The 122,416-nt window shown below is 36.5% G+C and overlaps 4 protein-coding genes and 1 pseudogene across 4 annotated transcripts; 2 read left to right on the forward strand and 3 right to left on the reverse strand.

Moving 5' to 3' along the window:
* Window positions 1–2,119: 2,119 nt before the first annotated feature.
* On the reverse strand, window positions 2,120–3,323 carry LOC106830508 (olfactory receptor 13D1). Its single transcript, XM_070519103.1, has one exon. It carries the CDS (start codon window positions 3,189–3,191, stop codon window positions 2,262–2,264), a length of 930 nt encoding a protein of 309 aa, XP_070375204.1. The 5' UTR covers window positions 3,192–3,323; the 3' UTR covers window positions 2,120–2,261.
* Window positions 3,324–24,553: 21,230 nt separating this feature from the next.
* Window positions 24,554–29,448, reverse strand: LOC139046467 (olfactory receptor 13D1-like; annotated as a pseudogene).
* A 6,765-nt stretch (window positions 29,449–36,213) lies between these two features.
* Window positions 36,214–40,449, forward strand: LOC106830506 (olfactory receptor 13C7-like). Its single transcript, XM_014840075.3, has one exon. The coding sequence runs from the start codon at window positions 39,254–39,256 to the stop codon at window positions 40,262–40,264; it is 1,011 nt and encodes a 336-aa protein (XP_014695561.2). The 5' UTR covers window positions 36,214–39,253; the 3' UTR covers window positions 40,265–40,449.
* Window positions 40,450–55,699: 15,250 nt separating this feature from the next.
* On the forward strand, window positions 55,700–66,133 carry LOC139039668 (olfactory receptor 13C9). Its single transcript, XM_070519102.1, has 2 exons — window positions 55,700–55,834; window positions 65,045–66,133. Exon 2 carries the CDS (start codon window positions 65,064–65,066, stop codon window positions 66,018–66,020), a length of 957 nt encoding a protein of 318 aa, XP_070375203.1. The 5' UTR covers window positions 55,700–55,834; window positions 65,045–65,063; the 3' UTR covers window positions 66,021–66,133.
* Window positions 66,134–97,730: 31,597 nt separating this feature from the next.
* LOC106830504 (olfactory receptor 13C8-like) lies at window positions 97,731–98,690 on the reverse strand. The gene has a single exon (XM_014840072.1). The coding sequence runs from the start codon at window positions 98,688–98,690 to the stop codon at window positions 97,731–97,733; it is 960 nt and encodes a 319-aa protein (XP_014695558.1).
* Window positions 98,691–122,416: the final 23,726 nt, after the last annotated feature.

The raw sequence follows: 122,416 nt of genomic DNA on the forward strand, positions 1-122,416 counted from the left end.
CTTATAATCCAAGTAAATTGGAGAATTAGAATTTGCAAAAGTTCTTTTTGTTTATTTTTGAATTACGCCACATTGAATAAGTAAAATAGAATATAACAAAAAGTTTAATAGAGGCACATTTAAAAAATCAATGGAAGAATGGAAGATGAAGAAATAATTTCTTCCTAGAGGAGCTAATAAGGTGGTGAAAAGGTGACATTTGTGAAATGTGAAGAAAAGAAGAGGTGACATTTGCATTGACAAATAATGTAGTAGGACAAAAATTCTTAACTTGGGAATTTTAACAGCTCTTTTCCCATAATTTAGACCCCAATTTCTCACTTCTTTCAAAACCCATCTTTCTCCACTCCCCTTGCCCTAGGCGGACAGACTCTATTTTATTTGAAGGAGGCTATTGTGATCAAGGAAGGATGAGATGGGGAAAGAGGGTGAAAACTGTAGGAACACTGAGTACTGGGAAATGGTGGAAAGAAGTGCTCCAGAGCAGTGTGGCCTGTAATGCAAATGGAAGTTTTACAAGTATTGCTGTGGTATTGGAGTTTTTAAGAAATTCAAATAGAAGACATTAGAAACAATTTTGATTGCTGGACTCTCTTTCCTTGTTAAGAATGAACCTTATGGACCCCAGTTTTATAAGGGTTGTAATAATACTTCAATACTCATAATGGAAAGCAGATAATGGGTTGGGTTCTTTCTTTCTTCTTTGGCTTTTTATTGAAAGTGCACAGATCCTAAGTGTACAGCTTGATATATTTTCACAAACAGAACACATTTCTCAAGGTGCTTGTAGATTGGACTTCAGTATTTCTAAATCATTCCTGGTGAGGAAGCACGGTTCTTTTAAAACATCCTGAATTTCTTTCCTGTAGCCCTAAGAGTAGAAGCTGTGATCTGTTTTGGGGGTAAACTTGCTCTCCATTTTGAGAAGGACCATGTTGAGGGGTGCTTTGAGTTGGGTATCCACTCCTTTTTATTGGGAGAAATGCTGATTCTCATGGAAGAAGGAAATGAATAGACACTATCAATCTGATAGCAGGACAGGAGCTAAAGAGGAAAATGGACTAAAGAGGGCCCGTGTGAAGGGGGATGACTAATAGATAGCAAAAGCAGTGATATTTTATAATGATTTCTTTTTCTTACTGATCACAGTCCCTTTATTTTTCTTTCAAGCCTAAGTAAAGATGTTAAGCATAGTGGCCTTTTGATATGGATATTTAAGAGACTTATGTCTATTCTTTGTGGGCAAAATGTCCTGTTGAGAGCTTGAACAACATGGAAGCATACAAGATTACCAGAGAGGAATGATGGAAAACTTTAGAACAATAGTGTGGAGAAAAAGTGAAAACCAGAAACTAGGAAAATGTAAATGCTCCTTGGAAATTATTGGGGAGGTAACTGGAGTGCCTGCAGGTAGGCAGAATAGAAATTAGATTATTAGTTACTAAAGGAAAGGAGAGCCCCTGAAGGCTGGAGAACTTGGGGTCACTTAGGTAATATATCCTCTTCTTTTCTTTTTTTTGCCTTAAAAATATGAGAGGAGAGAGGGGGCACAAAGGAATACTTTAGTTAGGACTATATGATTATGTGATAAAAATCTAACTCAAAATTAGTTTTTTATACAAAGGTAATTTATTGACTCATAAAACTAGAAAGAAGAATTGTGAATCTGACTTTAGACACAGCTGGATAAAGGGGTTAAAATAACAGGATCAGATACACTCTCCCTCCTTCTCTCGACACCCCTTTGCCTCTCAGTTAGGCTCTCTCCAATGTGTTGGCAAAGATTAGCTCCAGGCTCACCTTTTACTAGTTTAGCAACCCTATATCAGAAAGAATGCCTCTTTTCTCATACTGAGACAACATTCTTGGATTGAGTTTGGTTAGCCTGGCAGGACTCACTTGCTATGCTGAATGAATCACTGTGACTAGAGGGATTTGCTTCTTTTATTGCCTAAGCATTTGTTCTGTGCATGCCACTATTTCTAGAGGGTAGAAACAACCCTGTACAGCACCACATGGACTCAGAGGGAGGGACTGTTTATTGTCAAAAGAAAAAATGCTTTCTTTTATCAGAGGCAGGGATGCTGGACGACAAAACAGTAGATGTCCAATTCAAAGTGACTGAGAAAGGAGACCAGGAAGAGAAAAGGAAGGGAGAAACTCCCCTTGACTCTTGGCTTCCATGACTTCATCTGTGAATACAAAAGATCTGATCTGGTCTCACATTGAGGATATCACACACCTCAAGTCCTTTCATATTTTCATAGATGCAAGTGTCTACTCATGACTTTCTTCACAGCTTCTTTCACCTCTTTATTCCTCAGGCTATAGATGATGGGGTTCAACATCGGGGTTACCACTCCATAAGACAGCCCAGTGATTTCGTCAGATGCTTTTGTGTCCTTTGAGTTGGGCTTCATGTACATAAAAAGGGCTGAACCATAGAATAAGATGACCACAGTCAGGTGGGCTGAACAGGTAGAAAAGGCTTTTTTTCTCCCTTCAACAGAATTAATTCTCACGATGGAAGAGAGAATGAAAACATATGAGATGAAAATTAACAACAGAGGAATCACCAATAAAACAATACTTGCCACTGTCATGATAAGCACATTCATGGAGATATCTGAACATATGAGTTTAAGAAGAGCCAAGATCTCACAGGTAAGATGGTCTATGACATTATTCCCACAGAAAGGCAACACCATTGTCAGAACTGTTTGCACTAAGGAGTTCAGACAGCCTATGATCCAAGACCATGTAGCCATGTGCACATATAGCACCCTGTTCATGATGATGGGGTATCTCAGTGGGTTGCAGATGGCCACGTACCGATCATAGGCCATCACAGCCAGGAGGACACACTCAGTGGAGCCCAACCCAAGGGAGACAACCATCTGCAGGGCACAGCCCATGAAGGAGATGGATTTTCTCCCAGATTGAAATATGATGAGCATTGGAGGAATGGACGATGATGTATAACAGATGTCCAAGAGTGAGAGATTCCCAAGAAAGAAGTACATAGGGGTGTGGAGGCGAGAATCTAGGATGCTGATGATGAGGAGGAGGCTATTTCCCAGGAGGATTATCACGTACATAATGAGGCAGAGCGCAAACAGAAAAAACTGGACCTCTGGGTACTGGGAAAGTCCCACCAGAAAGAATTCGGTCACAGCTGAATAATTCCCCATCTCTATGTATCCGTGTCACCTGCAGGTTTTAGAAAAGGACATGACTCAGGGAGATTTGAATTTTGGTATATATTTATCAAGTCATTTTCACTTCCCCTATTTTGTTTTATTCTTAGAACAGCCCCTAGAATCAGCAAGCACAGGGATATTCTATTTTATTAATGATGAAACAGCACTGAGAGGTCAATACTGCTGAGGCTCACACAGCAACAGAGGCTAGGAATTGTGCTGGAGAATTCCAAGCTTCTAATTAAATAAAATCTAGGGACAAACTATATTCAAATGTGCATACATAAGAATCACTTTATTGATGAATATTTTGAAATGACTGCATTCTAATAAAGCTAGATCTAAATTAAAATACATAGATTCTGCACTATGCTGCTTATCCTCAGTAAGACTATTTTAAGTTTCTTAAGTTTTTTGAGTCTCAGCTACCTCAGCTACTAGTCTCAGCTAGTAAAATGGGGGGAAAACTATAATTCTTTATCAGTTTGTTGTGAGAATTAAATTAGATAACATCTATATAGTGACAGGCATAGTAGGTGGTTCCAACATATCATCTAACATACATAATATAGTGCAATACAATAAAATAAAATATATAATTCAACATGACAATATTAAGTATATATTCATAAATATTATAAATTATAACTTTTAAGTCTGCTTGACAAACTTATAGGGAAAAAATTGCTTTGTTTTTTTTAATTTTAGGGCAAGAGGATTGAAGTTTGGGACTGTAACTGATAGAAAATGAACATTTTCTGATCCAAGAAATAATCTGATCGCTACTTTTAAGTGGATAGATGAGGGACATCTGTCCAGTTAAGAGTCTGGGAGTCAGGATCTGGAATCTGCCCTCCTTTGATATGTCATTTAGTACCACCTTTCTTCCTAACTTTTGTAATTTTCCAATGCTTTATTTTCTCTGTTATTCTGAAGCCACTACTGATAACCTCAATGCTCTGAAATGGCCATGCTGAATTTCTCTTAGTATCCTCCAAATAATACACTCTTTAATCTTTATGCCTTTGTACCTGTTGTTTTCTTAAGCTGGAAGGACTTCTTCTAACTTAGATATTATCTTTTCTAGGAAAGCTTTCTTACCTCTTGGTCCAAGTAGGATGCCCCTGCTGTGTGCTGTCACAGAACCCTATGCTTTCTGCTCTCCTAGCATCCTTCATTTACTCATTTATTCAACATATACTATGCCTTATGTACTGCGATATGTATGTGAATACTAGACTTTCAAAATGGACACTGGATGCAGAATGCTTATGATAGTTATTTTATACTAATAAGAAACAGTTTATGTACTATACAACATGTTCCAATGTGAAAAAGTTATGGAACACTGCAAATTATTTTATCAAACTAAAATTGCCTTTTTACCCAAAACTGCTAAAGAGAGAATAAAACTATGATCAATCCCATTTATGAACACATATGTAAAGAACAGAAAGTCCATCCAAACTGCATACTAAAATTATGTTATTTATTTTTATTAATCATGGAATTCCAAATTAATGCTTCAAAATCTATAAATATAATATATGAAACAAACAGGTAACAAAAATAAAATAAATATCATCTACCTAGATGCCCAAAAGCAATGATAGAACACAACATTCATCCTTGATAAAACCTCTTAGTGATCTAGACCTATGAGGATAAATCATTAAGATGATAAAGATTCTCTCTCTCTAGCTATTGGTCTACATACTTCCAAATGGTGAGACGGTGTAGATATTTTCTTAAAAGTCATTCAAATGTGCATTCTTATTTAGTGTCTTTTCCTTGAAAGCTGCAGTGATGGGATACAAAAGCAAAAATAAATGACTCTACATGTAATATCACATTTCAAGTTCAATCATGTTTTAACATGCTTAAGTTTTTCCTCTAGGATGCTGACATTCTGGCATCTAATGGTTATGGTATACACATGTGAGGGCATAATGTCACATGTAATATCACCAATGCAAATTGTAGTCTTGGAGAAGAGTTAATGACAAGAGACAATACTCATGATATAATATTACATGAAAAAAGGAAGTTTCCTAATAATATAAATGATTGCAGTTTTGTATATGTATCCATGCCTGAAGAAACTACTCCAAAATGTTAACTATGTCTTTCTTTGGAATATGGGATTTGGGGCATTAATAATTTTCTTTATAATCTTGGTATTTTTCCAAGTAATTCTTAATTAATCTATATTTTATGATTATAAATATCAGAAATAATATTTTCAAACTTTCCTTGGAAGGGAATGGTGGCAAGGATGTCCAGAACTTTGGCTTCAATTTTCTCTAAAACTCAAGTAGGAAGAAAAACAGTGAATGGACAGTAAATTGGAGAGGGGCTTTACATTGCTTTATATTACATAGACTGATTTAATGCCATTTAGTGTTCTGAGTTCAGACAATCAATTTCACATATATATTCACCATCAGCAGACATACTGACACAGCATCAGTTATTGCAAAAGGATTCTAGAACCGACCGTTTTTTTTTTGTTTTTTTTTTTTAAAGATTTTATTTTTTTCCTTTTTCTCCCCAAAGCTCCCCGGTACATAGTTGTGTATTCTTCGTTGTGGGTTCTTCTAGTTGTGGCATGTGGGACACTGCCTCAGCGTGGTCTGATGAGCAATGCCATGTCCGTGCCCAGGATTTGAACTAACGAAACACTGGGCCGCCTGCAGCGGAGCGCGCGAACTTAACCACTCGGCCACGGGGCCAGCCCCTAGAACTGACCGTTTTTAATATGATCAAGCTTAGTGCAGATAGGATGCACTATAAAGTATCCAACGGTATCACACAAGAAAACGAGAAGAGATACTTGGTGGGCAGGAGGGAGCATGGGCAAACATCAGGAGCTTCTGTTACCTATGCTTTGTGCTTTCTGCCATGAAGAGTCAAATTTCAGTTTCCTGGTTCTCCAGGTTTTGTTCGTGTCTCTCCAAAGGCTCGATCCTTAGACTAATCCTCACCATTGGGCATCATCTGTGGGAGGAAAGCAAACTCTGCTTGAGAACTATGGATTGTGAAGCCTTCACCCTTCTCCTCATGTTTACCAACAGGAGTAGTTTATAAAGCGTATGTACTCACCCAGACTCCCTGATTTTAACCCAACGAACTTTTTTAAGCAGGGAATGGCACACTCACCATGGAAGATTTCCTCAAGAGGAAACTTTCAGCACTAAGTACTGCATCCTATATCCTGTTTCATTCAGTTTTTCCTACTGTTTATAAAGCACCTTTGTTCTTCACAATATGACAGATCTCTGGCAGGAGCTCCTGAATGCTTGTCCAAGTAAGTGACCCTCTAGAAGCCCTAAAAGGAATTGATAATAAGCAATGCTGAGTGAGTTAGAATTACATCCTCTTCTCCTTTTTCCACATGGTCTTGAGAATTATTCTGAGTTTTTTCACTAACATTGCTGTGTAGGTACCACGTGCAGTTCTTTGTTGCTGGGAACACACCCGAGCTTTAAGCTCTTATCTTGTAGGAGCCTCTATCTGAGCAAAAGGCTCACTTCTGGGATTGATGAGAACATGCTATCTTGCATATTCTAATTTCTAGGGCTGTACCATGGAAGCCTACCATGCTCCAGTCCTCTTACTCCTTTGTTCTTTTTGCTAGTAAGGTACTTTTATGGACAAGTACTGTTTTTTAATTGAAAGAACAGTTGTCTTGGAGTCAGAGGACCTAGAGTTCAGCCTTGCCTCTGTGGCTTTTAGCTGTACAAACCTTGGGCAAGACACTTAACATGAGCATGATGTAAAATGAAGTAACAGTACTTACTTTGTAGGATTGTTGTGAGGATTGACATAACAATACCTGAAAGATCTTGGTATAGAGGGAGAGCACAATAGATGTTAGCTTAGTCTGAACTCCTGGGCTGCCATTTCTCCATTTTCCATGGTAAAGAGAAACAACTAATGTAAAGTGATGTTCATCAATATTCAAGGTATTTACTCCACCCAACAATTCCTTATTTCTCATGATTTTTTCAGTTTTATTCAAATTTTTTCAAATACAATAAATTATTCAGAACTCCTAGTTCCCATTATCTTCCCTCCTTTCTGAAAATAACTCTTCCCAACTCTGCTCTTGTCTACCTGATTTAAGCATCAGTGTAGGATCCTCAAATTCTCCACTTACAATAGATCATGGTTTATTGGGACTGCAGTCTTCAAAACAAGAAGCCATTTTACACAGAAGCATGGATGTCTCTATTCAGCATTCCTTTTCTCCCATGTTTCACTAACTTGTTCTGTCTACATATGTAAGTTGCTGCAGCTCTTCCTCCTTTGATTAGTTTGAATCTTAACTGTCTTCTCTTTGAGTTATAGTCATGCTGTTAGAACCTGCAGGCAAGTATCCCCCAGTTCCAGAGGACTGCTGGTATTGGTGATGGGAGCAGACAAAAATGAAGCTTTCATCCCCGATGGAAATTCATGCTTGAATCTGTCCATAGTAAGTCAATCTGCCACGTAAGTACTCTCTAACCTCTGAGCCCTGAATGTTTCCAGAGGGCACGCCAGTGGCTCTGGTAGCCAATTTAAATATTCCCTTATTTTCCTCTAAGAGACTCTGTAATCCCATAAGTGATTTAAAGTTGAATCTTTAAATCTTGCTGAAGATGGCGACTAAGATGCATTAGAGGTAACGTCTCAAACACCTAAACTGTACCTTACTTATTAAACAGCAATTTTTCTCTCTTCTTTGAATTAATTTTTACCCTGACTATAGAAATAATATGTATTCATTGTAGAAAATTTGGGAAATTCAGAAAACCCCAATGGAGAAAATGAAAGTCACCCACCATTTCAGATATAGATATGAGTGGAGTCATACAGAGATTGTCCTTCTCTATCTGGCTTATTTCACTTAACATAATTCCCTCAAGGTTCATCCATGTCGTTGTGAATGGGATGATTTTATTCTTTTTTATGTCTGAGTAGTATTCCATTGTGTATATACCATGGTATGGCTTTTTTTTTTACCCCATTGCTTTCGACCTCCTTTTGTCAAGTTTTAGATTTTTTTAAATAAATAAAATACACCTGAATTAAAGAGAATCCAATCTGAGAATTTTTGTCTTCTAACTGGTATGTTTGATATAATTACATCTATTATGATGGATATTAATGTATTTGAATATATTTCTTTAATGTTATTTTTCTTAGTCTTTTCTATCTACTGTGCTCTTTTTTTTTTTTTTCAAGATTTTTTTTTTTTCTCCCCAATGCCCCCTGGTACATAGTTGTATATTCTTTGTTGTGGGTCCTTCTAGTTGTGGCATGTGGGACGCCGCCTCAGTGTGGCCTGACGAGCAGTGCCATGTCCGTGCCCAGCATCCGAACCAACGAAACACTGAGCCGCCTGCAGTGGAGTGTGCGAACTTAACCACTTGACCAGGGGGTCAGCCCTTCTACTGTGCTCTTTTATTTGCTGCCTTTTTTCTACCTTTCCTGACTTACATTGATGAAGTTTTCTTTATTTCCTTGAATGTTTTGAAAATTTTATTTCTATTTCTGTTGTTTCCGTATTAACCCTTATTTTTAAAAGATGCTTTCTTAACATAGCAAAATCTGAACCTAGCCAAGATATTGTAGTTTTCCTGAACAATGCAAGGATCTTAGAACAGTTACCTGTGATTGCCAACCTCTCTTATCGTCTTCTAGATTTTTGGTTCTAGAATTTTATTTCCACCACCATGTTTTTGAATTACCAAATTTATTGCCTTATTTTTTAAATAAAGGCAATAGTTTTATAAATTTATTCATGTTTATTCTTTGTTAACTATTACTTTTCTTTTTCATTACACTCTTTCCATTTATGTTGACTTTTCTTCTTCCTTATGTACATTCTTTAATAGTTCATTGAATAGGTTCTGTGAATGATAAAAAATCTTTTAGTCTCTGTATGAAAAGTTATTTATCTTCAGTCTTGAAAGATAATTTAGCTGGTTTACAGTTTATAGTTATTTTGCTTCAGTAATTTGAAGATATGATTCCATTATTATCTGAATTTCTATTTTCTTGATGCCATTTCTATTTTATTCTTTGATGCATGTAACAAAACTAAATACTCTTAAAATATAATAAGATTGTTTATTATTAAAAGCAGACTATGCATCCTTTTTTAAAAACTATATTAAATGCTCTTTGTATAAAATGTATGACTTCTTTTTAGACCAACTTCCATGTTTCGTTATTGGCACTAGGTTTGCTAACATATTTTGCATTATTATAAATATTACTGCTCATTTATTTAATATTGATTAAAAATTCTTTATGTTTTAAAGTGTGAAATGTAAGTGTTACTGCCAAATCATAAAATAAAGTGTAGACTGTATGACACACAAAAGAAAAAGCAAGAAGAGGTCTTCTGTATCAGCTATACATAGAACCATAGTCTAGGGTTTGTCATTATGCTCTTTATCTTATAAAAGGAAAATCAAAGAAAACTCTATTTTTTTTTTAATAAAGATTGGCACCTAAGCTAACATCTATTGCCAATCTTCTTTTTTCTTCTTCTTCTTCTCCCCAAAGCCCCCCAGTACATAGTTGTATATTCTAGTTGTAGGTCTTTCTGGCTCTGCTATCTGGGATGCCACTTCAGCATGGCTTGATGAGTGGTGCTAGGTCTGCACCCAGGATGCAAACCAGTGAAACCCTGCACTGCCAAAGCGGAACACGTGGACTTAAACACTTGGTCACAGGGCTGGCCCCAAAAGTTCTGTATTTTATATTTTGAGAGCAGAGAGTGGATATTAATGAAAAATACTAACAATTTACAATATATTTATTGAAAGGTAATGTAATTCTGCACACAGTATCCCCTTGCATCATTATACTTAGAATTTATTATGATTTCATCATCATGCTTAATATAGCTGGTTAGACAAACCAATCAAATTCCCTCCTTAAGCTGACCCTGGAAAACACATAGAATAAGAACTTTCTTAAAATTTTGTGTACTGTCTTTAGATGATTATTTTGTTGTTTGTCTCCATTCTTTTCTACAATTTGCTTTTGCCTTATGTTCCTGAGTTTTAATCTCATCTAATACAGTGGACTTTGTTTTGATTGATGACTATTTGCCATGAAGACAGAATTTCATTTTTAACAATTATTAATATGATGAATGTTTATCATTTAAATATAGTCTTGATAGTTTACTTCAATAATTTTTTGTCATCCCCCCTCCCTAACACTGAGCCATCAATTTATTGTATCATTCAAAATCTTTTGAATATTAAACCTTTTAGACTTGATGCATGAAATTTATATTCAATAGCCCTAATCATCCAAAGTCTTAATTTATTCTTTAAAAACCAATACTATACATTGCACATACATATTAATGCATATCCTATTATCAACTCAACCATTATTACAATGTAACTACTATTAATTTAGATAGTCTCTAATCAATAATGTCTCATAATTTAGTCATTTTTTTATTCCACATCTGTGTAAGAATATGAGTAAAATAGAAGAAAGAGTTCCTTCTTTTGTCTAGGTTATAGTTTAATTTCTTTGGGTTGAACTTCAATCTCTTGGTTCTCATTAAAGTTCCATATCAGAATAGGTCCTGAGAAATGTTAATAATTAAGTAACTTAGTTGTTATGGACAGCAATGTTACTAGATATATAGGTGATTATCATGTGAATCAAAAGTTTCTTATCAAAAGTTTCTTCATGGCCTTATGGATATTGAATGTGAAATTGCAGAAAAGTGCTGTAGGAATAACTATGGTCCTTTTGCTAAGGTATATACAATGTGACATGCTGTAGAGAGTGAGTAGTTTCTGCAGAAATAGCTAAAAACAAGTGGAAGACTTTAGCAGAAAACATGTCATGTGAAAGAAGTTCATTGATGACTTTCTCCTCATTACTTTGAGTTTAAATGTGGTAAATCTTCTGATACTTTTCCTTTCTTCTCTCCCCCTTTCTTCCCATCCCTCAGGAATAATAATGAAATACTGATAACTATTCAGTATAGGCAATTAAGTTTCAAAGGGACCATTAAAATTTATTTTTCATTACTACCTTGTTGAAGTTGTAAACAATCTATTAAAAAGTTTTTCTTTTTAAATAGGATAACGTTTTTTTCTAAAAGAAGTTTAAGGAAATTTATAATGACACTTTAAAAAATTCATTTGCTACTTCTTCCCTCAATTAGAGTCCATCTTTCATTGCACATTTAACTTTATGAATTTTTTTAATATTTGAAAAAAGTCTTTCAGGGAATCTTGTGAAGACTGCTTTAATAAAGAATAATCTCTTGGTAACATGAAAAAAACTCCTCCTCTCTTTGTCATTTTGTTTATTTTATAAATTTAGATATTTGTATCTTCTAATTAGTAAGTCACACAAATTGCGGTCTTGTTTCCTCAAAAGAAGGAAACAAACTAGCTGTTTCTTCAATGACACACTTATCTATGTTCATTTAAATGTCTTGAAGAGTTACCCAATTATCTAACCATCCTGGTATTCCAACTATCTAATCATACTGGTATTTCAAAGCCTGAGTATTTATCACCACTTATTTATTTTTATATTCATAAGACATTTAGATTGTTTCCTATGTAGAGTATAACCTTTATAACATTTTTGTCAGAAATATTTGTAATCAGAAGTCAAGAATTCTTACTAGTATATTACAATTTAAGTTTCTTGAATCCTCTGGGATTATCTTGCCACTGAACAGCGTGATAAAATCATTTTAGCTTCTAGTTTTGCAAGCGTAGTGTATCCTATATTTCCTCATTTATACATTAGTAAATATTTATGATCTGAATTTTTTCTATCCATGAGAGTGTCAAATGGTGTAACACAGAATTGGTATGTCAGTGTGAAATTGGAAACAGATTTTCAGCTTTGACTCCAATCAAGATGTGACTCTTTTCAGCAATAGAATTATAATAATTATTACTTGGTCTATCACCAAAAGCAAAAAAAAAAGAATCCCCCAAAACCCCCAACAAACATGAATTATGATAGAGTACACCGACAGGAGTCCAAGCACTTCGATTTGGGGATGAAAAGAGCTTCATCACAAGAGAGAGATAGAGAAATGAGAATGTTCTAAGAATTAAAGGAAGTTCAGTTTTGCTGGAACACAGGATGCAGAGCAGTGGGGAGGGGTAAAAGTTAGTGAAAGATGAGTCTGAAGAGTTATATAGGATCTAGGTCTTGGGCAACTTTGCAGATCATTTTAAGAATTTTTTTACTGCTTTATTGAAGTATGATTGACATACAAAACGCTGTAGATATTTAATTTTTACAACTTGATGTGTTTTGAGATAAGTATATACCCATAAAACAGTCATCATCAATACCATAAATTTATCTGTAACCTCCAAAAGTTCCTCCTGTCCCCTTTGGTTTTTCTTTTTTATCCTTTTGTGGTAAAAAGCACTTAACATAAGATCTAATCCACTCAGCAAAACTTTAAGTATATAATATTGTTAATCATAGGCCCTATGTCGTACAGTAGATATCCATAACTTGCTAATTTTGTATAACTGAAACTTTGTACTCTTTGACTGACACTTCCCTATTTCCTTCTCCCCCGAGTCCCTGGAAACCACCATTTTAGTCTCTAGTTCTAGGTGTTTGACTACTTTAGAGTCCACATATAAGGGAGCTCATACAGTATTTGTCTTTCTGTGTCCCGCTTATTTCACTTAGCATAATGCCCTCCAAGTCCCATCCATGTTTTCACAAATGGCAGGATTTTCTTCTTTTTAAAAGCTGAATAATACTCCATTGTCTGTATATATCAGATTCTGTGTATTCCTTCATCTGTCGATAGATATTTAGGTTGTTTCCATTTGTTGGCTGTTGTAAATAATGCTGTAATGAACATGGGAATGCAGAAATCTCTTCAAGATCCAGGTTTCAATTCCTTTGGGTATATACTCAGAAGTAGGATTGCTGGATGAAATGGTAATTCCATTTTTTATTCTTTGAGGAACCTCTATATTGTTTTCCATAGTGGCTACACCAATTTACATTCCCACCCATAGTGTATAAGGGTTCCCTTTTCTCCACAACCTTGCCAAAACTTATCCTTTGTTTATTTGATGATAGCTATCCTAATAAGTGTGTGGTGATATCTCATTGTTGCTTTGATTTGCAATTCCCTGATGGTTAATGATGTTGAGCACTTTTTCATATACCTGTTGGCCATTTGTATGTCTTCTCTGGAGAAATGTTTCTTTGGTTTCTTTGCTCATTTTTAAATTGGATTATTTGTTTTTTTGCTATTGAGTTGTAGGAGTTCCTTATATATTTTGGATATTAACCCATTATTATATATATATAGTCTGCATGTATTTTCTCCCATTCTTTAGGTTGCCATTTCACTTTGTTAATTGTTTCCTTTGCTGCTCAGAAGCTTTTTAGTTTAATGCAATCCCATATGTCTATTTTTGCTTTTGTTTCCTGTGCTTTTGGTGTTATATCCAAAAATTCATTGCCCAGCAGAATGCTAGAAGCTTTTTCCCTGTTTTCACCTGAGAGTTTTATTGTCTCAGGTTTTATATTTAAGTCTTTTAATCCATTTTGAATTGATGTTTGTGTGTAGTGTAAGATAAGTGTCCAATTTAATTCTTTTGCATGTGGATATCCAATTTCACCAACACCATTTACTTAAGAGACTATTTTTTCCCCACTGTGTATTCTTGGAATCCTCATTGAAGATTATTTGAAATTTATATATGTGGCTTTATGTCTGGTTCTCTATTTTGTTTCATTGATCTATGTCTGTTTTTATGCCAACACTATACTGTTTTGATTCCTGTAGATTTGTTATGTAATTTGAAATCAGGAAATGTGATGTCTCCAGCTTTGTTCTTTTTGCTCAAAATTACTTTGACTATTCAGGTTGTCTTTGGTTCCAAATGAATTTTAGGATCGTTTTTTCTATTTTTATAAAAAATACCATTGGGATTTTGGTAGAGTTGTATTGAATCTGTAGATCACTTTGGAAAGTATGGACATTTTAACAATATTAATTCTTCTAACTGTGAACACAGGATCGACTTCTATTTATTTGTGCCTTTAAAAATTTTGTTCATCAATGTTTTACAGTTTTCAGTTTACAAGTCTTTCACCTCCTTGGTTAAGTTTATTCCTAAGTACTTTATTCTTTTTGATGCTATTGTAAATGGAATTGTTTTTTTAATTTCTTTTTTGGATAGGTTGTTTTTAATGTGTAGAAATACAACTGATTTTTGTATGTTGATTTTGTATCCTGAGACTTTGCTGAATTTGCTTATTAGTTCTAACAGTTTTTTTGGTGGAGTCTTTAGGGTTTTCTACATAGGAGATCATGTCATCTGCAAACAGTGATAGTTTTACTTCTTCCCTTCTGATTTGGATACATTTTTTTCTTTTTCTTGCTTAATTGCTCTAGCTAAGACTTCTAGTACTATGTTGAATAGGAGAGGCAAGAATGGGCATCTTTGCCTTGTTTAGGATCTTAGAGGGAAATCTTTCAGCTTTTCACCATTGAATATAATGTTAGCTGTGGGCTTTTCAGTAATGGTCTTTATTGTATCAAGGAGAGTTTTTATTGTGAAACAATGTTGAATTCTATTAAATGCTTTTTCTGCATCTATTGAGATAATCATGTGATTTTTATACTTAATTCTGTTAAAGTGATATATTACCTTGGTTGATTTGTGTATGTTGAACCACCCTTGCCTCCCAGGGCTAAATCCCACTTGGTCATGGGGAATTTATCTTTTAATGTGCTGTTGTACTCAGTTTGACCATATTTTGTTGAGTATTTTTGCATGCATGTTTATTAAGGATATTGGCCTGTAGTCTTGTTTTCTTGTGCTGTTTTTTTCTGGCTTTGGTATCAGAGCAATGCTGACATCATAGAATGAGTTGGGAAGTGTTCTGCATCTATTGTTTGGAAGAGTTTAAGACAAATTTGATATTAATTCTTCTTCAGATATTTGGTGGAATTTGCCCATGAGGTCATCTGGCTTTTGTTGGTCTTTTTTTTTTCATTCCTTCAGCCTCCTTCTTTGTTATTGGTCTGTTCAGGCTTTCTATTTCTTATCGATTCAGTCTTGATAGGATGTATCTTTCTAGGAATTTCTCCATTTCTTGAAGGTCATCCAATTTGTTGGTGTATAATCCTTCATAATAGTCCTTTATGATCTTTTTTATTTCTGTGGCATCAGTTGCATTGTCTCCTCTTTCATTTTTTATTTTATTTATTTGAATCTTCTCTCTTTTTTTCTTAGTTTAGCTAAGTTTTTTTAAATTTATTTACCTTTTCAAAAAACCAATTCTTAGTTTCATCAATTTTTAAAATTGTTTTTCTGCTCTCTGTTTGATGTATTTCTGCTCTGTCTTTACTTTTTCCTTCCTTCTGCTAAGTTTGTGTCTAGTTTATTCTTTTTCTAGTTATTTGTGGTGTAAATTTAGGTTATTTGAGAACTTTTTCTTTTTCAGGGCTGGTGTTGATCACTATAAACATCCCTTGTAGCAGTGCTTTTGTTGCGCCCCATAAGTTTTGATATGCTGTGTTTTTGCTTTTGCTTGTCTTAGATATTTTCTAATTTTCTTTTTGATTTCTTCTTTGATTCAATAGTTGTTTAAGAAGGTGTTGTTTCCCTATATTTTTGAGTTTTCCCATTTTCTTTCTTTATTTCTAGTTTCATTCCTTTATGATCAGAAAAGATACTTAGAATGATTTCAGTTTTCTTAGGTTTTTTAAGACTTGTTTTGTGACCTAGCATGTGATCCATCCTGGAGAATGTTTCATGTGCACATGAGAAGAATGAATATTCTGCTGCTGTTGAATGGAATGTTCTGCATGTTTGTTGGGTTCATTTGGTGTGTAGATTTTTCAAGTCTGTTTCCTTTTTGATTTTGAGTCTGGATTATCTATCCATTATAGAGAGTGGGGTATGGAGGTCTCCTACTATTATTGTATTGCTGTTTATTTCTCCCTTTAGATTTGCCAATGTTTGCTTTATATGTTTAGATGTTTTGATGTAGGGTGCATATATATTTATAATTGTTATATCTTCCTGATGAATTGATGCTTTTATCATTATATAATGATTTTCTTTGTCTTGTGATAGTTTTTGACTTAAAGTCTATTTTGTCTGATATAAATATAGCTACAGTGATGCATTGCTTAATGACAGGGATAAATTCTGAGAAATTCATTGTTAGGTAGTTTTGTTGCTGTGCAAACATCATGGAGTATACTTACACAAACCTAGATGATACAGGCTACTACACACCTAGGCTATCTTATATAGATAGCCTATTGCTCCTAGGCTACAAACCTATACAGCATGTTACTATGTCAAATACTGTAGGCATTGTAACACAATGGTAAATATTTGTGTATCTAAACATAGAAAAGGTACAGTAAAAATATGGAATAAAAGATAAAAAATGATACACCTATATAGGGCACTTACTATGAATTGAGCTTGTAGGACTGGGGGTTGCTCTGGGTAAGTCAGTGAGTGAGTGGTGAATGAATATGAAGGCCGAGGACATCACTGTACACTACTGTAGACTTTATAAACACTATAATTAGGCTACACTAAATTTATGAAAAATATGTTTATTTCTTCAATGGTAAATTAACCTTAGCTTACTGTAACTTTTTTACTTTATAAACTTTTAATTTTTTTCTTTTTGACTCTTTAGTAATAACATTTAGCTTGACATACACATACGTTGCACAGCTGTATAAAAATATTTTTTCTTTATATCCTTATTCTGTAAGTCTTTTACTATTTTAAAACTTTAAAATTTTTATTTTACTTTTTAAACGTTTTCGTTAAAAGCTAAGACAGAAGCATACATATTAGCTTAGGCCAACACAGGATCAGGATCATTAATATCACTGTCTTCCACCTCAACATCTTGTCCCACCTAAGATTTTCAGGAGCAAAAACATGCATGGAGCTGTCATCTCCTATGATAACAATGCCTTCTTTGGGAATACCTCTTAAAGAACTTGCCTGAGGTTCTTCTGGAGGAGGTGTCACTCTTCAGAAATATATCTATGATGGTTTGCTTACTTTGTTTTACAGCGCAGATTTGTAAGCAGATAATGCATCATGACAATTCTTCCCTGCTATTAATGAAAACCTTTCAGTCTTGGGATCCATGTTTTCAACTCTTTAAGGGGCTTTTTGAGGTCTGAAAAAGCTTCAGTTAAACCCTTCACTGTGAATTTTCTTGGGAGGGTCTTCTTCGTTTTCTTCTCCTGCAATTTCCTTTTCTCTTGCCTCTTCTTCCACTATGTGATGTTACAATGGCTACAACATCAGTAGATGATAGGAATTTTTCAGCTCTATTATGATCTTATGGAACCATCATCACATATGCAGCCCATCACTGACTGAAATGTCATTATGTGGCTCTCTCTGTTGGTTACCATTTGCATGGAATGTCTTTCTTCACACCTTCATTTTCAGCCTTTGTGTGTCCTTAAATCTAAAATGAATCTCTTGGTTGTGTGGGAAGATGGCAGTGTAGGAGGACTCTGAACTCACCTCCTCGCATGGACACAACAAATTTACAACTACCCTTGGAACAATTATCCTGCCCAGAGAGAGAACTGAAAACTGGATAAAAAGGACCCCCACAGCAAGGGACAGTTCTGACTGAGGTTGAAGAGGCATAAATTCCTTTCTGGAGGGGAAAAAGCCACATTCTAGCTGTGGTGCTTCATGGCCGGGAGTAGTATTAAGGTATGAAGCTTTCCCAGGAGGAGTAGGAGTTCTGAGTGGGAGAGCTTTGCCATAATTAGCAGCTTGTGAACTCAATGCAACTGAGATGAGTGTCATAATATCTGGCTTTTCTGGCTGTTAACAATGGGAGATACTCACAGAAAAGCTATTGAACATAAGGGAAAGAAAAGCCTGCTCTTAAAGGGCTCATGCACAAATTCACCTGTTTTGTAAAGCAACTGAGAATCACCAGAAAGAAAGGTGCACAGTCCTTTGGTGAAAAGAGACTCATTTGATAGCTCTGGGCACATCTCAGCAAGAGGTGAGGCCTCCCCAGGCTGGGACCACCTCCCCAGGCACTGAGACATTGGTGGCAGCAAATATTGTGACCTAGTACAGGCGGGCTGACACAGATGCTGGCAGATGCCATTGGAGTACTTCCCCTGGCCTGTTAGTGCAGGGGTCTGCTGCACCCACTAGAGCACCAATTTAACCCAGCTTTGCCCGGCCAGGCAGCCCACCCAGGGACTGGTCCCCTCCCAACAGCAACCCAAGGGTTACCTCTGGGCCTGCATAGGTGGGGTGGGTGGGACCTCTGCAGAATGACACATCCTAACTCATTTTATGAGGCCAACATTACTCTGATACCAAAACCTGACAAGGACAACACAAAAAAGGAAAATTACAGACCAATATCACTGATGAATATCAGTGCAAACATCTCCGACAAAATACTAGCAAATCAAATACAACAATACATTAAAAAATCATACACCATGGTCAAGAAGGATTTATTCCAGGGATGCAGGGATGGTTCAAAGTCTGCAAATCAATCAGTGTGATACACCAAATTATTAAAACGAAGAATAAAAATTACATGATCCTCTCAATAGATGCAGAGAAAGCATTTGGCAAGATACACCATCCATTTATGATAATGATTCTGAATAAAATGAGTATAGAAGGAAAGTACTTCAACATAATAAAGACCATATATAAAATACCTGTAGCTAACATCAATCTCTGGAGAAAAACTGAAAGCTATCCCTCTAAGAACAGGAACCAGACAAAGATTCCCACCTTTACTACTCTTATTTAACATAGTATTGGAAGTCCTAGCCAGAGCAATCAGGCAAGAAAAAGAAAAGAAAGGGATCCAAATTGGGAAAGAAGATGTGAAACTGTCACTATTTGCAGATGATGTGATTTGATATATAGAAGACCCTAAAGAATTCATGAGAAGACTTTTAGAAATAATAAATAAATATGGTAAAGTTGTAGGATACAAAATCAACATACAACAATAAGTTGCATTTCTATACACTAACAATGAAGCAGCAGAAAGATAAATTAAGAATATAATCCCATTTACAAGTGCAACAAAAAGAATAAAATACCTAGGAATAAATTTAACCAAAGAGATGAAAGACCTGTACACTGAAAACTATAAAACGTTGTTGAAAGAAATTGAAGAAGACACAAAGAAATGGAAAGATATTCCTTGCTCTTGGATCAGAAGAATTAACAGGTAAAATGTCCATACTTCCTAAAGCAATCTACAGGTTCACTGTAATGCCTATCAAAGTTTCAATGACATTTTTCACAGAAAGAGGACAAAGAATCCTAAAGTCTATATGGAACAACAAAAGACCCCAAATAGCTAAAGCAGTTCTGAGAAAAAAGAACAAAGCTAGAGGTATCACGTTCTCTGATTTCAAAATACACTACAAAGCTATAGTAATCAAAACAGCATAATACTGACACAAAAACAGACACACAGATCAATGGAGCCCAGAAAAAAACCCACACATCTATGGACAGCTAATTTTCAACGAGTGAGCCAAGAATGTACAATGGATAAATGAAGGTCTTTTCAATAAATGGTGTTGGGAAAAATGGACAGCTATAAGCAAGGGAATTAAAGTAGACCATTAGATTACACCATACACAAAAATTAACTAAAAGTGGATTAAAGACTTGAATATAAGACCTAAAACCATAAAACTTCTAGAAGAAAACATAGGCAGTATACTCTTCAACATCTGTCTTAGCAGCATACTTTCAAGTACCATGTCTGACCAGGCAAGGGAAAGAATTAAAAAATAAACAAGTGAGGCTACATCAAACTAAAAATCTTCTGCACAGCAAAGGAAACCATCAACAAAATGAAAAGACAACCTAACAATTGGGAGAAGATATTTGGAAACCATGTATCTGATAAGGCGTTAATATCCAAAATATATAAAGAACTCATACATCTCAACAACAAAGAAACTAACAACCCAATTAAAAAATAGGGAAAAAATCTGAACAGACATTTCTCCAAAGAAGTTATACAGCTGGCCAACAGGCACATGAAAAGATGTTCAACATCACTAATTATCAGGGAAATGCAAATCAAAACAACAGTGAGATATATTACCTCATGCCTGTCAGAATGGCAGTAATTAACAAGACAAGAAATTACAGGTGTTGGAGAGGATGTGGAGAAAAGGCAACTCTCATATAGTGCTGGTGAGAATGCAAACTGGTGCAGCCACTGTGGAAAACAGTATGGAGATTCCTCAAAAAATTAAGAATAAAACTACCATATAATCCAGCTATTCCACTGCTGGGTATTTGTCCAAAGCACATGAAAACACGAATGCATAAAGATACATACACCCCTATCTTCATTGAGGTGTTATTCACAATAGCCAAGACTGGTAAACAACAGAAGTGTCCATCAAGGGATGAATGGATAAAGAAGATGTGGTATATATTCACAATGGAATACTGCCAAGCCATAAAAATGATGAAATCTTGCCATTTGTGACAACATGGATGGACTTTGAGGGTATTATGCTAAGTAACATTTCAGAAGGAGAAAGTCAGATACCATATGATCTCACTCATAAATGGAAGATGAAAACAACAACAAACAAACACATAGATACAGAGATTAGATTGGTGGTTACCAGAGGGGAAGGAGGGAGAGAGGTGGGCAAAAGTGGTGACTAGGAACATGTGTATGGTGATGGACGGTAGTCTTTGGGTGGTGAACATGATGTAATCTACACAGAAACCAAAATATAATGATGTACACCTAAAATTTATGTAATATTAGAAACCAATGTTACCTCAATAAAAAAAATTAAGGACAAAAGAAAAATGTATCTCTTGTAGATGGCCTATAGTTGGATCTTGTCTTTTACTCCATTCAGCCACTATACGTCTTATGATTGGAAAGTTTAGTCCACTTACATTTAAGTAATTATTGATAGATAAGCAGTTACTATTGTCAATTTGTTCCGTGTTTCTGTCTGTTTGTATCTCTCCTGTTTCTCTCTTCTCTTTTCTTTGTGGTTTGATGATTTTTTTGCAGTGGTATTCTTTGGTTCTTTTCTCTTTATCTTTTCTGTATCTATTGTACTTTTTTTGTGGTTATCATAGGATTTGTTTCAACTTTTTTTAGTTATAGTGGTGCGTTGTAATCTGATAAAAACAACACAATTTCCCATGCAAAAATTTTACACTTTACCCCTCCTCCCTTTATGTAATTATTGTTATATTTTACTTCTTTTTATATAGGCATACCTCAGAGATATTGCTGGTTTGGTTTCAGACCACTGAAATAAAGCAAATATTGCAATAAAGCAAGTCACATGATTTTTTTTTGTTTCCCAGTGCATATAAAAGTTATATTTACACTATACTATAGTCTATTAAGTGTGCCATAGCATTATGTCTAAAAAATGTAAATACCTTAATTAAGTTATTGCTAAAAAATGCTAGCCATCATCTGAGCCATTAGCAAGTCATATTCTTTTTACTGGTATAAGGTCTTGTAAAAAATGCAGTATCCATGAAGCACAATAAAGTGAAGTGCAATGAAATTAGGTATGCCTGTATTGTATTTCTATTAACAAATTTCTGTGGTTATAGTTATTCTTAGTACTTTGTCTTTTAATTTATATGCTAGTATTAAAAGTGATATACATGCCATCATTACAGTATACAGTATTCTGTGTTTGTATTTATATTTATCTTTAACAGTGAGATTTATATTTCATATTCTTTCATGTTGTTGTTTAGGATCTTGTAGTTTCAACTTGAAAAACTCCTTTAGTACTTCTTGCAAAGCAGGTCAAGTGGTGATGAACTCAAGTTTTTATTTGTCTGGGAAAGTCTTTATCTTTTCTTTATTCTTAAAGGATATTGGCTGGGGAAGGCACATTTGGTTGGCAGTTTTCTTCTTTTAGTAGTTTTAATATATCATCCTACTCTCCTGGCCTGCAAGACTTCTGCTGAAAAATCTGATGCTGTTCTTATGGGGAATCACTTGTATGTGACAAGTTGCTTTTCTCTTGCTGCTTTCAGAGTACTCCCTTTGTCTTAGACTTTTGACATTTAACAATAATATGTCTTGGTTTAGACCTCTTTGGGAACAAGCTATTTGGAGATTTTTGAGTTCCATAAATGTGGATGTTCATTTTCCTTCCTGATTTGGGATGTTTTCAGCCATTATTTCTATGAAAAGTTTTCTGTTCCTTTCTCTTTCTCTTCTCTTTTTGGGACTCCAATACTGCATATATTCATTCTTTGGATGATGTCCCGTAAGTCCCATAGGATTTCTTTACCCTTTTTCCATTATTTTTTACTTTTTGTTTCTTTAACTGGATAATTTCACATAACTTTTCTTTGAGTTTGCTGATGTTTTTCTTCTACTTGATTGAATCTGCCATAGAAGTTCTCTATTGAATTCTTCATTTCAGTCATTGTATTCTTCAGCTCTGGGACTTTTGTTTGGTTCTTTTTTTTGTGGTTTCTATTTCTTTATTGAATTTCTCATTTTGTTCATGTATTTTTTCCCCTGATTTCACTTTGTTGTGTATCTGTGTTCTCTTGTAGCTCATTGAGCACCTTTAAGTTTCTTTAAAAATTCTTTGTCAAAGAATTCATGGATCTCCGTTTGTTTAGGGTTGGTTACTGAAGCTTTATTACTTTCTTTGGATGTGTCATTTTTGCCTGATTCTTCATTATCCTTGTGGCCTTGTGTTGGTGTCTGTGCATTTGAAGGAGCAGTCACCTCTTCCAGGCTTTACAGACTGGTTTTAGTAGGTATTGACCTTCCACTGCTGGATTCCCAGACAGACAGGACTGCCTACATGATTGTGGTCAAGAAGGGTTGGAGTTGGGTCACAGGGCTGCTTCTGTGTCTGCAGATGGGTCCGTGGTTGACGGGCCTGTTACTGGGGGTATGGGCGGGTGTGACTCATGGTGGGTCTCTGGTCAGATGAGACTGCTTCTGCGACCATGGTCAAGTGGGGCTGGCGCTTAATCATGGGGCTGCTTCGAGGTCTGCAGTCAGAACCGTGATTTGTGCAGCCTATTACTGGGGGTGATTCAGGTGTGGTTCCTGCCAGGTTGGCATAAGGGCAGGACTAGTGGCAGGACCAAGTACAGTCAGGGCTGGAGCCAAGTCCACAGTGGGACAGGGCTGCTCCGGTGTCTGCAGCCAGGTACACAGTCAGTGGGCCTTCTACTGGAGTGTTAACCTGCTTTCTCAAACAACTTTCCTCAGTCTTAGGCTCCACTTGTGTGTCTCAGCCTCCTAACTGGATCCTGAAGCTCCCACAAAGACACTTTTGTCTGTGGTTGATTGCCAAGTCCATGTTTCTTTGGGATAACTAGGGATGGAGACCTCCTATTCTGCCACCTTGCTGATGTCACTTTTTCATTTTAAGAATTTTGAAAATCATCACAAGAGCAGGGAAAACTCTTGAAGAAGAAACATTTTATAATGGGAAAATAGCAGGAAGACGATATGATATAAGTTAACATGATGAGTGAAAGAAATGTGTTTTACCTGTTATATTTAGATGAGATAACACTGTAAAACACCCAGTAGAGAAAATTTGGATCTGGCTATAGATTTGGATTTATCAGTTTATTGTTGATTCATTGAAACAATGAGAATGGATGAGGTTGCCATAGGAGATAATACCAGAATTTTAGGTAGTAACCATTTTGTTGAGGAACATTAATATCAGGTCAATGTGTTTGAATTTTAGTTGGAAAAGCAAAGTAAGGTTTTGAGTAGTCAGTGATGAGGAAGACCATGAATTAGGAAAATTAATCTGGAAGGTAAACAGACTGTAAAGAATTAGGAAAAATTCAGAAACTGTGAAAATTCTTCAAGCATTATTATAATATCCAACTGAAAGATTGTAACATCTACAATCAGGATAGTAGCAGAGAACAAAAGGAATGAGATGGCCTTTAGAATAAAACAGATCTGTATTCAAATCCCATCTCAGACACTAATGTTCAATTATTTACCATTATCTAGAAAAGTGTAGGCATTCATATATTTGTTGAGTGAATAAATAAATTGAACTATCTCTGTTAATTCTAAGAACTAATAGCCTATTCTAAAGTGTAAACTCTAATTCTAATTCTAGTTCTAAAAATAAACTCAAGTGATATTGTCCCAAAGAATACAACTAAGAATAAAAAATAGAAAATATAGAAGAAAGAACAGATATTAGCTTCATATAAGATGATGTTTCTAACAGTTACATCAGGATTCCCTTAGGAGATGGTGAGCTCCCTATTACTAGAGTTGTGCAAGAAAGGATGGATAACAGCCCATCATTGATGTTTTAGAGGATATTCAAGCATCAAGTGTTGAATTAGATGCTTTTCATTCTGTGAGATTTGATTGCTGTAGTAACTGATCTTGAACATTACTTAGTGGGTTAGAAACTTCTTTCCCTTGGAGGAGGATAGGAACATGATATCTGATGTTGGTATCCAGTAACTAGTGATACCCTATGAATAATTGGAGTCAAGGTCATTTTTGATGACAATGAGGAGACAGCAAGCTTTGGTTGATAATATGTCTTGGATGTTTTCCTGAAGAGATTTTCTTTCACCATGAAATCCTTCATTTCATGCAAGTATCTTTTTATTACTACGTGATTGTTATTGTTCAAGTGAATCACATATATGTGTGACAAGGTGCTGGACTCCAATATTTCTAGTCACTGGTTTGATAATGAGGGCACTTAGTTTTTAGAAACTGCCTGAACTTCTTTTCTGTAGTTATAAAAGTAGAAACTGCCGTCTGTTTTTGGCATAGACTCACTCTTTCTTTTCAGAAGGACCACAATGAGAAGTGCTTTTAGTTATGTATCCACATGTTTTTATTGGGTTAAGCCTAATGCTTGTAGAAGAAGGAAATGAATAGGCCTCAGTACAAGGTGGCTGGCCTAAGAGCTAAAGAGGGAAATGGCTTTAAGAGGTTCCTGTGAGGAAGCATTGCTAGTGGATACTAGGAACAGTGATATTCAGTATTAAAGTCTTTTTTTAACTGCATCACTTAATTTTATTCTCAAGCTAAGTAGTCTGTTCAACATGACAGCCTCTTGAATGTGTATGTGTTCATAAGGGTACTTGCATATACTCTTTGGGGGGCAAAATGGACTGTAGAGAGTTTAAATACAGTGGAGAATAGATGTAAGATTATCAGAGAAAAATGATGGAGGAGCACAATAGAGCACTCTGGAGAAAAAATGACCAAGAACTAGGAAAATATACTCAGCAACATTTGCAAGGGGTATAAAGTGTGCATTCATGCAAGATAAAGATTATATTATCGTACTTTGGCTACTAAAAGAAGAGGTGATTCCTGAATGCTGGAGAATTTGGAGCTACTGGGTATTCTTAAAAATGACAAGTTTCTGAGACAGAGAGAACGAGAGAGCAAGAGTGAGAAAGAGACAGAAACAGAGAATTACAAAGTGACAGAGGGAGGGGAAGACACATCCAGATAGTATTAGGAAGAATTAGGAAAAAGGAATATACAGAGGAAAACTTAGAGCTGGGAGCTAGTGAAGAAGAGGTACAGGGTGAGATAAGGTAAAAGAATGCATTAATTGGGATTTATATGGTTGTAAGCAATGGAAATCAACTCAGATTATTTTTAAAGGAGCTTTATTGGCTCAAATAATTTAAAAGTCCAAGCATGAATATTTTTAGACCCAGCTTTGTCTAGGAGTTGACATCAAGCACATTCTAATTCCTTCCCTCAACTCTACTTTCCTCTTTGGTGATTTTTTGTTCAGTCTGTCTCTACCCACTTATTGATAAAGGTAGACAGGAGAATATCCAAGAATATGTCCCACCAGTCTAGAAACTTGAAAAAAGAGTGACTCTTCTGATATTAGAACAACATTTTGACAATTAAGTCTGACTAACATGGCTTAGGGCACATGTTACCCTGAATGAATCACCGTGGCCTAGTGGGATGTTCATTTTTCATTGACCTAATCTGTGTTTCATGCTTATCATTCCATCCAGAGAGTGTGGTCAGTCCTATCGAGGAAAATATCGACTGAGACCAGGAGACAATTGGTGCCTTAAAATGAAAAGATTTATTCTTTTACCAGATGAGGGGATGCTGGACAGCCAAAATCAATATATATACATACACCTCAAGGAGGCTGAGAAAGAAGATAAGAGAGAGAGAGAAGAAAGAGAAAGGTAGAAGAAGAGAAGAGTGAAGGAGAGAGAGAGAGACAGAGATACAGAGAGACAGAGACAAAGAGAGAGAGGTAATCATCATGAGCAGCATCCATCATGCCGTGGGACCAAGAGGCATAGCTGCATATAACTAGAGAGACTGCTGAAAAGATATTATGTGAAAAGGTTTACACGTACATTCTCGGTTGTAAAAATGAGAATTCTGCATTTGGCTTTACCAAAACAATGCTCTCACTGTACTGAGTTCTGCAACTTCATCTGTGAATACCAAAAATATATTTTTCCCCAATTTTAGTTATCACATGTCTTAAGCACTTTTATATTTTCCATGAGTGTAAGGGTCTACTCAAGTTCTTATTCATAGCCTCTTTCACTTCCTTATTCCTCAGGCTATAGATGATAGTGTTCAACATCGGGGTTATCACTCCATAAAACAGCCCAATGATCTCATCAGATGTCTTTGTGTCCTTTGACTTGGACTTCATGTACATAAAAAAAGCTGAACTATAGAATAAAATTACTACAGCATGGTGGGCTGAACAAGTTTAAATGGCTTTCTTTCTCCCTTCAGTGGAGTTATGTCTCAAGATGGTAGAGAGAATGAAAATATAGGAAATAAAAATTAACAGTAGGGGAATCACTAAGAAAACAATACTTGCCACAGTTATGATAAGCACAATGATGGTGATATCTGAACAGATGAGTTTCATAAGAGCCAGTAACTCACAGGTAAGATGGTCTATGGCATTATTCCCACAGAAAGGTAACACTATTGTCAGGATTGTTTACACTAAGGAGTTCAGACAGCTTATGATCCAGGACTATGTAGCCATGTGCACATATAGCACCCTGATCATCATGATGGGGTACCTCCCTGGGTTGCAGATGGCCACGTGCTGATCATAGGCCATCACAGCCAGGAGGACACACTCATTGGGAGCCCAACCCGAGGGAGATAACTATCTGCAGAGCACAGCCAATGAAGGAGATGGATTCTCTTCTTGACCTAAATATGATGAGCACTGGGGGAATGAACAATGGTGTGTAACAGATGTCCAAGAATGAGAGATTCCCAAGAAAGAAGTACATGGGTGTGTGGAGGCAAGAATTGAGGATGCTGATAATAATGAGGAGACTGTTTCCCAGGAGGATTATCAGGTACATGATGAGGCAGAGCATGAACAAAGGACGCTGGAGCTCTGGGTATTGGGAAAGGCCCACCAAAAGGAATTCGGTCACAGCAGAGTAATTCTGCATCTCCATGTGTCCAAGTCACCCGCAGAGTTCAGATAATGACGCGCATCAGGGAAATTTATAATTTAGTTTAAAAAATAACTGTAACTTGCACTATTTTGTTTGATATTTAGAACATCTCTGGGAATCAGGAAAGGCATGGATATAATTTTAATTTTATTGATGATGAACTGAAGCACTGAGAGATTTAGTGCTTTATGGGGTCATGCAGCAGCAGAGGCAAAGCTACCAATAACCCCAAGAATTGTGCTGTGAGGTGTCAGGCCTCTGGTAAAATAATAGGGACAACATAATTCTAAATGGAGATATAGAGCAATCTAATTATTCATGGATATTCTGAAGTAAAAGTTTTTTTTAAATGAAGTGGATTCTATTTGAAAATAATACAATATGCAATCAGTATCATACCATTTAGCTTGTGTGTAACTTTGGATAAGATACTTCACTTTCTCAGCCTCAGTTGGTTCACGGTAAAATGTGGGAAAGAAATAACTCTGGCAATTTGTTTTATTAAGTTACATAAAATATGTGAGGTGCCTGTTATAACACGATTAACATTGTATTTATAATTCTAATGGTTTTATAATTATACTTTTGATTTTAATTATTAGGTTTCGTGACTGGCTCGGAAAGAATAATTTATGTAGGGTGTTTATGGTGATGGCATTAACTTTTGAGGTCATAGTGGACCGACTTTGAATATTTTTTCTTCTCAGATGGGCATTTATCTGTTCTTCTTTCAAGGACCAGTTGGGAGTTAATCTGAAAATATTTGAGATTGGTCCCAAGGAGCTTCCAGGGGCTTAAGCAGCCTGGATCTAGGTTAAGTACAATATTTTTTAGAACCTGGAATTTCCCCTTTCTTAGTATAGGTCACCTTTGTAACACTAAATTCTGTAATTCTTCTTTTTCTGTCGCCAAAATCCTAGGTGCATATTTTATATTTTTTCAGGCAAGTTAATGTCGTTTTACTCAATACTTAATTATTTTTTCTCAATATTTATATATAATACCTTGGAATGCATCTCTGGGTCTTCTAAATTTTTTGGCAAGGAAGCTTCTGATAACTAATATATAAAATGTGCTTATAGTAGTGGCTGGCAGAAGGATTTTATGAATGTTGGTAAGTATTAGTATGGCTGCACCAGTGATAGCTAATATTTATTGAGAACTAACTCTGCGCTAGGCACTCTTATAAACACTTTTCTGTATTAACTCATTTAATATTCACTGCAATCCTATGAGATAAGTATTATGTATAATAATAGTATTAGATACTATTATTATCCCCACTTTACAGTGGAGCAAAAAGAAAAAGAGAAGTTAAAGTAGCTTGCCCAAGGTCATACAGCTAGAACTAGGATTTAATAACTGGCAGTCTAGATCCAGAGTCAGATGTCATAACAACACCATGGTACCTATCACAGATCCTCCTCTTTACGTCTGAAAATACTACATGGCTTTTAGCTGTGTTGGAATTAACATCCCTGCCTTACTTGCTTTTTCCAGCCTACACTGATCTTTCCATAGGTTCTTATGAAACTTATGCAGTGTTAGTACCATATGAAAACTCAGCTTGTGCCCCAATTGTTTAATATTTCTCTGATATAATGTCCAAGTAAGATTAGATTTTTGATGCAGGCACTGTGCCTTATGCTTTGTTGCATTCCTGTGATAGATGAGTCCATTGGACTAGGGCTGAAGGGTAGAAAATTTCTCCCTTTTCCTGTCCTCAGCCCTAACCAACCATTTGCCCTGCCTTCCTGTTTCTGGAGATCAGAGGGCATGATTCCTTGGCTGGTCACATAGGGCAGCCCTCCTGGCTTCTCCATTACCTTTATATATTTTTTCTGTTGTTCTTAGTGAGTTATCACCTAGACAATTGTTTGGGAGAGATTAACAAGGATGATGGTGCAATATCTTAGTAATTTAGAAAAAATTTCATTCTCCCTACACTTCCCTGCCTATGTCTATTCACATAGGCACATGGCCTTATTTCCTCAAGCGTACTTTGAGGCAGTTCTGATTTATTTGAGCACAGCTGTTCTAAGTAGAAGGAGCAGGAGGAGGAGAAGAAGAGGTCAGAGAAGGACAAAAGGAGCCTATTTTTACAGTTACTAATGAGCACTAAACTTAGCACTTATATCTTGGGAGTGGGTGTTGAGAAGAAACAGAGAGTAGCTCTCTCGTTTTTGTTTTTTTTTTTTCCCTAAAGATTGGCACCTGGGCTAACAACTGTGGCCAATCTTTTTTTTTTTTTTTTTCTGCTTTATCTCCCCAACCCCCACCTGTACACAGTTGTATATCTTAGTTGCATGTCCTTCTAGTTGCGGGATGTGGGACGCCGCCTCAACGTGGTCTGACGAACAGTGCCATGTCCGCGCCCAGGATCCGAACCCTGGGCCACCGCAGTGAAGCGCGCGAACTTAACCACTCGGCCACGGAGCTGGCCCCTCTCTTTTTCTCTGCTCAAAAAACACCTCAGATGATAGAGGCCATTTTTTCCAATATCTGGAACAAATACGAGAAAGTGGAGACACCCTATTAACATTGAATTAACGCATCATAAAAGGCCCCAGTTTAACCTTCCCATCTTCTTCCCTGTCTTTTCCATATTTCCCCACCCCACGACCATGTCAAGGGAGACGTTATTGGGAAAGGTTTTGCTTCCCCATAATCTTCATTAGTCTTTCCTCAAAAGCCAGTCTAAAATAACAATACAATCTGTGATAAAACAGAGTAGTTGCTATGTAATATGCCTTCAAGAAAAGTCCCCTGCAACCAGATTGTCTCCCCTAAATGCTGCTAATATAGAAGTTATGCAGCCACCCCTTACTCTTCTTCATGCTCTGTAATAGCCAGGCTGAACTCCTCACAGTGTACCCCAAACACTGTACTATTTCTTCTTTCTGTTTTTGTACAAGCTCTTATCTTAAACTGGAAAGGCCCCTCCCAGTTAGTTATTACCTTTTTCTAGGAAACCTTCCTGAACTTTCTGTTTGAGGCCAATGCCTATTTTAAGTGCTTCCACAGAACTGTACTTCTCTCTTTTATGGCATCTTTCATTTATTCATTTATTTAACACTTAGCACAGTAGATACTGTAGTATTACCAGAGATCTAATTGGGAGAAAGATAGAGACTGATCCTCTAAATGGACACTGGACATAGATTACTTAGGAAAGAGTTAGTTTATACTTTCAAGAGACAAATAATTCTTGTGCTACATAGAGAGTTTAATGTCCAAAAAATTATGGAACACTTTGCAAATTGTTTTATCAAAATAAAATAACTTTCATACTCTAAATCGTCAAAGATAGAATAAAACTATGGTTCAATCTCACTTGAATATATATGTAAAAATCATAAATATATTTAAACTAAATCCAACTCTATATTAATTTCATGAATGCAAGGCATTCCAAATTAATACTTAGAGATCCATCAATATAATGTACAAACAGGTAAATAGAAAAAAACCTTGTATGATCATGCAGATAGATATTAAAATTTCAACATTCTTGATAAGAACTCTTAGTAATTTAGACATGGGCCAACTTGATTTTAAATGATGAAACTCTGGAGCTATTTCCCTAAAAGTCAAAGATTACTGTTGTTATCATCGTCATCGTTATCATATAATATTATTTTCTGAAATCTCCAACCAATAGACAATTGTAATTTTTTTTTCTTTAGGATGTTGAAAATCTGGTTTGTGGTTGTGAAACATGTTATAATATGTGAGAAAACATACCTTTATTTGTTATACCACTGAAAATTGTAATCTTGGAGAAGAGTTAAGGACAAGGAAAAATGCTCAGATATAATATTATGTGATAAAAGCAAATTTCATGGAAATATAAATCATCACAATTTTGTATATATGTATCTGGAAGAAACCACACCAAAGTATTTTGTGGTTTTCTTAGATCGGGTCTTCAGGCATTTAAAATTTTCTTAGTCTTTTTTATATTTTCCAAATTTTCTTTAATAAACATGTTTTTATTGTAAAAATAAGAAATAAATTTAAATTTTCTTTAATAGGGTACTGCCCTGGGGCAAATGTTGACATCTTCATGTTGTTTCTAATGGTTAGAAGATCACCAAAGAGGCCCAAAGGCCCAGGTGTTTCTTGGTCCCAGCTGTCTCTAAAATCCAAGAAGGAAAAAGAACAGCCAATGGATTGGAAATTGACTTGAGATTTTCTGTTGCTTTATTACATAGACTAATTTATGCCATTTAATGTTCTGATTTCAACCAATCAATCTCACAGATATATCCACTCTGAGAAGACATGCTGACACAGCCCAATTCTTGCAAAAGGATTCTAGAACCCACCGTTTAGAATGTGAACAAGGTTAGCAGTGCAGATAGGATGCACTGAAAAAGCAGCAACAGTATCACATAGTAAAAAGAAAAACAGAGGGTATACCTGGTAGAAAGACAAGACCATGGGGAAACAGCAGGGGCTTCCGTTACCTTTGTTTCTTTCTCTTTGTCTGAAAGTAAAGTTTCAACTTCTTGTCTCCCTGAGATTTGTCCATCTCCCCACAGGCCCTGTCCTTGGATTATTTTTCACCATTGGGCAGCACCGATGCAAGGAAAGAAAACTCTGAGACTCATAGATCATGTGCATCTCAGGAGAAAATTCCCAGTGCTAAGTATGGAATTCTAATTCCAGAGTCACCTAGTTTCCCCTATTGTTTATAAAGCAACTTTGTTCTTCACAATATGAAACATCCCTCTCAAGAGATCCCCAGTGCTTGTCTGAATAAATAAGCCCCTACAAGCCCTAAAAGGAAATGATAATGGATAAAATGGAATGAGCAAAGCCTCAGGCAAAAACCAAAGACCTTTTCTCCTTTTTCTACATGGTATTGAGAATTATCCTGGTTTTTTTTTTTTACCAACGTTTCTGTGTGGAAACCAAGTGTAATTTTTTTGTTGCTGGATACACAGCAAGAGTGTTTAGCTCTTATCTAGTGGGAACTTCTACCTGAGCAAAAGGTTCACTCCTTGGATTGATTCAGCTCATCCTGCATGCTCTGACCATCTCTAAGACTGAACCATGGAAGCCCACTGTGCCCTAATCCTTTTGTCTCTTTGTCTGGATTGCCGATAAGATTTATTTGTGAAAAGTACCATGTCTTAATGGAAAGAGCAATTGGCTTGAAGTCAGAGGACTTAGAGTTCAGTCTCGGCTCTGTGGCTTATTAATTGTACAAACCTTGGGCAAGAAACTTAGTCTGTCAAAGCATGATGTGTCATCTGTAATATTAGCATAGTAGCACCCATTTTATAGAATTGTTGTAAAGATGGTATGTGATATGTGATAGTCTTTGGCACAGAATGAATGCATAACAGGTTAATTTAATCTGGACTCTCAGGCTGACATTTTCTTCTCTTTTTCATTGTAAATGAATAATTTAAAATGATGTTCATAGATACTCAACATTTTTCCTTGATGTAATATTTCTTTTTTCATTGTTTTATTTAGAACTTTTCAAATTAATAAAGGGAAAAAGACTGAGGAACTGTTATAAACTGGAAGAGATAAAGGAGAAAGAACAATTATATACAGTGTTGGATCCTAAAGAGGCTCCTAGAATAGAAACAGACATTAGTGTAAAATTGGTGAGGTTTGAATAAAATCTACAGTTGATATAATGTACTAATGTTAACTTCTTATTCTTGATAATTGTACTATGGTTGTGTAAGATGTTAACGTTAGAAGTTAGATGAGAGATGTAAGGGAACTCTTCGAACTAATTTTGTAACTTTTCTGAAAGTTTAAAATAGTTCAAAGTAAAAAGTTTTAAAAAATAAAAAAAAATATTTAGAATTTATCATTCCCATTTCTCCTTATCTTTTTGAAACAAATCTTTACAACTCTTCCCCAATGCTTCCCATTCAATTTTTGGTGTAGGATTCTTACCTTCTCCACACACAATAGTTAGCATGTCCTGTTGGGACTTCAGTTTCTAACATACATATTCATTACTATATATCATTCCTTTTTCCAGTATTTTGCCAACGTCTTTGTTTCTAGGTAAATTTATTGTGGTTGCACTTACTCAAGCTAGTTGACATCTTAGCTCTCTTCTTTTTGAGTTGTTGCTAAGCTGTGGGGCCCACCGTTAAGAAACCCACCATTCCAGATTACTGTGAGTAGTGTCAAGGGGAACAGACCAAAGGCAAGGCTATCATGCCTGCCCAATTGTCCTGTCTTGAATTTGTATCAATAGTAAAGAATATAAATGTTCTTCAATCTCTGGGCCCTAAAGATTTCTAGGGGATCCGTCAGTGGCTCTGGTAGCCAATTTAAATCATTCTTTGTCTTCTTCTAAGGAACTCTGTAATCCCAGAAGTGATTTAAATAATATCTTTAAACTGTATGGAAGGTAGTAGTAGCTCTTAAAACTTCAGGGATATTGTCTCAAAGATCAACTATATTTAATTTATTAAACAATAATTGCTTACTAAAGTATTTTATAATGGCTGCTTTAAATTCCTTGTCAAATAATTCCAACATCTGTTCGTCTTGTTGCGTCTAGAGAATGTCTTTTATCATTCAAATTGAGATACCTGATTCTCTGTATGAGGAGTGATATTCATTTGTATCCTGGATATTTTGGGTACTATGAGCATCTGGATCTTATTCAAATCTTCTGTTTTAGCAGCCCTCCTCTAAAACCACGTCTTTTAGGGAAGAGAGTCACTGCCTCATTCATGCCAGATGGGGTGGAAGTCTAGGCTCCTCAAATGGCATTCGTTACACAGCTCAGATGGAAGGATTCATTACCACTAGGCGGTGGTGAAAACCCTGACTTCCTACTAATCCTCCTCTGAAAACCTGTCTAGAGGGAAAGGGCACCTGTTACAGTCGGAAGAGGGTATGTTACCAAACCAAGTGGGTTTTCCTCCAGGTGAGTTAAATCAGACTCTCCACCGGAAGTAGTTGTCTCGCAAAGTAAGATATATTTGTGGCAAATAGGAGACCATGGAATCATTTCCAAAGTCATGGCCTCCCCCAAATAAAGGGAAGCAGGGACCTTTTATTTCAGATGGGAAATGAATATTCAAAAGGGAGAGGCAGGTATTCTCTTGCTCAGGCTCAGTTGGAAAATATGGTTCTACACACTGTGCAGGTTCCGGTAATAAGAGATCTGAGCATTAAAAATAAGGCAAAGGTCATAGGAGTAACTCCTGTGGTGAGACATGGTCTGGTTCAGGGAGGTTGGTGACTGCATCTCCCTAACATAACAAAAGGAAAAAGAACAATTTGGAGAAACAGTTGAAATATCCAAACCCACCCTTGAGTTCCTTGGGGTAACTAGTGGTGACGGGTAGAAGTCTAGCTTCTCCATCTGATAGTTGCTGAAGAGTTGGGGGGGGGGGGGTTGCAGTATTTTTCTCTGGTGTTTTGCTGTAATAGGGCAATTATTGCCAAAACGTTTTCTGTCTTGCTAAGCAACTGCTTTCCTGATTCTGTGGCTAGAGAGAATACACCTTTCTTGGTGCTTTTTTGTAGTTGTTCCCATTGGTGTTTCCAAGTTGTAGGCTTATCTAGCACTCAGTCTGGGATATACAGAAGGCAAAAAGAAAACCTCGGAAATCCACTGCCTGTGGTTCCTTGGGTCCCAAAGTCCCTAGCTGGTTTTTTTCTCTCCACCATCCAGAATCTTCTTATGCCTTTTAAAAAAAAATACATATATGTATATATATATATATATATATATATGTCTGGTACTTAATTATATTGTTCTTTTGTCTTTAGACAGACTGAAATGGACAGGTATACCAGCTTCCTAGTAAAGGGACAAGAAGATGGCATTTAAATGCCATGTAACTATGACATACAGAGGGACCTGGGAGTTAGGAGACTTGAGTAGTATGTGCCAGCCCCTCAAGGGAAAAGCATGGATTGATGTGTGGCCCAGCATGAAGGAGAGCAACATGAATGGAGAATTCAGTGCAAGCTCTGTTTGGAGTATAGACAGGCAGTTGGCATTAAGGAGGTTGACCCAAGATATTAAGAGCCTAGGCATTGGCTTGCAATTCTTTTTATTTTTTATTTTTTATTTTCTTACTGAGAAAGATTCACCCTGAGCTAACATCTGTTGCCAATATTCCTTTTTTTGCCTGAAGAATATTCATCCTGAGCTAACATCTGTGACAATCTTCCTTTTTCCCCTGAGGAATATTCACCCTGAGCTAACATCTGTGACAAGCTTCCTCTATTTTTGTTGTGGGTTGCTGCCACAGAATGGCTGCCAACGAGTGGTGTAGGTCCACGCTTGGGAACCAAACCCAGGCCACTGAAGCAAGATGTGCCAACCTTAACCACTAGGCCACAGGGCCGGCCCTCTGGCTTGCCATTCTTGCAATGGGCTGTAGTACCTGGCAGGGGGACTAAAGTAATTTATGGGATCTAGGGAAGAAGCAGATATAATTCCTGGAAAAAGGAGCCCTCAATTAGTAACACTGAATTGAATGAAATCAGATTGGAAGAAGATGAGAATGGTAGACTAGGGCTTGGAAATGTTGACGAGCAGTACTTGATCATGAACCCTATAAGTTCATCTTAATTGTTTCTTATTACCACATTTGGCCTGGAAAGGGATGGAGTTTTGTAGCTGTAAGTGATATTTATGTGGTGGCTGAGTACATTTGAGACAACAGATATATAATCCTGTATCCACTGGAGTAGTTTAGGGAATTACACTAAATATTCTCTTTCTGTTCCTCATTGAAAGTTCTGAAAATAGTACTGTCTCACAGAATTATTCTGAGTATTGCTCAGACACCTGAGTCCTGTACTCCCTCCAATGCCTGGGAATGGCCAGACCAGCAGTGATGCTGAGTGGAACAGTGCAGACTTGGACTGGATTCCATGTGAGTTCTGGTCACAGGAAGTTAAGGTTGCCAGGTTAGCGAAGAAAAATAGATGCCCAGTTAAATTTGAATTATTTCTAATTGCTTTTGCATCTGTATACTAGGATAAAAGAAAAATATTGCATAGGAAATACTTATACAAATATTTGTAAAAATTACTTGTTTATCTGAAATAAATTGTAGGTATCTATATGACATACTTCTTTAATTATATTTCTATAATTATTTGGCTCTACTTAACATTCCTTTGTTTCGCATAATTCGCTTACAAAACTCCTTGCAGTTACAGTCTGTCTTCCATTTGCATTGTAATATAGCTTTTACCCTGATCACATCAAAACTACTTAATTCCTTTTTCCACTGAACATTCGCTAGTGAGAAAAAATGCTCAAAATTTGCATTATGAGCCAGTATACTGAAAAAGTACTTGCATAAAGTTAACAACTCTGAGAACTGCTCTTCAAATTTGATTTGTCAAAGCAGGAAATACCACCTTTCGTGGCATAAGTTGCTTTCCCATTGTTCAAGATTATGTTGCATCTTTTGCTCAATGACTTTTAAAAAATGTTGTCCACTGACAATAAAGAGTACTGTTAAGTTTTATCCCCTTATTTTTAACACTACGCATGATGAGTTCACTTGTTTCCATGCTGGAAGAGTATTTCATAACATTCATGTAAAATGACTGAATTCTTCAAGGGTTGATATTGATTTCAAAAGATAGTCATGGCAAATGTCATAATAATTATCCACTTCAAGTTGGAACTTTTTTCCTCTTCATAAGTAAAGAGTGGTTTCCTGACATCATGGAAATTGTTGATGTGGTCTGCTTCGTGTTATGTCATGCCAATGTGGGCATGACTGAAGGACAGGTTGGATAAGTTTGTGATATTATGCATGTGTTTGAACAGAGGGCATGAGTGAAAAAAATTAAAATGACTGTGCATATGATTCTGGCTGTTTAGAGAGGGCAGTGAAACCAGAACGAAGCTTATGGGCTCAGAGACTCTAGGCTTTAGAGGTCAAAATAAAGATGATTAGCAGATAATTTATTAAGAACGAAGTATCCTTTTTACCTCTGTCACAGATTACTGCTACATCTTTCCACCAGATATAGTCAATCCTAATTTTTACGTCTTGACCATTTTACCTGAGTAGCAGTTCTAAATTTGCTCTTCCCAGAGGGTGTAAAGTCAAAAGAATTATTTCTGTTTGGGGTAACACTTTAATTAAATTGTATTAGCAACTTTGTTTTAATTGCTTCTAAGGGACTTCATCCCAAAAGTACTAGAAAGTTTCTAAATTCTATCCAATCCACATGGTGAATTTTAAATTGCTTTTGGGATTAGACATGTCCTCAAAGCAGCAAAGACTAAGTTGCTTTGGTGCTCCACTGGCTGGTCCTTTAAAGGATCCTGTGTTAGTGAAATGACTATAAAGAGCCCCAACTTTCATCTTTACTGGAAGTCAGTTCTATTTTGCCACTAGTTAATTAATTCATTTTTTTCCAATAGCAATGGCAGCCACTTAGCTACTTGATATTAATGAAAACTGAGAAGCAGTTCTTTTAGTTATCTTACTGAACTTATTGAGATGGAATTTATGAGACTAGAAATCTCATTTAAAAAGTAGGACTTCTGTTTCTGGCATTTTAATATAGAAGTACTCTATATTCTAGTGAAGTGGGGATACAAATAATTATAACATATTGCTACTGCTTGAGAACATTTTGAATGGTCTGTTCCTCTTTATTATGGCTATTCTGAATATGCAGTGAGAGGAAAACCTGCAGAGCTGCTGTTAGAGCAGAAGAAGCTGATTTCTGTGCAGGGAGAAGATAATATGTATTTTCTCATACCTGTAAGTAAAAGAGAAAATCCCCTGTCACTAAAATTTCTTAGTTTGTAAATTTATTTATGGTTTGACTGTAGATTGAGACATGTACACCAGAGTTTTTCTGAGGTCAACTTGTCGTTCATTATGTGTATCAGGCAGGACAACAGAGTTACCTAGATATCTCAATTTGTACTGAAAAAGATAAAGAAGAAAACTTTTCTCTAAAAATGCTTTCTTTTTTCTTTTGCAAACATTATTAACGTGTGTAATTGATATTCTTAGGATATTGTAGGTATATATTTCCTCCCAAATTAGAAATAACCAAAAGTCCTTTTTCTAAAGGTGTATCTTTTCAGTCTAGCCACAAAACTCTATTGAAACTGAGGTTAAATAGAAATTCTATTGAAACTGAGGTTATCATAGAAGCAGGACTTACATGTAGCATTTTGTTTTAGTAACTGAAGAATAGTGATTTTTGTTAAGGTTAACATTTTAGTCATGTTCTTGATTGTTTGGCCAAAATGTTATGATGACATTTCATTCAAAATAATTTCAAATTCATAATGTAAGTGAGATACATAATTCTAAACCAGTTGTATGTGTTCTGGATCCCTTTTCTAACAAGGCCATATTTTTTCTGGAGCTAAAGCCTCCTTCATGAAATCTAAAAGTCTAACTGGCCTTAGCTTACAGGATTGTAACATATTCTTATGCTGTCTGTGTATCCAACTATAGGTCCATATTAGCCATAAGGGAAGCCACTTAAGGATGCAAACAACTCTTACAAACACTGCTGTAACAGATTCACATGCATTTCGGCGGCTGCAGAATTCTTTTGGTGAAAGAAAATATTAACATGGGAAAGTCCAATCAGTCTTCTGTGACAGAATTTGTCCTACTGGGGCTTTCAGGCTACCCAGAGCTTGAGGCCATTTACTTTGTACTGGTCCTATATATGTACCTGGTGATCCTACTGGGAAATGGAGTCATCATCATTGTAAGTATCTATGACTCCCACCTGCATACCCCCATGTACTTTTTCCTCAGTAACTTATCATTCTTGGACATTTGCTACACCAGTTCTTCTATCCCCTTATTTCTCAGCAGCTTCTTAACTTCAAAGAAAACTATTTCCTTCTCTGGGTGTGGAGTGCAAATGTTTTTCTCCTTTGGTATGGGAGCCACAGAGTGTGTCCTTCTAAGCATGATGGCGTTTGACCGCTATGTGGCCATCTGTAATCCTCTGAGATACCCCATCATTATGAGCAAGGCTTCATATGTGCCCATGGTCTCTGGGTCCTGGATTGCAGGGGGTGTCAATTCTGTGTTGCAAACCTCTCTTGCAATGCGACTTCCTTTCTGTGGAGATAATGTCATTAATCATTTTACTTGTGAAATCTTGGCTGTCTTGAAATTGGCCTGTGCTGATGTCTCCATAAATGTTCTTAGCATGGTTGTTGCTAATATGATTTTTCTTGTGGTCCCAGTACTTTTCATTGTTGTTTCCTATGTTTTCATTCTCTTCACCATCCTGAGGATTCCTTCTGCAGAGGGAAGGCGCAAAGCCTTCTCCACCTGCTCCGCCCACCTAACAGTGGTGGTTATATTCTATGGAACCATCCTCTTCATGTATGCAAAACCCAAGGCTAAAGACTCTTCTGGTGTGGACAAAGTACAAGTCACAGACAAAATCATCTCTCTCTTCTACGGAGTTGTGACACCTATGCTCAATCCCCTCATCTATAGTTTGAGGAACAAAGACGTGAAGGCAGCTGTGAAGAATATACTGTGTCGGAAATGCTCCTCAGAGGGAAGGTGAATGCTACTTTTTAAAAAAATTCCTTTACTCTGATGGCAGGACTAGTTCTCACCTGGAAATTCCAAAATAAATATAAGAGTTGGTGGTACCATTAATTCCTGAAATCTTCATTTTTCCGTTCTTGGTATTTAAATGTGAGAGAAATCTAAGGTGCACATTTTCCTTTCATGACTGGATTTAGGAGAAAAGGGATGGAAATTTAGGGGTAAAATGTTTCTCTTGCAAACCACCAAGTTCTCACAGATAACAGAATTTAGTTTAACTCTGGAATGATGAGTTCTGTAATGTCTGTAACTGGCTTAACCTCTTATTCTCTATGTGATCAGTTTTCTAGTCTCATATCCTTCTTAGGAAGATAAAGTAGAAAGTGCCTTGTTAGGGGCAGAGTGCTATACAAACTCAACGTTAAATAATTCATAATGGGGTAGTCTTTGCTTATATAGAGGGCAAGGGTGAGCACTTTAGGGCGTTAGGTCCCTGGCCTGTGTCTGTGTCATAGACAGACAAGAGCAGAAAAAGGAAACTATTTTTCCTGAGGCTGATTTTCTTTGGGCTGCAGACTGGCAAGCACACTTCTCTGCAGAGGTGTCTGAAGCAATGTGAGGCTTTGTGCAGATACCCCACTGATGGGGGAATTTGGTCTCTCTTGGGCTTCAATAGATGAGCAGTGGCGTCTTTTAGTGAAAACCATTGTTACTGTTAAATGAGAAAAAAAATTACTTAAGTTTCTAAAGAAGTTGATTGCACAGTTCTCTGAGAACATGGTGATAATGGGTTTAGATCGTCACAAATTAGGTATTTTTGCAGTTACATAAATTTCCTGTAGCATATGAGTTTTCCATTCATTCATTTGGTCATTTATGCCTTCACTCAATTATTCAATCAACTGGTATTTACTGAACACCTATTTTGTCTCAGGCATTATGCTGACTATTGGCGATATCAAAAAACTAAGCAACATGGAAATGAAAACCAAAACATGATCTAGGAACATACAGTCTTATGGAATACAGACTGACACATAACTTGGGGGTCAAAATATTAAAGAATATTCACAGCTTTTCCGTCTCCCCTTCATTCTAACCTGAACCCTTTGTTTACATTGATAGTATGTTGGGTCCTTTTTTTTTTTTTTGAGGAAGATTAGCCCTGAGCTAACTGCTGCCAATCCTCCACTTTTTGCTGAGGAAGACTGGCCCTGAGCTAACATCCATGCCCATCTTCCTCTACTTTAGACATCTACCATAGCATGACGTGCCAAGCAGTGCCATGTCCTCACACGGGATCCAAACCGGTGAACCCTGGGCCGCCAAAGCAGAACGTGCGTACTTAACTGCTGCACCATCGGCCGGCCCTGTATGTTGGGTCTTTATTGGACTGTACAGAGTAATGAGTGGATATGAATTAATTTAAATGGAATAAACTGATCAAAAAAGGGCTTGGACTGTCTCTAAGAAAGAAATAAAAAAGGACAGTTTTAGAGAGAGGAGATAAGGCAATGAAAAAGAAAGCAGTGCGTACTAGAGATTTTGGAGATAGATATGGGAGATATTTAAATAGATAACACAAAAGTAGATTAGAGAAAAGGGAACAAATAAGTAAATGGCCAGCTTTGATGCTGGTGTTCTGTGACTTTTCCTCGGTCACTCTTGAAAATCTCCATAAAGATATGTAGTATACTTTAAGACATTTGGTGATGGATTCCATTTCTTTTGCAGTCTCACCATGCTGAGATTGGCCATAAGATTGGTTAACTTAAGTGGGTCACAGACTTAAGTGGATCACAATTACAATGCAGTGCGTTAAGTGCTGTTATGGAGGAATATGTGAAATTTCCCAGGAAAGGAAAGGGCTATTTCTACTTGGCTGAGCTGGGAAAAACAGTTCTCCTAGTGGTCTCGTGTGGAAGAATTTTTCAGACAGAGAATGCGGCATGTGGCAAGATATGAACAACCACTAAGAGTTAAAATTTGTTGGAACTTGGATGTGTCGTTGGGGGTAATGGCAGGGGAGAAGATTGGAAAGGCAGCTTGGAGCCAAATTGTGAGGGCTTCAGATGCTAGGATAAGAAGTCAGTACGTCTATAGGTTTGAGATGATCAGCTTCTGTTCTCTGGAGCCCAGGAGGGTGCAAAAGGGCTACCACACAGAGAAACACATTCCAAGAAGTCAGATCTCTGAGACCAGGGTTCCATATAATACTTTATTTGGAAAAAAGTTTCCTGTTAGGAAAAGTTTTAAAACCACTGAGGTGGGCAATAGAATCCAGTAAGAGTTATAAGAAAGAGATTGATGCTTCTGGGTTGGTGTTTTATTTATTTTTTAAAGATTGGCACCTGAGCTAACAACTGTTGCCAGTCTTTTTAGTTTTTTTAATTCTTCTCCCCAAAGTCCCCCAATACATAGTTGTATATTCCAGTTGTGATGTGCCTCTGGTTGTGCTATGGGGGACGCTGTCTCAGCATGGCCTGATGAGTGGTGCTATGTCTGCGCCCAGGATTCGAACCGGCGAAACCCAGGGCCACCGAAGTGGAGCATGCAGACTTAACCACTCAGTCACAGGGCCAGCCCCATGGGTTGGTGTTTTAGAAAGATCAGTTTGGCAGTGGGGAAGATAAAGTGGTATATCTCTTGCTGATACACTCCCAGGACTGTGTCACGTTCCTTGGGCCGCCACTAGCCCCTACCTCGTCCTTTTTCCTGTAGGCTTCAGAGTATCGGGAGCTACCCAGTTCCTTGGAATTTCTATTCCCTTCCTGATTGGTTGTAGAATAAAGTTTCTCAAATAAATTTCATGATCCTTTGGCTTAAAGTTTTATTTTAATTAATAAAGGCAACAGAGAAGAAAAAGAAAGTAACATGAATGGGAACATCTCACAGGTTTAGGAAATCTTTCAGGCTTTACCAGAATTGGCTCTGATATACAGTACTGACTATATGTATTCAATTCTGCATCTTTCCTAGGGCTTGCGGTCCTTTTTCCTTAGTGGAAGATCTTCTAAGCTCCTAAGTCTGAGGGAAAAATGCCTCTAATCATGCACTGATGTCTGTTTTGCTCCATGTTGTTTGAGGATAGTATTCTTTAAATTCTTCAGTGGTGTAGAGAGCCATTGTGACTCCTGAATACAAACTTCCTCCTTCATTCTTTCCTTATGTTTCTGTTCCTTCCTTTTAAACTTGGGGTTAAGCTTTACCAGGTGCTTAAAGTATGTTTTTTAAAAAATTATTTTTTATTTTATTATTTTTTTGGGGGGGGAAGATTAGCCCTGAGCTAACATCTGCTGCCAATCCTCTTCTTCTTCTTTTTTTTCTTTTTGCTGAGTAAGACTGGCCCTGAGCTAACAGCTAACATTCATGCCCCGCTTCCTCTACTTTATGTGTGAGATGCCTGCCACAGCATGGCTTGACAAGTGGTGCTTAGGTCCGCACCTGGGATCTGAACCAGCCAACCCTGGGCTGCCGAAGCGGAATACGCAAACCGAACTGCTGCGCCACCAGGCTGGCCCCCATAAAGTATGTTTTTATGTCACTGACTAATCCCTACACTCTATAGTATTTTCCCCTCAACTGTTCAGTATTCACATTGCTCTGCATATATTAATTTATGCTCACAAATATATTCACATATGACAATGTAAAGAACATTGCAAAGAGACCTGGAATCAAATCGTATGGACTTGGACAATCTCTGAATTCACTCATTTTCTGAATCTCAGTTTCATAATTGTTGAAATCCAACTTGGGTGGATCACTTGGTCAATGTGAGGTGACTATCCAATGAAGTTCTTTATGTGAAAATGTTTGAAAGCTTAAAAGTACTAGAAAAATGGGAAATATCATTAAATTATGATTTTATTTATTAGTTTCTCAAAAGCAGGGATGAGATCCTTTATTTCTTCTGTGTCCCACTATACTCTGATAATGCACCATATTTTCTATAAGTGCATTTAAGTTTATTATAAGAGCTCAATAAATATAATCCTTATTGCTTAGTTGATTGATTTATTGAAAATTGGCTGATTAAACTGAATATGGAATATAACAGTGAAGAGATGCATTTATCATGCTAGGGTGAATGAAAAGATAACACAATTGAAAATAAAGTTACAGACAAAAATGCTTCTGTTGAGAAAGTGAAAGCTTTGCTCCTACTAAATAGAAGAAATGAATTTGTGCATGTACCAGACATAATTTGATTTTATGTGCTACTTGGAAGAGTTTATGATACTTTTTAGAGGAAGAAAAACATTCAGAAGTGGTGCTTAAGACATAGTTTTTCACTCAAAGACCCAAAGCCCGGGGTGTGGAAAATCAATGCGTTTTACTAAGGAATGGAAAAGTAAAGACAAATAGGCTTTGCATCTTGCTCTTGAGTACTGTTCCATCCAATGGCAGAAATGGGGTAAACTGAAATAAAACAATTATACGTTGTGATAAAACCTATTATAAAACTAAAAGCAGTCCTGGTCTGGATGATGAGTATTATTGTGGCCTTTGTCACAGCATAGAGTTGCTTAGTAATAGTGTTGCTCAATTTCTACCAGGCTGGAAAATTGGTGGAGTCTAAGGGTTTCTTTCCTGGTGAGGCGCTAATGAAATGTTTATACATTCTTAGAGATGCATTGCTGTGTCTAGACTTTTTCCTTCCATGCTCCATCCTCCAAAAGATTCTTTTGGTCAAAACAAATAGAACAGAACATAAATATAATCTCATGAAGATGTTTCTTGGGGGCTGGCCCACTGGCATAGTGGTTAAGTTTGTGCACTCTGCTTCAGTGGCTTGGCGTTCACTGGTTCACATCCTGGGCGCACACCTAACACCTCTCATCAAGCCATGCTGAGGTGGCATCCCACAGAGAAGAACTAGAAGGACTTAAAATTATGACATACAACTATGTACTGGGGCTTTGGGGAGAAAAGAAAATAGGAAGATTGGCAACAGATGTTAGCTCAGGGCCAATCTTCCTCAAAAAAAAAAAAGGGGGGGGAAGCTATTAAAAAAAAAGAGGGGCTGGCTTGGTGATGCAGTGGTTAAGTTTGGATGGTCAGCTTTGGTGTCCTGGGGTTCACCAGTTCAGATCCTGGTTGCGGACATATGCACCACTTGTCAAGCCATGCTGTGGCAGGCATCCCATGTATAAAGTAGAGGAAGATGGACACAGATGTTAGCTCAGGGCCAATCTCCCTCAGAAAAAAGAGGAGGATTGGTGGCAGATATTTGCTCAGGGCTAATCTTCCTCAAAAAAAAGTAAATAAATAAAAGATGTTTGTGGGAAAGTCAAGTTCTTTCAGTAAAAAATTTAGGATCAGCTTATCAATTTCTACAGAAAAAGGTGCTGGGGATTATGTTGATTCTGAAGTTAAATTTGGGGAGCATTAATTTAACAATGCTAAGTAAGTTCATCAATATAGTATAGCTATCCATTTATTTTGGTCTTTAATTTCTCCCAGAAAGTTTTGTAGTTTTTGTGTAGAGGTCTTATTCCCAAGTAAATTATTTATTCTTTAATATTTTTGATGCTATTTTAAATGGACTTAAAAAAAACCTTCTTTCTCAGGATTGCTCTAACTATTTGGGTTCTTTTGTGGTTTCATACAAATTTTAGGATTTTTTTTCTATTTCAGTGAAAACTACCATTGAAATTTTGATAAGGATTGCATTGAATCTGTAGATTGCTTGGGGTAGTATGGACATTTCAACAATATTAATTCTTTCAATCCATGAACACAGAATATCTTTACATTTATTTGTGTCTTCAATTTCTTCTTTTTCTTTTCTTTTTTTTTTTGAGGAAGATTAACCCTGAGCTAACATACATGCCTATCTTCCTCTACTTTATATGTGGGACAGCTGCCACAGCATGGCTTCACAAGCGGTACCTAGGTCCACACTCAGGATCTGAACTGGTGAACCCTGGGCCGCCAAAGCAGAACATGTGAACTTAACCGCTGTGCCACGGGGCCAGGCCCTGTGTCTTCAATTTCCTTCATCTGTGTCTTATAGTTTTTAGTGTACCAGTCTTTCACCATCTTGGTTAAATTTATTCCTGGGTATTTTATTCTTTTTGATGCAATTGTAAATGGGATTGTTTACTTAATTTCTCTTTGTAGTCATAATTCATTGTTAGTGTATAGAAATGTGACTGATTTTGTAGCTTGCAACTTTACTAAATTCATTTATTAGTTCTAACAGGTTTTTTTTGTAGAGTCTTTAGGGTTTTCTATATGTACTATCATGTTATCTGCAAATAGAGACAGTAGTACTTCTCCTTTCTAATTTGAATGATTTTTATTTATTTATTTGTATTTTTGTGAGAAAGATAGGCCCTGAGCTAACATCCATTGCCAATCTTCTTGTTTTATGCTTGAGGAATATTAGCCTTGAGCTAACATCTGTGCCAATCTTCCTCTATTTTGTATGTGGGATGCTGCCACAGCATGGCTTGATGAGCGACATATAGGTCCGCATCCAGGATCTGAAACTGTGAACCCCAAGCTGCGAAATGGAGCATGAGAACTTAACCACTATGCCACTGGACTGGCTCACCTTTTGTTTCTTTTTCTTGCCTAATTGCTCTAAGACTTTCAGTACTATGTTGAATAAAAGTGGTGAGAATGAACATCCTTGTCTTCTTCCTGATCTTGGAGGAAAAGCTCAATTTTTCACCATTGATTATGATGTTAGCTGCGGGCTTGTCATATATGGCTTTTCTTATGTTGAAGTAAGTTCTCTCTATACTCAGTTTGTTGAAAGTTTTTATCAGGAATGCATGTTGAATTTTGTCAAATGCTTTTTCTGTATCTATTGCGATGATCATATGAGTTTGTCCTTCATTTTGTTAATTTGGTATATCATGTTGATTGATTTGCACATATTGAACCATCCTTGCAACCCTGGAATAAATCCCACTTGATCATAATGTATCATTTTTTTAATGTATTGTTAAATTTGCTTTGCTAATATTTTGTTGAGGATTTTGCCTGTTTTATATTTCATTGATTTCTGCTGTTATCTTTATTATTTCCTTCCTTTCTTTCTGGTACACCAATGAAATGTGTTTTAGATGTTCTGATTTTGTCTCGAGGTGCTTGATTCTTTATCATCTTCCTTCTGTTGCTGAACTCATTCAGTGAATTTTTAAATTTCTGATATTTTACTTTTCAGTTTTAGAATTTCCATTTTTTTGTAGTTTTTATTTCTTCATTGAGATTTGGTATCTTTTCTTTCCCTGTGAGCATATTCTCTTTCACTTAATTTAAGTAGTTATAATAGTTGCTTTATCATATCTTCTGCTGATTCTAACATTTGCGCTATCTCAGGGTTGTTTTCCATTGATTGCCTTTTTATCTTGAAAGTGGGTCACATATTCATGATTCCTTATATTTTAGTAATTTTGATTGTATCCTAGACATTGTGAATGTGATATTGTGGAGACTCTGAATTCCATTAAATTCCTCTGAATAGTTTTGATCTTTTGGTTTTAAGATGGACTTGATTTGACTCAAACTGCAAACTTGATCTTTTTGTTAATAGTTCATTTCCTACTTCAAGATTTTTTTTTATCTTTAGCTGGGCTGTGTATACATGGCACAGGGATCAATCAAGAATTGGGCCAAGATTTTTACATAGAATTTGATGTTCCTCTTCTGTATCTCCCCTTTCTGGAGTTCCCTCCTTACTTTACAGTGGCTATTTTTTCCCAAAACTCTGCTGGTTTGTCCAGAAAGACTGCCAGTCTGCTATCCACTTTTTGCTACTCCATGCAGTGCCTAGTTCAGCCTATAGCTATAAAAATGTGAAACTCACATCAAAATATCACTCCTTCCAAGTGTGTTTTTTTTTTTTTGTATGTTGTACAATGTTTGTAGTATCTCTGTAGGCATCTCTGAGATGCCTGAGTCTGGTAGGGAGCGTATTCAGCAGCAGAAATTAGAAGTCTCCCCTTCATATTTTATGATTAGAATGTTTGTACCTCTTCCTTTCTTTGTCATAGCCTCCTTCCTGATTCATTAACTGATCATATGTATGTTGTTTCCTAATATACCTCAAAAACAAAGTAAAGGTGATATTTGGGATGGAAAATATGCCACAAGGAACAAGGAATTTGAAATCTTCCTGAGGCCAGATTTCAGCATAACAAAGAGTTAAATAATATGGAATAACTCAATAGTCAGACTTTAATATATTATTATCCTATTAAGGGTTAAATGTGGCATTATGTGAAAGCAGCTGGCTCATAGGAGGGGCTCATTACATTTTATTATCTTCCTTTTTTCCATCTGGCTTTTTAGTCTCTTTTCACCCCTAGTCTACTTCTCGTCTGTTCCTTCCTTCACCAGTTAAAATGAAGGCTGACCTCCAGAGTTCACATCCTTTAGCCACATCATCCTCTTTGATCACTTCCTTCTAACTCTCCCTCCTTGTTGTGCTTTATTCAAATATAACCATTTAGGAATCCATGATTAACTACCTTATTTTACAGAACTCAGCAAACAAATGAGGAAGATAAGTGATGGGATGAGAAATAATATTTAAGTCATGCATAATATCTACATAAAATGTGCTAGGTAACTTTGTCACGTGTATATGCTACTTTTAAGTTCCTTTTCATTAATTAATGCTGTTGGAAAGTACAACATATGATTGTCCCTCATAGTCTCATTCAGATGTAGACACTCAGGAATTCTTTTTTTTTTTTGCTGAGGAAGATTAGCCCTGAGCTGACATCTGTGCCAGTCTTCCTCCACTTTTTATATGTAGGTTGCCACCACAGTGTGGCTGATGAGTGGTGTAGGTCCACACCTGGGATCCAAACCTGTGAACCTAGGCCACTGAAGCAGAGTGCACTGAACTCAACGACTATGCCACAGGTCTGGCCCCCAGGAATTCTTGCTTAATGTCCTTGTTTTCAAGAACCAGAGAGCAAATGAGGAAGGCAGTGGGTGGATAAGGCAGTGTTATTTAATTAATGCATAATATACACTATGTATTGTGCTAGGTGTCATATATACATTATCTTTTAAAATTATTTTCATTAATTAATGATGATCGATAGTGTTAGTGTAAGTGTTGCCTTCATTTTTGTGTTAATTACTTCTCTCATTTATTTAAGACTATTAGGGTCTGTGCCTGTTAGGGGCGGGGATTCAATGCTGGAAATAGCATTTTCCCTGTTCTCAAGGGTTAGTTCTAGATGGCTTTGTAAGGTCAGTGAGAACATTTAGGCTCGTATAAAGGTTACACAGGTCATAAATGGCAGCCAAGACTTAAATCCATTGTCTGTCTATATTTCCTATACATATTAATTTTAGACTATGTTTGAGGAATAAGTTCAATATCAAGAGGTATTTCAGGAGGACAAGAAGAACTGTGAGAAATTCTTAAAAAGTGAAAGAAAGGTTATCTATTAATGATGTTGCCATTTATCTGAAGGAGAAGTAAAATTTTGATTCTGAATTTTGATTTTGAATCAGGGTCTTTTCATTTGTGCTGCAAACTGAATTTCCTTTGTGGCAAAAACAAAACAAAACAACAACAAAAATATTTCTCTTCCAAGGTATTTTGACAACATTCTTCAGAAATCACCACCATATATGTGGAGGTAATTTAAAAAACATTCTTAAAAATAAAATATGAGTTTATTGTGCAGAATTGGGGCAGAAATATAAAATCAGAGGGGCGATGATATCTTCAGAAGCACCACTATGTATTACAACTCAATAGATACTCAAAGGGGAAATTTTTCTGACCTCTTCAGTATATTTTATTCAGTCATTTATCCTCCCCTATTTTCCCCTACATTTAAAGATTAGTTGCTGTTTTACAGAAGTATTTGGAATTGTAGTTTGGGGGATAAAATAATATATGAAGTCCATTTTTCTTATTTCCCTGTGTGGTGTTTCAGATACTCGGACTTGTGTTTTTACTATTGTTATTCCATTTCAATTAATTAATTCAACAGTTAATGATTGCCACTATTTTTAGTTAACTTGGTATTGGACTTCATACAGAGAACAGTGAGCCATAGTTCTGCCATTGGGGAGATTTTGCAAGCCTACAAATGGTTATAGCATAAAAGAAAAATTGCTGTGGTAGGTAAGGGTCAGGGAAGCATAGAGGAGAGGGTAACTAACTCAAAGGGGCATTGGAAGGCTTTACAGAGGATTTAGCACTTGACCTATTTCTTCTGTTATTGCTAAGATCTCACTAGAGCGGAAGGAGAAATGTGACAATGCAGAGGAAATAGCATGTGCTGTTGTCCTTAGGTGAGAAAGAACATGAAATAATTGGGTAACTAAGTAATGAGTGGAGCACGGTATGTGCAAAGAGAATGGGAGCAACATGGGCAGGAATCAAAAAGGTATAATATGTAGCTGGAAATGTAGGTTGAGGCCAGATAAAGTCTCTGGGTAAAATTTAAAAAAACGAAGCATAAATAAATATTTCAAAACTATTTCGAATAAAGGGTACTAAAAAATATATGTTTTATTTGTTAAGTACCTGTATGTGTTGGCTTTCCTTGGAAAGGCTTAATTTCAAATATTTTTTGTCTTGCTCCTATAAGTTTACTTGCATTTCTTAGACTACTTAGTCCTAATTTTTGTGAAATCACAGTCATTTTCAGAAAGTGATACTATTAGACAATTGATCTTGAAATCTCTTTCTAACTCTGAAATTCGGTGGTTCTGCATGTGACTTTCTTTTGTACTGTCTATATTTAAAACTCTTATCTCAAAATATGTGAGCTTCTTTTGTAAATTCAAAGGATGAACTCAAAGATGTCAGTTTCTTATCATTTCCTACAGAACCAATCTACTTGTTAATTTTCTCCTAGCCTCAAACACCTCCTTGTTCCTCAGCCTATAGATGATAGGATTGAGCATGGGGGCGATGACCCCAAAGAACAGGATAATCAGTTTCTCTGAAGCCCTGTCTTTGGACTTTAGCTTCATGTATGTAAAGAGGATTGTCACATAAGACACAATCACCACTGTTCTGTGGGCCAAGCAGATGCAAAAGGCCTTTTTTCTTCCTTCCACTGAATTGATTCTCAGTACAGAATAGATGAGGAAAATATAGGAAACAGGAATTAGCATAATGGAGCAAATGAAATTATTAGATTACCCAACATTATTATACTCTTGTTCAAGAAAATATCTGTGCAGGCCAGCTTCATTAAAGTCAACATTTCATAAAATATGATTAATAATATTTCTCCCATAAAAGAACACTCATAATGTGAGTAAATTTTGTGCCAGCCCATTGAGAAAGCCTAATCCCAGTGAGATAGTTACCATATACACACAAACATACACACAAAGTACTTTGTTTATAATGATGGGCTATCTCAGAGATTTGCTGATGGCCATGTAGAAGCCATATGCCGTCACTCTCAGGAACACACACTCTATGGACCCCATTACATAAAGAGATAGACATTTATATAATGCAACCTGTGAATGAGCTAGTTTTTTTTTCTTTCTTTTTTTTTTTTTTTTTAGGAAGATTAGCCCAGAGCTAACATTCACTTCCATCTTCCTCTCCTTTATATGTGGGATGCCTGCCACAGCATGGCTTAATAAGCAGTGCATAGGTCCACATCCAGGATCCGAGCTGATGAATCCCAGGCCTCAGAAGCAGAGCATGCGAACTTAACTGCTGCACCACCAGACCGGCCCTGATCAAGTTTTTTTATGATAGGAAGTTTGTCAGCATAGAGGGAACAAAAGAGGATGTGTACCAGGTGTCCAGGAAGGAGAGGCTATCAAAAAAGAAGTACACAGGCATGTGGAGGCGGGATTCCAGAAGGGTTAAGATGACCAAGGTGCTGATCCCCAGGAGGATGACCATCACTAAGCACATGACAAAAAGGACTTTTGTCAGTTCCTTGGTACTCAGAAAGATCTCTCAGAACGAACTCAATTTTGGTTGTCCAATTGGTCCTTTCCGTTTTCCTTTTTCATACTTGGAATAAGCCTCAAAAAAGAAACAGCATATGAGTTAAATGAGGGGTCTCAAATTATATAAAATAAGCGGTAGCTGGGGTAGGATGTCCAACAACTCTGCGAGCACTAGCTGGAGAAGTGGGAACGGCAGCGAGATTAGCTCACGGGATTCCCCTCCTAGCCCATAAAGCAGCTGAGCCGCACTGGTAACTTAAAAATGCAGGCTTCTGTATTCCACTTTCTGAGGCTGTAATGTGAAAGATCTGGGGCAGGAAAGGATGATTTGCATTTTTAACAAACATCTGTTATTTCTAATGCAGTTGCTACCCAAACTCTACTTTAAAAAATATTTTGGAGAGAACATGCTTTATTGTTTTCAGCAAAGATTTATTTGATGTTACACTATGATATTCACTAACAATATCATTTGCAGGATTTTACAGTTTAAAAATGTGTTCATGAAAATTACTTATTTTACTATCATTATAATTCTGTGAAGAAAATGAAATCTAGAGAGAAGAAATTTATATAAAATCATAGCAAGTGAACAAGCTTCCATTCTAATCTGATTCTTATGACTTTAAATCCCATGTATTTTCTACTACACTTTATTATTACCCAAAACCTGTATAAGTCGGCAAAAGGGTGGGAATCAGGCAACCTTTTTTTTTTTTTCATAATGCTCTCCAGATGATTTTAATGTGCAACCAAGGATGAAAGCCACTGATCTAGTGGAGTGTCTCTCAAACTTTAGTATGTATATGAACCCTGGGGGAATCTTGAAAAATACAGATTCTGATTGAGTGCAGCTGAAGTGGGTCCTGAGATCTGCATTTATTAACATGTTACTGGATGATGCTGGTTTTCTACAGAACACACATGAGTAGCAAGTCCTCTCAGATCATCTCTCTCCAATATCTTGGAGAGCATCATTGGTACTTCAATTGTGTGTAGAATAGTAAGTGGATAGTAGACAATGTGAAACAATATTCTGGTGAAACCTGGAAGTGAGACTTCTGTGTAGTTTATTGCAAACAGTTTCATGTTCTTTAGATTTTAGATATACAAGCAACCAAATTGCACATAGGCTGTCCATATGAAAGTCCTTCCTCCTCCACTTGTTGAATTTGCAGTTAGGGCCAATGTTTTTTTAAAGAAGGAATTTGGGGTCAGTTAAAGTACCTGGTTTGTGCACCAAAGAGCATGGAGTAAATGTCTTCAATTTTAAAGAGTAAATTAAGTATTAAATATTAAAATTAAAGAGTAAATATTAGCAAATAACCTTCCTGTTTAAGCAAATAAATCACAGAATGTCCTTTTAAAAACAGCTCTGCATTCTCATGATATTCTACCCCAGCTGCAAAATATATCCTTAGTATTTTCAAAGAATGGCTGTGGAGATGGTATAGGACTTGCTTGTGATAGTCATTTGCCCACATGTTATGCTGCCCCCTTGAGGAAACAATGGTCAGGCCGTTTAGTCAGCATAGAAGGAAGTTTAGAATCCTGCTGGCTCTGGAAAGGAGGACTCTTATCCAATCCAAGCTGTGCCAAACTGTACAGGCTTACAAAGAAAGCAGGAAGAGATGGATAGGCCAAGATCCACTCCTATTCAGCACTGCTCAAGGCTGGAATTGGATTTACTACAGAACCATAATCAACCTGTTCTTAGTCTGCCAGTCAAACTCTGATAGAGGCTTTGAGCAAGCATCAATAATCTGGAGTCTATACTGAAGATTTTTTAGGGAAGGTATGAATCAGGTAAAATGCCATTTCTCACAGTAGAAAAAATATGTAAAATCTCAATGTAAATAGTTTAGCAATTTTTTCAGTCTAGAGATTACATTGAGGCTGAGTTGCACCACATACCAATTTGGATGTTTTCCATATCCTAGGTGATGACAGAAGAGATAACTATAGTTTTTAAAGAATTTTTTCATTTGGGGCACTTTAATGAGCCTTTGGTTTTATAAAATTATGACCCATGTCCCAGCTTTAGTGCGATAGGTTAAAAAAATAGTAACAAACTTCTCTGCCAAAAAAATTGTAAAAGAATAATTTCGTTTGGTTGAAACATTGTTCTCATGTGACTTATTTGGGTGCTTCATGTAGGTAATGTTGGATATAGGACTTTTGAGGACCCCTAGTGACTTGGGGAGAAGAAAGTCAGAAATGGGTTAAAGAGCTCTGTTCTTGAGAAGGAAGCTTAGCCACATGGTGGCAGAGCAGGACCTAAGAAGATGTTCAGGAAGCAATTCTTTGTGATCAGGTCAATGAACTTCAGAAACAATGATGTTGGACACCCGGTTTTAACTTGCTTCTTCTTCTGTGTTGTGATTTTTCCCCATTATCTTCAGACCTTTAATCAAAGTTTGTTTTACCTAGGTCAGAGGTTTTGTGATGAACAAATTGTGTTCACTACGTGGGTGTAGCACATCAAGGAAAGGAGAGCTTTGCCTGCAGAAGAAGGTGCCTCAGAGTACCTGAAGTATATATATTCACTATTACCTCCCAATTGCTTAAATTAGATGGTTGGTGATTTTTATGCCAATTAATCTGAGAAATGGGAATATCTATTTAGGTGAATTCTTTTGAGATGCCTACAGTATAGAGTGAGACTGGATTACAAATTAGGTTTTAGAGTTACAATAAGAAAACTGAATAGCTTGATGTCTTCTTGGTTTTCATTGTACAGTTTCAAAATTTCTGAATTTGTTGTGAATTTCAAAATGCCACTCCTATTCACATAAGCTCATGTAAATTCTGAGTTTAGAACCAAATGTGATAATTTTTAGGTTAAATAAAATTCTTTTTTCTTCACTCACTAATTTAAGAAAAATGAATTAAATAACTGATATATATATACAGTTCTTATAACAATGCTTAAAACTTTATAAGTTTTTATTCTTATTTTTATTATTAATAACCAAGAGTTAATGTGGCTAAATGAGGTCTTTCTACTGCATTATCAATAAGACATGGTAGGATTAACAAAGGTCTGGACAAAGCCATTAGAATATGTTTGGATTAAGGATTCTAGCAGTGTGTGATAATAGATTGAGAATGGGATGAGACACATCCTCCAGACTTTTGATTGGTTATTTGAAATACAGTAATAGATCTAATATAATTAAGTCTTTAGGGTATTTTTCTTGAAGTTTTCAAAAGTTCTGAAATTCTGAAAGCAATTTAAAGTTATGGCTTAGAAAACTGCATAAGTCCCTGAGAGCAAGAAATATTTAAATTGCCTTCTTTAGCCTGGAGAAGATTCTTTAGAGAATTTCCTGAGTCTTCACATGGGGCAAACTTTCCACGTGGGTTTGAAGGGCAAATGAAACCTTCCATATTCTCAAATATTCATTTTCCTCTTACTTTTGAACTAGCAGAACCAAAATACACTCTCTTTGTAATCAATCATATTTGGCTGTAATGCATAGAAGGTTTCAAGACAATTTTGAAATAGTACTTTTGTCATCAATGTTTTTCAGACAATAAGTCCTGTGACATTATGGCTCTTCAGTGGTAATGCCTTCAGAGATTCATCATCCTCATGGAAAATTTTGTACAATAGTCTACAAATAGAAGATCAAGGCAAAACAATCTGCTGTGTGTTGCACCCTAGGAGGTGAGTCCACCTTCCATTTACAGGTAATTGTTGAAAACATACTAGTGACGCAAATCCAACGAGATGTCAGTCCATGAACTGAGTTGAAATAAGCCATATGTTTTGAGGATAGAATATTTCTTACTGTAGACAGTCTATAGAGAATGGGAATTAAAAAATTCTAAGGGAATTTTCTTGAATATAGTAAGAAAATGGAGAAAAATGAAAAAATATGACAAAAAGAGTAATTTGAATATTCCAAAAAGATGGATATTTAGGTCTAGAATTTATCTTACTGGGAATAAAGATTCATTTAGTCAGAATATAGTTTCCTGGTCCTTGGTTCAGCATAAGTGCTTGCATGGTGTCGTTTCTCACTGGTCAACTGAGGTTGCTGTATAATAGGCAGCAGGTTTGCACTCTTGATCCAGAATGTAAAGTAGGTTGGTGTCACCAAAGTTCTGATTCTGTGGCAGTTTACCTCACCCACAAATTCAATTTTCTTTGGTTCAGTTTAGAAAATTCTTGTCTAGTGCTAGTTTATGAGCAGAAAGACAGTCCCTGTCCTGGAGCCTCTCACTGGGGTGCTATTTGGAAAACTTTATTGCTTGTTCTTGAATTATGTCAAAAGGAAAAGAAAAGCAGTGAGTCCTTAGCTAATGGGAAATAATTTTGACTTTCACAGTTATGTTTGCATGCATATTTTGGAAATTGTTTTAAGCACTTAATTTTTGTTGTTGGTAATGCAGTTTTATGGTAATTTTAGACATAATATTTGTGAGACACATATACACACACACTCATTTAACTTTTAGAAAATGAATTTAAATAGTCTTTCTTTAAAAATGTCAATCTGTTAAAAAAAAAAAAAAAGAAAAAGAAAGAAAGAAGAGGGGGCCTCCCCATGGCTGAATGGTTAAGTTCATGCTCTCTGCTTTGGCGGCCTGGGGTTTTGTCAGTTCGGATCCTGGGCGCAGACCTGGCACTGCTCATCAGGCCAAGCTGAGGTGGCGTCCCACATGCCACAACTATAAGGACCTGCAACCAGAATATACAACTATGTACTGGGGAGCTTTGGGGAGAAAAAAAGAAAGAAAGAAAGAAGATTGGCAACAGGTGCCAATCTAAATAAAATAAAATAAAAATGTCATTCTGTGAGTTCCTTGTTTTCAATGGCATTGGCCTTTGCTATAGTGGTATAACACTTCATTACAAAGTGAGTAGAGTTTGGTAAAACATGCATACATGTCATATCATGGATATGATGGAAATTAGTACGTTAGTTGGGTTTGAAGAGACCAGATACCTAAACAGGTCTGATGGATATAAATTTAAAGGTACTCTTGTAGGAGTGTGAAACTGGGGATAGAAACATAAATGAACTTGAAAACACACATGCCAGTGGAAAATGAAGGAAGCCAAAATAGTGCTTATCATATGCTAAGTGCTTTACTTGCATTTACATGCATTATTCTCCCAATAGCACTGCAATCATGCTGTTAAAATCCCCATGTTATAGGTGAGGATAATGAAACACAAAAGTTAAGTAAATTTCCCAAGGTCACATAGCTAGTAACTGGTCTTGTTAACAGAGGGGACATGGATGCGGGACCCTAGCCCTCTTCCTGGGTGGTGTTTTGAGTTTCCCTGTTGATTATGAAGGCCATCTCAAAGCATGTTGCCCTCCAAACTTGATAGATGCCTGCTCCTCTCTGTGGTTAGGTCTTGGGAGGTTGTAGTTGTATTTATTGTGTTGTAATATTTTTAAGATCCTGTGACTTCATGCTAGAAGTTTTCTTTTGTTTATAGAAACTTTTTATAGAAACATTAACTCTAAAACATATCTACCTGTCAGTAAAAATCTCGATTTCATACAAAAAATTGCATGTTCTTTCCAAAAGACAAAGTGAGCTTGCAGAGTGAAATTTGTTCTCAGTCATCATTTACCAGGCAATTGGAATTTGGGTGCCTTTATTTATCACCTAGCATTATGAAGGTGCATCTAGGACTCACAGTAAAAGAAGCCTGCATCTTTAGTGTATAAAACAATCCCAAAGTATAAAAGGTGGAATTGATTGAAATAAGGGCAAAATAGGATGAAAGATGAAGTACCCTGATAGTGGCCAAAAGCAGATATAATTAGAAACTGGTTGAAACAGGTCCAATTCAGACCTAAAATTTGCACCAAGTTTCCTCAGTAAGGAGAACTGGTCTACATGTTAAGTGCCTGTTTGTTTTGTGAATGAATTAGAGCACTTTCAATGGATTCTGTGTCTAGGAACAAGGGTATCACTAGAAATTTGTGTGTGTGTTCTTGTATGTGTGTGTTGGAGGAGGTGCTATTTCTGAGGAAAAATGAAAAGGAATGGTCTGAGACTTTATGAGGCAAGGTCTTTGGATGCAAAACCTACTGTTTCTGCTCCCTGTGTGATGGTAGTGGCTATTTCCCTGAGGAATAGAGTGAAGTGAGGAAAATGATACTCCAAGTTAATGGCAAACCAAAGAAAGCAGGTGTTGCAATACTTATGTCAGACAAAGTAGACTTCAAGATAAGAAAGGCAAAGAGAGACAAAGAGGGGCAGTATATAATGATTAAAGGGACACTCCATCAAGAAGATATAACACTTATAAATATCTGTGCACCCAACACAGGAGCACCAAAGTACGTGAAGCAACTATTAACAAACCTAAAAGAAGATATTAACGATAACACAATAATAGTAGGAGATGTCAACACTCCACTCAAATCAATGTATAGATCATCCAGACAGAAAATCAACAAGGAAACAGTGGAATTAAATGAAAATCTAGACCAATTGGACTTAATAGACGTATATAGAACACTCCATCCCAAAACAGCAGAATGCACATTCTTCTCAAGTGTGCATGGAACATTCTCAAGGATAGATCATATGGTGGGAAACAAGACAAGCCTCAATAAATTTAAGAAGATTGAAATAATAACAAGGATCTTTTCCAATTACAATACCATGAAGCTAGAAATTAATTACAAGAAAAAAACTGAGAAAGGGACAAAGATGTGGAGACTAAACAACATGCTATTGAACAACAAATGGAGCATTGAAGAAATTAAAGGAGAATCAAAAAATATCTGGAGACAAATGAAAATGAAAACACACACCATACTAACTCATATGGGATGCAGCAAAAGTGGTACTGAGAGGGAAATTCATCAAAATACAGGCTCACCTTAACAAACAAGAAAAATACCGAATAAGCAATCTCAAACTACACGTAACTGAATTAGAAAAAGAAGAACAAACAGAGCCCAAAGTCAGCAGAAGGAGAAAAATACTAAAACTCAGAGCATAAATAAGTGCAATTGAAACAAAAAAAGGCAGTAGAAATGATCAGTGAAACAAACAGCTGGTTCTTTGAGAAGATAAACAAAACTGAGAAACCCCTAGCCAGACTAACAAAGGAAAAAAGAGAGAAAGCTCAGATGAATAACATTAGAAATGAAAGAGGAGAAATAACAACGATACCACAGAAATACAAAGGATTATAAGAGAATTCTACAAAAAGCTGTATGCCAACAAAATGGAACTGCCCTATTGGAAGATGTCTTTTTGGTTATAGTCTTTCTGTGTGTGCCCTTCAATTGGACTTAAGCAACAACCAATTAAAATGGCAATTAAATGTGTTTGAATTAGAAGAATGAGAAGACAAGTCATAGATTTGTAGACAATATGTACAAACCATATATGTAATAAATGATTCATAGCCAGAATAAAGAACTATCAAAACTCAACAAGATAGAAAACAACAAAATTAAAAATGAACGAAAGACATGAATGACACTTTACAAAAGAGAATGGAAGGATGGCAAAAAAACCAAAACCAAAACAAGCCCAACATTAGTCATTAGAGAAATGCAAATTAAAATCATAATGAAATATCACTACATACCTATTAGAATGGGTAAAATATATATATACTGACAATAACAAGTGTTGATCAAAATAGGAAGCAACTAGAACTCTCATATAATTCTGGTTAGAATGTAAAAATGATACAGCCACTCTGGATAACTGGCAGTTTCTTTTTTTTTTTTTTTATTGAGTTCATAATAGTTTACATCATTGTGAAATTTCAGATGTACATTATTTCTTGTCCAGCACCACACAAGTGCTCCCCTTCAACCCCTTGTGTCCATCCCCCAGCCCCCTTCCCTTGGTAACCACTGAACTGTTTTCTTAGTCCGTGTGTTTGTTCATATTCCACATATGAGTGAAATCATATGGTGTTTGTCTTTCTCAGTCTGGCTTATTTCGCTTAGCATAATTCCCTCCAGGTCCATCCATGTTCTTGCAAATGGGATGATTTTGTCATTTTTATGGCTGGGTAGTATTCCATTGTATGTATATACCACATCTTCTTTATCCAATCATCAGTCGATGGGCACTTGAATTGTTTCCATGTCTTGGCTATTGTGAATAGTGCTACAATGAACATAAGGGGACATATGTTACTTTGGATAGTTGATTTCAAGTTGTTTGGGTAGATACCCGGTAGTGGGATAGCTGGGTCGTATGGTAGTTCTATTTTTAGTTTTTTGAGGACTCTCCATACTGTTTTCCATAGTGGCTGCACCAATTGGCATTCCCACCAGCAGTGTGAGGGTTCCCTTTTCTCCACACCCTCTCCAACATTTTTCATTTTTAGTCTTAGTCATTATAGCCATTTTAAAAGGTGTAAGGTAGTATCTTAGTGTAGTTTTGATTTGCGTTTGCCTGATGATTAGGGATGTTGAACATCTTTTCATGTGTTTATTAGCCATCTGTATATCTTATTTGGAAAAACATCTGTTCATATCCTCTGCCCATTTTTTGATCAGGCTGTTTTTTTTTTTTTGTTGTGTTCACTTGTGTGAGTTCCTTGTATATTCTGGAGATTAACCCCTTGTCAGATATATGATTTACAAATATTTTCTCCCAGTTGATGGGTTGTCTTTTTGGTTTGATCCTAGTTTCTTTTGCCTTGCAGAAGCTCTTTAGTCTGATGAAGTCCCACTTGTTTATTTTTATTATTTCCCTTGTCTGAGAAGACGCAGTATTCGAAAAGGTCTTTTTAAGTTCAACGTCAAAGAGTGTACCACCTCTATTATCATCCAGGACTTTTACGGTTTCAGGACTTATCTTCAAGTCTAATATATTTTGAGTTTATTTTTGTGTATGGCATGAGATAATGATTTACTTTCATTCTTTTGCAAGTGGTTGTCCACATTTCCCAACACCATTTATTGAAGAGACTATCTTTTCTCCATTGTACGTTCTTGGCACCTTTGTCAAAGATTAGCTGTCCATAGATGTAGGGTTTTATTTCTGGGCTTTCAATTCTGTTCCATTGATCTATGTGCCTGTTTTTGTACCAGTACCATGCTGTTTTGATTACTATGGCTTTGTAGTACATTTTGAAGTCAGGGATTGTGATGCCTCCAGCTTTGTTCTTTTTTCTCAGGATTGCTTTAGCAATTTGGGGTCTTTGTTGCCCTATATGAATTTTAGGATTCTTTGTTCTATTTCTGTGAAGAATTCATTGGGATTCTGATTGGGATTGCATTGAATCTATAGATTGCTTTGGGTAGTATGGACATTTTAACTATGTTTATTCTTCCAATCCATGTGCATGGAATCTATTTTCATATCTTTATGTCATCATCTATCTCTTTCAATAATGCCTTTTAGTTTTCATTGTATAAGTCCTTCACCTCCTTGGTCAAATTTATTCTTAGATATTTTATTCTTTTTGTTGAGACTGTAAATGGAATTGTATTCTTGAGTTCTCTTTGTCATTGGAGTTGAGATGTGTTTTCTGGAGGCAGCATATTGTTGGGTCTTGTTCTTTAATTCATCTCGCTACTCTGTGTCTTTTTATTGGAGAATTCAATCCATTTATGTTTAGGGTGATTATTGATATATGAGGCCTTAATGCTGCCATTTTATCACTCATTTTCAGGTTCTCCTGCATTTCCTTTTTTCTTGTCCTATGTATTTTGGCCTACCAATTGAGTTATTTAGTTTTTTATGTTGTGTTTCTTTGTTTTCTCCTTATTTATTATTTGTGTCTCTGTTCTGCTTTTTTGTTTAGTGGTTACCATGAGATTTGTATTCAAAATCTTGTAGATAGTCCATTTTCTGATGGCCTCTTATTTCCTTAGACTAAACCGATTCAGTCCCTTTCCTTTTTCCCTTCTAAGTTGTTTTTCTCACATCTTATTCCATCTTGTGTTGTGAGTTTGTGGTTAAAATGACAAGATTATCTTTGTTTTTGGTGTTTTCCTTCCCTTTATCCTTAATGCTATACTTGAGTATTTGCTAACCTGTTCTGAAGTGTAGCTACAATTTTCTGGTTTTTTTCTACCTATTTATCTCCTTACTCTATGCTTTGTAACCCCTTTCTCCCTTTTTTGTTCAGGTATTAGGGCCTTCTTGAGGATTTCTTGTAGGGCTGTCTCATGGCTACGAACTCCCTTAGCTTTTATTTATCTGGGAAAGTTTTTATTCATCATATCTGAAGGATATTTTCACTGGATAGGGTATTCTTGGCTGAAAGCTTTTATCCTTCAAAGCTTTGAATATGTCATTCTAGTATTTCCTAGCCTCTAAGGTTTCTGCAGAGAAATTCACTGAAATCCTGATAGAGATTCCTTTGTGAGTTATTTTCTTCTGGCTTGCTGCCCTTAGTGTTTTTTTTTTTTTCGTCATTCACTTTTGCCGGTTTCACTACTATATGCCTTGCAGTCGGTCTTTCTACATTGACATGTGTAGGAGATCTGATAGCCTCTTCCACATGGATTTCCATCTTCTTCACCAGGTTTGGGAAGTTCTCTGCCGTTATTTCTTTGAACAAGTTTTCTGTTCCATTCTCCTCTTCTCCCTCTTGAATACCCATAATTCTAATGTTGCATTTCCTAATTGAGTTGGATATTTCTCAGAGACTTTTGTTATTTCTTTTTCATCTTAGTTCTCTCTCCTCCTCTACCTGGAGCATTTCAACATGTCTATCCTCAATTATGCTGATTCACTCCCCTGTGATGTCTGCTCAAGCATTCAGGGAATCCATATTTTGTTTTATCTCATCCATTGTGTCTTTCATCTGCAATTTTTCTGATTGATTCTTCTTTATAGTTTCAATCTCTTTTGTGAAGTATCTCCTCAACTCATTGAATTGTTTCTCTACATTCTCTTTTAACTTGTTGAGTTTTTTGATGATAGCTATTCTGAATTCTCTGTCATTTAGATTACATATTCCTGTTTCCTCAGGACTGATTTCTGGGTACTTTTCATTTTTTCTCTGGTCTGGAGATTGAATATAATTTTTGATACTGCTATAGGGCATGGCTCTGTTTTTGTGTATTGTGATATTATTTGGTCACAGTTACCGCCGATCACCACTGGCTGGGGATCAAGAGCTGCATATTCTGAGCCCTCTTTGTTCTGCCAAGATCCCAGGCACTGGAGCTGGCACTGGGCCAGTAGGGGGTAGGGGTACTTTCTTCTGCGTGGTCTCAGAGTTTTCGCACCCTGCTGTTAATATCTGCTCTCTTGGGGTGTTGACTTGATGAGGTCACCTCCTGCGATAGCTTTCACTCCAGTAGAGAGCTTCCCTCTAGTTTGCAAGGCTCTTGGGGATATTTGATGTTCCTGCCATTGAACATCCCTCCTTCTTCCTTCCCTCTTGGAGGCCGTGTGCAGACCTGAAGCGCAGTCTTTTGGGGAGGGAGCAAAGTTTTATTTTACCCCATTCCACCTCCTCTGAGGGGTGCTCCAGCCTCTCCACCCTCTGTCGTATGGCTGCATGGGTCTCTCAGATGTCTTTTGTGTTGTGCTTGGATGTCCTCTGTTGGAGTATTAATATCTTTTTTGTTGTATGGTGGAGAGGAAAGATTACCAGGAGAATTCACTCTCCCATGATGCTGACATCACTCCTGGCAGTTTCTTATAAACTTAAATATTCATGTTTGATATCATCCAGTATGGCACGCCTGAATATTTACCCTAGAAAAATGAAACCTTATGTTCACACAAAAATTTGGGCGTATTTATAACAGCTCTATTCATAATTGCCAAAAACTTCAAAGAACCCAAATGTCTCTCAACAGGTGATTAGATAAGCAAACTATAGTGCATTCATACAATGGAATAGTACTCAGCAGTAACAACTTAGATGAATCTCAGAGACTTTATGCTAAACCAAAGAAGCCAGACACCAATGGTTCATGTGATTCCGTTTATATAACATTCTGGAAAAGGTAAAACTATAGGGATAAAAATCATGTTATTCTTTGCCAGGATTTATGAGTGGGTGAAAGGGGTGGCTATAAAGGGATAGCATAAGGGAGTTTTTAGAGTGATAGAAGAGTTCTGTGTCCTGATTATGGTGATAGTTGCATGAATCTATACATGTTTTAAAATTCATAGAACTATGCACTAAAAGAGACAAAATCAATTTTACTGTATGTTTTACTGTATGATAACTTTTAAAATAACATTAAAATATTACTCTTATCTCCAACCAAAAAAAAATTTGCATTGTAACAAGAAGAGTTCAGATTATTGGGCTTTACATGAATTGCACCCAGTTTTGGGGCAATCAGGCATTCAATAAACACTTGTTGGGTTTATTGCTGACCATTTTCCCATCAGATTGACACACTTCTTTAAGATGTTTTGATATGCAATGGGTTACTGCTGAGTCTTCCTGACCTGCGAGCTAGGCTGTCTTTATAATTTAACCAAATCTCTGATATAATGCATTCACTGTTGCTTTTATAGTTCATAAAAACATCTCAGATCATTATGGACCACAAGCAGGCTTGAGTTGGAACGTAGGCTTTGCTACATATTAATTGTATGACTTTAGGCTTGAACCCTCTTAGTTTAACTTAGATAAGTTTGCTATCTTTAAAATGATAATAATTGTGGGATTTAATTGAAGTAATATATGAAAAAACCTCACAAAGTTGCTGGCCCAAAAAGAGTGATCAATGCAAATCTTCTCCCTCATTCTTCTCTTCCTGTATTGTTTCCTTCTTCACTCCTTTACCTTTTCTTTTCTTCCCCTCCCCTATTTTCTTTTTCATTCTTCTTACTGGGTTCATGGCAAATTTTTATATGTGTGCATTCGTGAACTCAGACTTACCATGGTAAAGAAATTATTATTATTATTATTATTATTATTATTATTTAATTCTTTGAATTCTTACAGGTAGAAGACAGCAAGTAAAATGGAATGGGAAAACCAAACGATTCTGGTAGAATTCTTTTTAAAGGGGCTTGCTGATTACCCAAGGCTTGAGCTACTCTTTTTTGTGCTCCTCTTAATAATGTATGTGGTCATCCTTCTGGGCAATGGCACCCTTATTTTAATCAGCATCCTGGACCCCCACCTTCACACCCCCATGTACTTCTTCCTGGGGAACCTCTCGTTCTTGGACATCTGCTACACCACCACCTCCATTCCCTCCACACTGATGAGGTTCCTCTCCGAAAGAAAGACCATCTCATTCTCTGGCTGTGCAGTGCAGATGTTCTTCGGCTTGGCCATGGGGACAACAGAGTGTGTGCTCCTGAGCATGATGGCCTTTGACCGGTATGTGGCTATCTGCAAACCTCTGAGATATTCTGTCATCATGAGTAAGAATTCCTATGTGCCCATGGCAGCTGGCTCCTGGTTTGCAGGAGTTGTCAACTCTGCAGTACAAACTGCATTTGTGGTACAATTGACCTTCTGCAGGAATAATGTCATCAATAATTTTGCCTGTGAAATTCTGGCTGTCATGAAGATGGCCTGTGCTGACATCTCAGGCAATGAGTTCATCATGCTTGTGGCCACGACATTGTTCACATTGATGCCCCTGCTCTTGATTGTCATCTCTTACTCATTAATCATTTCCAGCATCCTCAAGATCCGTACTTCTGAGGGGAGAAGCAAAGCCTTCTCCACCTGCTCAGCCCACCTGACTGTGGTGATAATATTCTATGGAACCATTCTCTTCATGTACATGAAGCCCAAGTCTAAACAGACTCTTAATTCAGATGACATGGATGCCACTGACAAACTTATATCCATGTTCTATGGAGTGATGACTCCCATGATGAATCCTTTAATCTACAGTCTCAGAAACAAGGATGTGAAGGAGGCAGTAAAACATCTATTTAACAGAAGGTTCTTTACCAAGTGAATGGAAAAGGTATTGGATTGTGAACACATTACTGAAACTTGAGGATTACGCTGGAATCTTGATTATTTTTACCTTTTTACTTTCATATATTATTTAAAAATTTTTATAATGACATATAGCATTTCAAAATTATTGTATGTTCATTACGGAAAATTTACAAGATCTAGGAGAGTAGTATGAGGAAAAGAAAGAGATCACCTATTACTCTCATCCTAGGAGACTGTCACTTTGAACATTTTGAACAATATCTTTCATATTTTGTATTTATTGCAGTATTGGAATTGGGTGTTATATGTCTTTTTATGTTCACGTTTTTTACATAAAATTATTTCATGGGAAACCCTTCATTAAATCTTTCAAAATTAATAAATCTGTCTGTTGTGAAAAAAGAAAAACAGAAAAACCCAAAAACACTGCACCCACATTTTCCAGTGGAAAACCTTGTGAGATAGTTTCACATTAATCTCTAAATCCTCCTAAGCCATTAAATACTGTTTTCTTGTTCAATATTTAGAATATTTTTCCTGTGGAACCCTAAGAATACTAGGCATTTGGGACTGCTGAGAGAAAGTGTAAGTGAGGCTTAAGGGCAGGGCCTATGCAATCAATCAGGATATCTTTATTTTATCTCCCCTTTGTTTCAGCTTACTTGTTATCTGTAGCACAAAAAATTTTTTGCAAAATTAAAATTGAGTTCGAAAACCAGTCTACTGGTCTGAATAATAATGTGGACAAGTTTTGGGTTGGATGGGGGTCATATCATTGCTCATTTAGAAGCAGCCAGATTTCTTTGATATCCTGAGGCAATGCCAATACTTTTCCAAATCTCAGAAGAAGAATATCCAAGCTCTTGATCTGTAGTGAGTAGACTTGCATTCATGTTCTGTTTCTGTTACTATATTCCTTTGTGACCTTAGTGATCTGAGGAGCAGAGGATTGGGGGATGTTGGGCAGGCAGTGACATTATTTTGATTTTCCTTGGCTTTCTTTTCAAATTTTTACTCTATCTGAAGAACATTTATAGTTTACAGCCCAAGATGAATGAGGAAGTGTGTTCAGGAATGAGCCATATTGTAGGAAATCCATTTTGGTGGAGGAATTTTATACTGAGAGATCAGTGCATTCAGAGGATGTTGGGCATAAACATATTTTACATAGACAAATAAGAATTAAGTGTGGAATTTTGGGTACATTAATTTCATTTTCCAAGTTCACTTTTTGACCTATATTTAATTACCTCTAGCTTCCATCATAGTTATTCACGGATTAAATCCAACGCAAAGACTGAGACCATTGCTATAGCAGATTCACACCCTGACAAAACTGGCTGTAAGAACCTATGAGTTCCCATACACCAGCTCATAGGACTTTTCCTCCCTAAGAATTCCAGGTGGGTAGAACACCTCTGGAGTCAGGCTTAGTATGTTTGACCCACAGGCCATCTTGGATACTCAGACTCAAATTTTATATTTTTTTCACAGCTTAAGTCCAACTGTTTCCACAAACTCTCTGGGATGACTGATCTAGGTCCTAATCTTATATCAGATTTATAACATTTGAAAGAAAACTAATTAAAGCAAGTAGAAATTTTAATGTGCACATTTCTCACAGGAGAAGACCAGGAAGAGTTTTCCCCCTCGCAGGGCTGAAGAAAAGAATAACAAGTCACCTGGCTTGATGTCCCTGTGTGCTCAGAATTGCTGGGCAAATATGCTATTGTTATGATACTGATATGCTTTATTTAATACTTGAGCCTCTACAAGTCTTTGCATTCAGAAAATATATTTTGAAGACTTTTTATGTTTCCCCAATTTCTCAGTTAATTTTTCTTAGGTTTTGTGATTTTGAAAATATAAACTTCCTGAGAACACTGGGAAGGAATTACTGCATGAAAACACTCCCACACTATCATTTAATAATAATAGTAAATGAAATAATTCCTTTCTGCTTAAACAATCCAGAATGTATTCTGTTATTTGTAACTCAGCCCTGATTGACACTTACAGCATCTAAGGCCCTCTTTGCTTTGGTCTGTTTAGTTTCATCTTCCACCAACCCCCACCTGCCTCTCTGTGTTCCTGTGATGCTGAGTTTATTTTGATTTTCCTGCCTTCATCATGATATTTCCTATAGTTCACCATTGGTGTTATTGTCTCCTCTTACTTAAATATCCTTTCCTATATGACTTGCCTCTCAAATTCTCATTCCCAAATTAAGAATCAGTTCAGGTATTACCTCTCCCAGAAATTATTTCTTGATTCTGAGTTACTTTGCCACTTATACTTCCATAGCACATTAAGCCATCATTTTTATTGCATCTTTACCATGTTTTATTGAAATCATCTGATTACATAGATATTTTTCTCACTACTTATGGGATTCGTGGAGGTAGAGACTGTGTCTTGGGCATTTTTATATTTACAGAGATTCTTACTGTGAGCTTCACTGAGTAGGTGTGCAATAAATTCCATGTAAACAGAAGAGATTAGAAAATATAAAACACCTAATAGAAATATGGTTAGAGGACATGAGTATAGAACACATTTAAATGGAAATATAGCTAAGACACAAAAAAGTTCAATATGCCTAGTAATTAAAAATGCCATTTAAAGCAAAAATGAGATACGGTTTTAAGCCCTTTAGATTAGAAAAATAATCTGAACTATTGACAATCCAATGAGACAAGAGCAAGAGAAAATCAGCAATACCATCCTACTGGTGGGAGTATGTTAGTATTATCTTTTAGATTCATAAAAATCTTCATTCATTTTGACCTACCCATTTCACATCTAGAATTCTATCCTGACAAAATAATTTGAGCTTATTTTGTTAAAAATAAATTTAAAAAAATAAAGGAAAGTAAAAGAAAAAAACTTTCCAAAGTGTCTATCCTTAAGGTGCTTCAGTGGATACTCAGGAGAGAGAGCCAAATGATTTTAGCCCGAGTCGTTAGATTGTTTTACAATGAAGATCAGGCTCCTTTGACCTATGGTTTATCACTAGATTGTTCAACTATAATTTATCTTCAGTTTTGTTCTTTATACCTCTGTATATTGCCTGAGGAAATGATTTCTTTCCTTGTCTTATTTTCTTTTCCCTTCTCTTTTCCTTTTCCTTCCTTCCTTTAAAAAGAAATTCTTTCCTCTTTTATGAGTATATTACTTTTAGAATATTTACAATATGTATTTATTCAAAAAGTCAAGATGTACTATAAGCTGAATCCATAAAGTGAACAGAAAATTTGTTTGTACAGTAAATAATCAATTATACTTCAAAAATTGTGTGTGTGTGTGTGAGAGAGAGAGAAACATTGAGAGAATGAGAGATTGAGAGTGAATTCAGCTGGCGAAATTTGATGACAATACACGAGCCCCCTTCTAATTTTGTGTACGAAATAGAGTAACAGGCCTGCTGTAATTGAGTCTTTAGGGCTTTATTTCTGAAGTCTCATTAGTTTTATACATATTTCATCTCTGAAGCAATTTAAAGTTGTGCATAGAGGTTTATAGAGATCCTTAAGAACATTTAAACTGTGTCCTAAAGCCTGGTGCAGATTCTTTAGGTATTTATGCGTCTCTGCAGTGGAACAGTGTTTCAGCTGAGCTTCAAGGAAAGTTGCCCTATTCCTAAAATTTATTGCTAAATATTAATTTTCTCCCTATGTTAAACTGGAAGAATATAGTGATATTTTGTCTGAACTAGAGGAATTTATCCTGGAAATCACACCCTTAACAATCCTATTTCTATAAATGTCAGCAAATCTATGAATTTCTATGACAAAATGATTACTCACCAGTAGCTTCCCCTTTGGAGGTTCAGCTCCTAGTCATGAAGATTGGCTGCAAGGAGAAAAGCAAGAGGAGAATATCTGTTTTTGCTGCAACCTAGAAAAACAGGCAACCTCTGGTTCAGAGATACATTACTGCAAAGACAAGAAACAAATTTTTATTGTCTATAAGCAAGAGTTGGACTGATGGGTTAAGGGTGTCAAGTGTGAAAATGGGATGTTTTTCTCACTGAGAAGAGATTGATGTTTGAAAATGGAATTTAAGGGTCTAAACACTGAGATATAGTAGGAACAACAAGAGCTATGAGACCAAAGGAGAAGTCCTGCATGCAAAGGCAATTGTGCAACAAACTGAAAGGCATTTGCCCTGCAGGTGTGAATTACTTTTTGTCAGTGTGTAACTTTTTAGTGCAGTACCAAGTATTTGGACGCTCTGTCATCTGCTTTAGCTAATTGAAGCTCATTACACAGTAGAGAGCTGCCTCTGTGTTCTGCAGTATAAAATTCATAACAAACAAGTCTTTCCTGGTCCCCAGCAACAACGCAGTTCCATTTGGTTCGGTTGACTGAGAACCAGGTGAATTATGTGTCAGGTGCTGTGCTGCAGACTCTTTATGCAGAGGTAACACGTGAGTAGGATACTATGAGAAATTTGGTTTTGAAAAGAAAAGTGAACATAATCATTTCCTGAGATCTGAAAAGATAATTTACCAAAGCAATGAATAGCCAGAAAGAGACCTGGTTGACCATTATCCTAGTGTGCTTGCATGCAAAATTGGTGACTATTTTGAATATTTGCTTTTCTATTATTGGGTCATAATTATAAAAGTGAGTGGCTTTTCCTTTTCTTTTTTACTTTAAAAAGCTTGCTAAAAATGTTAAAATACCCTTGGTCAAAAAAATGCTAGCCATGTATTTTAAGACAAGGAAAATGCTGACACCTTTCTAAAACCCTATTTTATTTATGGAGTGAATTGAATTCTTTGGGTGATTTTTCCTTTTTGCCACCTAATTTGCTGGCATCCAAAGGTTTGGAGTGAGTGTGATAAAGTGTATTAGGATTTGTATGTAAGATGAAAATAATACCATTTATCAGAACACTGTGTGTGATCTGATTAAGCTTTTAAGCTACATATACCTGACCTCATGGATGACTGGTTCAGAGATGCCAAAAGACTCTTAACAGAAGGAGGAACCATAAAAGCGAGGCATAAAAGAAACAACTAACAATGGGAACTAATTGAATTACATGCACCATCTCCTTGAATCTTACCAACAAATATATGGTATAGGTACATCCTTATCTTCATTCTATAGCTGGGGAAGATGATGATCAGAAATATGGCCAGGCCACCTAGTTAATGAGGGGCAGAGACCATGTTTGCACTAAGCCTACCTACAAGGTCCGTGTTCTTGACAATATTATGGAATATGATTGATTAAATATCAGGTAGCATGGAGATAGCTCATGGAACAATGGTTTTTGCAGAGATGACCTTTACAGGTGTATGTATAATCTCTATTGTTCAATGACTGCCACATGTACCTAATGCCCTTTGGGATCTCAAGTGGTTTATATCCTTACCCAGAAAAACTGAATAATTCTAACTGCAAATTTTATATAAAGCTAGAAAATGGTAAGAGCTGGGGATAGGAAGAATTTTTGTTGCTGTTAGTGCCCTCCAGTCAATTCCAACTCCTAGCAACCCAGTGTACAGCAAAATGGAACCCTGCCTGGTCTTTTGTGCCATCCTCTTACCTTCTGGTGCTCCATCAGACAATGCTCACCTGCTCTTCATAGGGTTTTCATGGTCAATGTTTTTGGAAGTGGGTGGCCCATTCCTTCTTTCTAGTCTGCCTTAGTCTGGAAGCTCTGCTGAAACCTGTCCACCATGGGTGACCCTGCTGGTATTTGAAATAGTGATGGCATAGTTTTCAGCATCACAGAAACACTTAGCCATCACAGTATGACAACTGAAAGATAGGTGGTGTCATTCCCTGACTGGGACGCAAACTCAAGCTGCAGGCTATGGAAGAGCCCAATCTTAACCACTGGACCACCCAGGAAGATTAGAATAGGGAAATTGTGATGGATTTGGAGTGATCCTATTATGTTGCATAATTGAGAAGATGGTCCTGAGATTTAGAGCAAAGTACCTCATAAAGTTAGGTGGACAAGGGATTCTGAAGAGGGAAGGCTCTTGGGACTTGAGAATGGAACAAGAATAATAGCTAACATTTATTGAGCTGTAATTTTGTTCCAGGAATTTTACTAGCTCATAAAATCAGTAACATATTCCTGGAAAGGAAATGATATGGGGTAGAAGCATAGACCCTTAACCAGGTCAAAGAATAGCTTAGAGCTTGATGGTGGGACAGAAGGTGGATATGGGCCTGGAAATCCTAAAGATAGCATGTAAAGTGTCTTGAGTATTGAGAATGTGACTATATTTAAAGTACCTTCTAGTCTTCAGCAATTTCCATTTAGTGTGTGATACTGAACAAGTGAGAACAATTTTCGAGCATATGTGGTTGTGTCCTATGGCAGTGGATGGTCTCATGTGGTGTATCACTGGAAAAGTGAAAGGAGAAAGGTTGTGAATCTCACAGGCAACTATTTAGCTTAAATGTTATTTATTTTATGAATAGGTAATATATTTATAAGGTTCAAAATTTTAAAAAGGTGCTAAATGATATACTGTAAACAGCCTATCTTCCATTCCTGTTAATAAGTTATCCATTTCCTTCCCTAGAGATAACAAACTATTCTTGTTTATTTTTCTAGAGATATTCTGTGTGGATTCTGTGTGGGAGCAAAAAGGTATGTATATATATACATACACACATACATACATAATCTTTTTTACACAAATGTTAGTGTGCCATATAATCTGTTCTGAACATTACTTTTCCACTTAATATTTCTTGAAGATCTTTCTATATCATTGCACAAAAAGCTCCTTATTCTTTTAATTGCGGAAGAGTATTCCATTATTTCTATGTCCCCTTCTTATGGAAATTTAAGTTGTTTTCACCTCTGCTATTACAAATAATACTTTAATGAACTGTGTGATAATTACTTAGAGGTAACCTGTGGTCAAAGGTTAACTGTATACATCTGTGATTTTGATAAATATTGCCAAATTGCCCCCCACAGAGGATGTACCAATTTGTGTGTCCACTGAGAATGTCTAGGAGTGCCTGTTTCCTCATCCTTAGGAGGCAAGGTCCTTAGAGATGAAACCATGCCTCATCCCTATGAGCTATCAGTGCATAACCACCCGAAGAAGAGGTCACAGTGAGAGGGGTTAGGAAATTTCTCTTTTTGGAAATTCCCTCGGATTTTGGTCGCTGAGTTTTTCAAGCATCCTTTTCAGCTAATATGTGTACATATATTTATGTTATGTAAACTTTAAAGGACCAAATGGAATAAATAATGTCAATTAATAACAATCATAATTCATATATACATATGTATGTATAGAACTAATATATATTTTTGACTTTATAAGTTATGTATTATACATATATTTGTTATATATAATATGTAAATATACATTATATATTACTTATAATTATATATATTATTTCCCTACATATATTCTTAGATGTAGACTTGGTAGGTCAAAACTCATGCGCTTAAACAAATAAATAAAAAGGAAGATATTTGATGATCTATAAGAATTCAGGTAATATATTACTCACATTTTCATCTGAGGAAGATTCTGAAAATATACTCTAACCAAACCAAATATAAGTAAAATACAGTCCTCAAGAGAAGAAAAGAGAATGATAAGAGAGAGATACCAATGGTGATCAATGAGGTAGGTATATTGATAAATAAATAAAGACTGAATGTCCAAGTTTGTATAATGCAAAGGTTGAAGAAGAACTCTCAAAAAGACATATTATAAGGACATTATAAACACTTCTAAATAATCCCAGTAATGTGGGAATTTGGGGATGGGGATAACAATGGAGGAATAAAAATTTCCTTGTAGTTCTATCTTCATTTAGTGTTTGAAGGATAATTTAGGAGATTAGATAGCACTCTAGTGGAAAACATAGTTAATTTTTGTGACCAAATGATTGAGTCCTGTAAGTCAAATTATGAGAGTAGAGAAAGAGAAGGTAATGACTTTTGGAATGGACAAAATGAGTAAAGCTAAATAAATGGTAGAGCCAGGACTTAAACCCAAGCCATATGGCTGCAGAGTAAAAGCTCTTAGTTGTTCATTTTGCAGAGAACATGGCTCACAGGCTACAATACCTTGTCATCTAATTGACAGTACTAACACAGCAATTTGAGAGCAGTTGATTTTGATACTTTATATTTTGCTAGGATATTATTCATAGAATGACATTCATAGAATGATAGCAAATGTGTTATCAAGGAGTTGCAGTTAATCTTTATAATTCTGTGGTCTCCCTTATATGAGAATTTCTATTTCTTTTTTCATTACTATTCTTAACCAATTTTTTTCTTTATTAGTGTCACAAGGAGTTTTCCTATATTATAGGTCTTCTCCAAAAAGCAGCTTTTGGATAGCTTATCCTTTGCACATTTTTTACAGTTTCTTTTAAGAGAGTATTCAGTCCGCTCACCTTAAAATATAATTATTAATGTACTTCATTTTTTCTTCCATATACTTTGTGTTTATTACTTACTTATTTTGTATTACTGCATTCTCTTTTTTCCCACTTCCTTATTTTTGCTGATTAAGTTCTCATTTACTCATTTTGTCCATTTCCTGAGATTGTGATGCACAAGTTCTGAGGCAGGGAAGAACTATTTGCATCTTTAACAAGCGTCTGTTATTCCAATTTAATTAACACAGAGACCCCACTTTGAATATCATTATTTTGGCAAGAGTGTGCTTAATCTCTTTTTAAAAATCTATTTGAAGTTATACCATACCAGTCATTAAGAATACCATTGGTTTAGGGTTTTTTAAAATTTACAAATATGTTCACACATATTATAATCTCTATAATTCTCTGAGGAAAATGAATTTCATAGGTATAAAATATATATAAACACATTTACTGAGCGAGCTAATATTCAAATGTGCATTTTCTAACTTTAAATCCCTTTTTTTTAAACTACACCCTATTGCTCCTCCAAAATTATGGATGTTGCCTAAGGAATGGAAATCAGGCATCTTTTTAAAATTAATGCACTCCAGGCAATTCTAATGTGGAACTGAAGGAGAGAACCACCTATCTCATACAGTGCTTCCAAATTTTAGTATACAGATGAATCACATGGGAATCTTTGTTAAAGATTCTGAATCTGTGGGTCTGAAGTGGGTTATAAGATCTGCATTTGTTACCATGTATCCAGATGCTGCTGCTGCAGTTTGTCTACAGAACACACATAAGTAGCAAGGCCTTTTAGACCATCTCTCTCCAATACCACTGGAGTGCTATTGGTGCTTCAGTTGTGTGTGAGATTGTGATTGAATAGTAGACAATGCAAAACAACATTCTGGTGAGACTTGGAGGTGAGATTTCTGTCTAAATGTATTACAATCAGTTTTGTGTTCTTTAGATGTTTACATATACAAGCAACCAAACTGCATACAAAAGAGTCTGCCTTTTATTATGTCCATACAAGAGTCATTCCTTTTCTAATTGTTGAATTTGCATTAGGATCCGTATTTTATGAAAAGGAAATTTGAAGTCAACTCAGGCATCTGAGTTGTGCAGCAAAGAGCATGGAGGAAATGACTTTATTTTGAAAAAATTTAAAGAGTAAATATTAGTAGATGATCTTCTATATAATAACTAAATCAAAGAATATAATTTTGAAAGCACCTTTTCACCCACAAGGCATTCTACATAGCTTTAAAAATATTCCTAGAGGAAAACATAACTGATACAATGACTGAGTTACTACTTAGTGTTTTTTTTTTTTGAGGAAGATTAGCCCTGAGCTAACTGCTGCCAAGCCTCCTCTTTTCACTGAGGAAGACAGGCCCTGAGCTAACATCCATGCCCATCTTCCTCTACTTTATATGTGGGATGCCTACCACAGCATGGCATGCCAAGTCGTGCCATGTCCACACCTGGGATCTGAACCGGCGAACCCTGGGCTGCCAAAGCGGAACATGTGCACTTAACTGCTGTGCCACTGTGCTGGCCCCCTACTTAGTGTCTTCAAACAATGGCTGTGCTGTAGGTGTGACATCAGGATCAGGGCAGAGTGAGCTGTTGCCTTAGCCTCTCCCCACTAAGATACAACCAAAGGACATTCATCAGCCAACAGAGGACACCCACATAGCCCAATAGGATGTTTGAGAGATCTACACAGCCATATGTCTGAAGGTGGGGTGCTGGATCCCCAGGAAGCAGCAGAAGGAGGTGAGTGGATCTCTTTGCACTCCACAGCAGCTGCAATCTGAGGCTCAGGACCTCATTCAGTGGCCAGTGCATGACTCTTGGAGGAGGCAGGGTAGCAGACAGTCCTCTGTGGGGATGATTTTGCTTTTGGAGTTACATCCCAGCCTGTGGGAATGCTCCACAGCAGAGTAGCTTGGCCATCACCTGGGCACTCCTATAAAGCCCAGCAGCCAAGGCAGGTCACCTGTGAGTGCTCAAAAGGCTGAGAAAAAGCCCCTACCCTACCCTCCCACCTGGGGCACCAGTTCAGTCAGTCAGGCAGGGCAACAGAACCACACCAGAGTGTCTGTGCCTGTGTATGGGACCTGCCAAGCAGTGGTGGCTAGCAAATGCAGATGAGCCCTATGGACACAACTTCCAGCAGACATGGTGGGTTCAGAAAGTACAGCTCTTGCCCCACCCCAGTGGTGGGAGGTAGAATCTGTGATCTGATACCACCACTATGCACTGGCAAAGGTCTACTTCATCAAACACTATGAAGAAATACGTTAATATTCCAGATCAAAAGGAAAATGACAAGATAAAAACCAATCCTGAAGATAAGAAAATTCACAATCTAAAGGACAGAGAATTCAAAATAGTTATCATAAAGAAACTCAGTAAGTCACAAGAAAACTCAGAAGGATTGTTCAATGATCTCAGAAGTAAAATTAGTGAGAAGAAAAAATATTTCACCAAAGAGATTGAAACTCTAAAGAAAAAGCCAAACAGAAATTCTGGAGGTGAAGAACACAATGAATGAGATATAAAACAATCTAGAAACCTTAAAAAACAGAGCTGATGTTATGGAGAACAGAATTAGTAGTTTAGAGTACAGAAATACAGAAATGGTTCAGGTGGAGGAGGAGAGAACTAAGACTAAAAAGAAATGAAGAAATTCTCTGAAAAATATTTGACTCAATTAAGAAATGCAACAAAGAATTATAGGTAGTCCATGGGGACAGTGTGGCAAAAAGGAGCAGAGAGCTTGTTCAAAGAAATAATAGCTGAGAACTTCCCAAACCTGGGGGAAAGAACTGGAATTACAAGTAAAGGAAGTAAATAGAACCCCTAATTACATCAATGCAGAAAGACCTTCTCCAAGGTGTATATTAGCAAAACTGGCAAAAGTAAATGACAAAGAAAACATATTAAGGGCAGCAAGGCAGAAGAGAATAATCTATAAAGGAACCCCTATCAGGCTTTCAGCAGACTTCTCAGCAGAAACCGTACAGACCAGGAGGGAGTGGAATGATATATTCAAAATACTGAAAGACAAAATCTTTCATCCAAGAATACTCTATCCAGTGAAACTATACTTCAGATACTTTGGAGAAATTAAAAGTTTCTCGAATAGGCAACAATCTGATGGAGTTTGTTGCTCCAAAACCCTTCCACAAGAGATTATCAAGAATGCCGTCGATGGACTACTACTCAGCCATAAGAAATGACAAAATCCGGCCATTTTTGACAACATGGGTGGACCTTGAGGATATTATGCTGAGTGAAATAAGTCAGAGGGAGAAAGTCAAATACCATATGATCTCATTCATAAGTAGAAGATAAAAACGACAAAAAAAAACCCCACATAGCATTGGAGATTGGTCTGGTGGTTACCTTTTGGGGAAGGGGGGAGGGGGGAGGGCAAAAGGGGTGATTAGGCTCACATGTGAGGTGATGGACTATAATTAGTGTTTGGGTGGTGAACATGATGTAATGTATACAGAATTCGAAATATGATGTACATCTGAAAAAAATAAAAATTAACAAACAAACAAACAGAAAAGAATGCCCTCATACCTGAAGCAAAAAGGAAAAGTTTTACAAAACCTGGAGCAAGGTAATAGACAAAATTAGAATTTTGCAGCTTTCTATCAGAATAGGTTAGCAAACAATAATAACATTAAAGATAAAGGGAAGAATAGCATCAAAACTAATGATAAATGCTTCATTTTCTTGACAAAGCCTCAGCACAAAATGCAATAATTTGTGACAATAACTTAGGGAAGAGGAAAGAGATGGAAACTGATTAGGCTAATGGTGATAAGAGGCTATCAGAAAATGGACTATCTCATCTATATGAACTTTTATATGATACTCATGGTAACCACTAAACAAAGCATCAAAACAGAGACACAAATGATAAATAAAGAGAAAACTGAGAAAACCACCACAGAAAATCACCAAACTGAAATGTCAGTCAGAAATACATGAAAGAGAAACAAGGGAAATATAGCACAACCAGAAAACAAGAGATCAAATGGCAGTGTTAAGCCTTCATATATCAATAATCACTCTAAATGTAAATGGATTGAATTCTCCAATCAAAAGACACAGAATGGCAGGATGGATTAGAAAACAAGACCCAAAAGTATGCCTCCTTCAGGAAACACATCTCAGCTCTAAAGGCAAACACAGGCTCAGAGTAAAGGGATGGAAGATGATATTCCAAGTAAATGGCAGACAAGAGAAAGCAGGTGTCGCCATACTTATATCAGACAAAGTAGACTTTAACATAAAAACGAAAATGAGAGACAAAGAGGGGCATTATATAATGATAACAGGGACATTCCACCAAGAGGACATAACACTTATGAATATACATGCACCTAACACATGAGCACCGAAGTACATAAAGCAATATTAACAGACCTAAAGGGAGAAATCAACAGCAACACAATAATAGTAGGGGACTTCAACATCCCACTTACATCAATGGCTAGATCATCCAGATAGAAAGTAAAGAAGAAAATAGTTGAATTAAATGAAAAACTAGACCAGATGGACTTAATAGATATATATAGAACATTACATCCCCCCAAAACAGCAGAATACACATTCTTCTCAAGTGCACATGGAACATTCTCAAAGATAGACCATCTGTTGGGAAACAAGGCAAGCCTCAGTAAATTGAAGAAGACTGAAATCATATCAAGCATCTTTTCTGAACATAATGCTGTGAAACTAGAAATCAACTACAAGAAAAAACCTGGGAAAGACACAAATATATGGAGACTAAACAACATGCTGCTGAACAACCATCAAATCAATGAATAAATCAAAGGAGAAATCAAGAAATATCTGGAGACAAATGAAAATGAAAATGCATCATACCAACTCTTTTGGGATATGGGGAAAGTGGTTCCAAGAGGGAAATTCATAACAATACAGGCATACCTCAACAAAAAAGAAAAATCTCAAATAAGTAATCTTAAACTGCATGTAACAGAACTAGAAAAAGAAGAACAAATGAAGCCCAAGGTCAGCAGAAAGAGGAAAATAATAAAAATTAATGTGGAAATAAATGAAATTGAAACAAAAAAAACCAGTAGAAATAATCAATGAAACTAAGAGCTGGTTCTTTGGGAAGATAAACGAAATTAACAAACCCATAGCCAGATTGGCTAAGAAAAAAAGAGAGAAGTCTCAAATAAATAAGGTTAGAAATGAAAGAGGAGAAATTACAACAGATACCACAGAAATACAAAGGATAATAAGAGAATGCTATGAAAAACTATATGCCAACAAATTGAATAACCTAGAAGAAATGGATAAATTCTTAAGCTCATACAACCTCCAAAAACTGAATCAAGAAGAAATAGAGAATCTGAATAGACCAATCACAAGTAAAGAGATTGAAACTGTAATCAAAAACCTCCCCCAAAACAAAAGTCAAGGACCAGATGGCTTCTCTGGAGAATCCTACCAAACACTCAAAGATTTAATACCTATCCACAAACTATTATGAAAAATTGAAGAAGATGGAATGCTTCCTAACTTATTCTGTGAGGCTAGCATCACCCTGATCCAAAAACCAGACAAGGACAACACAAAGAAGGAAAATTACAGGCCAAGGTCACTGATGAACATATATGGCAATAAAAATATTGGCAAACCAAATACAGCAATATATTAAAAGGATCGTACACCATGATAAAGTGGGATTTATACCAGGGATGCAGGGATGGTTCAATATCTGCAGATACACCACATTAATACATTGAGGAATAAAAATCACATGATCATCTCAATAGATGCAGAGAAAGCATTTGACAAGATCCAATATCCATTTATGATAAAAACTCTTAATCAAAAGGGTATAGAAGGAAAGTACCTAACATAATAATGGCCTTATATGACAAACCCACAGTCAACATCATACTTAATGGTGAAAAACTGAGAGCCATCTCTCTGAGAACAGGAACAAGATGATGGTGCCCACTCTCACCACTCTTATTCAACATAGGACTGGAGGTTTTGGCCAGAGCAATTCGACAAGAAAAAGAAAGAAAAGGTATCCAAATTGGAAAGGAAGAAGTGAAACTCTCACCATTTACAGATGACATGATTCTATATGTAGAAAATCCTAAAGAATACATTGGAAAACTATTAGAAATAATCAACAACTACAGCAAAGTTGCAGGGTGCAAATTCAACTTACTAAAGTCAGCTGCATTTCTATACTCTAAGAATGAACTAGCAGAAAGAGGACTCAGGAAAACAATCCCATTCACAATTGCAACAAAAAGAATAAAATATCTAGGAATAAATTTAACCAAGGAGGTGAAAGACATATACACTGAAAACAATAAGATATTATTGAGATAAATAAAAAAAATGATGTAAGCAAATGAAAAGATATTCCATGCACATGGATTGGAAGAATAAACATAGTTAAAATGCCCATATTACCTAAAGAAATCTACAGATTCAATGCAATCCCAACCAGAATCCCAATGACATCCTTCATGGAAATAGAACAAAGAATCCTAAAATTCATAGGGAACAGGAAGAGACCCGAAATAGCCAAAGGAATCCTGAGAAAAAAGAACAAAACTGGAGGCATCACAATCCCTGACTTCAAAATATAGTACATAGCTATAGTAAGCAGAGAAGCGTGGTCCTGGCACAGAAACAGACATACAGATCAATCAAACATAAATGAAATCTCAGAAATAAAACCACATATCTACGGGCAGCTCATCTTCAACAAAGGAGCCAAGAACATACAATGGAGAAAGGACAGTCTCTTCAATGAATGATTTTGGGAAAACTGGACTGCCACATGCAAAAGAATGAAAGTAGACCATTATCTTACACCATACACAAAAATTAACTCAAAATGGATTAAAAACTTGAATGTAAGACTTGAAACCACACAACTCCTAGAAGAAAATATAGGCAGTACACTCATTAACATCGGTCTTACCAGCATCTTTTTGAATATCGTGTCTACTCAGGCATGGGAAACAAAAGAAAAAATAAACAAGTGGGGCTACATCAGACTAAAGAGCTTCTTCAAAGAAAACCATGAACAAAACCAAAAGACAACCCACCAACTGGGAGAAAATATTTGCAAATCATATATCTGACAAGAGGTTAATCTCCAGAACATATAAAGAACTCATACAACTCAACAACAAAAACACAAACAACCTGATACAAAAATTGGCAGAGGATATGAACAGACATTTTTCCAAAGATGACACACAGATGGTTGGGGCCAGCCTTGTGTCATATGGTTAAGGTCGCACATTTTGCCTCAGCAGGCCTGGGGTTCACATGTTCGGATCCTGGGCACAGACCTACCAACATTCATCAAGCCACACTGAGGCAGCATCCCACATAAAATAGAGGAATATTGGCACAGGTGTTAGCTCAGCAACAATCTTCCTCAAGCAAAAAGAGGAAGATTGGCAACAGATGTTAGCCCAGGGCCAATCATCCTCACGTGCCGCGCACACACAGACACACACACACACACAAGATTCATAGATGGCCAACAGGTATGTGAAAAGAAAAGATGTTCAATATCACTAATTATTAGGGAAATACAAATCAAAACTACAATGAGGTATCAACTTACACCTGTCAGAATGGCTATAATCACCAAGACAAAAAATAACACATGTTGGAGAGGATGTGGAGAAAAGGAACCCTCATACACTGCTAGTGGGAATACAAACTGCTGCAGCCACTATGGAAAACAGTATGGAGGTTTCTCAAAAATTAAAAATAGAAACACCATATGATCCAGCTATCTCACTACTGGGTGTTTATCCAAAGATCTTGAAATCAACAATTCAAAGAGACTTACTCACATGTATGTTCATTGCAGCATTATTCACAATAACCAAGACATGGAAACAACCCAAGTGCCCACTGATTGACTAATGGATAAAGAAGATGTGGTATATATATACAACGGAATACTGCTCAGCCATTAAAAAACCCAAAATTGTCTCATTTGCAAACACATGGATGGACCTTGAAGGTATTACATTAAGCAAAATAAGCCAGACAGAGAAAGTCAAACACTGCATGATTTCACTCATGTGTGGAAGATAAAGAAACACATGGACAAAGAGAAGAGATTAGTATTTACCAGAGAGAAGTGGGGGTGGATGCTGGGCAAAAGGAGTAAGGGGACACATATGTATGGTAACGGATAAAAATTAGACTATTGGTGGTGAGCACCATGCAGTCTATATAGAATACTGATTAATAATAATATCACCTGAAATTTCACAATGTTATAAACCATCATGACCTCAATTAAAAAAATGGCTGTGTTTCTGGTATAGGATTTACCATTTCTGTCTGTGATATTCATTCGCCAACAGGTTATGCTGCTTTCTATGAAAACTCCACTTTACAATGGTGAGACAATTTAATCAGCATAATAGAATGCTTATATATATATTGGCTATGGAGAGGAGGATTCTTATTTATTTTAAGCTGCTTTGTAGCTTAAAATATGCTACAAATATAAGCTACTTTTTAGGCACACATTCCAAAGAGGGTAGGAAGGGTTGGGTAGGCCCGATATACTTCTGTTTGGTATTAAGATTGGAATTTGATTGACTGTAGGGGCACATATCACCCTACTCAGTCTGGGAATAAGATTCTGATAGAGGCTTTGAAGCAGCATCTAGGGTCCATACCAAAGTTTTTGCAGGGATGATGTGAACCATGCCTGTCTTTTCCTTTCTAGCAATCTCCTAAAAGTTGGTTCCCATTTGGAAATGCCTTGCAGAAAATAATTATGCTCTGCGTTTGGTACCCTAACAGCCCCTAGATAGTTGCTGCAAAAAAAATTTCACTTGTAAACATTTACAAGAGAAACCACCAATCCCCTTTAACACTTTCTACTGGGAGGAAAAAAGAATAAAGGACACTATAGAGGAAATTATTTTCATTCCTCTTGCAATGCTAAGTGTAACTTTTAAGAAGCAATCAACAAACACTCTGTTAAACAGTGTTGAACTTGGAATTTTTTCTCCATTTGTTTACTTCCCTAAAATGGATTCTAAATATCTGGGAACAAGGGAATGAAGATTTTTGAGACTTATGATAGTTTCTAGTAAATCACTTTCCATCTGTGATTTGGATCTGTCTATTGGATAATCCCTTTTTTACTAGATCTTTGCCGTTATTGGCTATTATATTTTAAAATAGTTTTTCATTCTTGGCTAATGCTAGGGAAATTGTTAAATAATCACAACACACTCATTTGATGGGCCATTTTGCACCTATTAATATGGCATTTTTGAGAAGTGTATATTAACACAAAAGAGATGTTTAAAATTTGTTAAAATGATTAAGTGAAAACAGAAAGAAAACAACAGTTACAGCACTTTTTTTCAAAACCAAAACAAGAAAACCTAGACAGAATAGAAAGAATGGATAGAAATATTCAAAACATTAATGATTATCTTAGAGAACTTTTTTCGACTTTTCTGAATCACTCAAATTCCTAAAATAAAAGTACATAAATGAGAAATATAATAAAAAAGGAGAAAACCACTGAAGCAGGTGTCCAATTATGTTAGGAAGATTAACTCTTGAGTAAAAAATGTGAAAACAATTTAAATAGTAGAGTGATTGTCTTAGGTGTCTAGAACGACACACTGAGGCTGAGTTGTACTGGTGTGCCCTGTCAGTTATCCATAGGAACCCGCTATTGCTGGTGGACCTAGAACACTCATAATCCCTATTCTCAAAATCTTCCAGGTCACAGTGTTTATTGTTTTTTAGGAGGTAGATCAAGATAAAGAACTTGAGTTCTTGACTTAGTCATATGATCTCAAAAGAAGTCACAGACCATTGATGGCTAGAACAGAATTGTCACTAGAAGATGATATTCTTTCTTTTTTTTTTTTTTTTTGAGGAAGATTAGCCCTGAGCTAACTGCTGCCAATCCTCCTCTTTTTGCTGAGGAAGACTGGCCCTGAGCTAACACCCATGCCCATCTTCCTCTACTTTATACGTGGGATGCCCATCAAAGCATGGCTTTTGCCAAACGGTGCCATGTCCGCACCCGGGATCCGGGCCTGCAAACCCTGGGCTGCTGAGAAGCAGAATGTGCGAACTTAACTGCTGCGCCACCGGGCTGGCCCCCAGAAGATGAAATTCTTATTTGTAAAGGCTCTGAACTGGCCTGGATCCTGGCCATCTTCTAATTACTGTCTTCCAACCCATGGTCTTTTGTAAGAAATAAGCACTCTGTGGTTCAATGCTCTGGGACTTCATCCGGGCATTGGGACTTCATCCGGGCATTGTTTTCATATTTCCTTAGGTCTGTACCTAAGGAAAGTTTGTGATTTTTTATCCATGTCATAAGTCAAGCTCTCTAACTTCCTATAAGCCTTTTGTTTTGTTTTGTTTTATTAACTTAGCTACTTGAAGATCTAATATTTAAAGCAACAAGATTTTTCAATGAAAAACACACACCATCATATTCTAAATTCTCACTAGAGAAAATAATCTTGTTATCCTCTACAGCTCTTCTAAAAGATCAATTAACACACCTGATATTGCACAAAGATTAATGGACTTGCCAACTCTCGACTTATTCATTTTATGAATTCTAATCTTCAATTAATATACCATAAGGAAAGATGTATTATTTTAGCTCACTCTAAGAAGAGTAATTGACAACATGTGGTCCTAGTATCCTAGTATGTATTAGGAACGTCATATAATTTTTATCATTTAATCTTCAAAATAGCCTAAATATTATGAAAATTTTACCTATAAGGAAATTAATTTGAGATTTTTGAAGGTTACATACAATTTTCAATATCTTATAGTTGGTAAATACCAGAACTATGATTTAAAATCTTATGTTTATGATCTGCAAGTCCCCATTTTTACCACTATATTACAATGTTTACTTATTTATAAATTTTTTTAATAAAGCCACAATTTAATAGGATGCACTTAATTTTCACCAAGGATCCATATGATAAATATACATATAAAAATATGTTTACTTCTTTTGAAAAAATGGAAGACATTGATTGTCTTCCATTTATGACAACATTATCCACAATAATGAGTTCAAATGACAAATATGCCCCAAATTCCTTTTGGGTGTAGTGTGGAGAATTATGGTCCAGGGTAGTGTTACTTGATTTATCATATAAACGAGAATATTTTTTCCTTTGGCCTGGCTACCTGGGCCTCAAACTAACACTCAGGTAGTTGCTTCTGCCTGCAGTTACATATTTTTTGTTTCTAATTCAATTTTTATCATAAACACCTTTAATTACTTGTTTCCTCAAACCTTTATTGGGCACAGTTTGTATGTGAATAATGTATGTCACCATGAGCTCTTTCTCTAGATAATTTGTACCTAAAAGTTTAGTAAACCAGATACTTAAATACAGTAGCCATTAGCCTATTATTTACAACGGTCTGTTGCACTGCAAACAACTCTGTCTTGCTTACTAGTCTTTTTCATGGACTATTATAGAATCAGAATGAAGAATTAAAGAATATCTTTGTCTTGGAGATGATACCTGGGTTTTTTGTATTTTTAAATTTATATTTATATATATTTTTCAAAATCCCATGAGCAATGATCACCTCAACTCAAAAATCTTTGTATTTATTGATAGGATGTTTTCCTTTTGAAATGGTTTGAATAAAAACTCTCTTTCTCTTACCTCTTGACTGAGTTTTAAAATCATCCACACCATTCCATTCTATTAAATAATAGAAAAATTCCTAGGAATTTGAATTTCATTTACATTTTTCAGATTAGACCAAAAGATTCTCAATTTGAAAGATGGTTGCTCCTCCTTCCTAAAAAGAAATATAAGAAAGAACAGCCACAATCAGAGAATTTGTCTGTAGATGAATCTTCTTAAGAGTGTGTCAAGTCAATAAAATGTATTAAAAGTAATGATCAATGATGCAACTCCAGTTTCCCATGATTTGTCATAAAGTTAACAGTTACTCCAGAGAGACCCAGCTTTTTTTGGAAGCCAAGTTTACACTTACTTTTACAAACTTCTTCAGTCCTTAAGGTTGTGTGTCAGAGACAGGATTCTCCAGAGACAAAGTCCCTGACTTCTGCACATTCCAAAGACCCAATTATCTTGACTTGAGGAAAATTTTCTCTAGCCATACATGTCTCAGAGTACTCATTGAATTCGTCTGTATTAGATGGCCTCAACCTAAATTGGGGCTGGAATCAGAGTATGTCCCAAAGTTCTCAGAAATTTTAAATGTTCCCCAAGAATTTGTTTTTCTTTGTATTCCACAGTTAACACTAGACCAATCCAAACAGAATCCTAAATGAGTCATTCCACCTGTTTAAGCTTTTTCATTTTTCATATGTCTGTTAACTCTACACCACACACAACTTTTCTTTATTCTAGTATAGTTGTAGTATAGATAAATTTTAATTAGTATTTGCCACTTTATAGCAATAATTTTCGTGATTTTTCATTGTTTTTGTAAGGCTGTTTTAATAAGTGGAATTACTATAATCTAGCCTACAATTTTAATATTATTGGATATTGTAATTTGTTTCTAATTTTTTGTGATTTTGATATAATGACCATAATGCTGTTCTTTCTACTGGAAATAACTAAGGTAAACCTCTAGAGATAGGACAATAGAATGAAAGGATGTGAATGGAGAATTCTCATACGCATGCAAAATAATTTTTCCCGAAATGAACGCTTTACACTGCAAATGAAGTATTTGCACAGACCATTTTTCATATATTTTCTAGAAATTGAGAAGGTGTTTATTCTTTTATATTTGCATAGAACATTACTTTGTTTTAGTTTTTCATTTCTGTGATTGCTAGTTAGATTGAACATTTCCTCAATGTTTGTTTATTACTTTTACTTTCCCTTTTGTTGTCCATCCACATCCTTTACTTAAATGTCTCCTGGTATTTTGATAGTTTTCCTCTTAATTTGCATGAACTCATAATAGATTAACACTTTGCTCTTCACATTTTCTGCAAATACTTTTCTACCTTGTGGTTTTCCTTCTCATTTTTGACATGATTTTAAAATTTTCATTGAGATAAGATTTTCACATGATTCCTGAAAAAAATATGAATTTTTTGCTATGATGAGTTTTTTATTGTTTCATCAGAATATGTGGTTATATATCTAAGACATAGAACAGACCGATATTTTAAAAATATTAAATACATTTTCCAAAATACTTTATTAAAAATGTGTCACGCCTTTTTCCCTATTATTCATTCACCAAGTATTTATTGAGCACTTGTTATGGGCCAGGCATTATGGTCAAGATTGAGATGAACTTGGACACAGTAGATGGAAAACTATAGGTCCCAAAATTTTAAAGATAAACATGAGAAGCATTATATTATAGGTGATAAAATTTTTACCTTTATCTGTAATTTGTATCTTCTTACACTTAACACTATAGCATAAGTAGTTTTTCACATATCATCAAATACTCAGAGGAAGACATATTTATAATGGCTACATAGTAGTCTATTATATGCGTGTTTCAAGATTTATTTAATATGTTCTCAAATAATGGGCATTTACCTGCTTTCAGTTTTTCTTACTATTATAAACAATGCTACAATAATAATTATAATGTATTCTTTAAGAGAAGTGGTTATATATTATTTATTTTTGGGATAATCTCAATCACTTTCATAACAAATTATGAAAGTGGATGTGAAGATAATTAAATCATACTCTTATACAATTATACCAGTGAAATAGTCAAAGTCTAAACTATTGAATCTACAAGCTAGAGATTATCTTAAAATTAATCAAGTTCTAACCCTTTTGAGATAACAGAAACGTATGTACAATATGGTTGGTGTTTCTCTTGCTTCTGTCCCCAAACTCAGTGATGGTTAGAACGCTTTTTGAGGCTACATAGGTTACTTTTGGACAATTCTCATTATTAGAAAGTTCTTCACATTTAACTCTATATATAACTCTGTATGCAACTCTCATCTTTCCATGTAGAGCAACAAAAACTAAGTATATACTCCTTTTTTTGTGACAACATTTCAAGTTTCATTTACAGATGATTGCTGTTTCTGAGTCTCTCTTGTACCAGGCTACAATTCTTTGTTCCTTCAGCCATTCCCCATGTGTTTTGCTAAAATAATTAAGAACATGTATTGCTGAAGAGAATTAGTGTTGTGAGATTCTCTGTTGTAAATAACGATCGCTCTTTTGCATTATGTTTCTGGTTACTGACTTTGCCTGAGTCTACGGGAGCAAAGCATTCTCTGTCATTTAGGAGGCAGAAGAATGAGGTGGTTGAGAACATTGGATTCCGAATTAGACAGCCCAGCTTTGTCAAAGACTACCTCTATGACCTCAGCGAAGTCACTACACCTCTCTAAATCTTAGGTTCCATGTCTGTAAAATGAAGAAATTAGAAATTTAAACCTGAAATTGTTAGTCTGAGAAGTAATGAGGCAATGCATATGAAGAATTTAATATAGTTATGGATACATAGTAGGTACTCAATAAAAGTGCTTGCTACTCTAATTATATTGATAATTTCAAATAAGCATCTTGCTATTATAGAAAAAGAATGGCTTTGGAGTTGGATACATATGTGTTAGGACTCCAGTTTCCTGACTTGTTGCTTACTGACCTTGACTAAGCTATTGAAGATGTAAAATCAGTATTATCACTACCTTGTAGGGCTGTTATATGATAAAGAGTACTTATCATGGTTCTTGGTATTTAATAGGCAGTCTATAAAAGACAGTGGTATTATATTTGATTGCAAATCGGTGAACATGAGTCAGTTTGCCTCCTGTTGATGCTACAAATGATCACTTCCAGTTGGTTTTGATAAATAAAGCAGGTGTAATCATTCTGCTTCAATATGAAGCTATAAAAGTCAATAGAAAGAGTATCAAAATGAATCGCTGTCACCAAAGAGTGGAATCTATTCCTTGATGAGTTGGGGAAAATATGAATTGTTTGTGAGAGGCAAAATTGTATAATGTATGGAATTTGATTACACAAAGTCTTGACAAGTCATTTAAGATAATTCCATCTAAATTAGAGAAAGCTCTTTTCCTTGATAAGTATATTCAAGTCAATTGAATTCAACTGCACACTGGCAGACCAAAAAGCCGTGGGACACAGAGATGAGTAAAAGCACAGCTCTGACAAGTCATGAGAGATCGCATTTCTGCACTAGCTTCCTAACTGGTCTCTCAGCTTCTCTCTCGCCTCCTTCAGTATGTTCTCCAGACAGCAGCATTGGGGATCTTCTTAAAATGTGATGTGGATCAAACCACTGCTCTGCTTAGAGCCTAATATGTAATTCCAGCTGGATTTCTGTTCTGATTTGTTCACGCCTATGCTTTATTTGTTAATTATTTTTTTGAATATCATCCCTCGTCAGGGCCCAGTTTCACATTCATACTAACAATAAAATGGCCACAACTTGAGATCTTGTGGGGATTATCTTCTGGATACTAAAGTTTGTCTTAAGATGAGAGAAGATGCTGCAGTCTGACTACATGTTCTCTACTTTCACCTGCAGCACAGGTTCATAAAAAACCAAGTGGAAAATATTTGCAAGAAGCAGAGCTCATACTTTTAAGGGTCAGGGCTGTCATTCCCATGCTCATCTTTGGCTGTTTCATTTGCAGCCAGGACTAAGATGGCACGTTTTACTTTTCCTGGAGCTTTGTGTGAAGTGGAGGTGGGTGAAGAGCAGGGTATGACAGGAACACAGCAGTTGGCAGGTCAGCATGGCTTGATTCCCTTCTCACTGCAGATGCCTGTGTCCAATGCTACCAGATACTGATAAATTTTTAGTTGTGATGAGTGCTAGATAATGTGAAAAATGACGTAGTTATTTGAGACTTTCAAATATGAGTTCTCTAAAATTACATTGTACATTTGAGCAATCGTGAAAAGTCCCCAAGAAAAGATCAGGTGGTTTGATCAACCCTAGTGTCCTTACACGTTTGTATTATATTCAGTACAAATATACTCTCAATGGATCATCTTATGGATATATGATCCTACAACCACTGTTAGAAAACTTGGGCATTCACATATTAAAATTTCTGTAATAGATGCTCACATATCTAGATGCAGATGAACAAATAGCTTGTTCATCTGTATCCCCCAAAAGAACCCTAATAAAACAGGCTGATATTTGGGAATGGTCATGACTATTCCATAGTGATTCTGAATCAACGTGATGAACAGTCTTTTTACAAAAGTGTGCTGATTAGTTTGATTATTTATTTACCATTCTTTGTTTACTTGCCATTTATTATCTTATTGGCCCTCAGTTGAGTTTTTGTGCCGTATATAAATATGATTGTAGGTAACGTAAATTCAGAGTTATAAAAAAATTCTTAATACTTACTGAATCCTACTCTAGGCAAGAGAAGCCTCCTCAGGATTCTCCTTTATAGTGTCCTGACCCATGGTTGTCCTACGTTTATATGATTATTGGATAAAAAAGAACTCTCCATTTCAAAAGTTAGATCATTCTATTTCTAAACAACTTTAATGATTTTTTTAAAATCACAGCATTAATTATTTGAGCCCTCAATTAATTTCCTAGGATGAAAATGGATTTTCTGCATGATTTCATGTCTTCTGGGAGTCACAAACTCAAATGTCTTCAGTGCTATGCAATGAATGTACTTGAGTAAAACAAGCTGGGTCTAAAGCAATATGGAGGGGTGAGGACTGTGACAAATCTCTTTAATTCTATGAGACCAAACAAAATGCCTGTGCTATCATATTCCCTTTCCTACCAGTTTATCACGTCTGACTCTCTACTTGATGTTTTCATCAGAATATGTCTTCTTTGCCCTGTCTGATTGCATTTTATGAACAACAGAGGGATGGCAGTGCATAGAAGAGTGCTTTCTCTCCACAGAATCAAATGACTCCACTCTTAGAATTTTCCACATGATGATCTCATATACTCTTTTCTTTCCAGTTTAGTTTTAACTAAGGAGGAGAAATGACTGCCCTAGGAACAGCACCAGATTCCCTCTAGATAACTTGTGACGAGAAGAGTGTTGTTGTTAAAAAGTTACAAGTTTAGTTTAACAAGCCTGACTGTAGCCTGTTGCAAGCACATGGGATCCCATCCCTATGTAACCTATTTGTACCTTAATATGACAGAAGTAGGTCAGTCAACTTTTAATGATGTTATCTGAGATGTGGCTCCCTGCTCACTGTAAATATCAGACTGTGTTTTATATTCTTGTGAGAGGAGATTGCCAGGCTATGAGATAGCAGTAGAAAAGAAATGATGTCTTCCTAGTTTGGCTGGTTCTTCGGAACCACCATGTTTTACGTGACTAGAGGTCATATAGAGTTGAAAATTGTCCTTTGTCTATTTGCTAAAGAGATGTATAGGAATGTCTTTTAGCAGTCAAAAAAGTTGAGATGTAAGATGAGGTGATGGGAAGTATATGAATTTTGGAGTCTGTTTAGAGCTCCAATCCCCTGTGTGCCACTTCCTAGCTGTGTGATCTAGGGCAAATTGTATAACTTTTATGGACTAGATGTTCCTTATTGTATAAAATCGTGTATATCTTCAGGATTTTATGAGGATTGAATGTGTCTGCAACATGTGATGTTTAGTGTGTTCCCTTCCCTGAGCTACAGAAGACGTTAGTTATTGAAGTGGTGGCTTCATTTTTAATTAAACTGCAACAGGCAAGAGGGCTCTTCCTTTTTTTTCCCATTTCTCTGGAAACCTTATGGGTATTGTTCAGAGATAGTCATAAGAATTTCCCTGTAAATTTGTTGCTCTTTTATCTTTATTTAGGGTTCTACTGATCCTATGACAACTTTAGATTTACCACTGGTGACTCTCCAGCCTGCCCTTCAGGAGCCATTCCTGAACCAACTGGGCTGTAGTCTCTCTTCGTATTAATGTCTCTGGTATTGCCAATGTCCATATCTCCAATTTCTTTTTTTGGGGTTAAGATTTTCCCTTTCAGGCTTCTTGAGGCTCTCCCTTTGTGTTCTTGGTGACTCTACATAGCCATGCCTCTCTTTGTACCTCTTGGGTGCCTACTTGCCTCTCCCTTTAGTTTTTCTGCTTCTTTCCTCCCTAAAAAGTGGAGTGTGGTTAGTAATGGTTGCTCTGCTTTTCTCTTTTACTGCAAAGTGATTACCACTAATATTTGCCTCAAAAATCACACCAGCTACAGCATCAAATGGAATGTCCATCATTAGTGTTTAAATATGCATCTTTATATACTGGCTAGATGCCATCAACCTGGTAATCCACTATTACTACAAGCAACCCAGGTTATAGTTGAATTCTCCGTTTTCCTCCAACTCTTTGGTATTTCAAACTAAGGCCCTTTCTATAGAATGAGAGAAGTCCTGTAAAATGTGGATGAATGAACTGGTATATTTAATCCTCACAACAGATGAGAAACTGAGGTTCAGAGAAGTTATATTACTTGTGTAGGCTACAGTAGTCTAAAGTAATGTGGATGTGGAGGTGTGATTCCTATATAAACAGTTTGACTTTACATTCAGGCTCCTAACCTGTAGTATTTTCTGCTTCCCTTGATAAACTAAAAATTCTTGCACACTAAAAATTCATCTTCCCTAAAGTGCATCACACTGAAAACCCATGACCCTAGGTTTATTTAGCAACTTTATGGTTGGTTAAAACACTTGGTTCCTGGTGATTACTGTCTGTTACTTGTCAGTAGGGGATATCAATGAGTTTCTCAGGACAATGGTGCAATGCTGGGCTCAAGACCAAGTCAAAGTATTATCTACTCTTATTCATGGTCTTTGCCACAATCACCGAAGACTTGATCATCATAGTCCCCTGAATTCATCTTTATATCCAGTTAAGTGGAGAAATTCTGAGGTTAAATTGAGTTAGGATATCTTAGCTTTCTTGCCCTCTAATGTTTTTGGATTCATTTTCCTGATTCAGATGCAAATGGACTTCAGGATATTTCCCTCCTCAAGAGTACGCAGTAAAGGAAATAATGTCTTTAGACTCAAGACAATGGTTTGAAAACCAGCTTTCTCACTTAAAATCTGTATGATCTTAACTTCTATGAGTCTTAGTCTCTTCCTCTATAAATTAAGAGTAAACAGATATACATTTCAAGATTATTGTGAAAATTTAGTAAGAAATAATTATATGTGAATATGTAGCACAATGCCTTGCATATTGAGTGTGCATTCAAATTTTCTAAATAGTTCCTTATCCTTATCTTCCTTTTCTTTGTGTGTCTTTCCTTCTCTCTTCCTTATGAAGCCAAGCTTCCCATAGAATTGAAGTATGAACATTTCCCTCAAAAAAACTGTTTTTTGGGGGGCTGGCCCCATGTTTGAGGGCTTAAGTTTGAGCACTCTGCTTTGGCGTCCCAGGGTTCGCTGGCTCGGATCCTGGGCACAGACCTAGTACTACTCATCAGGCCATGCTGAGGTGGTGTCCCATATAGCACAACCAGAAGGACCTACAACTAGAATATACAACTATGTACTCGGGGGCTTTGGGGAGAAGAAGAAAGAAAAAACAAAAGATTGGCAACAGATGTTAGCTCAGGGCCAATCTTTAAAAAGAAAAGAAAAGAAAAAACCCTGGGGCCGGCTCCGTGGCCGAGTGGTTAAGTTCGTGCGCTCCGCTGCAGCGGCCCGGGGTTTGGATCCTGGGCGTGGACATGGCGCCACTCGTCAGGCCACATTGAGGCGGTGTCCCACATCCCACAACTAGAAGAACCTGCAACTAAGATATACAACTATGTACGGGGGAGGAGATGCAGTTTGGGAAATAAAAAAAAGATTGGCAACAGTTAGCCCAGGTGCTAATCCTTAAAAAAAAAAGGAAGATTGGTAACAGTTGTTAGCCTAGGAGCCAATCTTAAAAAAAAAAAAAAAAAAGGAAAAACCCTGTTTTTTCTGTATCCAGTAAATTTTAATTTTCAGTATTCAATTATGTTTCATTTCTTAGCAGGGTTGCTATTGAAAATATTTTACAAAGACTATGGCGCAGCTACCAATCAGTCAGAATGGACACTAACTGTGAATTGTTATATGTATTGGTATAGTACAGCTATACCAATGAGTACAAGCTCAGGTCTGGTTTTAATTTTTTGGTTGTAATTTTTTCTTCGAACTGTAAGCAAAGCTGGAACTTAGCTGGCATATATTACTATGGCCACATTGCTAGTTTATTGCAGGCATTCATTCTCTTACTAGGGCACTTGCCATAGAAGTTAAATATTTTGAATATGACTGCTATACATTAGTCATTTAGAAGTAGTTTTAATTATCTCAGGTTATGGAGAATTTTAATTACTTACTTTTAATTTAATTAAGAGAATATCGACTGTTTAATATAGTTTCTTTGAAATTTGCTGATTCTTGCTTTCAGCCTAACAAAATACCAATTTTTGTACATGTTCTATATGTGTTTTAGAAGAATGTGTATTTCATAATAGTTGAGTTGTTAAGTTTGTTAATTGTTTTATTCAAATCAAAGACTTCCCACATCCTGGTTGTGACTTCAGATATTTCTGCATTTCTGGAACTAGATTTTCTCTTCTGTAATGTTGGGGAAATATTAGCTCCTTGAAGACTTATGAGGATCCAATAATATGATCTTGATAAATTATTTGGGAAACCTTTATGTACCCTCCTGAAGATTTTTTTCATTCCTTATATTTACATACTTATGCATTAATTCAGCAAATTTATATAAATAGTATACTGTGTGCCAAGCAGAGAGCTTAGGTGGGTGCTAGGTATGCACTGTTGAAAGAAAAGAGTTTTACTTGTTTCTTTTTCTCAAGGTCCTAAGTTTATCCCTTCACACGTGTATTTCAGGGTTTGGTGAACTAAATGTTTTCATTTTAAGTGATCATATAATTATTGTTATGTCATTTTAGAGTATACTAAAGAGATTTTCATAATCTACATTTTAGACACAAGAAGGCAAATGCGGAAGAAATACAAATGTCTTGCCCAGGACCTTCTGTTATTTAGTTGTGTATGAAAATGATAGTCTGGCCAAAAGTATTGCTTATGCTCTATCTGATTCACTACATTTCTCAAGCAGAGAATTGCATATTTCATTGCTTTTAAAGATACCTCAAGACAGACTACAGTCTTGACAAGGCTATTCATTTGCCAGAAGTAAAAGCTGAGCAACAGATTCAACCTCTGAGGAGGTGGCACTCATAGGCTACTGGTTCTAGGTTACAGGAAGAAGAAATAAAAACTGAAACCAGTACTGGAAGTACCTGGGGAGCTATCATTGTCACGGTGAAGACTCAAAGCTGGGGTGACCATGATAGGAACAAGAAGCAAATAGGGAGGCTCAAGTCCCTTATCTTCATTCCACCAGCCATGATCTCTCTAGCAACTCTTTTGGATGAATTTAAGAGAAGCCTGCTAACAAAAGCAAAATGTGGCTTTCAGTATCCCAATCATAACTCATAAACCAGAACAAAGAAAGGTGGATTTGAAGCTGAGAGACAATGGTTTAACAGCATCAAAATTACTCCATAAAACATAAGGATGAGGGGCCAGCCCAGTGGCTTAGCAGCTAAGTTCACACATTCTGCTTTGGCAGCCTGGGGTTCGCCGGTTCGGATCCCGGGCCCAGACCAACACACTGCTTGTGAAGCCATGCTGTGGCAGGTGTCCCACATATAAAGTAGAGGAAGATGGGCACAGATGTTAGCTCAGGGCCAGTCTTCCTCAGCAAAAAAGAGGAGGATTGGCAGCAGATGTTAGCTCAGGGCTGATCTTCCTCAAAAAAACAAAACAAAACAAAACAAAAAACATAAGGATGAAAATCTTGGGCCTACTCCAAGCATCATGACCTATTAAAGTACACCCAATGTTAATAATAAAAAAACAACCAATGTTTATTGGACATTTAGGATGTCCTCGGCACTATTTAGTGCTATGGATGAGTTAACTTTTTTAATCTTATGAAGAAACCATAATTACCTGTTAACAAGAAAGGAAGATATTATGGGCTTACTTTTACAATTTGGAAGCAGCTGTGTTCTTTTACTTTAGATTTGTGTTCTATATTTCAACTCTCATAGACTCCTCAAAGGGCTGGAAAAAGGAATGCTTCCCTCTATTCACATATCTAACTAAGTTCCTTCAATGGAAATGGGGCTTCTGACACTGCTCCACACGGCTACACTCTTCACACAATAGAGATCATCTCAGTTTTGTGCCATCTTTGTCTTGTCCCCCAGGGCTCCAAACCCTGAAGCTCCTCAGTTCACTGAACAACTTGACTCTTTCTCTTTTGCCACTTCTTATCCTCTGATTGCAACTTTTCTCAGTTACCAGTTCTGTTTAGTTCTCCTACTGATTAGGAGATGTATGGTCCAAATCAGGAAAAGAGGTCCTCATTCCAACCTGATCTCAGAGTTCTAGAGGAGTTCTCTGTTACCATGCCACCTCCATTTTATTAGGTTAAAACTTAGGGTGCATGACTAGGGCACTTTTCAGCTACCGTAGTCACATTATGTACGAAATCCAGGAAAATTGTGGCAGCTGTTCCTCTACAATATAACACACATCACATAAAAAAAGAAAAGATAAGTATTTTATTAGGGGAGCTCATATCACAAAATGCTTATGTAGTTTACTTAGAAAATATTACATTGAATCAAATTTCTTTTTGAATAATCTTTGTTACCTCAGATATGATAGACATACATTTCTACTTTTATAGATACTGAAGTTCATTTATTTGTTCAAAATATATTTATTCAGCATCTACTATGTGTCATCTTCTATTCTAGAACTTTGGGACGTTGTAAGGTAATAAATACACAAGTCTGCTCCCACAGTGCTTATGCGTGTGGTGAACACAAACAGTAAATAAAATAACAAGTTAAAAATGAATATACAGTATGTCATATGCAGATCAATAATAGCTTTGAATGATTTATTAATAATGTACTTATTTTAGGTGACAAAGTGCTTTTTGAAACACCATTTGCCTTTATTATTTTCTAAAGGTTTAAGCGTGCTTATGCTTTGCTGTGACTTCCTAAGAAATTTTCAATTTTTTACATTTCCATAATAGTATTTTTTTAAATCATGAACATGTTTTATTTCTGCAATTAGAACAAAACTAATAGTAACAACCACCACCAAAATATTTCTGTATATAGTTTTGAGTGACACATGGTGAATTTGTTTTTGTATGGTGATTTTCTCTATTTGAATTTCATGTCTGCAGAAACTTTTTATACTGAGTCACCTAGTGTAAATCAGTATTCATACTCCATCTGAGTTTTTCCTACCCAGCATGGTCTTCACAGCAGTCTTCACATCCTTGTTCCTCAGACTATAGATGAGAGGATTGAGCATGGGGGTCATCACTCCATACAAGAGGGAGATGAGGGCCTCAACAACGTCTTGATTAACTGGACCAACAGAGCTTTTAGACTTGGGGTTTGCGTACATGAAGAAGATGGTTCCATAGAAAATAATCACCACTGTCGAGTGGGCTGAGCAGGTGGAGAATGCTTTACATTTTCCTTCAGTGGAAGGGATCCTAAGAATAGTAGCAATAATAAAAATGTAAGAGATGGAAATTACCAGCAATGGAATAACCAGAACAACCAGATTTGACACTGCCATGCTGATCACATTGATTGCAATATCAGCACAGGCCAGTTTTAGGATAGCCAGAATTTCACAGACAAAGTGGTTAATGACATTGTTAGCACAGAATGGTAATTGCATTGCGAGAGATGTCTGTACCACTGAATCCACAAGCCCAGAAACCCAGGATCCAGCTGCCATGGGCACGTAGGCACCTTTCCTCATGATGGCAGGGTATCTCAGTGGGTAGCAGATGGCCACATAGCGGTCAAGTGCCATCATGCCTAGAAGCACGCACTCTGTGGCCCCCATGGCAAAGGAGAGAAACATTTGCACCATGCACCCAGAGAAGGAAACTCTTTTCCTTACTGTCAGGAAGCTGTCAAGAATTAGTGGGACAGAGGAGCTTGTGTAGCAAATGTCCAGGAAGGAAAGATTACAGAGGAAGAAATACATGGGGGTGTGCAAGTGAGAATCATAGATGATTACTGAGATGAGGATTCCATTTCCCAGCAGGATCATCAGGTACATCCACAAAACTAGCGCGAAGAAAACTGTCTGGAGCTTTGGGTGGGCAGAAAGCCCAACCAGGACAAATTCTGTCAACATGGAGTCATTGGTCCTCCCCATGTTGCATACGTCCTTTCTCCAACAGCACTCTGCAGATGATAGAACAGAAATTTGTTAATATGGTGTCTCAAGATCTCATTTTTAAGAATTATCTTCTGTGTTACTGTAGTTCTCTATTTGGATGCAACAATACAACTCTGAGACAAATTTCTTACTGTGAATCCAGGCCAGAAGAGCAGGAATCCTAACCTGATTTTCTCAGGGTTAAGAGAGAAGGTATTTGATTATAGGACATTTGGATCCTAAACCAGTTTATTACCATTCCTACTAGTTCTGCCTCTTAGCACATTGACTGCAAATCAGTGCCCCAGAGCCTGGAGGCAGCAGAAAGATGGGCTTTGTTTGGCAGTGACTCCTGCACCATATTTTAAATTTGAATTAGAGGTCAACATTTCAGAAACAGGAGAAATGGGATAAAAATCTATACTTTCACCTTGTCTTCAAATAAATTACAATATTTGAAAACATTGGACCCATGTCCATCATGGAGCTCAGTTACCAGTGACCCATTGAATTTGAAGCATGTTCTCCATTCTACCAGAGTGCCCTCCTCTCTCTCTTATCTGCTTGTCACTGGGCATGAATATTAGTTGCCAGTTAACATGTTTTTCTCAGTTACTTTGCATCATTTATATTACCTGACAGAATTGTGTATGTATGTGAATTCTTCATCCCTGGCTGTAGGGCTGACATCCACTAGTCCCAGTAAGCCTACTATACTGTTAGGAGCCTACGAAAATGTTTTTATTTCTTTTAAAATCCAATTAAAACAATGAATTTTTAAGTTTTGATACATAATATTAACATATATGTCTTTATACCAATGCAGATGTAAAATATAACTTTTAACATTATTTATTGGAAGAAAGGGCCCATGAAGGCAAAAATGTCTAGCACCCAACAAGTCATAAGACAGTCCTGTGTGGTTGAGTCTCTTTTTGGAGCTCAGTGTGGTCTGCTGGTGGTATATGCAGTCATTACCTATTTGCATATAGCCTCATTGAGGACAGTAGCCTCACTGCCGGGACATATCTTTATATTACTCCAGCATCTACCTCAATATTGTCGACAAAAATAATCCATAATGAATCTATAAATCAAAATTGGGATGAGTTTATTATGAGACAGAGCTGTGGACTAACCTAGCCTTGGGCCTTCCTTCCCCAAGGAAAGAAGGGCACCAAAGAAGTGGGGGTGTACAGAGGGGCTATATACTGTCAAAGGGCATGTATCACATATGATTCAAATGTTCCTTTTACAATAGTCACGAGATTGCCCTGTCGGCACAGTGATTGATGGACACAGCAGGTAGTAGATCTGCTGTCTCAGTGGACACAACAGGTAGCCCATCTGTTGTCTCAAGTTGGGTGGGTGGTCACAGGATGGGCTCAGCAATCATTTCCTAGCCTAGGGAGAGATGCTTATTCTTAAGGAAAAGCCAGTGTGGGGGAAGTTGCATCTTTATCTTAAGGCCATTTGTTCTTGTCTTTGGGACATAGTAAATGCTTCAAGAAGATATGCAATGCATAATCTATATCAATGCAGATATACAATGCATGTTAGACCCTTTTGGAAAAACAAGGTCAGGACGAAATAGGTTTACACCAAATGGCTTCCTCGTATACTCCAGTATATCCTATTGCTTTCCATTTGTTTATCAATACAATGAGGCAGTAGGTATTTAATAAATGTGCTTTTTAACAGAAATGACTTGAAAGTATTTACAAAGCTATTTTTATCATGAATAGAGAGATGTAATGTTGTGTATTGTAGGATACACCTAATTTGTTTATTTTCACCTCATGCAAGAATTATCATTTAGGGGCCAACTGTAATAACAGTGCTTTTATTCAAAATGTATGCATTTAACTAAACCAGTGATATTCAACCACTGTTTTTTAGCCAATAAAATTTACACAGAAGCATAATATATAAAACAAACAAAAAGACAGTTTCTCTGGTTGAAATTACACGGGTTTGCAGGGAAGGAAAAAGCATTTCCCTTTAGCACCTTATTCACTTCCTCCCTCAATTCAGTTGTTAGAGGATTCCAAGTGGTGTAGTTTGAAAACCACTAATGCAATAAGTAAGAAATAATATTAATAATCTGAATTTTTAAGAATTTTATTAGCAACCATAATAATAGCAGTATATGTATTGATTACTGTATGCCGGGTATATTTTAAATGCTTTTATTCATAACAATCCAAGGAAGTAATAGCTATTATTGTATGACATATGGATTATCCTTCTGTAAACATTTGGTAAACATCACCAGTAAAGCAAGAAAATAAAAATTAATTATTTTAAGAGATGTAGGAAATAAATTTGGTGAAGGTCAATTCATAATTTTCATATAACCTATTTGATGTCCACAAAGTGAAGATAACTTCCTAATCTTGAAAGGAAACTATATACCAAAAACCTATAGCAAATTACTATTCACTAATAATTAATAAAGAAAGTATATACATTCTCATTAAGATCTAGACTAAGATAAGGATGCCCACTCTTACTGCTACGGTTTGACGTTGACTTGGTAGTCCTGGAAAAAAGCATAACACAAGAAAATGGCAGAAGTAGCAATAGAAAGAGACTAAAAAATTTATAAGGCCTGATGAGAAAAATTAGTAAGACTTTTGGATGTAAGATCAATGAAAAATCAATAGTTCTCTTTATATTAGCAATAAATGATTAGCAAACGTAATAGAAATAAATATAACAAAAATAAAATGTCTCTTAGTTTTATCCTAACAAAGCATGCATGAGACCTTTACAGAAATCATTTAAAAATTAAAATAAGCAGCTTAACAGAATATCAGTAATTTAAAAGGTACAACATACAAATAGATGGGATAAAAATATAAGGCTACCATTTTTCCCCTAAATAACTCAATAATTCAACTAAATAAATTAAAAATTTTATTTGGATTTTTTAAATGAATATGAGTACTCATCTAAAGTTTATATGGAAGAATGAAAGTACATAACTTGCATGGTTAATTTTATAAAACTAAAATAAGAGAAGCATCCATATTTGAAACAGCCACAAAATGGCAGTAATAAAATTATTATGATAATGGTTCAGGGAAACTTATAGTCCAATGGAAAGGAAAAGAGATCTCAGATATAGACACATGTTTATATGGTAATTTGATATATCATAAAATTATATCACCCCAGAGCAATGTGGAAATGACAGCTTAGTAGAGCATGTTAGGAAAGTGTCTTTATACATGAAAAAAAAGATAATATTAGATCCTTAGATTACCATACATAAAGGGAGAAACAAAATGGATTAACAATTTACATGTGAAAAAAGGAAATTATATAATTAATAAAAGACAATATAGAAAACCTTGTCAACTTGGAGGAAAAAGAATTTTAAGACATGACGATTTAAAACAATAGAAAGTGGGTCAGAGGATACGAATCAGTGATTCATAGTAGGGTTTTCCTAAATGGCTGACAAGTATATGGAGAGATTCTCACACTTAAAAAATCTGAAAAATGCTCATTAAATGTTCAAAATAAAAAAAATAATCATTAAAATAGCCACGAGATATCATCATCTTCATTAGAAAAGTAGATGATACCAAATGTTGGTAAGCATGTGGGGAGGTAGAATTCTGGTTGGAGTGTGCACTGGTATACTGGAAAACTCCTTGGCTGTATTAAAATTGGGTAGAACCCAGTGATTCCAGTTCTGGGAGTATGTCCTAGATAAGTTCTTGCTCAGGACTATAAGGGGACAAGCATGAGGATGGTCATCATTGCATTGTTTGTGGCAAATGGAGGTTGGAGGCAACCTGGATATCCATCATCAGGAGAATGGTTCTACCACATGTGAGCATGCATTATAAAAAAATTGCAGAAGCGAGAGGCAAATGAACTAGATGTCCATACAGCAACCTAAATAGATCTCTGAAAAACTGTGGAAAAAGTAAACAATATTGTGATTTATAGCACAATAAAATTTATATATAAAATTAAAATACATATTTTACAAGGGTTCATGTATTTTTAAGGACAAATCAAACACATAATTATGGGTTGGGGAGGGAAATTTAGTGGAATCAGTGATTATGACAGACTACAGGTGGCTTTTCAGGGAATGAGGAAAATAAAGCACAGAGGAATATAAAATAAAATACAGAGGAGCATGATTAACTAAAGTCTAAGATTAAAAGGAAACAGACGAATAAAAACATGGAAATGGCCAGATTTCATCATTTCTTGTCACAAATGGCTGGATTACATTTCTTATCACTACATGGATGGACCTTGAGGGTATTATGCTAAGTGAAATGTCAGAGGGAGAAAGTCAAATGCCATATGATCTCACTCATAAGTAGAAGATAAAAACAAAGACAAACAAGCACATAGAAACAGAGACTGGATTGGTGGTTACTAGAGAGGAAGGAGGGCAAAAGGTTGTGTGGCACATGTGTGTGGTGATGGGTTGTAATTAGTCTGTAGGTGGTGAACACGATGCAATCTACACCAGAATGAAAAAATACTGATGTACACCTGAACTTTACGTGATGTTATAAACCAATGTTGCCACAATAAAAAAAAAAATATGAAAATCATAGAGAGCAATATAAGGCATATTCCAATGAAGGAGCTCTAATTAGAAATGTAGCTTAATAGAAAGGACTATCATAAATGTAAAAAAGAGGAAAATTGGCTCCTGACACAATAAAAACAACACATAATGGATTGGAGGAAAAAAATTAACGCACTTAAAAGAAAAAAATGGGTTAAACCTTAGTTAGACCAGACATTTTAAAAAATATAGTCTTAAATCTATTTAAAGAAAAAAAATGTCAGTCACAAAGTGGTTGGTCAGCAATGGAGAATGAAAGGAAATTCCTGGGGTCAATGAGAGGCAGTGCTCATCCAAGAGATTTCAAGCCTTGTGGTCCCATTGGAAAGGTTATCCTTAATGTAGGGACAGATGAATCTGGCGTTCCTATTATCCTGATTCCACTAAATATGCTCTTTATATAAGTAAGCCCTTTGATTTGACCCAGTTTTCCCCTTCTGATGAGAAGCCAGCATGCAGGTCACTTGCATAGAAAGAAGCAATGGACTGAGCAGAGGAATTAAGTGGCTGCTTCCCAATGCCCTTTCTGTTTCTCACTGGAAAGCATGGCAGTCTGCTTCATAGTAGTATCAATCCCTGTGAATGAGATCCAGGCTCTTGTTGTTTTAACAAATCAATTTTGAGTCTCTGAGGCTAAGGAACAGAATGCAGACCTTGGTAAAAGAGAAAACAACACAATATTGCTGTGTGACAAGGTCTGTTGGCAGGAAACCAGCCAGCTTCCCTTGGGGTAAGCCTTTGAATCACTACACATGTTTTTTCAAACTCCAGGAGTAAGTACAAACAGACTTCAAAGAAGGGGAGATGATCTGAGAGAGGCCTAGGACAAGATGTCTTAGCGTCAATTGAACCTGGCTATAATGAGCTGAAGGCGAATAGTCTTAAGTAATGGGCTGGGGCGAAAATGCATCAGTGGGGCTTCTGGACGAGAAAACAATGTATAGAGGTGCAATAGTCAGAAAAAGAAAAAAAAAAGGAACAAATATTTGCCAGTTTGTGAGGCATATTAAATGTAGTATTAAGGAATTACAATTTCTTCTATTCTATCTATAGGCAGTTGGGAACCTTTGGAGTTTTGACCAGAGGATATTAAGGATGAAGACACAGAAAAAAGATTAATGTAGGGGATCTTCAGGATCATGTACTTTTCTCACTAGCATTGAACTGTGACTCGTGCGTGGTGGGTCTGTAATCATTGTTCTTCAGGGCAATTATTGGCTCCTCCGCTAGCTTGTACAGAACCTCACTCAGAATTTATCTTCTCTTAGAATTAGACACACAAATCTTCATTTTAGGTCAAATTGGTATCAAAAAGTTTTATTTCCCTTGACAAAAACACAATCCTCCCATTTCCTCTGGATTCTCAGCTCAGTCCTGTAATAGCCTGTGAAAACTGCAGTGTATCTGCCTTCAGTTTGAAGTGAAGATCAAAGTTCTGCTGGGTCTTTCACAGCAAGATCTTAACTGATTGCTTCAGTTATTAACTAACTAAGGTAATATTACCTGCTTCATTTTGCCTGGGTTTCCAGTTTCTTTCACTTCTAAATGTGAAGGATCCTTCTACAGATACCCAGAAGAAAAGAAAAACCTCCCAGTTAATAAGTTAAACCATCAGTGCTCTGGGGGTCATAGGAACCTAACCTTTTTGCTATTCATGCCTTTTTTCTTTCTTTTTTTGCTGAAGAAGTTTCGCCCTGCTAACATCTGTGCCCATCTTCCTCTATTTTGTCTGGGGGTCGCCCCGACAGCATGGCTGTTGTTGAGTGATGTAGGTTTCTGCCGGAGAGCTGGAACCAGGCAGCCAAAGCAGAGCACTCTGAATTTAACCACTAGGCCATGTGGCCAGCCCCACATGCTCAGATTTTTTTGTCTGGAACGTTTCTGTTAGCCAAAATTAATCCAGGTCGGTAGTAACCAAAATAAGATAGAAATAAAGGGCCTGTGGTGTACTTTTGAAGAGGTAGCTGTAGCAGAAGAGCACAGCATTTTCTTTGACAGTACTTAGCTTTAAACTCAAAGATTTGGAGCCTCCTTTTTTCCTCTTCTTTAAATGAGGCCAATTCCTACCTAAGAGCTTTGTTGTGAAGATTACCCAGCAATGGTCTAAAATATCATGTAAACCTTTATGAACTAAACGATGAAAACTTGACAGATGAGAAAATTAGATATATGCAGTTAAAACATATAAAATTGGTTTCTTACCCATAATTTGAAAAACAATATTTACAAGAGAAGATGGAATATGACGTCATTTACGTACCTCTGAGCCTGAGGAATGATTTTCTGTACTTGATTTGAGACCACTCTTCTTCCTTAACAACTGCTTTGCTTTACAGCCTGAAGAAATGCTCTCTATTTTATGAAATAATTTGCAGGATACAGTGAGGGGATATCAGTGAGATTCAGATAGCAAGTGTGGTGCTGTAATTACTTTTTTCAAGTTTCGACTTACCAATAGTTTCTTCCTCAGGTGAAATTGATAGATGAATCTATTTAAAATATTCTGACTCAGTGGCCCAAAGTTTCTAGCTCAATCTCAGAAAAAAATATGTAAGGAGACCCATAGATTCTTCGGGGCTTTGCATTACCTAAGGGTTTCTCTAATATCGAGTTCCAGAAACATCCTCCAAAAGACCGGCCATTAGCACAGCAAGGTGATTTAAATTCTTCTTGGGGCGAGTCAGGGTGGGTCCAATATTTGCAGTAAATTAGAGTTAGGATGTAAACATGGAGGATTAAAAACTTTCCAAACTCCAGGGAGAATGTAGTTAGATCCAATTATATCTTGTAATTGGTATATTCTTGTTGTAACGCAACTCAAATAACAAACATTTATCACCATCTGCATTACCACAGTATTTGAAAATTAGACTCAAATAAACAGAAAAAAGTCTTTAATAAGTATTGTGTTTTTCCTATAACTATCGGAAAACTCTCCATGATTAGTGGTATAAATTGCCTTCATTTTCATAGTATTCTCAAATATCTAATTTGGTTCTCCAAATTCTACCATGAGCGAGTACAGTTATTCCTATTATTTAGATGTAAAGCTTGAGACTCTGAAAGTTGAACTATTTTGCTAAAAGTTGTCCAGCCAGCATGCGAGAGGGTAAAAGAGATCTCAGATCCAGCTTTTGTGACTCCAGCTCCTGCCATCTATTTGCAGCACTGCCCCGTCTCTCACTGATAAGAACCTGTGATGAGCTTTTAGAGCATTGCAGCTGCACTCCACAATGAGTGCAGGAAAGTTCGGTTAGAAGTATGTAAACAATTCAAACGGACAATTAAATGTCAATAAAAAATTAAAACTGAGCTTTGTTTTCCCTCTAGATCCAAGTCGGGGTTGAAGCCTGTGGAATAGAATGTAACCTTTATCAAAACAATTCCTCTTTGACATTAATAACAAAGGTCTGCATCCAAGCTCAACTTTTGTCCCAGAAATGAATCTTCTTTTCTCAGTAGTTTTCTGTTAAATCTTTTTCAGACAAGCTTGATTTCTCAAATTGGTAGTTTCTCCTTAACATTCTACATATTTCTTCTTTAGTTTACTCTAAATGCTGTAAGTTATGCTGTTCAGGCATCTGACATTTACTGCCAAATAATAAAACGTAATATCAGTTGAGGAGGGGGAAGGGGTATTTTTCTATGCACTTTATATGTATTTAATTTATCTAATCCTTATTACAATCTTTTGAGATATATGCTATTATTATCTTCATTTTAAATACTGAGTAACTGAGAAACAAAAGATATTATTCATTGCTTGTGATATGTATACACAACAAGTTTCCTTTAAGGGACTGAAAACTTAATGGCGGAAAACTTTCTAGTTTACTTTTCTGTGTCACAGCATCATCTCAAGATGTGCCTTGAGCGTGGAAGACACTCAGCATATATACTTATGGGCAGATGGATAGTTTTACCATATACATCCAGTTCCTCAAAGGCTGCTCTATATTTTGTACATTCTGAAAGTATATGTTGCTTTAATATTTATAGTCATTATTTGCAGTGTTACTTTTCACTGAAGGACCACTGAAGAAATAAAGGATCCTGAAAGGAGGAAGAGCTTGAGTCCTTTTCCCTAACCTTTTTCTCTGTCCCTTCAATTTGAAAAACTTGTAACCCATATATTTTGTGTGCCATTCCACATTTTTTATTGACGTATAACTGACATATAACATTGTGTAAGCTTACGGTGTACACTGAGTAGATTTGATACACTTGTATGTTACAATATGAATACCACCATAGCATTAGTTAACACCTCCATCACATCACATAATTATCATTTCTTTTGTGTGGTGAGAACATTTAAGATCTAGCTTCCTAGCAACTTTCAAGTATATAATACAGTATCGTTAACTGTAATCACAATGCTGTGCATTAGTTCCCCAGAATTTATTCGTCATCTAACTGCAAGTGTGTACCCTTAGACCAACCCCACAGGCCCTGGTAAGCACCATTCCACTCCTTTTCTATGAGTTTGAATTTTTTAGATTCCACATATGAGTGATATCATACAGGATTTGTCTTTCTATGTCTGACATATCTCACCATTATGCCCTCAAAGTCCATCCATGTTATCCTGAATGGCAGGATTTCCTTCTTGCTCATGGATGAATAATAGTCCATTGTATATGTGTACCACATATCCTTTATCCATTCACCCATTGATGGATGCTGAGGTGGTTTCCATATCTTGGCTATTGTGAATAATGCTGTAATGAACATGAGAGTGCAGATATCATTTCGATATCCTGTTTTCATTTCTTTTGAGTATATACCCAGAAGTGGGATTGCTGGATCAAATGTTAGTTCTGTACTTTTTAGAATTTAATAAATTAATAGACCTATATTTATTGAGGAGCATAGGAGTGCTCATTTTTGAATGTTTGGACAAGTTAGAAAGGATGTCGGCGTATCATTAATAATACTGACTTGTTAGCGTAGATCAGAGCAGTTTCTCATTTTCTCTGGAAATAAAGAGTTTTATCCTCAAGTGCACTTTTTTCACTTTAAGTTTTTAAATAAACTGTATGATGTGTGAGGGCCCATTAACCTGACCCCAGGCAGAAAGTAACTTGGGACATAAAATCTTCAGGACAATTGACCTTGGCCTGTGGTAAAATACGTCAAGCTTTCTACTGAGGTCTTGGGTCTCCATCACCTTGACACAAGTAATTCTGTCTCAGAATTGCTCACAGTGCAGATCTATTGGCCAGATCAGATCTAGAGATACTTTATGTATGATGTTTTCCACAATTTACTTTGAAATTTGTAATTTTCTTTACATTTATTAGACATCAGAGAGTGACCAGGTGTTTTTTACTTATTTTTATTTTCTCTGCTGTGTCTCACTAAAATAATTAGAGGGGCCAGCCTGGTGGTGGAGTGGTTAAGTTTGCGTGCTCTGCTTTGGCAGCCCAGTGTTCGCGGGTTTGGATCCCAGGCACAGACCAACACGCTGCTCATCAGGCCATGCTGTGGCAGCATCCCACATACAAAAAATAGAGGAAGACTGGCACAGATGTTAGCTCAGCGACAATGTTCCTCAAGCAAAAAGAGTAAGACCAGCAACAGATGTCAGCTCAGGGCCAATCTTCCTAATCAAAAAAATAAAAAATAGTTAGAAATATGTTTTATAGGATACCTGGGACCTCATTTATACCTAGTACTAAGAAAATGGACTTTACATTTGCTATAATATTTTGGAGCTAGAAACATTTTATATTTTCTGCAATCTGTTTGTTTGTGTTAAAAGGGGAATCTTGATTTTCAAGGAATTCAAAACCTAGTTTTAGAGAGTCCGTAGCCATTTTGAGGCAAAAGTAATTTTTTCAAATAAAATTCACTCGTTTTTCCATATTTTTCTCAGATCCTGAATACTCTAATAGTAAATATTGATGAGCTCTGCAACAACTATACTCAGGGTTAAAAATATCTTTCTAATCTAGAATGTCTATTGTAGGCAGAATAGGGTAGCACAAGGAGGTAAACACTTGTATACTCTAGAGTAGTAGATATTTGCAGAGCAGTAAGATGGAAGCAATCTTTCTTTTACAATAGATCATGTATTGGGTCCACAAAGATATTCAATTCAACTCAAGTATATTTTCTGGTGCCTAATATTTTCTTGGCACTCTTCCAGGCACACATGACACATTGGTGAACACAAAAGACAGACATTCTTGCCCTCATAGGGCTTATGCTCTAGGCAGGGAGATAGATAAAAAATGTAGAAAAAAAGAGTTAATATTGAATATCTGAGTGGAGTAGCTAATGGTCCCACTAAGAAAACTAGAAAAGCTGGATAGTATAATTTCTTAAAAAATGAATTATACTGTTTCTAGGGAAGTCAGGATATGAGAAACTAAGATTTTGGAGAGAAGGGAAGCTCCTTTAAGTGAGCCAAACATTATGTTTGCTTCTTTTTTTCTCTTGTGGCATTTACTGATTCTTCATTGTGCCTGTTAGCAGGCTAGAAACTGAGCAGCGGGATGCTGCTAAGAGGCAGAAAATTGAGAATATGTTTTTGCAATTGCACAGGTCATGGAAGAAAAATCTTGAATTCTGGACCTGTGAAGACATTGCATTCTGAACTGAAGGGAGGTCAAGGTCCTGAACTGAAGGGAGGTACAGACAAGTGATCCCAACAGTTGTCATTGGTTCTCCACATGAGGCATTTACTGATGCTTATGCTGTTCAGAGTATGAGGCCTGGAAATTGAGCAAAAAGAGACTAGACATGTTGGATGAGATCAGCAGTCCCAAGGGCTTATGACATAAAAATTGCAGTCTTATACCCATTAATGAGAAAGCTCCCTCATATAAACTCTGAGGTCTCATGTCAGACCCTAGAGGGATAAATCTAAAAAAGGAGATGAACCAGATTTTGGCTAAGCCTTACAAAATCTGAAATCCAAGTCTAAATTTTCTCCATCCCTCTTTAATGTAAGGCAATCTCCCCTACTCCAGGTTTCTTTCAGAAGATAAAGTAAATTTTCTTTGTATAAATAAAACATCATCCAGAGATTCTGCATTTTTTCATATACAATAGCTGGCATTTAATAAAAACTTTACCAAGCTTACTAACATAGAGAATCAAGAGATAAAAATAGACAATTTAAAGACCCTCGGTTGATCCAAATACAGGAGTTATCACACAGAAATTTTAAAATAAATGATGTTAACATGTCCTTCAACATAGATAATAAGAGGAATTCACTGGAAAATTGGAAATTATATTTAGAAAATCAAGTGAAAATTATAGAGCTTAAAAATACAACTGGAATTAGGAACTAAATAGATGAATTTGACCATTGAAGAAATGTTAGACACCATTGAAGAAAGGCTTAGCCAACTGGAATATAGATCAGTAGAAAACATCCAGACAGATACATGGAGTGGAAAACAGAAGGAAAATACAGAAAATACCCTAAAAGCAATATTGGACATGATGGAAAAGTCTAACATATGTATTACTGAACATCCCAAGGGACATGATAAAGAGGAAATGAGGTAGAAGAGTAAATGGCTAATATTGAAGGATTTTCTCAAACTTTATGAAAGACGTCAAACCACAAACTCAAGGAGATGTACAATGTCAAGAAGGGTGAGTGAAAAGAGAGCCACATTTAAGAACCTTATTATAAAATTTCAGAAACCAACAACAAAGATAAATATCAAAAGCAGCCAAAGGAAAAAACAAAGAAGCAGCAACAAGCCTAGAGGTGACTTCTTAGCAGAAACAACAGATACTAGAATATAAAGAACAGCTTTTTAAAGCATTGAAAGAAAATAATTGCTAATATAATTCTATACTCTGTGAAAATATCCTTCAAAAATGAAAACGACAATGAAAACATTTCCAGACCCCTTCTTCCAAAGCTCGCTCTACACACACACACACCATTCATCTGGAGCAGACTTGCCTTGAAAGAAATCCTACAGGGAGAACTACTCAGGTAGAAAGAAAATGAGCTCAGATAGAAACAAATAGTAAGGAATAATAAGCATAGGGATGGATACTCAAGTATATGGGTCAATCTAAATGAATATCAAGTATAACAAACAAGAATCACAATGTTTTCAGCTTCTAAGTTATATGTTGAATTAAAACTTATCCTAACAATAACACAACTAATAGGAGTGGTTAAGTGGAGTCAAAGGTTTAGCATTTTCTAGGAAATGATAAAAGTGTCTATATGTTATAAATTTATGTCAGGGATATATAGTTTTGTCTCTAAGGTTAGCATCCCCCCAAAAAAGTAAAGAAATAAAAATGAAGAGGAAATGACAAATTGCTCCAAAGACAGCAAGAAAGGAGACACAAACGATTACATAGAACATTTGGGGCAAATAGGAAACAAAAAGTGAAGTGTTAGATAAAAACTCATATATATCAGTATTTATAATAAATGAAGTAAAAGATGACAAGAATGCATGCTGTCTTAGCTTATATTCACTTATATTATACTGGAATTCATAATTCATACTATAATTAATGACAAATGATATAAGAGAGAAAGAAAAAATCTGTCATTATAAATGACACTATGTGTACCTAGAAAATCCAAATGGTCTACAAACTATTGGAATTTATAAGTGAATTTAGCAAGATTGCTGAATACAAATTTAGCATAGAAAAATCATTACATACCACTAACAAAAAAGTAGAAAAGGAAATTTAAAGCACAAACAATTTGTAATAGCACCGAGAACATAAAAATATATGAATTAATCTAATATAATATGTGCAAGACTTTTATACAAGGAAAACCAATACAACCTTATTGAGAGAAAATAAAGGAGACCTAAGTAAATGGAAGCCTATATCTTCCCAATGGATTATAAGATTCAGTAATATAATTATGTCAGTTCTCTCTAAATTGATATGCAGAGTCAGGCAATCCCAGTCAAAATTCTAGCAGGTATAATGTGAAAATTGATAAGCAGATGCTAACATATATGAATGCCAACACCAGCCAAACCATCCATAAAGAAGAAAAAATGTACAGGATCAGAAATCAAGACTTAGAGAGCTATAGCTAATAAGTCAATGTAGTATCGGTGTGAGGATAGAAACGTAGACCAGTGGAACAGAACAGTGGGCCAAAAACAGATCCACACATACATGGTCAATTCATTTATGTCAAAAGTGACTCTGCAGTGCAGAGGGGAAGGGATCTTTTCAATAAATCATGTTGAGTCAAATAGTAGCCACATGGTAAAAAATAAATCTTGACCCTTGCCTCATCTTTTACATGAAAACTAATTCCAGATGGATTATATTAATTCCATATCTCAATATGAAAGATAAAAAATGTAAGGCTTCTAGAAAACAAGGTAGGAAGCTTGGACTGCTCAGGATATTGTTCTATGGATAAAAATGGGATAGACAAATGAATAAAACTGTGATTCTTTTAAGAACGATAAATGCCCAGGTGAGTCAATGTTGGATAGGTAATGAAAGCAACTATTGCTACCTCACAATTACCTTGCTACAATGATGCAGCCTAATATACAACCATAAAATATCACTAGGATACCAAAATAAACATTTATTAAAGTCTACATGATACAGCTTATCTGGGCTGGAGACAGGTGATCTCAACCAGATTATACTTGCATCTCAAATCGGCTGTGAGTTGGCTTATTGATTTCCTCTGGGGTCACTCATTTGTCGGGGATTGACTGACTGCTGGCTCACCTAGGATGGCCTTGGCTATGGCACTGGAATGACGCAGTCCTACTTATCTTGCATTTCATCCTCTAGTTGGCTGCCTTGGACATATTCTCATGAAAATAGCAGAGATGGAAAAGAGAGGGCTAACCTAACTGTGTAAGTGAGTTATAAGTCTCTGCTTGCATTATGTTTGCTAATGCTCACTGACCAAATCAAGTCACATGCTGAGGGCCAAAATCAGAGTAGGTGGGCCTGGACAGGGGTGAAGAATTTAGGTCATTAATGCAATTAATATACCACAACTATATAAGTTCTCTTGGCTAATCAATAGTTGAACTGAGGTTCAATCCACAACTCTTTTACTTTACGCCCAGCACTCATTCTAATGCATTACTCCCTCAGATGTTATTATATAATCCTTATAAAAACACAAACAATGTGCTGAGTTTATTCTATTCAAGGGACATTTGAAAGTCATAAATTATCTGATTGATCAAGGCTCTCTCTTCACTTTGCAGCCATTTAAAAGCTCACTAAGTATGTTTTGTCATTTATTATTCAGATAAGAGATAATTGGAGAAATTTCTAAAAATAGTTGCTTTGCAAGCTCTGAGGCCACAGTTAACTGAAATGTTTGCAATTTGAGGGCGATCTGTGTAATTTAAGGGAAATCTACGGAAGGAATGGAACAGGCAAATCATCTCCTCTGGTTCTGCTTGCACAAATGCTCCTCAAGAATCAGGCCTTTTACTGGGCTAAATGACTTGAAATAATTTAAAACTTTTTGCTTATTTTTTTTTGTGTGTTTTGAATTAGTGAGTATAACTTGGAGAATCACACCCTTGAGAACTGGAAAGTTTCTTAACTTCTTTATGTTTCAGAATCACAACATTAAATTGTTTAGGGGGTTGCAAGGTCCCTAACGGCAACAGGAGACTTTAGTAGTCTGAGTGCCAGGGATAACCCTTTGGAAGGTTTTTGGAGCAGATCATAGCTGGTGATGTGGCAGAACAAATCTTCATGTCATAATTTCTCTTAAGACATTATTTTTACATTTTTAATTAATAGGAGCAATGGGTGTTGAAACTTTGTGAATCAGGCAAGATTTGGGTTGATTTTTGCAAACCAAGAACACTCACATCCTTTTTCATTGAAGTCTTCTGGATAAAAATACCTCTGCATAACTGACTTTAATATACTTTTCATAGAATATTATCGTAATACAAAATTCAACATCTTTTGCTATTTTGAGCGCTGCACCAGATTCACAAGAAAGACTGTGCTGAAGATCAACTTGAACTATAGATTTGAAGTATACATTAAGTTACCTGTGAGGAAGCAGAGATGTTTGCACTCTCCTCCCCGTATCCCAGCTCCAATCAAGGTACATGCCACACTACATTCCTGCAAGGCAGCAGCTCTTATTCTCTTCTTCCCCACAGGAACTACGTGACTCACAGCATTAACACTCTCCAAACACTCCCATAGGGGTGCCTGAACTACAAGATAATCCAAAAAATCTTTTGGGGACAGCAAAGAGTTATAATAATCCTTAATTCCACAGCTACCATTGGCCATTAGTAAGAGTTGCTCCTCTCTGCTTATGGCACAGATGTGATGGGCTGTGACTCTGTGGGTTTGGATTTCTAGGCCGTCAGTAGCAGCCATGACAGCATGGAGGTTGGAGGCTGTATCAGGCAGGAGGCCTTCAAGTGCACAAAAGAGAAAATTCTATGCAACCTAGTTCAAGAGCAGTGTGGATTTACTCACAAATAGGGCCACCCTCGCGTATGGTTATTCAGGCTCCAGCTCCTTTGCTCTGAGATTCTCTTTACTCTTCACTCTTCTATGTGTCAGCTTTGTTCTCAGGCTGACTCTTGTCATGGTCACAAGATGGCTGCTGCCAGCCCTGGGCCTGCAGGTTCCCCATTCACTTGTGGGATAGAAACCACTGGTTCCCACAACCAGAGAACAAGTGTCCTGAGGTTTGTTCTAACTCGACAGATGTAAACTGCCAACCAATCCTAGTGGCAGGTAGGATTACATTATGCAGATTGACTTAGACCAGCAGGGGGCTCCTCTGAAACAGAAGATGGGGGGTCAGTCTCACCTAGCGACTGAGGTGCGGCTGCTACATAAAGGAAAATCTTGACTCGTTCAGAAAGGAGTAGAGAGGCAATGGATCCTGGGAAGGCAACCAACAAATGTCCATCATTTTCTGGGCCTTGGGTGAGGCTTCCTGACTCCTGGAAATCCCCAGGAGGGTAGAATGCCTCTTATTGGTGGAGACAGAATATTCCCATCAGCCTGGCCAGATGGGGGCTCGGTGTCAGACATACTTGCAGGCTTTCTCTTCTACACTTGCGTCATGCTGAGTGCAGGGGAACTTTATGAGGTGTATTGCTTCCCTGAGCTCTATGGAAGGTGAGGCTCAGATCCCCTCTTATTTCATGTTCTAAAGCCTTTCTGGGATTTTGTGTCCCACCCGACTGCATCCCCAACAAGTGACCACTTCACCTCCTCCTCCATCAGAGTGAGTCAAATTGGGGACTGATGGGGGTAGGAAGGACTATATCTGACTGATCACAGTGTTCTTCCACACATATTGTTCACACAAATATTTTATGCTTCTGCCTTTCAGTCTAGGTTCTCATATCTCAAAAGCTTTTTCTCTTAAAGCTACTATCTCTGCTTGGAATTTCAAATGTCTATTTTTAAAACCTGTTGACATAAAGAATCCATAATCAATCTATAAACCAAAATTTGGGGTGAGTTTGTTATGTGCCAGGTCTGAGGACTATAGCCTGAGGCCTTCCATCTCCAAAGAAGAAAGGGCACAGAAGTGGGGTGTACAGAGTGGTTATATACCATCTTAGAACAAAGAACATTTATCACATGTGATTGGAATGTCCCTTTTACAATAGTCAAGAGATTGCTTTGCTGTTACAGAAGATCACTGGTAACAAGGTGAGCACAGCAGGTTGGTAATTAATCCTTAGTTTCTAGGAAGAGAAGTTTATCCTTTAAAAAAATGGGGATATAGGGGAAGATATATCCCTATCTTTAAGGGCATTATTCTTGTCTTTGGGGCATTGTAAATGTTGAAAACAGAAGTATAATGAATTCTCAATAGGCCACGTCAGGCCTTTATGGGAAAACAAGGTCAGGCTGAATTATTTTTAAACCACATGACTTCCTCAAATACTGCAATATATCCTGTTGCTTTTCATTCATTCACCAAACCAAAAAGCTTGGAATTGTCCTTTTTGTCCGCTTTTCTACTCTAATGATCATCCCTGAAGAAATGAAGGCCTTACCCTCATGTTTTAGTTCTAGTGAAGGAATTACTGAGAATAAAAAATATATAAATTAATATTTCAAAAAATTGGCCATTATATACATATGAAACCAGACACCATAAAGTCCTAGTTAAAGAACTCAAAATCAACCTATTCTTTATCAAGATAGGTCAATTCATCGTGATGAAATGCATTCAGGCTAAACAAAGCCAGAAAAATTATTTCTATTAAAGATTAACTTCAGAAATTTACTATGCATAAATTCAAAGGAACAATGTAGGGAGTCCTAGTTAGTTAAAATCAACAAAACCTGTCATGTTCTTAATCAAAAAGTTTCTCTTCCTCAGAGAGATTCAGATTCTGTTGCAGGAATCAATCAAGAAACGAAGATAGTCTCAGAGAAAAATCTCTGTCCTCATGTAGAAGGGAGACAGAAAATGAACATCAAGAAAGTAATCTATGTATATAAGAGGTTGGAAGGTGATAGCGGTTTTTGAAAGAATAAAGTGTGAAAGAGGGTGTGCAGGGGTTGGGTTGGGTTCTAATTTTAAGTAGGGAAATGGGGGAAGGCCATTTGTGTTAAGACCTGAAAAAGAAGAGGGAGAATTGTACAACTGTCTGGAAGAAGAGAATTCCAGGCAGAAGCGATGACAAGGGCAAGGGTCCTGAGGTAGGAGGTACAAGGAGTAATTAAGGAAAGACACAGAGCAAGAGAGGCTGGAGTCACTGAATGAGACAGAGATAGTAGGAAATGAGATCAGAGAAATAAGAGGAGGAGGCAAGGATGAAAGACCTTGAGAACAGCTATAATACATTTAACTTTTTCACTGAGTAAGATGGGAAGATTTGGGGGGCGTGCTGAAGAGATGAATGACATAAACTGAGTTACATTTTAAAAGGATCACAGTAATTGCATTGTTGAAAATAGATTGTAGGGAGTAAAGGGTGAAAGAAAGGAGTTTTCTTTGTATTTATCCTGCTTGGAGTACACTAAGCTTTTTGGATCTGGATGTTGATATTTTCCACCAAATTTGGGAAATTTCAGCCATATTCTTTCCATTTTTTTCTGTCTCATTCTTTCTCCTTTCCTTCTGTGACTCCAATTATACATGCATAAGGCCTCTTGATATGTGCCCACACATCACAGAAGATCTGTTCTGTTTCTTTCAATCTTCTTCTCCCTGTTCTTTAGATTGGACAATTTTTGTTGATCTAGCTTCAAGTTCAATGATTCTTTCTTCTGCCATTTCTAGTGTGTTGAATTTTTTATCCACATATTGCACTTTACTTATAGGCCTAGAATTTCCATTTGGTTCTATTTTTATAGTTTCCGTTTTTCTGCTGAAGTGACAGTGATGCCTTAGGAGTGGGGACCATGCCCTTATGTAAGGAGCATGTTCTAGGTCCAGGAAAAAATGGAACTTTACTAGACATGTGAAAAAAGTGGAAAATCTAACCAATTATCTAAATTAAAAAGTCAATAGAAATCATTGCCAAGATTACCCAGATGTTGGCAATAGCAGACAAGGACTTTACAGCACTTGTTATACATATATTAAAGTACTTAAAGGAAAATATGGTCATATTGAATAAACAAATGGATGCTCTTAGCAGATCCACAGGTAACTTAACCATATGCAAGAACAAAGTGTAACATTCTTGAAAGGAATACACACCCACAAAAAATGTTGGCACTCAAAACATAAAATTCACAAGTATGGCACGCAATCAAAATTTTCCCAGCATAGAAAGAAGCAGGAGAATATGACTCATAATCAGGAGAAAAATCAGTCAATAGAAACACATAGAAATGACAGAGATGACAGAATTAGACAAGGACATTAAATTAGCTATTATAATATGAGCAAGGATATAAAGGAAAACATGACTATAATGAGGAGGTTAATGATGATATAAAAAGACACAAAAGGAATTTCTATAGATGAAAAATATACCTGAAATGAAAATACACTGGAAAGGATTAAGAGCAGATGAGATACTGCAGAGGAAAGAAGAGTGAACCTGAATATGTAGCAACAGAACCTATCCAAAATGAAGCACAGAGAGGAAGAAAGACAAAAAAAAAAATTAACCAGTCTAACCAAAAAGTGACCAATCTAACTACACTTAATTAGAATCACAAAAGTAGAGGTCAGAGGAGGCAGAAAAAACTTTGAGGAATTAGTGGCCAAAATTTTTCCAAATCTGATGAAAGGGAAACACAACCCCACAGGTCCCAGAGGCTCAACAGACCCCAAACAGGAAGAATGCCAAAAGAACCACACCAAAACACATTGTAATCAAATTGCTGAAAACTCGTGGTTTAAAAACAAAACCTAAAAAAATCTCTAAAGTAGACAAAGGGGAAAAGACACGTAACCCAGAGAAATGCAGATGAGAATTATAGAAGACTCTGTCATAAATTATGCAAGCCAGAAGACAATTGAACGACATCTTTAAAGTGTTGAAAAGGAAAAAATTATGTCAACCTAGAGCTCTATATCCAGTGAAAGTATGTTTCAAAAGTGAAGACAAAATAAAACTGTTTTTAGACAAACAAAAGTTAGGAGCATTTATTGCCAGTAGATTGGCATTATAAGATAAGTTAAATAAAGGAGGGACTTCAGGCAGTAGAAAAACGATGCCAGAGAGAAATCTGGAACCACGTAAAGGAATGAAGAGCATCAGAAATGCTTAACATGTGGGTAAATGTAAAAGACATTTTACAATTACTTTTTATATTCTTTTAAAAAAATAATTCACTATTTAAAGCAAAATACTAACTGCACAGAAGCAAATGTATGGCAACTTTAGCACAAAAGATGGGAGAGGAAAGTGGAAAGTTACTGTTGCCATGTTCCTACATTTTACATGAGGTGACAAGTATTATTTGAAGGTGGACTGTAACGATGTATGTATGCTGTGAACCCTAGAGCACCTACTGAAAAGTAACAGAGGGAGAGCCAACAAGCCAATAGAGAAGAGAAAAGGAAATCACAAAAATAGCACTCAGTTACTGAAAAGAAGGTAGAAAAAGAGGAAAAGCGGAAAATGGAAAAAAGAACAAATAGAACAAATAGAAAACAAATAGCAAGAGAGTAGATTTAAATTCACCCATGTCAATAATTATATTAAATCTAAGCGATCTAACCACTCCAATTAAAAGACAGATATTCTCCAATTAGATTAAAAAGAAACAAAGCGACCAACTATATGATTTCTCCAAGAAACTTACTATACACAGCAGAGGAAATCATCAACAAAATAAGACAACCTACCAGTTGGGAGAAGATATTTGCAAATCATATATCCAATAAGGGGTTAATATCCAAAATACACAAAGAATTCATACAACTCAAGAACAAAAAAACAAACAACCCCATTAAAAATATGCGCAGAGGATCTGAAAAGACATTTTTCCAAAGAAGATATACAGATGGCCAACAAGCACATGAAAAGACGTTCAATATCACTAATTACTAGGGAAATCCAAATCAAAACTACAATGTGATATCACGTTACACCCATCAGAATGGCTGTTATTAAAAAGACAAGAAATAACAAGTGTTGAGAGAATGTGGAGAAAAGGGAACACACATACAGTTCTCATGGTTATGTAAACTGGTGCACCCACTATGGAAACCAGTATGGAAATTCCTCAAAAAATTAAGAATAGAACTACCATGTGATCCAGCTATTCCACTGTTGGGTATTTATCCAAAGAACATGAAACACTAATTCAAAAAGATATATGCATCCCTATGTTTATTGCAGCATTATTCACAATAGCCAAGACTTGGAAACGACCTACATGCCCTTCAATGGATGAATGGATAAAGAAGATGTGGTGTATATATATACACACATATATACACATATATATGTACAATTTTGTCTTTTTTCATGGCTGAGTATTAGTACTAGTGTGCCATTTGCGACACTTTGGATGGACCTTGAGGTTGCTATGTTAAGCAAAGTAAGTCAGATGGAGAAAGTCAAATACTGTACAATTTCACTCATGTGTGGAAGATAAAACAACAACAACAACAAACACAGAGATATAGAGCTTAGATTGGTGGATACCAGAGGGGAAGTGGAGGAAGGTGAAAGGGGTAAAAGGGCACATGTGTATGGTGACAGATGGCAACTAGACTTTTGGTGGTGAGCATGACATAGTCTATGCAGAAGTTGAAATATAATGATGTACATGTGAATTTATATAATGTTATAAACCAATGTGACCTCAATTAAAAAAATTTTTAAAAGAGAAACCTACTTTAAATATTAAGAAACATGTTAAAAGTAAAATGATGGAGAAATGATATCACATAAACATGAATCAAAAGATTTGATGGTTTTGTAAATCTAAAATACAGAAAGATTCTCTTGCACTCAGGACAAAATTATTGGTGAGAAGCATTTTAAAAGTGCTATACTGATCTCTAAGCATTAACCTTTGTCTAGAATAAAAGATAATCACACCAGTATGTAGGTAGAAATATAATGGGAGCCCCAAAGTGAACCAAATACATAAGTTTAGGTTTTCTAATAGCCACATTTAGAAAAGTAAGAAGAATACTGGTGGATACATGTCATCATACATTTGTCAAAACCCACAGCATGTATAAAATCAAGACTGCAATCAGTTCATCTACTGCATTACCTTGGGAGTGGTATCTATTACCCCTATGACTCCATTTTTCCACATGGAAGCCCCCTACAGCCTTCCCTCATGACATTTTCTGAGGTGCACAGAGCTCAGGAGACCAACTGTTCCATTTTGCCTGGTACAAATGAAGTTCCTGGGACCCGGGACTTTCAGTTTTAAGACCAGGACAGTCCCAGGTAAAGCAAGATGTGTTGATCTTACACAGAGCCCATTTCCTGCTCAGTGCTTCCAGGGCACAGCTGGGCCCAGAGCAACCATCCTTTCCCTCAGCTGAGCAGTTACCACAGGAATTGGGGAATTCTGGGCAGAGGAGACACATGTTGTGACAGAGGGGTGAAATCAACTAAAGTTCTGGAAGAAGGTAAAATGATCTGAAAGGATGGTGGCAGGGACGCAGGGAGGGTGTGGAGAGGAAGCTGGAAAACGTGGTTGGGTCCAATTGCTAAATACCTCTGACATCTTGTTAAATAATTGTACATCATTCTATCCTCCAAGAAAAGAGATGGCCTCTCAAAGAGTTTGAAGCCAGAGAGCTGTCTTCAGGACAGATGTTTTAGAAAGATTATCATAATTTATTCATGTTTCCACTCGTAAATTTAAAAGACAGAGAATGGATAGAAAGAGACCTACTTAAAAGACATACAAACCAACTCCAATATATGGATTTTGGTTGGAACTTGAAAAACTGTAAAAGGAAATTATGGGACAATAAGGAAAATGTAAACACTTACTGGATATTTAATGATATTAAGGAATTTAAAAACTTTACGGTTATGCTTTTGTAAAAAGGGAGGGGAGAGAAAAATGGTATTCAAGAACAGAGAGAAGTGGAGGTGGAGGGAGAGAGAGAGAGAGAGAGAGCTCCGACAGCCAATGGACCCTCTCAAATATTCCCCACCATAGCTGCGGGGGTAAGGGGGTAGAATGGGCCCCCCCCCAAACTGTCTCTTACACAAAGTCTAAACTCAACCTGACATTCAAGGCTCTCCCTATATAGATACACAGGCAGTCCTCCCCCAGCTTTTTCCAATAGGAATAGGTACTCAACAGGACGTGAAAGACACATTGAGGCTAGAGGTGCCAAAGAACATTGAGGCGAATCCATGCCTCGGGCCCTTGTCCGGGGACCGTGTCTGACGCAGAGCCCCTCAGATTTTAGGGGAGGCCCAGCTGTCCCCGGCTACACCCCTTCTTTGGTGTGAGGCAGCGTCTGGGCAGAAATGTTATTAAGCGGATCACAGTGGGTACGTGAAAGGGAGAAGTCCCTTTGATCCAGCCTTGGGCTACGCCCTAGTTCTCAGACGAACTTGCAGTGTGATCTTGGCCAGGTCAGTCCCCTTTCTGAGAGTCGCCTTTGGCTGAATGCCAGCTGCGGGACCCGAGTGCAGAAGCCCCAACTCCGGATTAACAATAGGCCAGAGTCCAGGCACGGTCTGGTCTCCAGCCGGTTTCGGAAGCTCCG

The sequence above is a fragment of the Equus asinus genome, chromosome 10 (assembly GCF_041296235.1).
Source record: "Equus asinus isolate D_3611 breed Donkey chromosome 10, EquAss-T2T_v2, whole genome shotgun sequence".
In the NCBI taxonomy this organism is placed as follows: domain Eukaryota; kingdom Metazoa; phylum Chordata; class Mammalia; order Perissodactyla; family Equidae; genus Equus; species Equus asinus.

Bases quoted from the DNA above. Each gene is read 5' to 3' on its own strand.
- LOC106830508 (XM_070519103.1), bottom strand. From the start codon at position 3,191: ATGGGGAATTATTCAGCTGTGACCGAATTCTTTCTGGTGGGACTTTCC.
- LOC106830506 (XM_014840075.3), top strand. From the start codon at position 39,254: ATGCATTTCGGCGGCTGCAGAATTCTTTTGGTGAAAGAAAATATTAAC.
- LOC139039668 (XM_070519102.1), top strand. From the start codon at position 65,064: ATGGAATGGGAAAACCAAACGATTCTGGTAGAATTCTTTTTAAAGGGG.
- LOC106830504 (XM_014840072.1), bottom strand. From the start codon at position 98,690: ATGGGGAGGACCAATGACTCCATGTTGACAGAATTTGTCCTGGTTGGG.